At 53.4% G+C, this 138,033-nt stretch overlaps 3 protein-coding genes across 3 annotated transcripts; 2 read left to right on the top strand and 1 right to left on the bottom strand.

Moving 5' to 3' along the window:
- Positions 1–10,464: 10,464 nt before the first annotated feature.
- CMPK2 (cytidine/uridine monophosphate kinase 2) lies at positions 10,465–16,175 on the bottom strand. The gene is made up of 5 exons (XM_054180147.1): positions 15,663–16,175; positions 15,079–15,193; positions 13,486–13,687; positions 12,605–12,838; positions 10,465–11,043 (listed from the first exon to the last, which is right to left on the bottom strand). The coding sequence occupies exons 1-5, from the start codon at positions 16,173–16,175 to the stop codon at positions 10,923–10,925; spliced, it is 1,185 nt and encodes a 394-aa protein (XP_054036122.1). The 3' UTR covers positions 10,465–10,922.
- A 5,316-nt stretch (positions 16,176–21,491) lies between these two features.
- Positions 21,492–29,137, top strand: RSAD2 (radical S-adenosyl methionine domain containing 2). The gene is made up of 6 exons (XM_009904023.2): positions 21,492–21,846; positions 22,263–22,424; positions 24,812–25,041; positions 26,182–26,331; positions 28,120–28,152; positions 28,868–29,137. Exons 1-6 carry the CDS (start codon positions 21,510–21,512, stop codon positions 29,030–29,032), a joined length of 1,077 nt encoding a protein of 358 aa, XP_009902325.2. The 5' UTR covers positions 21,492–21,509; the 3' UTR covers positions 29,033–29,137.
- Positions 29,138–33,292: 4,155 nt separating this feature from the next.
- On the top strand, positions 33,293–76,918 carry RNF144A (ring finger protein 144A). The gene is made up of 8 exons (XM_054179696.1): positions 33,293–33,521; positions 52,639–52,784; positions 62,878–62,982; positions 63,192–63,252; positions 64,882–65,089; positions 66,541–66,697; positions 70,845–70,934; positions 75,467–76,918. The coding sequence occupies exons 2-8, from the start codon at positions 52,650–52,652 to the stop codon at positions 75,596–75,598; spliced, it is 888 nt and encodes a 295-aa protein (XP_054035671.1). The 5' UTR covers positions 33,293–33,521; positions 52,639–52,649; the 3' UTR covers positions 75,599–76,918.
- The last annotated feature ends 61,115 nt before the right edge of the window (positions 76,919–138,033 follow it).

The raw sequence follows: 138,033 nt of genomic DNA, 5'->3' as shown, positions 1-138,033 counted from the left end.
CCCAGGGAGGTGGTGGAAGCCTCCTGCCTGGAGGTGTTCAAAGACAGGCTGGATGGGGACTTGAGTAACCTGGGCTGGTGGGAGGTGCCCAGGCTTGGAGAACCCTTCCAGTCAACAAGTTTCTTCTCAGCTCCAACCTAAACCTGCCCTGGAGCAGCATAAGGCCATTTCCTCTTCTCCTAGCACTTTTGACTAGGGAAGAAGAGACCAACCCCTACCTGGCTCCAGCCTCCTCTCAGGGAGCTGCAGAGAGCAATGAGGTCTCCCTCAGCCTCTTCTTCTCCACACTAAACACCCCCAGGGCCCTCAGCTGCTCCTCCCCAGCCCTCTTCTGCAGACCCTTCCCCAGCTTGGTTGCCTTTCTGTGGACCTGCTCCAGCTCCTCAATGTCCTTCTTGCAGTGAGGGCCCCAAACCTGACCCCAGGACTCAAGCTCCCCAGTGCTGAGTCCAGGGGGACAACCACTGCCCTGCTCCCGCTGCCCACACCACTGCTGCTCCAGGCCAGGCTGCTGCTTTGCACCAGGCTGATGTAGTTCTTAGGTGGTGTGGTCCAGGCCAGTTTAACCTTCTCAGACCTGAACTCTGGAAAGCCCTTCAAGAGGAGTGCCCAGACATCCAGCTAGCCCAAGGAGGACCAAGCAAGGAGGTCTACAGACACTTTGCCAACCTCCGACAGCCTCCAGCGCTTGCAGCCCAGGGTTTTCCAGGTCCTTCTGTGTTCAGCAGCCTGTAGGTCATCCAGAGGCTCAGGAACACTCTAATCCTTCTCACACATCAAGGAACCTTTTGGCTGATTTGTCCTTGTGCAGGAAAACAGCTTCTGAGTTGGCTCCCCTGCCTGCTCCTCCTAATGCTGGGCAAGGGAATGAATTGTCCCTCCTGCTGCAGTCGTCTTCTCTCCCATCATGGTCCCAGTCATGCAGTCATAGAATGGCTTAGGTTGGAAAGGACCTTAGAGACCATCTCCTGAAAGGAAATGGCCTGAAAGTGTGCCCAGGAGAGGTTTAGGTTGGAGATCAGGAACTTTTCTTTGCTTCAAGAGTGGTCAGGGACTGGCACAGGCTGCCCAGGGAGGTGGTGGAGTCCCCATCCCTGGGGGTGTTCCACAACCCTGTGGCCATGGCACTTGGGGCCAGGGTTTGGTGGCCATGGTGGGGTTGGGATGAAGGTTGGACTGGGTGATCTCTGAGGCCTTTTCCAGCTGAAACAATTCCAGGATTCTGTGGTGTCAGATCCTCCCTTATCCACTTTACCATCCACCCAGACCTGCACCACTCCACCTCCTCGATCTTCTCTGACCTCCCCTGTGCCATTATAACCCCAGACAGTGCTTCAGGTCTGGGGTCAGAGTGGCTGAGAGCAGCCAGGTAGAGAGGGACCTGGGGGTGCTGGCTGACAGCAGCTGAACAGGAGCCAGCAGTGTGCCCAGGTGGCCAAGAAGGCCAAGGGCATCCTGGCCTGCATCAGGAACAGTGTGGCCAGCAGGAGCAGGGAGGTCATTGTGCCCTGTGCTCAGCACTGCTGAGGCCACACCTTGAGTCCTGTGTCCAGTTCTGGGCTCCTCAGCTTAGGAAAGATGTTGAGCTGCTGGAAGGTGTCCAGAGAAGGGCAACAAAGCTGGGGAGGGGTCTGGAGCACAGCCCTGGGAGGAGAGGCTGAGGGAGCTGGGGTTGCTTAGCCTGGAGTAGAGGAGGCTCAGGGGAGACCTTCTTGCTCTCTCCAACTCCCTGACGGGAGGTCGGAGCCAGGTGGGGGTTGGTCTCTTCTGCCAGGCAGACAACCAGCAGCAGAACAAGAGGACACAGTCTCAAGCTGTGCCAGGGGAGGTTCAGGCTGGAGGTGAGGAAGAAATTCTTCCCAGCAAGAGAGATTGGCCATTGGGATGTGCTGCCCAGGGAGGTGGTGGAGTCCCCATCACTGGAGGTGTTTAGGAAGAGCCTGGATGAGGCCCTTGGTGCCATGGTGTGGCTGATCAGATGGTGCTGGGTGATAGGTTGGACCTGATGAACTCTGAGGTTCATCAGAGCAGAGCCTGGGCTGCAGCAGGGAGGTGTTTAGGAAGAGCCTGGATGAGGCACTTTGTGCCATGGTTGAGTTGATCAGATGGTGCTGGGTGATAGGTTGGGCTTGATGATCTGTGAGGTCTTTTCCAACCTGGTTAATTCAATTCAATTCTATTCCATTCCATTCTATTCCATTCCATTCCATTCCATTCTATTCTATTCCATTCCATTCCATTCTATTCCATTCCATTCCATTCCATTTCCAGCCCTCCAATACCTTTTTGGAGACAAGGGACACAGGGCTGCAGATCATGTTGAGGATGCAAGCTGACAATGATTTTGGGTTGGTTTGGGTTGGTTGTTTTTTTGCCAAGCCTGAATTCACTTTCAATAACTGAAAGTCCAAATTAATATCAGAGCTTTGTTTTCTCCCAGGATCTCCAGGAGTATTAAAAGAAATTGATTTGGCTTTATTGTTTCCCTGCATTTCCCTCTGACCTGGGGATTAAATATTCATGCCCCTCTCCATAGAACCTCTCTGCAGTATTTAATATTTCATGCTGTGATTTGCCATGCCCTAAATCAAATCTTTTCTTCATGTTGCTGGCCTGGAACTCCCTGAAATTGTCCAAAGCAATCCAATAAAGGATGTTTTGCAAACTCGGGGCCACAATAAATGACATCAAAGAGAGAGATTGAATCTGTCAGGAAAATCCAACTTTCCATTCTGTCTCGGCCTCAGGTGGTTTAGAGGAGGCCCTGAGCAGCCTGCTCTAGCAGGAGGTGGCCACAAAGGTGAGCCAAGGGCTGGAGCAGCTCTGCTGGGAGCACAGGCTGAGGGAGCTGGGGCTGTGCAGCCTGCAGAGGAGAAGGCTCCAGGGGCACCTCAGAGCTGCTGCCAGGACAGAGTCACAGGGGCTGGAAGGGAGCTTCAGAGATCATCCAGTCCAACCCCCCTGCCAAAGCAGAAGCACCTGTACCAGGTCACACAGGAACTCACCCAGGAGGGTCTTGAGAATCTCCAGAGAGACTCCACAATCCCCCCCTGGGTAGCCTATACCTGAAGGGATCCTGCAGGAAGGCTGCAGAGGGACTTCTCCTGAGGGGGTCTGCAGCCAGGCCAAGGGGGAATGGTTTGGAGCTGAGGCAGAGCAGGGTCAGAGTGGAGCTGAGGAAGAAGTTCTTCAGTCCAGGAGGGAGCTGAGCCTCTGGCACAGGCTGCCCAGAGAGGCTGTGGCTGCCTCCTGCCTGGGGGTGCTGCAGGCCAGGCTGGATGAAGCCCTGAGCAGCTGAGTGTAGCTGAGAGGTGTCCCTGGGCATGGTGGGGAGCTTGGAGCAGAGGAGCTCTGAGCTCCCTTCCAGCCTGAGCCATTCTGGGATTGGAAGATTCAAAGATATTTAAGATCCCTTCCAACCCAAACCATTCTATGAATCTCCTCTCCTCTTTTCCTTTCCCCTTTCCCTTTCCCCTTTCCCTTTCCCTTTCCCTTATTTGTTTTCCATTAATTTTCCTTTCCCTTAAATTCAAGGCTTAATTTTCCTTTCCCTTACATTTGTTTTCTCTTAATTTTCCTTTCCTCTCATTTTCCTTTCCCTTAAATTTCTTTTCCTTTAGTTTTTCTTTCCTTCCCTTTTCCTTTCCTTTCATTTCCCTTTCCCTAAATTTTCCTCTCCCTTGAATTCCCTTTTTCAAGGCTTAATTTCCTTTCCCTTAGTTTTGCTTTCCCTTCAATTTCCTTTCCCTTAAGTTTCCTTTCCCTACATTTTCCTTCCCCTTCAATTTCCTTTCCCTACATTTTCCTTTCCCCTCATTTTCCTTTCCCTTCAGTTTCCTTTCCCTATATTTTCCTTTCCCCTCATTTTCCTTTCCCTTCAATTTCCTTTCCCTACATTTTCCTTTCCCCTCATTTTCCTTTCCCCTCATTTTCCTTTCCCTACATTTTCCTTTCCCCTCATTTCCCTTTCCCTTCAGTTTCCTTTCCCTACATTTTCCTTCCCCTCATTTTCCTTCCCCTACATTTTCCTTCCCCTACATTTTCCTTTCCCTACATTGTCCTTTCCCTTAAATCTCTCGTTTTCAGGGCTTCATTTTCCTTTCCCTTCCTTTTCCTCTCCCTCCAGAAGAAACTCAGCAGCCTGACAGCCCAAAACCCCTCTCAATCCTTCGCTCCCTGCATCCTCTCTGCTTTACTGCAGGAGAGTGCTGGAGATAAGGAATTGTACAGAGGGCCATAAGTGACTTAGGCACAATTAGCTCTGTGCTCTTCAGCCTGCCAGGTGCATTTAGAAGCCTCCCCAGCCAGGCTATGACCATTTGTAGCCTCATTTATACAGCCTGCCAGGACTACTTCTTTAAATTAGCTTGAAGCAGGCCAGATAAACCTGGAAGGAAGTCAGTTGTCTTTTCTGAGGCTTCTGCTTTCCAGGCTCTCCAGCAAACAAGATGAGGGAGGAGATAAAGAGGGACAAAGCCTTCAAGCATCTTTTTCCCTGAAGAGCTCAGCAGGCAAGCAGCAAAATGTCAAAAGCAAGTGGGGTGGACAAGTGGAGCCAACTGCAAGGGGAACAATAGAGCTTTGGGACAGAAAAGGCTGCCTGCCAGCCTCCAAATGTTCCTTGGCTGAGTTACCTCTGCCCCAGCAAAGCTCATGGGATCCTCAGGTTGAAGCAATCACAGCTAAAATGATGAGGGAATGGGGAAGGTTTGGAGCACAAGGCTTGAACTTGGCCACAAGAAGGAAAAACCAAACCAGAAAGAAAAGAGGAAGATTAAAGCTCTCTGCTCAGCAGGTTTCAGTTGGGGCTGAAAGTCCTGGAGATGCTAAGGAGCTTGGAAGCAGAACTCAGCTACAAGAGTGAGAGAGGAGAGAGGGGAGAGGGGAGAGGGGAGGAGAGGAGACTCGAGGAGAGGAGAGGAGACTCGAGGAGAGGAGACTCGAGGAGACTCGAGGAGAGGAGACTCGAGGAGAGGAGAGGAGACTCGAGGAGAGGAGACTCGAGGAGAGGAGACTCGAGGAGAGGAGAGGAGAGGAGAGGAGAGGAGAGGAGAGGAGACTCGAGGAGAGGAGAGGAGAGGAGAGGACTCGAGGAGAGGAGAGTCGAGGAGAGGAGAGGAGAGGAGAGGAGAGGAGAGGAGAGGAGAGGAGAGGAGACTCGAGGAGACTCGAGGAGAGGAGAGGAGAGGAGAGGAGAGGAGAGGAGAGGAGAGGAGAGGAGAGGAGAGGAGAGGAGAGGAGAGGAGAGGAGAGGAGAGGAGAGGAGAGGAGAGGAGAGGAGAGGAGAGGAGAGGAGAGGAGAGGAGAGGAGAGGAGAGGAGAGGAGAGGAGAGGAGAGGAGAGGAGAGGAGAGGAGAGGAGAGGAGAGGAGAGGAGAGGAGAGGAGAGGAGAGGAGAGGAGAGGAGAGGAGAGGAGAGGAGAGGAGAGGAGAGGAGAGATGATGGGTGATAGCATTTCTGACAGACTAACTGGAACTGAGTGCTGCAAAACTGGGTGGAGGAGGTCTTACAAGGAGACTCCACCACCTCTCTGGGCACCCTCAGAGCAAAGAAGTTTCTCCTTCAGTTCAAGTGAAACCTCCTGGATTCCAGCATGTGCCAGCTGCCCCCTGTCCTGTGGTTGGCTGTCACTAAGAGGAGCCCAGCCCCATCCTCCCCCAGCCCATCCACCTTTTAGCTATTGATCAGTGCTGATCAGATCTCCTCTCAGTCTTCTCCACCCTGCCCAGGACAGCTCAGAAAGTTTGTCCTTCATGGCAGAGCAGAGGCAGCAGAGTGCTCCTCCTCCTGCCCTGTCCTGCAGCAAGTGAAACACTCCAGACCCTCCCAGCTGTGCCACTAATTCCAATGAGGGTTTCTGGTGACATCAGCCAAGCCCTGGGGTCCTTTTCTTGCTGGAATTAGTGACCTGCTGTGGTCTGTGGGACAGACATGGACGCTGATCTCAGCAGCAGCAGTGCTGGCACTCTCTGGAAAGGCTGCAGCACTGCAAAGCAGCTTCCCAAAGCAAAAGCTCTTGGGAAATCAGCTTCAAATGGGAAGCCAAAGAGCTCTACTGGCATGGCCCAGAGGGACCTTCCAGGGCTTACAGGGTGTGTTGAGAAGAGTGTGGCCAGCAGGGCAAGGGAGGTTCTCCTGCCCCTCTGCTCTGCCCTGGTGAGGCTGCACCTGGAGCTCTGTGTCCAGCTCTGGGCTCCCCAGTTCAAGAGGCACAGGGAGCTGCTGGAGAGAGTCCAATGAGGGCCATGAATAGAATAAACCAGGTTGGAAGAGACCTTCAAGATCATCAAGTCCAACCTATCATCCAACACCACCTAATCAACTAAGCAACCCCAGCTCCCTCAGCCTCTCCTCCCAGGGCTGTGCTCCAGACCCCTCCCCAGCTTTCTTGCCCTTCTCTGGACACCTTCCAGCAGCTCAACATCTTTACTAACCTGAGGAGCCCAGAGCTGGACACAGGACTCAAGGTGTGGCCTAAGCAGTGCTGAGCACAGGGCAGAATGACCTCCCTGCTGCTGCTGGCCACACTGTTCCTGATGCAGGCCAGGATGCCCTTGGCCTTCTTGGCCACCTGGGCACACTGCTGGCTCCTGTTCAGCTGCTGTCAGCCAGCACCCCCAGGTCCCTTTCTGCCTGGCTGCTCTCAGCCCCTCTGACCCCAGCCTGTAGCACTGCCTGGGGTTGCTGTGGCCAATGTGCAGCACCCAGCACTTGGCTGTGATCAGTCTCCTGCTGTGGGATTTGCTCTGGGTGCCTCTGCTCTAGCAGGGGGGCTGGACTCAGTGATCTGCAGAGGTCCCTTCCAACCCTCAGCCTCCTGTGATTCTGCGGCCCTTGCAGGGGCACGAAGGGGTTAAGAGCCCGGCTGGAGCCGGCGCGCAGCTGCAAGCTGAGCCGGAGCCACGCAGCCCTTGTGCTGCGCTGCTTGCGGGGGCTTCATCTCCTCCTGCACTGCAGCAGATCCCCCAGCCCTGCTCAGCCAGGCAGGAGCAGCACCCAGACACACAGCCAGCAGCCCCTCTGAGAGGATTCCAGCACCCAGCAGCCACCACTGCCCTTGAGCCTCCGCGGTGCTTCTCATTGAAGAGGCTTCCGTGCTTCTCCAGCCCTGACACTGGATTTCTCTCTGGGTGATGCAGCCTCACCCAGCCTGGCAGCGGGGAAGCCTCCAGGAAAGATCTCAAAGATTGCTTGCTTGGTTTGCTTATTTAGTTATCTTGCCTGATCTGCCTTCAGCAGAAGACAAAACCACCTCACACCCTGGGTGCCCTGCTGAATAAACCAAGCAAAGGCACAGCCCTTGTCCAAAGGAGCTGCCACTCCAAGCTGGGTTTGCACTCCTGCTGCCTGGATTGTTAGAAGGCAGCTCTGGAGACAAGGACTGGGAGGTCTGCTGGAGATGTGGTGCTGAAGGCCATGGCTTAGCCCCTGCTTAGGCAGAGTTAAGATCATGGTTGGTTGGTGGTTTTCAGGGTCTTTTTCAACCAAAGTGATTCCATGACGCCATGTGTGTCTCTCTCTTTGCTTACCCAGAGCTCTCACCCTCCCTGAAAGCACAAAGCTGCTTCCTCGGTGCTCTCACACCCTGGAAGCTCCAAAGCTGCTTCCTCGGTGCTCTCTCACACCCTGGAAGCTCCAAAGCTGCTTCCTCGGTGCTCTCTCACACCCTGGAAGCTCCGAAGATGCTTCCTCGGTGCTCTCACACACCCTTGGAAGCTCCAAAGCTGCTTCCCCGGTGCTCTCTCACACCCTGGAAGCTCCAAAGCTGCTTCCCCGGTGCTCTCTCACACCCTGGAAGCTCCGAAGCTGCTTCCTCGGTGCTCTCTCACACCCTGGAAGCTCCAAAGCTGCTTCCTCGGTGCTCTCCCCCCCCCCCGGAAGCTCCAAAGCTGCTTCCTCGGTGCTCTCTCCCCCCCCCCCTGGAAGCTCCAAAGCTGCTTCCTCGGTGCTCTCTCACACCCTGGAAGCTCCGAAGATGCTTCCTCGGTGCTCTCGCTCCCTCTCGTGGCTCTCCACGATCCCCACAGCAGCTCCCAGCGATGCTTTGCAGGACCTGGTCTGAAACACTGCCAGGGATGAGGCTCCTGTGGGCAGTTATGAGATGTGGCCCAAGCCAGGAAGCCCTCAGCTCAGGAGGGACATGGAGCTGATGGAGCAGGTCCAGAGCAGGGCCATGAAGATGATCAGGGGGCTGGAGAACCTCTGCTATGGGGCCAGGCTGAGGGAGCTGGGGGTGTTCAGCCTGGGGAAGAGAAGGCTCCAGGGAGACCTAAGAGCAGCCTGCCAGAGCCTGAAGGGAGCTACAAGCAGGCTGCAGAGGGACTGTTGCCAAAGGGCTGCAGGGACAGGAGCAGGGACAAGGGTTTGAAATGAGAGCAGAACACACTGAGATTGGATGTGAGGAACAGCTGGGAAGGGACTTTTGACAAGGGCTGGGAGTGAGAGGATGAGAGGCAGTGGCCTTGAGCTGGAACAGGGGAGAAAGAAACTGGAGATGAGGAAGAAATTCTGGAATGGTTTGGGTTGGAAGGGAGCTCCAAAGCTCCTCCAGCCCAAACCCCCTGCAGGCAGCAAGGACATCCTCCCCTGGATCAGGTTGCTCAGAGCCTTCTCCAGCCTCACCTTGAGTATCTCCAGGGATGGAGCCTCAACCACTTCCCTGGGCAACCTGTTGCAGTGTTCCAGCAGCCTCCTGGGGCAGAACTTGTTCCTCACATCCAATCTCAGTCTGTTCTGCTCTCATTTCAAACCCTTGCCCCTGGGCCTGTCCCTGCAGGCCTTTGGGAACAGTCCCTCTGCAGCCTTCCTGTAGCCCCCTTCAGGTGCTGGAAGTCCTGCTGGGACAGGCCAAGGGGTGATGGTTTGAAGTGACAGAGGGAGACTCAGACTGGAGAGAAGGGAGAAATGTTTTGAGGAGTGAGGGTGGCAGAGCCTGAGCCAGGCTGTCCAGAGCAGTGGTAGAAACCCCATCCCTGGAACCATTCCAGCTGAGGCTGTTTGGGGTCCTGAGCAGCCTGCCCCTGTGGGGGCTGACCCTGCTGACTTCAGGGGCTTGGAACTGGATGACCTCTGAAGGTGCCTTCCAGTCTGAAGCATTCTGTGATGCTCTGCTTCAGACCAGAGCTGGTTGGAATAAGCTCCCTGGGATGCATGGAGGGCCCACACTGGCTCCTCTGTGCCAGCTCCTCTCTGCTCCAGCTCTGCCCTGCTTATTCCAGGCCACCTGCTAATAACACAGGGACGGTCCCCAGGAGGCTGCTCTGCCGCTTCCCAAGCCCTCTCCCTGCTGAAATGGGTGAACTGTGCCACTCTGGGCACCATCTGGCAGCCCTGCAGGCCTCCAGCTGTCACCCTGCAGATCAACAGCTCAACCAAATGGCTGCTGTCAGACCTGGCAGCCCCAGCAGGGCAGCCCAGAGACCGCGGGGAGAGCAACTGCCTGGGCAGGGCTCTGGGCAGGCAATGCAGCCCCTGGGGAGTGCAGCCTCTGAGCCTCCTCCTGAGAGAGGAAAGGGGAGCAAGGGAGGCTGGAGATGAGGGGGAAAGGGGAGGGGAGGGGAGGGGAGGGGGAAGGGAAGGGGAAAAGGGAAGGGAAGGGGAAAAGGGAAAGGAAGGGAAAAAGACGAAGGGAAGGGGAAAAGGAAGGGGAAAAGGGAGGGGAAGGGAAGGGGAAAAGGGAGGGGAGGGGAAGGGGAAAAGGGATGGGAAGGGCGAAAGGGAGGGGAAAGGGAAAGGGAAAGGGAAAGGGAAAGGGAAAGGGAAAGGGAAAGGGAAAGGGAAAGGGAAAGGGAAAGGGAAAGGGAAAGGGAAAGGGAAAGGGAAAGGGAAAGGGAAAGGGAAGGATGTACTGAGTCTGTCTTTATTTCCAGGACAGATCCATTGATAATTGCACTTCAGAAGGTAAGTACCACCCATGGTTTAAACCCACTTCACAGCTGAGTTGTGCTCTTTCTGGATCTGCAGCTCATTCCTGATCCCACAAAGGGTTATCCTCATCTTCAGCTTTACACTCAAGAGGAAGAATCATGGAACTAATCACAGAGTCACAGAATGCATTGGGTTGGAAGGGACCTCCAAAGCTCCTCCAGTCCAACCCCCTGCAGGCAGCAGGGACATCCTCCCCTGGATCAGGTTGCTCAGAGCCTTCTCAAGCCTGACCCTGAGTATCTCCAGGGATGGAGCCTCAACCACCTCCCTGGGCAACCTGCTGCAGTGTTCCAGCAGCCTCCTGGTGCAGAACTTGTTCCTCACATCCAGACTCAATCTGCTCTGCCCTCATTTCAAACCCTTGCCCCTGGGCCTGTCCCTTTGGCAACTGTCCCTCTGCAGCCTTCTTGCAGCCCCTTCAGGTGCTGGCAGGCTGCTATTAGGTGTCCCTGGAACCTTCTCTTCCCCAGGCTGAACACCCCCAGCTCCCTCAGCCTGTCCTCACTGCAGAGGTGCTCCAACCCCCTGAGCATTTATCTGTGACCTCCTCTGGACCTGCTCCATCAGCTCCATGTCCTTCCTGTGCTGAGGGCTGCAGAGCTGGAGGCAGTGCAGTGAGCTCTGTCACACAGCCACGGCAGGAAGAGCTTCTCCTGGTGATGGAAGACACAACCTGAGGGGATCTTGGAATGTGTCCTGGTGGCAGAGAGCACCCAGGGGTACTTCAGACCCAACTGCAGTGTGTTTGAGCCTTTACTAAGAACACTGAGGAACATGTGAGGAGGAGTTTGCCTTACACACAACAGTTCAGCAGGCAAAGGTGAAGCAGACAACTCAGATTCTCGCTGACAAGAAGGAAGAGAAGATTCTTGGGTGAGACAGAAGACATCAAAGTGCATTTTTAGGCACCCAAACCAGAAGGAGAATAAAAACAATCCCTTAAAGTGCTCTAAAAACAAAGTGGTCCTTTGGGTGCTGTCTTCCAGGAGCTGCTTTCACCACCCACACTGTTTCTTAATGACTTGCAGCACTGTCTTGAGGACCTCCTCCTTGCAGGGGCTGGCATCAACCTCTTGGCAGGCAGGGTTCAGCATCCTTCTGTAGGACTCTTCAACCCTAGTTACAAACAAAAGCAGAGGAATGAAGGAGAAGTTATGGACCTCAGGAAGAAGTTTTGGACATGAGGAGGAAGTTCTGGGCATCAGGGAGGGAGGTTGGGGCCTTAGCAAGCTGTTTTGATCTCAGAAGGTGTTTTGGAGATTGGGAAGAGGTTTTGGACACTGGGAAGCGGGTTGGGAGATTGGGAAGAAGCTTTGGACATTAGGAAGAGGTTTTGCACACTGGGGAGAGGTCTGGAGACTAGGAAAAAGTTTTGGGCACTGGGAAGAGCTTTGGAGATTGGGAAGAAGTTTGGGAGATTGGGAAGGTGTTTTGGACACCAGAAAGAAGTTTTGGGACACTGGGAAGAGGTTTGGGACATTAGGAAGATGTTTGGGATACTGGGAAGAAATCTGGTCCTTAGGAAGGAGGTTTGGACCTTAGGAAGAAGTTGGGACATTAAGAAGATGTTTTGGAACTTAGGAAGAAGATTTGGATGTTAGGAAGAAGTGTGGAGAAGGTAGGAAGAAGTTTGGGACTTGAGGAGGAGGTTTGGACCTCAAGAAGATGTTTGGGCATTACGAAGAAGTGTGGAAATTAGGAAGAACATTTGGACCTTAGGAAGAAGGTTTGGAGACTAGGAAGAAGTTCTTCACCACGAGGGTGGTGGAACACTGGAACAAGTTGCCCCCAGAGACGGTGAAGGCCCCATCCCTGGAGACTTCCAAGGTCTTGAGGGGCTCTGAGCAGTCTGCTCTGGTTGGGGATGTCCCTACTGACTGCAAGGGGGCTGGACTAGATCACCTTTAAAGGTCCCTTCCAACCCAAACCATTCCATGATTCTGTCCATGTCCACATGGCAGGGACCTGAAGTCTCTCTCTCTCCTCACAGTAGAGCACTGGATACACTCTGGTGGAGCACTGCAGGGGACAGCCTGCTTCCAACTGTACCTCTGTAAGCAGCAGGACCAGGGCAGGGATTGTCCCCCTGGACCCAGTGCCTGGGGGGGGCCACACCTTGAGTCCTGGGCTGGGTTCTGAGCTCCTCTCTCTGAGGACATTGTGGGGCTGGAGCAGGTCCAGGGAAGGGTCTGGAGAAGAGGGCTGGGAAGGAACAGCTGAGGGAGCTGGGGGTGTTCAGTGTGGAGAAGAAGAGGCTGAGGGGAGGCCTCATTGCTCTCTGCAGCTCCCTGAAAGGAGGTTGCAGTGAGGTGGGGGCTTGGTCTCCTCCTCCTAGGAACAAGTGATAGGAGGACAGGAAATGGCCTCAGGTTGCCCCATGGGAGGTTTAGGTTGGATCTAAGAAGAAACTTGTTGACTGAAAGGGTTCTCCAAGCCTGGCAGAGGCTGCCCAGGGAGGTGGCTGAATCCCCATCCCTGGAGGGGTTTGGAAGAGGCAGAGCTGTGGTGCTGAGGGCCATGGGAACCTGATCGAGTTGGGGATGTCCCTGCTGACCTCCCTGCAAGGAGGTCAGACTGGATCAGCTTTGTAGGTCCCTTCTGGCCTGGACCATTCTATGAACCATCTATGGTTCCATGATTCCATGATCCCACCCTCTCCTTCCCCCCTGATGCCTACCTTTGTCTGAACAAGCTGTTAGCTTCCAGCTCTGCTTCCTCCTTTGTCTTCTCCAGCCCTCGGCGCTGAAGCCTCCGGACCCGCTCCTCGGGGTCAACAGTCAGGAGAAGGACAAGGTCTGGCCTGAGGAGGTCCTCAGGCCACTGGTACACCTCATCCTGTGCTGGTGGCAGGTCCTGGACTTGCCCATGTATTTCAGTGGCAATTGTGTAGGCAGCTGTGCTGTGCCAGTACCTGCCAAGGAGAAGGCAGAGAACGCTGAGAGACATCTCAAAGGGGATTCCTCAGCAATGCTGGGGAGAAGAAGGGTCACCAATGACAGCCATGAGGAGGATGGGGACACTGCTTTTGAAGGGCAATGCAATGAGGTTATGGAAATGGAAAGGGAGAGTAACTGGGGTTGATGTTCCAGAGAGAAGGCGGCTGAGGGAAGGCCTTCTGGCTCGCTGCAACTCCCTGAAAGGAGGTGGGAGGCAGAGTTGGTTCCTTCCAGTAACAAGTGATAGGATGAGAGGAAATGGCCCCAGGTTGCACCAGGGCAGGTTTAAGCTGGACATGAGAAGAAACTTCTCCACTGAGAAGGTTCTCAAAGGCTGGAAGAGGCTGCCAGGGAGGTGGTGGAATCCCCACCCCTGGAGGTGTTTGAAAGAGGCAGAGCTGCGGTGCTTGGGGGCCATGGTTCAGCCCCAGCCTTGGCAGAGCCAAGGATTCAGTGACCTTGAAGGTCTACTACCAACCAAAAGCATTCTATGATTCTGTATCCTGCTGTAACCCCCCAGTGCTACCCTGCAACCCAGAGACTATCCCTGAGGACCTCCCCTGGTAGACCTGAACAGCTTCAGGGTGGCACTGACAGAAGAAGACTTCAGAGAGACACAAACCTGTCCACGATGACAGGTGCCTGAGTGGATGCCTTTGCTATTTCTGAAGCCAGAATGTAGTTGCCTGCAGCATAAAAAGCTCTTTTGATAGGTGCTGGCTCCTCATCAAATATTGTCCTCCACTGGCTGATGGAGGCTGGTGGGGACCTGAGGAGAACGCCGTTGAGGGTGTCCTTAACAGACTGGGTGAGGGTGGTCTTGCCTGGAGGCCATGTAGAGAAGGGGAGAAAGAAACAAAGCAGAAAGAGTTATTCTACACAGCAGGAACCAGGCTGCACCTGCAGCCCAGAGAGCCAAGCAGAGCCTGGGCTGCAGCCAGAGAAGTGTGGCCAGCAGGGCCAGGGAGGGGATTCTGCCCCTCTGCTCCACTCTGCTGAGACCACAGCTGCAGCTCTGGGGCCAGTTCTGGAGCCTCTGTGCCAAGAAGGATCTGGAGGGGCTGGAAGGTGTCCAGAGAAGGGCCATGAGGAGGAGCAGAGGGCTGGAGCTGCTCTGCTATGAGGACAGAATGAGGGAGTTGGGGTTGTGCAATCTGGAGAGGAGAAGGCTCACAGGAGACCTAATTGTGGCCTTCCAGGATCTGCAGGGGGCTCCAAGAAAGCTGGGGAGGGACTTTTGAGGGTGTCAGGGAGGGATAGGACTGGGGGGGATGGAGCAAAACTAGAAGTGGGGAGATTGAGATTGGCTGTGAGGAAGAAGTTGTTCCCCAGGAGGGTGGTGAGAGCCTGGCACAGGTTGCCCAGGGAGGTGGTGGAAGCCTCCTGCCTGGAGGTGTTTGCAGCCAGGCTGGATGTGGCTGTGAGCAACCTGCTGTAGTGTGAGGTGTCCCTGGCCATGGCAGGGGGGTTGGGACTGGCTGAGCCTTGAGGTCCCTTCTAACCCTAACAATTCTATGATCCAAGGTGAAGAGTCCAGCTGGAGACTGTCACCAGTGGTGTTCCCCACAGGTCAGGACTGGAGCCAGTCTTATTCAACATCTTCACCCACAGCCTGGGTGAGGGGATAGAGAGGACCCTCAGCCAGTTTGCTGGTGAGACCAAAGTGGGAGGAGTGGCTGCCAGCCCCTCAGGCTGTGCTGCCATGCAGTGAGAGCTGGCCAGGCTGGAGAGCTGGGCAGAGGGGAACCTCATGAGTTAAGTGTAGAGCCCTGCTCCTAGGGAGGAGCAGCAGCATGCACCAGCACAGGTTAGGATTTGGCCTACAGAGATGTGATGCTGAGGGACATGGTTTAGCACCAGCCTTGGTAGGGGCTGAGGATGGTTGGGGTGCATGATCTCAAAGGTCTTTTCCAACCACAAGGATTAAGGGATTCTACGACAAGGAATCCAAGCACTGAAGAGCCATGGACAGATTGGTCCTTTAGAACCCTAGGACTGTTGAGCTTGGAAGAGACTTTGAGATCATCCAGTCCATCCATCCCTAGAGCTCCCCACTCACAGGTCAGAGAAGGCAGATTGCTCTTTAGGATCATTCATTCCCCCAAATCTGCCACCAGCTTCCCAGGATTGTTGGAAATCCCAAGCCACATGCAGGGCTGAAGGCCACAGTTGTTCTCTCCCAACAGCTTCTCACCTGCAGCTGCATTGCCCTTACCTGTGGCATCCAGCCCCTCAAAAACCACCACGGGAAAGCCTCCTTTCTTCTGGTGCTCAGGACATTTGCCCAGCAGGTCGAGGAGTGCCCCAGCCTCCGGGATCCGAGGAGCACACTGCAAGGGGAGAGAGGGGAGAGAGGACAGAGAGGGGAAAGAGAGGGGAGAAGAGAGAGGGGAGAAGAGAGAGGGGAGAAGAGAGAGGGGAGAAGAGAGATGAGGAGAGGGGAGAGAAAAGATGAGGAGAGGGGAGAGGAAAGATAGGGAGAGGGGAAGAGGAGAGGGGGGGAGAGGAGAGAAGAGGGAGGGGGGAAAGAGAGATGAAAGAGGGGGAAAGGCACAGGGAAGAGGGAGCGAGGAGGAGAGGAGAGGAGAGAAAAAGTAATGGAGAAGGAGAGAGAAGAGCAAGGGGCATAAGGAAAGGGGAGAAGGAAGAGGGAGAGAGGAGAGGCGAGAGGATAAGCAGAGAGGGGGAGCCCCTTCCCAGGCACCCAGCGCACAGCCGCTGCCTTCCCCGCTCCCTGCGCAGCCGCGCAGGCCCCAGCGCAGCCCGCAGCGCCCCGCAGCCCCACGGGCGGTCGCTCACCTCCCTCAGGCGAGCTCGGACGACGGAGGCGGCGGGCGGCAGGGTGCGGCGGAGGCGGCGGTGCCCCGGCGAGCCCGGGGCGCAGCTCCGCAGCATGGCGGCCGGCAGCGGCGGGGTGGAGGAGCCAGCGGGAAACGAAACCGACGGCGGCGGCTGGCGGAGCGCCGGGCTGCGGGGGAAAGAGCAGCGGCAGGGGGCTGATCCCGGCAGGGGGAGGAGGTTTGCTGCCTCCTGCCCGCCCCCCCGGCCTGCCGGAGCGAAGGGGACGGAAACGAAAGTGACCCCAGCGGCAACATCGGAGCGCCGGGATGCGAGCTGCCCGCCCCCGGGCGGCACGCTGATTGATGGGCGCAGCTCCCGCGGGTGGATCCCGGTGGGCAAACCGAGCTGCAAGGACGGAGCACCCCCGGCCGGCAGCTGTGCCGCCTCCCGCTGCACCAGCGCCGCTGGCGATGGATTGCGTGCGGCGGCAGCCAGGCAGCCCCGCGGCGCCAGAGCACCACCCGCGATCATGCAACCGTGGCGTGGATTGGCTTGGAAAAGACCTGTAAGGGCATCCGGGCCAACCGGTCTCTTAACTCTGCGAGGCTGAACCATGGCCCTCAGCTCCACATCTCTGCCACTTCCAAACGCCTGCAGGGATGGGGATTCAGCCACCCCCCTGGGCAGCCTGTGCCAGGCTTGGAGAACTCTTTCAGTGGAGGAGTTTCTTCTCATGTCCAACCTAAACCTGCCCTGGTGCAACTTGAGGCCATTTCCTATCATCCTAATACTTGTTCCTTGAGGGAAGAGTCCATCCCCCACCTGGCTCCTATCTCCTTTGAGGGAGTTGGAGAAAGCCAGAAGGTCTCCCCTCAGCCTTCTCTTCTCCACACTCAACACCCCCAGCTCCCTCAGCTGCTCCTCCCCAGCCCTCTTCTCCAGACCCTTCCCCAGCTTCCTTGCCCTTCCTTGGACCAACTTCAGCCCCTCAGTGTCCTGGGAGAGAGGAGCCCAAAACTGAACCCAGGACTCAAGGTGTGTCCTCCCTAGTGCTGAGTCCAGGGGGAAAATCCCTGCCCTGGTCCTGTCATTGCTGATCCAGGCCTGGCTGCTGGAGACATTGGCACACCTGGGCACACTGGCCAGAGGAGGACATGAAGCTTCTGAGGAATTTCTTGAAGGCTGAGCTCATTTCACAGTATCACAGTATATCATTTGTCAGGTAGATCCTTCCGGAAGGTGCACCACGAGGTGAGGGTCAGACATCTCTACGTGGCAGTTTCCCAGCTGTTGGAAGGGAGAGAGAGGATCCTGCAGAGGTGCAGCTCCTCCTGCATGTCCAAGTTCCATCTTTTGCAAACACAGAATCTGTGGGTTTGGGAAACATGACTCATAGCAGCTGACATGAAACTGAGTGCCACAGCTATTTGCAGTGCTTCTGGTTCCTCCCCCAGAGCTGATGAAAGCTGAAATTGGCTATCACCAAGTCATGGGATAGAATAGAATAGAATAGAATAGAATAGAATAGAATAGAATAGAATAGAATAGAATAGAATAGAATAGAATAGACCAGGTTGGAAAGGACCTTTGAGATCAGGGCATATTCCTATTCATTCCATAACAAAGGGTCCCTTGTGAAGGGACCCTTGCTGACCCTACTCTAGCAGGGGGGTTGGACTCTGGTTTCCAGAGGTCCCTTCCAGCCCCTACCATTCCCTGCTGATTCCATGACAGACATCAGATGCCTGTGACAAATGTTTTCAGCAGCTCTTGACAAACGAGAAAGGAAACATCAGGCCCTTGGCTCAGGAATGCTTACAAAGAGGATCTAATCGAGGCGGTGGGAGGGGAAAACGGAAACCGAAAGTTCAGTTCTTTGCAATGAGTCACCCGGGAGGGAGAAGGCAGCAGCGGCAGCGGCTGGAGAGCAGCCAAGAGCCCGGCAGCTGAGTGGGGAACACAGGCAGCTTCCCAAGCCCTTGCGAAGCGAAACTTGGCTGAGAGTCGATTTGACCTCGAGAAAATAATCAGCAGAAAGGTGGCCAGAACAGCTCTGCTGAGAGCACAGGCTGAGGGAGCTGGGGCTGTGCAGCCTGCAGAGGAGCTGCGCCAGGGGAGGTTTAGACTCGAGGTGAGGAGAAAGTTCTTCACCCAGTGAGTGGTTGGAATGGGCTGCCCAGGGAGATGGTGGAGTCACCGTCCTTGGAGGTGTTCAAGAGGAGATTGGACGTTGCACTTGGTGGTCTGGGCATGAGGTCTGTGGAGACAGGTTGGACTCGATGGTCCTCGAGGTCTCTTCCAACCTTAGTTATACTGTGATACTGTGAGAAGGCTCCAGGGGCATCTTAAAGCTGCCTGCCTGGACCTGAAGGGATCCTGCAGGAAGGCTGCAGAGAGACTTCTCCTGAGGGGGTCTGGAGCCAGGCCAAGGGGGAATGGTTTGAAGCTGAGGCAGAGCAGAGTTAGACTGGAGCTGAGGAAGAGGTAGGAGGGTGGTGAGACTGGTAGAGGCTGCCCAGGGAGGCTGTGGCTGCCTCCTCCCTGGAGGTGTTGCAGGCCAGGCTGGATGAGACCTTGAGCAGCTGAGTCTAGCTGAGAGTTGTCCTTGTGGGGAGGTTGGGAGCAGATGAGGTCTGAGGTCCCTCCCAAGCTGGGATTCTGTGATAAGCTTCAGTGTACATAAATGTGAGGCAATGCATGCAGGAAAGAAGAACTGGAATCTTGTATGGTGCTGATGGCAGCAGTGGCAGTGACATCTCCAACCTTCTGTGATGCTGAGCTCAGCACTCAGTGGCATGACCAACGTGCTCTTGGATTCACACTCTGAAACCAGTGGCCCAGGGGGAGGCAGCAGCCCAAAATGTAAACAGAAAGCTTCTTGACACCCAGAAAGGTGTTGAGAAGGCGACAGCTGGCATTATTTTGCTACCCTGCTCTTTACCTGGACATGTGGAGCTATCCTTTGACTGCATTTCCTGGTGTGGTGGTTTCAGGCCACACCTGGCAGCTTCGGATGGAAGAGTTTATCTCTTTCCACAGTGGTCTTTTCCTAGAAAGAAAGGTTTGGTCTACTTTATCTCCACGTGCAAGGCTCCCTGTGCTTCTGCCACGTCAACCAAGATAAAGTTCAGCTATGCTGAGTGGCCAAAGGCCTCAGCTAAGCAAAGTCATCTCAAGCAAGTCAACTGGCCAGCATCAGGAGCAGTGTGGCCAGCAGGAGCAGGGAAGTCATTGTGCCCTGTGCACAGCACTGCTGAGCCCACACCTTGAGTCCTGTGTCCAGTTCTGGGCTCCTCAGCTTAGGAAAGATGTTGAGATGCTGGAAGGTGTCCAGAGAAGGGCAACAAAGCTGGGGAGGGGTCTGGAGCACAGCCCTGTGAGGAGAGGCTGAGGGAGCTGGGGTTGCTTAGCCTGGAGAAGAAGCAGCTCAGGGGAGACCTTCTTGCTGTCTACAACTACCTGAAGGGAGGTTGGAGCCAGCTGGGGGTTGGTCTCTTCTGCCAGGCCCCCAGCACCAGAACAAGAGGACACAGTCTCAAGCTGTGCCAGGGGGAAGTTTAGGCTTGATCTTATAAAGAAGTTCTTCCCAGACAGAGAGATTTGCCATGGGAATGTGCTGCCCAGGCAGGTGGTAGAGTCACCATCCCTGGAGGTGTTTAGGAAGAGCCTGGATGAGGCATTTAGTGCCATGGTTTAGTTGGTTAGTTAGGGTTGGGTGAGCAGTTGGACTTGATGATCTTGGAGGTCTCTTCCAACCTGGTTGATTCTGTGATTCTGAAGCAAGTTAACCCCTGTCAAGGAAGGCAAAAACCCCAACCCTAATGGGGGCAATCCCATCATGAATTCAGATATTCTGCAAGTTAACTATTTTCATCCATAACAGTGATGAGAAATTAAAGACCCCACAAGGATTTTCTTTTCATAGACTCACAGAAATGGTAGGGGGAGGAAGGTGCCTCTGGAGGTCTTCCAGTCCAACCTCCCTGCCTGAGAAGGATCACCCAGAGTAAGCCACACAGGTGTGTTTGGGAAGCCCTACAGAGAGGGAGGCTCCACAACTTCCCTGGGCAGTCTGGTCCAGTGCTTGGCCACTCTCAAAGTGCAGATGTGGCACTTCAAGGCATGGTTAATGGCCATGGAGGTGCTGGGGAGAAGGTTGGACTTGATGAATGTAGAGATCTTTTCCAACCTTAATGATCCTGTGATTGTAAGTGAAGACTTGTGACTTGAGCTGATGTTTGTTGCTGTGTTCCAGTTTGTACCCATTGCCCCTTGTCCTGTCACAGATCACCACTGAGAGGAGTCTGGCTCCATCCTCCTGTCTCTCACCTTTTCCATGTTGATCAGCATTTTCATCACTCAGAAGTCATCAGGCTCCCTCACCTGGAGTGCTCTGTCTGGCAAACCCATTTAAACTTCCAAGAGCTCCTGGCTGTCTCCAAGAAGGCTGCAGCACAGCTACACAAGCTCAGCTTCCCCTGTGCTTCATCAATCACACTGAGGTTTGACAAGGAGAACTGAAGCCACTCAGCCCATACAGATCAAAATCAGTCCTCAGGTGCAAGAGATGCTCACAGCCAGAGATGCTCACAGCCAGAGATGCTCACACCTAGAGATGCTCAAACCCAGAGATGCTCACCCCTAGAGATGCTCACACCCCGAGATGCTCACACCCAGAGATGCTCACACCCAGAGATGCTCACATGTAGAGAGAGAATAGAATAGAATAGAATAGAATAGAATAGAATAGAATAGAATAGAATAGAATAGAATAGAATAGAATAGACCAGGTTGGAAAAGAACTTTGAGATCAAGTCCAACCTATCACCCAACACCATCTGATCAACTCAACCATGGCACCAAGGGCCTCATCCAGGCTCTTCTTAAACACTTCCAGTGATGGGGACTCCACCACCTCCCTGGGCAGCACATCCTAATGGCCAGTCTCTCTTGCTGGGAAGAATTTTTTCCTCACCTCCAGCCTAAACCTCCCCTGGCACAGATTGAGACTGTGTCCTCTTGTTCTGGTGCTGGGTGCCTGGCAGAAGAGACCAACCCCCACCTGGCTCCAACCTCATTGCAGGGAGTTGGAGAGAGCAAGAAGGTCTCCCCTGAGCCTCCTCTTCTCCAGGCTAAGCAACCCCAGCTCCCTCAGCCTCTCCTCACAGGGCTGTGCTCCAGACCCCTCCCCAGCTTTGTTGCCCTTCTCTGGACACCTTCCAGCAGCTCAACATCTTTCCTAACCAGAGGGGCCCAGAACTGGACACAGGACTCAAGGTGTGGCCTAACCAGTGCTGAGATGCTCACACCTGGACATGCTCACACCTAGAGATGCTCACACCCAGAGATGCTCACACCCAGAGAGGCTCATACCTAAAGATGTCACAGCCAGAGAAGTTAATACCTAGAGCTGCTCACACGTAGAGGGGCTTACACCAGTGACTCTCAACCCTGGGCAGCCAGTGGGTTCGGTGAGGACCCTGCAGTGCCAGGGATAGGGCCAGGGTGTGGAGCAGGAGAAATTAAAAAGCGAATCAGAGCCCGTGGCTCGGAGCCAAGTTTCTCTTCTGCGAGAATGGAAAACGAAACTCAGCTCTCCCCCTCGCCCCAGCGCGGCCGGAGCAGGACGGGATGGGGCTGCCGCGCTCTTAAAAGCGGAGCCTGCGAGCCGAGCCGAGCCGAGCCGAGTCCAACCAGGCTAAGTCAAGCCGAGCTGAGCTGAGCTGAGCTGAGCTGAGCCGAGCCGTGCCGTGCTGAGGAGAGCCGAGTCGATTCTAGCAGAACTGAGCCCAGCCGGGTTGAGCCGAGCCGAGCCGAGGCGATTCTAGCAGGACTGAGCCCAGCCGATCCGAGCGGAGCGGAGCGATGCCGCTGCGGGTGGCAGGGCGCCGTGCGCTGGCGCTGGTGCGGGCGGTGCTGGCGGTGCTGTGCGAGCGGCTGGATGCGCTGAGCTGGAGCCTGCAGCCCCTCTTCCTGCCCCTGCTCGGCTGGAGCCGGAGCCCGACCCTCGGCACCGCCGCCCCCACGGCGGGCAGCCGGCGGGAGGAGTGGGAAGCCGAGACCCCGACGCCCACCAGCGTTAATTATCACTTCACCCGGCAGTGCAACTACAAGTGCGGCTTCTGCTTCCACACGGCCAAGACCTCCTTCGTGCTGCCCCTGGAGGAGGCCAAGCGGGGGCTGAAGATGCTCAAGGAGGCAGGTGAGTGGGGGAGGAGGCCCCCGGTGGCCGGGGCCCCGTGGTGCCATGGCCTCACAGATTCATTCGGGCTGGAAAAGACCTTTAAGGTCATCCACTTCAACCATTCTCTAACCCTACCAAGGCTGGGGCTAAGCCATGGCCCTCAGCACCACATCTCTGCAGCTTTCAATCACCTCCAGGGATGGGGATGCAACTACCTCCCTGAGCAGCCTGTGCCAGGCTTGGAGAACCCTTCCAGTCAAGGAGTTTCTTCTCAGATCCAACCTATACCTCTCCTGGTGCAACCTGAGGCCATCTCCTCTGGTCCCTGTAGCCATCCCAAGGGGTGTCCCTTGCATAGCACTGACAGCATGTGGAAGGAGCAGGCAGCAGGCAGGCAGAGAGGTTCATTACATCTTTCTTTGTCCCTTTTCTAGGCATGGAGAAAATCAATTTCTCAGGAGGAGAACCTTTTCTTCAGGACAGAGGAGAATTCGTGGGCAAACTGGTCCAGTTCTGCAAGCAGGAGTTGAAGCTACCAAGCGTCAGCATTGTTAGCAATGGCAGCTTGATCAGAGAGCAGTGGTTCAAGAAGTATGGTAAGGAGAGAGCAGAGAGCACAGCAGCACTGGTGGGGCTGGGGCAGCCTCCCTGGGGCAGCCTCACCCAGAGGTGAGGTTTGGTCCATGTAGGAGATGATTCATTTGCACTAAACCAGGAGTGGTGAGGAGAAAGCAGAGGGCACAGCAGCACTGGTGGGGCTGGGGCAGCCTCCCTAGGGCAGCCTCACCCAGAGGTGAGGTTTGGTGCAAGCACAAGGTTCATTTGCACTAAACCAGGTGTGGTGAGGAGCAAGCAGAGAGCACAGCAGCACTGGTGGGGCTGGGGCAGCCTCCCTAGGGCAGCCTCACCCAGAGGTGAGGTTTGGTGCAAGCACAAGGTTCATTTGCACTAAACCAGGTGTGGTGAGGAGCAAGCAGAGAGCACAGCAGCACTGGTGGGGCTGAGGCAGCCTCCCTGGGGCAGCCTCACCCAGAGATGAGGTTTGGTGCATGTAGGAGAAGGTTCATTTGCACTAAACCAGGAGTGGTGAGGAGAAAGCAGAGAGCACAGCAGCACTGGTGGGGCTGGGGCAGCCTCCCTGGGTTAAGGAGCAAGTGGGAGATGGTTTGGTAGTGGTTCATTGACACTAACCACAAACCAAGTTGGATGGATGAGGCCTTGAGCAGCCTGGGCTGGTGGGAGGTGTCCCTGCCCATAGCCGTGGGGCTGGAACTGGATGACCTTTAAGGTCCCTTCCAACCCAACCCATTCTGTGAATCTATGAATCAATAAGGTGAGGAGAAAGCAGTAGGCACAGCATCACTGGAGGGGTTTGGGAGCTTCCTTGGGGCAGCCTCATCCAAGGATGGGTTGTGGTGCAAAGTGGGAGGTGTTTTGGTAGTTCTGCACTGACACTAAATGCAAACCAAATGGAAATCCCAAGGGCATGTGGTGAACCTTGTGTGGTGAGCACAGGCAGTGTGGCCTCTCTGGCATGAGAGGGTAATGAAGTGACAGCTCAGACCACCTCTGTAAGGCTGGAGCCACACAGACTGTGTGCTGTGATGCTACTGCAGCTGCTGTGGCTTTTGTGGTTGCTGTGATGAAGCCCCACAACTGCATTTCCACAGCGCTTGGTGACAAACCCTGAGGAAGTGAAAGTGGGCAGAGTCCTGACAGCTTTCAGTGTCTTTATTGATGATCTGGACAAGGGGATTGAGTCCATCATCAGTGAATTTGCAGATGACACCAAGCTGGAGGCAGGAGTTGAGCTGTGGGAGGGTAGGAGAGCTCTGCAGAGGGACCTTGCCAGGCTGGGCAGATGGGCAGAGGCCAAAGGCAGGAGATTGAACACATCCAAGTGCCAGGTTCTGCACATTGGCCACAACAATCCCAGGCAGTGCTACAGGCTGGGGTCAGAGTGGCTGAGAGCAGCCAGGCAGAGAGGGACCTGGGGGTAGAGGTTGAGATGAGCCAGCAGTGTGCCCAGGTGGCCAAGAAGGCCAAGGGCATCCTGGCCTGCATCAGGAATAGTGTGGCCAGCAGGAGCAGGGAAGTGATTCTCCCTGTGCTCAGCACTGGTTAGGCCACACCTCGAGTCCTGTGTCCAGTTCTGGGCCCCTCAGTTTAGGAAAGATGTTGAGATGCTGGAAGGTGTCCAGAGAAGGGCAACAGAGCTGGGGAGGGGTCTGGAGCACAGCCCTGTGAGGAGAGGCTGAGGGAGCTGGGGTTGCTTAGCCTGCAGAAGAGGAGGCTCAGGGGAGGCCTTCTTGCTGTCTACAACTACCTGAAGGGAGGTTGTAGCCAGGTGGGGGTTGGTCTCTCCTCCAAGTCAACCAGCAGCAGAACAAGAGGACACAGTCTCAAGCTGTGCCAGGGGAGGTTTAGGCTGGAGGTGAGGAAGAAATTCTTCCCAGCAAGAGAGATTGGCCATTGGGATGTGCTGCCCAGGGAGGTGGTGGAGTCACCATAGAATCATAGAATCACAGAATTGTCAGGGCTGGAAGGGACCTCAAGGCTCAGCCAGTCCCTTGCCATGGCCAGGGACACCTCACACTGCAGCAGGTTGCTCACAGCCACATCCAGCCTGGCTGCAAACACCTCCAGGCAGGAGGCTTCCACCACCCCCCTGGGCAACCTGTGCCAGGCTCTCACCACCCTCATGGGGAACAACTTCTTCCTCACAGCCAATCTCAATCTCCCCACTTCTAGTTTTCCTCCCTTCCCCCCAGTCCTATCACCCCCTGACACTCCAGACAGGATCACTGGCGGTGTTTAAGAAGAGCCTGGGTGAGGCACTGGGTGCCCTGGTTTCCTTGCTTGGGTGGCGCTGGGTGGCAGGTTTGGGCTGGATGATCTCTGAGGTCTTTCCCGTCCTGGTGATTCTGCAGCTCTTCCCTGTGAGGGGCTAGGTGCTGAGTGGTGTTTGCACCCCTGCTTGCAGGTGAATATTTAGACATCCTGGCCATCTCCTGTGACAGCTTTGTGGAGGAGGTCAATGCCTTGATCGGCCGTGGGCAGGGCACGAGGAGCCACGTGGGGAACCTGCAGCGGCTGCGGCGCTGGTGCCGCGACTACGCCGTGGCCTTCAAGCTCAACTCAGTCATCAACAGATTCAACGTGGAGGAGGACATGAACCAGCAGATCCAGGCCCTCAACCCTGTGCGCTGGAAGGTGAGCAGCTGATGGCTGCCTCGGGTCTCCCCTGTGGATCACAGCCCTGTTTGGGTGGGAAAAGGCCTCCAAGATCGCCCAGCCCAGCCCTCGACCCAACACCACCGTGGCCACCAAACCATGGCCCTAAGAGCCGTGGCCACAGGGTTCTGGAACACCTCCTGGGCAGCCTGTGCCAGAGGCTCAGCTCCCTGGGACTGAAGAACTTCTTCCTCAGCTCCACTCTGACCCTGCTCTGCCTCAGCTCCAAACCATTCCCCCTTGGCCTGGCTCCAGACCCCCTCAGGAGAAGTCTCTCTGCAGCCTTCCTGCAGGCTCCCTTCAGGTCCTGGCAGCAGCTCTGAGGTGCCCCTGGAGCCTTCTCCTCTGCAGGCTGCACAGCCCCAGCTCCCTCAGCCTGTGCTCCCAGCAGAGCTGCTCCAGCCCTTGGAGCATCTTTGTGGCCTCCTCTGGGCTCACTCCAGCAGCTCTGTGTCCTTCTCCTGCTGGGGACAGCAGAGCTGGAGGCAGGATTGAAGGAGGGGTCTCAGCAGAGCAGAGCCAAGGGGCTGAATCCCCTCTCTTGCCCTTCCTTAGTTCATTTCTTGACCATCAGTAATTTCCACTCAACACAAATCACAGAATGGTTTGGGTTGGAAGGGACCTCCAAAGCTCAGCCAGTCCAGGCACCTGCACTCAGCAGGGACATCCTCCACTAGATCAGGTTGCTCAGAGCCCTGTCCAGCCTGACCTTGAGGGATGGAGCCTCAACCACCTCCCTGGGCAACCTGTTATGGTAACTGGCCTCCTCTGGACTCTCTCCAGCAGCTCTGTGTCCTTCTCCTGCTGGGGACAGCAGAGCTGGAGGCAGGATTGGAGGTGAGATCTGAGCAGAGCAGAGCCAAAGGGCAGAATCCCTTCTCTTGTCCTGCTGCCCACACTCCTCTGGCTGTGTGCTGGGCTGCAGGAGGGCACTGCTGGCTCCTGGGGAGCACCCAACACCCCCAAGTGTCTGTCTTCATGTCACAGTTTGTGTCAGTGTGGCTCCAGTGACAGGAGAATTAAGGCCATTCCTGCTGAAGGCTTTTGCCATGGGGCCAGCTCCCTACTCTCCAGCCAAGTGCAAACAGCAAATCTTAAGGAGGTGCTCTCTGCCCTCAGGTGTTCCAGTGCTTGCTCATCGAAGGGGAGAACTGTGGTGAGGATGCCCTGAGAGAAGCAGAGAAATTTGTCATCAGTGATGAGGAATTTGAACAGTTCCTGGCTCGCCACAAGGACATCTCCTGCTTGGTACCTGAGTCTAATCAGAAGGTAAGGATGAACCTGGCCTGTTGGACCTTCCTGGAGCTGGGCAGGAGCGAGAGGCTTTCCTGGCAATGAACACTTCTCCTGTGAGCATTGTCTGAGGGAGGGCACAGCTTTGGCAGCCACTGCTTTGTTATGGTGGAAACCAAGGCTTCCTGCTTTCCTTCAAGCCTTTTACTGAGCACAAAGTTAAGAGCAGAGAAGAGCAAGAACCTTCTGACAGCGTTGTGTGGGCTCCAGGACACTGAATCATAGGATGATGGAATTGGTTTGGTTGGAAGAGGCCTTCAAGAGACCTTCAAGGTGCAGGGAAGTGATTGTGCCCCTCCCTGCACCTTGAATGCTGGGCTCAGTTTTGGGCTCCTCACTGCAAGAAGGACATTGAGGAGCTGGAGCAGGGCCAGAGAAGGGCAACAGAGCTGGGGAAGGGTCTGGAGAAGAGGGCTGGGGAGGAGCAGCTGAGGGAGCTGGGGGTGTTGAGTGTGGAGAAGGGGAGGCTGAGGGAGACCTCATTGCTCTCTGCAGCTCCCTGGAAAGGAGGTTGGAGCCAGGAGGGGGTTGGTCTCTTCTCCCCAGCATCAGGTAACAGGAGGAGAGGAAATGGCCTGGAATGGTGCCAGGGGAAGTTTAAGTTGAATTTTAGGGGAAATTCCATGACTGCAGGAGTGGTCAGGGACTGGCACAGGCTGCCCAGGGAGGTGGTGGAGTCACCTTGCCTGGAAGTGTTCAAGGAATGTGTGGCCATGGCACTTTGGGACATGGTTTAGTGGCCATGGTGGGGTTGGGTTGCTGGTTGGACCTCTTGGAGGCCTTTTCCAAGTGAAAGATTTCCCAGATGCTGTGGCTCCAGCTGTTGGGCTCTTGCTTGGGGCAGAACTGAAAGCTTTTCGAGCTGGGAGGCTACCTTTGAGCTGGGAGGACACCTTGGTGAGCTGGGGTGATAACCAAGCAGCCCTCATCATGTCATTTGGTAGGAAAATGACATCACCATCCCAGTATGCAAAAGGTTCTGCTGGTCTGGGAGTTAAGCAAAAGCTTTGATATTATTTAAAACACCTTTATCCAGCTGGGCTTTCACATTTCACTTAGACACTGCCTGAAAGCTTTAAAGATCAGGCTTTGAGTCCATAGTTGCTTGTTTAGAATCCCAGAATGGCTCAGGTTGGAAGAGGCCTCAGAGCTCCTCTGCTCCAAGCTCCCCACCATGGACAGGGACACCTCTCAGCCAGACTCAGCTGCTCAAGGCCTCATCCAGCCTGACCCTGAACATCCCCAGGCAGGAGGCAGCCACAGCCTCCCTGGGCAGCCTGTGCCAGAGGCTCAGCACCTTCCTACCAAAGAACTTTGTCTTCATCTTCAGTCTAACCCTGCTCTGCCTCAGCTTCAAACCACTCCCCCTTGGCCCAGCTCCAGACCCCCTTAGCAAAAGTCTCTCTGCAGCCTTCCTGCAGAATCCCTTCAGGTCCTGGCAGGCAGCTCTGAGGTTCCCCCTGGAGCCTTCTCTTCTCCAGGCTGCACAGCCCCAGCTCCCTCAGCCTGTGCTCACAGCTTGGAGCATCTTTGTGTCCTCCTCTGGCCTCTCTCCACCAGCTCTGTGTCCTTCTGCTGCTGGGGACACCAGAACAGGAGGCAGGATTGAAGATGGGGGTCTCCACAGAGCAGAGCCAAGGGGCAGAATCCCCTCCCTTACCCTGCTGCCCACACTCCTCTGGCTGCATTCCAGTCCTTGCTTCTTCACTGGGATGGAATTGTGGTGGCTGTGTTAACTGAGCTCTCCCTCTGGGTCTGTTTCAGATGAAGGACTCCTACCTGATTCTGGATGAATATGTAAGTCTCTGTTTGGCACTTGGCAGTTCTGTGCACGCACAGAGCAGGGAGCAGTGGCTTTGCTCCTGCTGAGATGTGTCTCTGTGTCAGTCTGTGAGCTTCTGAGCCTCCTGAGCCCTCCAGTGAAGCTTCATGCACTTGGGCTTTGGGGGAAGTGTTTAAAAGGGGCATGGATGTGGTGCTGAGGGATGTGGGGCAGTGGCAGTGGCTAAGCAGCAGTGGTGGAACTGAGAGCTGCAGGTGAGGGGTTGGGCTTGGAGATCTCAAAGGTCTTTTCCAGCCTCACCAGTTCTGGGGTGCTATGGGGTTTAAGGGATTGCAGCGCAAGTTGCTTCCTTGCCTAGAAGAAGGAAGCTTTTACCAAGTGACCTGGAGATATCCAAGGTCAGGCCTGCAGGGACAGGATGCAGGGGCAAGGGTTTGAAATGAGAGCAGAGCAGATTGAGATTGGATGTGAGGAACAAGTTCTGCACCAGGAGGCTGCTGGAACACTGCAGCAGGTTGCTCAGGGAGGTGGTTGAGGCTCTGTGCCTGGAGATCTTCAAGGTGAGGCTGGGCAAGGCTGTGAGCAACCTGATCCAGTGGAGGATGTCCCTGCTGCCTGCAGGGGGCTTGGACTGGAGGGGCTTGGACTGGAGGAGCTTTGGAGGTGCCTTCCAACCCAAAGCATTCTGTGGTTCTCTGCCTTCCCAACATCTTCTCTGTTGTGTTCCAGATGCGTTTCCTAAACTGCCAAAAGGGACGGAAAGAGCCTTCCAGGTCCATCCTGGACGTTGGTGTGGAAGCAGCTATCAAACACAGTGGATTTGATGAGAAGATGTTCCTCAAGAGAGGAGGAAAGTATGTGTGGAGCAAAGCAGACATGAAACTGGACTGGTAACTGCATGCAGGGAGAGCAAACAAGCACAGTGTGCAAAGACAGTGGGTTTGTGTGTGTGTGTGTACCTGATAGAGCCTTCAGAGCATGGATCAAGGTAGAACATGAGCAAGGACCTTCAGAGCTTTCTCATCAACAGATCTTGGCAGAGAGGCTGGGGAGACACTGGCACAGGTTGCCCAGGTGGGTTGTGGATGTCCCCTCCCTGGAGGTGTTCAAGGCCAGGCTGGATGAGGCCTTGAGCAACCTGTGCTGGTGGGAGGTGTCCCTGCCTGTGGCATCATCCCTGGATGAGCTTTCAAGTCCCTTCCAACCCAAACTTTTCCACGGAGCTATGAAATCTGCTTTCTAGTCCACTGTATGAAGGACTTGAGGAAGGACAAAGAAGGAATGTAATGCCACATGGGAAATGGTGTCTGCCTGCCAGAGAAGAACCCAAAACCCAAAAACCTGGGGGTGCTGGTTGACAGCAGCTGAGCATGAGCCAGCAGTGTGCCCAGGTGGCCAAGAAGGCCAAGGGCATCCTGGCCTGCATCAGGAAGAGTGTGGCCAGCAGGAGCAGGGAAGTCATTGTGCCCTGTGCTCAGCACTGCTTAGGCCACACCTTGAGTCCTGTGTCCAGTTCTGGGCTCCTCAGCTTAGGAAAGATGTTGAGCTGCTGGAAGGTGTCCAGAGAAGGGCAAGAAAGCTGGGGAGGGGTCTGGAGCACAGCCCTGGGAAGAGAGGCTGAGGGAGCTGGGGTTGCTTAGCCTGGAGAAGAAGAGGCTCAGGGGAGACCTTCTTGCTCTTGCCAACTCCCTGCAGGGAGGCTGTAGCCAGGTGGGGGTTGGTCTCTTCCAGGCAGCCAGCAGCAGAACAAGAGGACACAGTCTCAAGCTGTGCCAGGGGAGGTTCAGGCTGGAGGTGAGGAAGAAATTCTTCCCAGCAAGAGAGATTGGCCATTGGGATGTGCTGCCCAGGGAGGTGATGGAGTCACCAACCCTGGAGGTGTTCAAGTGAGGCTTGGATGTGGTACTTGGAGCCATGGTTTAGTTGTCCCTGCTGAGCACAGGGGAGGTTGGACAAGATGACCTTGGAGGGTCCCTTCCTCCCCAGTGCAATCTGTGCAGCTGTTCCAGTGCCTGGGAAGCCTGCCTGGGAAGACTTCTTTTTTCCTGAGACAACATTTGTGTTTTAATCCTAACTTCCCTCACTTCCCCTCTCTCTGCAAGCATTGCTGTGCTGTGTTGGACAGGGTCTTCTCTCCCCCCACACACACTTCTGATGAAGGTGCCTGCTGAAATGGCTTAAAACTGTGTGTCCTGAGCAACCTGGAGGATAAGTCTTAAGCATTCAATGTACCCTGCAGAGGGATTTACACCTTCTGCAGAGGGATTTACACCTTCTGCCATTCTTCTGATAGCACCAAAGAGCTTTGCAGCAGAAAGGTTTCACACTCACCCCGTGGAGCGTCAGAGTTGAAGGGGAAAGCCCTTAAGTAGGAGCTGCTACTCCTGAGTAGGGGAAGATGCAGCTCTGAAAGCACTGTGAAAGTAGGTCCATGTCTAACCCCTTGCTTTCTGTTTGGACTCTCCTCATTGTAAATAAAACATTTCAGCCCTGATCCTTTGTGTCTTTGGATTTGGTGTTTTGCAGTCACAACACCTCCCAGAGACTTTCACTCTTTCTTTTCTTTTCTTTTCTTTTCTTTTCTTTTCTTTTCTTTTCTTTTCTTTTCTTTTCTTTTCTTTTCTTTTCTTTTCTTTTCTTTTCTTTTCTTTTCTTTTCTTTTCTTTTCTTTTCTTTTCTTTTTCCTTTTCTTTTCTTTTCTTTTCTTTTCTTTTCTTTTCTTTTCTTTTCTTTTCTTTTCTTTTCTTTTCTTTTCTTTTCTTTTCTTTTCTTTTCTTTTCTTTTCTTTTCTTTCCTTTCCTTTTCTTTCCTTTTCTTTTCTTTTCTTTCATTTTCTTTCCTTTTCCTTTTTCTTTTTCTTTTTCTTTTTTTTTTCTTTTTCTTTTTCTTTTTCTTTTTCTTTTCCCTTCCCTTCCCTTCCCTTCCCTTCCCTTCCCTTCCCTTCCCTTCCCTTCCCTTCCCTTCCCTTCCCTTCCCTTCCCTTCCCTTCCCTTCCCTTCCCTTCCCTTCCCTTCCCTTCCCTTCCCTTCCCTTCCCTTCCCTTCCCTTCCCTTCCCTTCCCTTCCCTTCCCTTCCCTTCCCTTCCCTTCCCTTCCCCTCCCTTTTACTTTTCCCTTTCTTTCCTTTTCCTGTTCTTTCAATTTCCATTTTTCTTCCCTTTCTTATTTAATTTTTATTTTCTCATTTATTTTCTGCCCTTTTACTTCCTCTTTTCTTCCCTCTCCCTCTCCTCTCCCTCCCCACATGCCAGTGGCTTTAGTGCCTCCATGTACCAGTACACCCAGCAGCTTGCTCCTGCTGCAGCAGGTGCCAGCTGTAGCACACAGCAGGCAGATGTGAGGTGCCCGAACTTCCATTCAGATCCATAAACCCTGTTTTGCTCTGTGTGTCCCTCTGGAAGTGCTGCAAGACTTCCTTTGTGCCTAGGGGGGAAGCTGCAGGGCAAACAAACTGGGGCTGAAAATTTGGTGTGTGGGGAATTCAGGCACTGCAGATGGATTTTATCAGAAGCTTTTCAGTTCTGCTAAGTATGTTAAGGAATTGACATCACAGTTTGTTTCATGGAATCATGGAATCACAGGGGGTTGGAAGGGACTTCTGGAGATCATCCAGTCCAGAGCAGGATCACCCGGGGCAGGTCACACAGGAACACATCCAGGTGGGGCTTGAAAGTCTCCAGAGCAGGAGACTCCACAACCTCTCTGGGCAGCCTGCTCCAGGCCTTCAGCATCCTCGCACCAAAGAAGTTTCTCCTCATGTTGAGGTGAAATCTCCTGGGTTCCAGTTTGTGTCCATCGCTCCTTTTCCTAACCCTGGGCACCTCCCAAAAGAGCCTGGCCCCTTCTTCTTGACACCCTCCTGCCATAGGCATTAACCAGATGCCCTCTGAGCCTTCTCTTCTCCAGACTACACAGCTCCAGGGCTCTCAGTCTTTCTTCACAGAGATGTTCAAATCCCTTAATTCTCCTGGCAGCTCTCTCTTGGACCCTCCCCAGCAGATCCTTGTCTCTCTCGAGACACTTTGAGAGACAATCCTTGAAATCAATGGCACAGGCTGCCTAGGGAGATGCTGGAGTCCCCATCCCTGGGGGTGTTCCAGAACCCTGTGGCCATGGCACTTGGGGCCAGGGCTTGATGGCCATGGTGGGGTTGGGTTGATGGTTGGACTGGATGATCTCAGAGGGCTTTTCTAACCCAAAACTATACAGATTCCATGATTCTATCTCCCCAGCTTGATGTCTTCCCCTTTTATGTCTCCACACAGAGCCCTTGCTCCACACACAAACCAACAACAAGAAAGCAGCTGGGTTTTGGTTTGGTTTTTTTTCTGCTGTAAAACAACCATTCCTGTCCTGGTCTCCTGACGTTTCCCTTCTTCCTTCCCCTAATACAGGCCAGGGAACCTCTGCTTTCAAATCAACTCCTCTCAGAGGGCTGGAGCTGCTCTGCTCTGAGCACAGCCTGAGGGAGTTGGGGTTGTGCAGGCTGGAGAGGAGAAGGCTCCCAGGAGACCTCATTGTGGCCTTCCAGGATCTGAAAGGGGCTCCAAAAAAGCCGGTGAAGGACTTTTGAGGGTGTCTGTGCTAGGACTGGGGGGGATGGAGCAAAACTAGAAATGGGGAGCTTGAGTTTGGATGTGAGGAAGAAGTTGTTCCCCATGAGGGTGCTGAGAGCCTGGCACAGGTTGCCCAGGGAGGTGGTGGCAGCCTCCTGCCTGGAGGTGTTTGCAGCCAGGCTGGATGTGGCTGTGAGCAACCTGCTGCAGTGTGAGGTGTCCCTGGCCATGGCAGGGGGTTGGAGCTGGCTGAGCCTTGAGGTCCCTTCCAGCTCTGACAGCTCTGTGATTACTTCTCTCCTGCCGGGTAGGGTTGGGGAGCACGGACACAGCCGCACCAGCCTGCGATGCGGTGCTTTAAATCAAATCACAGAGTCCTACTTCGAATCGGAATAATTAAGATTAAAAACAGGAAAGAGGGGGAAACGGCTGCCGGTGCTGCGCTGGGAGCCCGCGGCCGGTGCCAGGCGGGAACCCCCGGGATCCCCGCTTCCCGCCGGCCCCGCCGCTCCCTCCCTGCGCCGCCAGGCGGCGCCGCTCCGCCCGGCGCGGCGCAGCGGCCGCTTCAAAGCGCCGGGGCGGGCGGCGGCAGCGCGGCGGTTAATGGCGGCTGCCTGACTGCGGGGCGCGCCCGCCCTCACCCCACCTTCCTCCTCCTCCGCTGCCCCCCCGCCCCGCGCCGCAGAAAAGCCCGGGAGCGGCTCCCGCTGTCCGCACTCCGTCGCTGCGGCAGGGTAGAGGACCATGGTGGAGGCGAGGGCTCTGCCCTGCGGCGGCTGGGCGGGGTAGCGCGGGCCGCCCTGTGCCGGCGACCGGCGGAGGCTGAGGGTAAGGCGTGCGGCGAGCCGGGCGCGGCGGGGCAAGGCAGCCGGCGGCGGGGGCAGCCGGCGGCGGGGCAGCCCCTGCGGCGGGAGCGATCCACAGATCGATAGACGGATGGATGGGGGCGGAGGTGCGGCGGCGAAAGGCGGCGCCCAGCCGCCTCCATCCCCGGGGGGGTGTTCAGCCGCTCTTCCCGCGGGGGGCTGAGCCCTGCGGCTCCCCCGCGCCCGGCGGCTGCTGCCCGCCGCCGGCTCCAGGCCTCCCCCGCCGGCTGCTGGCGGCGGCCGGGGCTGGGGGCTGCGCCCCGGGGCAGGGCTGGCTCCGGTTCTCCCCCCCGCAGCCGGGTGCCCTCGGGGCCGCTCGGGGATGGGCGAGGCGGAGGAGCGAGGTGGTACCCGGGCAGGGAGGGCGCAGGCTGCCCCGGAGGAGAGGGTGCTGCGGGCAGGGCACGGCACGGCACGGCATGGCACGGCACGGCAAGGGAGCCCTAGCACCCCCCGCGTTCGCTGGGCTGTGGTTTCCACAGATGAGCTAAAAAGCCGCTGCCTGGAGCGCAGCTGAGTGCCGTGGAGGCCAGCAAGCCCTCTTGCAGGGTGTGAAAGCAATGGATTGAAAGAGGGCTGTGTGGATTCTGGGGCTCTGTGATGGTGTTCTGGGGTACAGAATTAACCAGGCTGGAAGAGACCTCAGAGATCATCCAGGCCAACCTTGCCTCCAGCACCATCTGAGCAACTCAACCATGGCACCAAGTGCCTCATCCAGGCTCTTCCTAAACACCTGCAGGGATGGGGACTCCACCACCTCCCTGGGCAGCATATCCCACTGGCCAGTCTCTCTGTCTGGGAAGAATTTCTTCCTAATGTCCAGCCTAAACCTCCCCTGGCACAGCTTGAGATGCAAGTGAGCTGTGTGCTCTGGGGAGAATCACAGCATCACGGACTCACAGAATTGTCAGGGTTGGAAGGGACCTCAAGGACCATCCAGTTCCAACCCCCTGCCATGGGCTAGGACACCTCACACTACAGCAGGTTGCTCACAGCCACATCCAGCCTGGCTGCAAACACCTCCAGGGATGGGGCAGAAATGGTTTGGTTTGGGCTGCAGGGTGGAAAACACAGAACTGGGCTTGGTGGGGGTTGTGCTTTCAGCTTTTTCTCTTTTATTGTTGTCTTCCTTCACTGCTCTGAAGAGATGCTGCTGTTGGCTTTGGTGAGGGGTTTCAACAATCATGGAATCAATAAAGTTGGAAAAGACCTCAGAGATCATCCAGTCCAACCTATTGCCTAACACCTAACACCTCCTGACAACTAAACCATGGCTCCAAGTGCCACATCCAAGCCTTTCTTGAACACCTCCAGGGATGGGGACTCCACCACCTCCCTGGGCAACACATCCCAATGGCCAATCTCTCTGGGAAGAACTTTTTCCTAACATCCAGCCTAAACCTCCCCTGGCACAGCCTGAGACTGTGTCCTCTTGTTCTGGTGTTGGCTGCCTGGGAGAAAAGACCACCCCCCACCTGGCTCCAACCTCCCTGCAGGGAGTTGGAGAGAGCAAGAAGGTCTCCCCTGAGCCTCCTCTTCTGCAGGCTAAGCAACCCCAGCTCCCTCAGCCTCTCCTCACAGGGCTGTGCTCCAGACCCCTGCCCAGCTCTGTTGCCCCTCTCTGGACACCTTCCAGCAGCTCAATGCCCTTCTTAAATCAAGGGCCCCAGAACTGCAGACAGGACTCAAGGCACCATATGCATGGTGTGAGCTTGGCCTGGATCCACAGTGTCCTTTTAAGTCAAGGATATCTTGTGCCTGAAGAGTCAGGCCCTGCATTGCTGTGCTTTTATTGCCCCTGGAGAGCTGGGACAAGGGCGTGCCAGTGGGGCAGGCTGCTGAGGGAAGCACAGAATGGGTAGGGAAAGACCTTTGGGAGAGAGACAAACTGGGGTTTGAGTCCTCACTGTGTTCTTGGAAACATTGACATTTCTGCCCTGGAGCCCTCCTCTTCTCTCTTGTAGCCCAAGCTTGACTGCTGGTTTGGAAGGGGATCTGTTTGTCTGGGTCCTTCCCAGTCTAGCCAAACATCTGTTTACCCTGCAAGTGGATTGCTTCATGTCACATTTGCTTATCAGTGCTGCCCCAGGAGTGGCTGCAGCTGAGGTTGGTCTGCTCTTGGGCACAGTGCTGCCACAGAGATCGTATCAAGCCTTTCAGACTCCTGCTTGCTGGCCCTTCTGGAAGGGTTTGGAGCCAGGCTGGATGAGGCTTGGGGCAGCCTGGGCTCGTGGGAGGTGTCTGTGCCCATGGCAGGCTGGTTGGAGCTAGGTGAGCTTGCAGGTGCCCTCCAAACCAAGCTGGTCTGTGAGGCTCTTGTAGGCAGGAAGTTGGAGCCAAGGGGTGGGGGTGGGGAGAGAAGGGGGGGTGAGGGGTGGGTTGTGCTGGGGGACAGGTCTGTGCCCTTCAAGAAACTGCTCTGCCTGAACTGAGGTGGGGGCTGGAGTGTGGGAGAAGTGCAGTGGTTGTCTGCTGGTAATGTTGGGGTGACCTGACCTGACTTCTGGCTCTGCTGCCATTCCACCAGAGCTGGGCAGAGGGCAAGCTCAGGAGGCTCAGCCAGGGCAAGTGCAGAGTCCTGCACTTGGGGAGCAACAAAGCCCTGCAGCAGGACAGGTGAGGGCTGACCTGCTGGGGGGCAGCTCTGTGGAGAAGGACCTGGGAGTGCTGGTGGAGAGCAAGCTCCCCAGGAGGAAGGCAATGTGCCCTTGTGGCCAAGAAGGTCAGTGGTCTCCTGGGGTGTATGAAGAAGAGTGTGGCCAGCAGGGCAAGGGAGGTTCTCCTGGCCCCTTACTGTGTCATGGTGAGGCCACACCTGGAATATGGTGTCTGGTTCTGGGCTCCCCAGTTCAGGAGGGACAGGGAGCTGCTGGAGAGAGCCCAAGAGAGGCCCTTGAGGCTGCTGAGGGGATTGGAGCATCTGTTATGAGAGAAAACTGAGAGATCTGGGGCTGTCTAGTCATGAGGAGGGCAGCCTGAGGGGGATGTAATCAGTGATGATCAATAGCTAAAGGGTGGGGATCGAGAGGATGTGGCTGGGCTCTTCTCAGTGGTGCCCAGGGACAGGCCAAGGGGCACTGGGCACAAACTGCAGCCCAGGAGGTTTCACTTGAACTTGGGAGAATCTTCTTCCCTTTTGTGGGTGACAGAGCCCTGGAGCAGGCTGCCCAGAGAGGTTGTGGAGTCTCCTTGGCTGGAGACTCTCAAGCTCCAGCTGGATGTGCTCCTGGGTGACCTGCCCTGGGTGAGCCTGCCTTAGCAAGGGGCTTGGAGTGGCTGATTTGCAGGGGTCCCTTCCAGCCCCCACCATCCTGTGCTGCTGTGGAGTGCCCACCAGCAGGAGGGTCAAGCGAGAGCAGGGTGGTGCTGGTGGGTGGTGAGAGTCTTGGCTTCTGCCGAGGAGCCCTTGGAAACAGGCAGGGTTTGGCTGGGAGGGGGAGATTGTATTCCTCCACTCCTCCTTCCTGGGGCCACCATGGCTCAGCATCCTCTTGTGCAATCTTTTGTGTTGTTCACCAGGAGGAGAAGCCATCTGGGATGGCAATACAATGAGGGATGTTTGCAGCCTGATGGAAATACCCTGGGTGAGACAGCCTGGAGCTGAAACAAAGGCTCCATCCATTTCCCCTCCTGTCTCAGTTACCCTGGTGCCTCTTCTAGGAGCTGGTAGACCTCATCATGTGTTCAGCAGGAGCTGCTGGTAGACCCAATCATGTGCTTGTCAGCTGCAGGGCTCTTGCCCTTGAAGCCCAGCTCTGGGGGACACCTTCCCTGGCAGCCTGGATTTTGGCACATTTCACTGGGTTTGGCAGGGGAGGGGGAGAATCCAACCCCCAACCCTGTGCTTGCTGAACTGATCTGGGTCCTGACACTTCTCTCTCCCAGCCCCACTGCTTCCCCCCAAGGCTCTGTCAGAGCTTCTGTGTGGCTTTGATGCTCATTGAGCTGTTGGAGCTGCTGCAGCCTCTGAGAGCTTCCCTTTCAGCCAAGGACAAGGCTGCTGCCTCAGCCCTGAGCTTTGGCTGCAGCTGCCCATCCTGGGGTTATGAATGGCCTCAGTGTGTCTGCTCTGTTCACAGCAGCACTCTCCCAGGCTGCCAGAGGAGTGGGGGTTGCCCTCCCCACTGCTGATTCAGGCACAGACATCCACAGAGCTCCATAAAATACCAGCTCTGCCCGTCCTGCACACAGCCCCTGCCTGTCCCAGGCACCTGAGGAGGCAGCAGGGGACTTGCAGTCTCTCCTGCTCCTCACTGGGTGTCCTGGGGAGGAGCTTTGATAGCTGGGCAGCTCCCTTGGTGCGTGGCTGGAGGAGGCTGGCTTTGAACCCTGCTTCCTTTTGTGTTAGGAGTGGAGGAAGTCGTGGAGTGGTGTGATGGCTCAGGTTGGAAGGGACCTGGAGGTCATCTACCCCAACCTCCCAGCAGCCCAGGTTGCTCCAGGCCTCATCCAGCCTGGCCTTCAGCACCTCCAGGGAGAGAGCATCCACAGCCTCCCTGGGCAGCCTGTGCCAGAGTCTCCCTGCCCTCACTGCCAAGGTCTGTTGATGAGAAAGCTCTGAAGATCCTTGCTCATGTTCTACCTTGATCCATGCTCTGAAGGCATCTAAAGAGTTTCTTCCTCATCTCCACTCTCAATCTGCCCTCTGCCAGCTCCAAGCCATTGTCCCTCATCCTGCCCCTCCCAGCCCTTGTCACAAGTCCCTCTCCAGCTCTCCTGGAGCCCTTCAGGCACTGGCAGGCTGCTCTGAGGTCTGCCTGGAGCCTTCTCTTCTCCAGGCTGCCCAGCCCCAGCTCCCCCAGCCTGTGCCCATAACAGAGATGCCTCAGCCCTCTGACCACCTCCATGGCCTCCTCTGGACCCCTCTCTCTCAGTTCCATTCTCTTAGTGAGATTGCAGCCATCTGCTGAGCTCTTCCTTGCCCCCCTCACCTTGAGTGAAACTGCCAGGCACATGGAGTCAGTCCCCAAAGAGGGAGGGAGAGAGGGGAAGGAGAGTCAGAGTGTCCCCAGCAGGAATGGCCCCATCAGCAAGCAGCCAAGCTTGTGGCAGCACTGCCAGCTCCAGCAGGCACTGCCTGCAGAGGCAGGACACAGCTGGCAGCATTTCTGAGCTGCTGTGCTGGAGAGCCAGGGAAGTCAGTGCCCTCCTTTGCAGCAGGCAGCCAGGGCATCCCAGCAGCCCCCTCCCAGCAGGGAAACCCAGAGAGGACCAAGGTGAGCTTTTGGCTTGGACTCCCTCAAGAGGGCTACAAAGATAGCAGGGGAGCAGAACATCTCTCCTGTGAGGAAACATCTGCCCAGGGCTGGTGGTGGCAGGGTGAGAGGGAGTGCAGTGAAGCTGGGAGAGGGGAGACTGAGGCTGGAGCTCAGGAAGAACTTCTGGAGAGGGAGGCTGGGGAGAGCCTGGCACAGGTTGCCCAGGGAGGCTGTGGACCTCAGAGCAGCCTTCCAGGACCTGAAGGGGCTCCAGGAGAGCTGGGGAGGGGCTTGTGACAGGGGCTGGGAGTGCCAGGACCAGGGACAATGGCTTGGAGCTGGGAGAGGGCAGATTGAGGAAGAACTTCTGGAGAGTGAGGCTGGGGAGAGCCTGGCACAAGCTGCCCAGGGAGGCTGTGGCTGCCTCCTGCCTGGAGGTGTTCCAGGCCAGGCTGGATGAGGCCCTGAGCAGCCTGGGCTGGGGGCAGGTGTCCCTGCCCATGGCAGGGGGTGGCACTGGGTGGTCTTTGAGGTCCCTCTCTGAGAGCACTGGCTCTCAGCAGCATTCCCATCTCTTCACTCAACAGCAAGTGGCAGCCTGTGGCATTCCAGTGCCAGGCTGTTGCCCACCAGGGCCTCTCAGGGGTTGTCTTCTCCAGCAGTTGTGCCCAGCTGGGGCCTGTCACTTGGTAGGAGCCCAAGTGACACAAGCCAGTGTTGGTCCTGCATCTCTCCTCCCTGTCTCCCCTCCTCTGGGTGAGCCTTTCAGGGGGCTGCTCCTGTTTGGCACACTGCCCTCCATGGAGCACATCTGACAGTCCCCTGTTTGTGCTGGGACCTTCTGCCATCCCCTGCCCTGCTGTGTGACATGCTCCTGGGCATGCCCTTGGAGCCTGGGGGGGAGCACACCTCCACAGCACCTGCATGAGCCTGCCCTGGGCTGGCAAACCCTCCCAAGCTCACCCAGGCCAACCAGCAACCCAACCCCCACGTGGCCACCAAACCCTGGCCCCAAGTGCCATGGCCACAGGGGTCTGCAGCACCCCCAGGGCTGGGGACTCCAGCACCTCCCTGGGCAGCCTCTGCCAGCCCCTGACCAGTGGAGAGCCACTGAGGTGCTGAGGGGATTGGAACATCTACCTGCTGGGCAGAGGCTGAGACCTGGAGCTGTTTAGCCTGCAGGAGAGGAGCTGGAGAGGAGATGTGGCTGTGAGCAGCCTGCTGCAGTGTGAGGTGTCCCTGCCCATGGCAGGGGCTTGGAGCTGGCTGAGCCTTGAGGTCCCTTCCAGCCCTGCCAGTTGTGTGATCCTGTGCTGCTCAGTACCTGAAGGGTGGGGGTCAGGAGGATGGGGCTGATTCTTCCAGCCTGCTGTGTGGTTATTCTTCTACACCCAGTCCTGGAATCACAGAATTGGTGTGGTTGGCAAAGGCCTCAAAGATCCTCCAGTCCCACCCTCAACCCAACCCCCCCATGGCCACCAAACCCTGGCCCCAAGTGCCATGGCCACAGGGTTCTGGAGCACCCCCAGGGCTGGGGACTCCAGCACCTCCCTAGGCAGCCTCTGCCAGCCCCTGACCACTCTGGCAGTCCAGAAGCTTTGTCCTAATCTCTACCCTAACCCTCCCCTGGTGTCATTTTAGGCCAGTTCCTTGTTACTGGGGAGAAGAGGCCAACCTCCAGCTGGCTCCAACCTCCTTTCAGGGAGCTGCAGAAACCAGGTGGTCCCCTTTCACCCTCCTCTTCTCCAGGCTAACCTAAGCCCAGGTCCCTGGGGTGCTCCTCCCTAGCCCTGTCCCCCAGCTTTGCTGTGGGGGTGACACTGCCAAGCTGCAGAGCTGGGGCAGGTGCAGCAGCCATGCTCCCAGGGCTGCAGCAGGCATGTGCTGGCTCCCAGGAGCTGGGGCAGGTACAGCAGCCATGCTCCCAGGGCTGCAGCAGGCATGTGCTGGCTCCCAGGAGCTGGGGCAGGTACAGCAGCCATGCTCCCAGGGCTGCAGCAGGCATGTGCTGGCACCCAGGAGCTGGGGCAGGTACAGCAGCCAGGCTCCCAGGGCTGCAGCAGGCATGTGCTGGCACCCAGGAGCTGGGGCAGGTACAGCAGCCAGGCTCCCAGGGCTGCAGCAGGCATGTGCTGGCTCCCAGGAGCTGGGGCAGGTACAGCAGCCATGCTCCCAGGGCTGCAGCAGGCATGTGCTGGCTCCCAGGGCTGCAGCAGGCATGTGCTGGCTCCCAGGAGCTGGGGCAGGTACAGCAGCCATGCTCCCAGGGCTGCAGCAGGCATGTGCTGGCACCCAGGAGCTGGGGCAGGTACAGCAGCCAGGCTCCCAGGGCTGCAGCAGGCATGTGCTGGCTCCCAGGAGCTGGGGCAGGTACAGCAGCCAGGCTCCCAGGGCTGCAGCAGGCATGTGCTGGCTCCCAGGAGCTGGGGCAGGTACAGCAGCCATGGTCCCAGGGCTGCAGCAGGCATGTGCTGGCTCCCAGGAGCTGGGGCTGCCCACTGCCCCTTGAGATTTGCTTCCAGCTGATGCCCAGCCCCAGGCTTGGAAGCCTTGCAGGGCAGGCTGGAGGAGGCTGTGAGCAGCCTGGGCTGGGGGGAGCTGTCCCTGCCCATGGCAGGGGGTTGGCACTGGGTGATCTTGAGGGTCCCTTCCAGCTCAAACCATGCTGTGCCTGCTGGGCTCTGGCTTGCTCCTGAGGGGGCTCAGCTGGTTGGTTTGTCCTGGTCTTGTGCTGTGCCAGTCCCCAGCCTTGGGCCAGGTCATGCAGGGCTTGCTCTGAGCAGGGCTTGCAGTGAGCAGGGCTGCTGCCCCTGGCCCCTGGCCATGCTGTCCTTGGCTCCAGGGTGTCTGCTTGGTTGTGCCCTGCACTTTGGATCCCTGCAGCTCCAGGGGAGCTGTTCTGCACAGCAGGAGTTTGTTTTCCTCTCCCCTGCAGCCTCTCACCTCTGCTGGCTGCCTGAGCAGAAGCTGCTGGAGCTTGTCAGCATGCCTTGAGCTGTGGCTGTCACTGGGCATCAGCAGAGGAGGGCTCCAGAAGAGGCAACCTCCCTTACTTGTCTCCTTCCTTCCTTCATCTGGTGTCCCATGGGAGCAGCAGCACAGCCCAGGGGCTTGGCACCTTCAGCTTTGGGCTGCTCACTCCAAGAAGGGCATTGAGCAGGCCCAGAGAGGGGCAACCAAGCTGGGGAAGGGTCTGGAGAAGAGGGCTGGGGAGGAGCAGCTGAGGGCCCTGGGGGTGTTGAGCCTGGAGAAGAGGAGGCTGAGGGAGACCTCATTGCCCTCTGCAGCTCCCTGAGAGGAGGCTGCAGGGAGCTGGGGCTTGGGCTCCTCCTCCTAGGAACAAGTGATAGGAGAGGAAGTGGCCTCAGCTTGCCCCAGGGGAGGTTTAGGTTGGAGCTGAGAAGAAACTTGGTGACTGGAAGGGTTCTCCAAGCCTGGCAGAGGCTGCCCAGGGCGGTGGCTGAATCCCCATCCCTTGGAGGGGTTTGTCAGAGGCAGAGCTGTGGTGCTGAGGGCCATGGCTTAGAGCCAACAGAATCACTGAATGCCTCAGGTTGGGAGGAACCCCCAGGGTCATCCTGTCCACCCCCCCTGCAGGGGGCAGGGACATCCCCAGCTCCACCAGATGAGGTGGAGGAGAGGAGGAAGGGAGCTCCTGTGGGGCCTGCCCTAGCTGATCCTGCTCTGGCAGGGGGGGTTGCACTCAGAGGTCCCTTCCAAGCCCTCTGCCCCTCTGGGACTGCATCATGGTGTGCCTGGGGAGTCTAAATGCCAACCTGCCTCTGCTGGGGGTGGCTCCTGCCATGGGGCCTCCAGGGCTGGGAAGTGTGCAGGGGGCACAGCAGCTTCCCTGCTTTCCCTGGGACTCTTTCCTCTTCTCCAGAGGCTGCCCTTGTGCTTCTCCAGAACAACAGCCACTGTTCCTCATCCTGCCACAAGAAACCTCCTCCTCTTTCATTTCTCTCTTCCCACTCAGCAGCCATTCAGAGGCCACTGAAGGAAGGAGGTGAGGAGCCTCTGAGCCAGGGCTGCTTTGCATCAATTCAGTCCTGCCTGACTTTTCATCCAACCAGAGAATCCTTTTGCTTGGAAAAGCCCTTTCAGCTCAGCCACCCCAACCACTCCCTGACTCTGCCAAGGCTGGGGCCAAGCCATGGCCCTCAGCAGCACAGCTCTGCCTCTTCCAAACCCCTCCAGGGATGGGGATTGAGAATCACAGAGCTGTCAGGGTTGGAAGGGAGCTCAAGGCTCAGCCAGTTCCAACCCCCTGCCATGGGCAGGGACACCTCACACTACAGCAGGTTCACTACCACCTGCTTCACCTGCACTCTGCTCTCTGCACTGCCCCAGGTCATAGAATCCTTAGGGCTGGAAGGGATCTCAAGGCTCAGCCAGCTCCAACCCCCTGCCATGGCCAGGGACACCTCACACTCCAGCAGGTTGCTCACTGCAGAAAGAGTGGCTTCAGGGCACCAGGGACAGGAGCCTTGGGTGGCTGATGGGGTATCCTAAAGGTTCCCCCTGTTCAGGAAGCTCAGTGTTGTCCTAGGATGTGTTGAGTCTGGCCAGCAGGGTGAGGCAGCTGCTTCTCCCCCTCTGCTCTGCCCTGCTGAGGCCACAGCTGGAGCACTGGGGCCAGTTCTGGGCTCCCCCCTTCAAGAGGGACAGGGAACTGCTGGGGAGAGTCTGTCAAAGGGCCACAAAGCTGCTGAGGGGCCTGGGGCATCTCTGAGAGGAGAGGAGGCTGAGAGCCCTGGGGCTGCTGAGCCTGGAGCAGAGCAGCCCCAGAGGGGAGCTGAGCAATGCTCAGCAAGGGTTAAAGGCTGGGGGGCAAGAGGCTGGGGCTGGGCTCTGCTGAGTGGTGCCCAGGGGCAGGCCAAGGGGCAGTGGGCACAGACTGGACCCCAGGAGGTTTCACTGGAAGACTTTTTGCTGTGAGGGATCCCTCAGCCCTGGAGCAGGCTGCCCAGAGGGGTTGTGGAGTCTCCTTCTCTGGAGGCATTGTAACCCCAGCTGGACCTGATGCTGTGCAGCCTGCTCCTGCTGGCCCTGCTCTGCCAGGGGGGGCTGGCTCCATCTCCAGAGCTGCCTTTCCTGGCCCCCCCCCATTCTGTGATGCTCTCTGGCTATGGCCTGGACAAGCTGCAGCTCTCCCTCTGCTGACCTCTGTCCCTCTCTCTGGCATTGTGCAGATGGTTTGTGGCCTGAAAGGAGTTGCCCTTTGTGTTTGTCCTCACCCAGGCTGCGTCCTGAGGACTGCAGGGATGTGCACCCAGGGCACTGAGGATGAACATTCCCTTCCTAAAATGCTGCAGCCTGCTACCTGTTTGGGTTTCTCCTTTTCTCCCTCCCAGCTGCACTGTTTCAAAGGGGCTGAGATCACAGAATCCAGAATGGCTCAGGGTGGAAGGGACACCTCAGAGCTCATCTGCTCCTCCACACCTCCCTGCCATGCCCAGGGACACCTCTCAGCCACACTGAGCTGCCCAAAGCCTCATCCAGCCTGGCCTGCAGCACCCCCAGGCAGGAGGCAGCCACAGCCTCCCTGGGCAGCCTGTGCCAGAGGCTCAGCTCCCTCCTGCTGCAGAACTTCTTCCTCAGCTCCACTCCGACCCAGCTCCAAACCATTCCCCCTTGGCCTGGCTGCAGACCCCCTCAGGAGAAGTCTCTCTGCAGCCTTCCTGCAGGCTCCCTTCAGGTGCTGGCAGCAGCTCTGAGGTGCCCCTGGAGCCTTCTCCTCTGCAGGCTGCACAGCCCCAGCTCCCTCAGCCTGTGCTCCCAGCAGAGCTGCTCCAGCCCTGGCAGCATCCTTGTGGCCTCCCTCCAGGTGTTGGTAGGACTTGGAGGTGTGGTGCTGAGGGATGTGGCTTAGCTCCAGCCTTGGAGAGCTGTCCAAACTGGACAGAGTTAGGGAATGTTTGGACTTGATCTTAAAGGTCTTCTGCAGCCAAACCCACTCCATGGTCCTGGTCTGCTGGGTGCTTTTCTCTCCCCTGAGCTGCAGGGTTAAGCTCTGCTGAAGTGCTCTGAGGTGGGGCTCTGGGTCCAGCCTCCCTGCCACAAGGGCCCCAGGGCTGGGGTGTGTGTGGCACATGAGGAGCTTGCACAGCAGAAGTGCCCTGTGCTGGGTGGCCCTTGGCTGCTGTGGGGGCCCTGCTTGCTGAGGCATCTCACATCCCCCTCTCTGCAGGGGGGGGCATGGAATGCAGCCTCCTGACAGGGCCCAGGGGGCTGCTGGGGCCATCCCATTGCCCACAGTCACAGCCTGTCCCCTCCACCAGCCAAGGTGAGGATCCAGATGCCTGCTTGTGCACACAAGCTGCCAAGCTTCATCCTCTTTCCTCTGTGTCCTTGAGCTCTTGTCCTTGGATGCTGTAGCTGCTGGCTGGGAGCTGCCTCAGCAGCTGTGACAGGCTGAGGTGGAGGGGGATGAGTTTCAGGGCCATTCATGCCTCCTAGCTGCTCCTGGCTGACACAAAAAGCAGCTGAGCCATGGGCTGGCACACAGAGAGAGAGAGCAGCTCCCACAGCCTGCAGCTCTCCCTGCTCCTGGGCCTGCCACAGCTCTCCCAGCCCTGCCTCTCAGCTCCTCCTGGCTCTGGCCACCATGGAGCAGCCTGGCCTGGCAGCAGCTGGCTGCAGGACAGCAACAAGGAGATGCCTGCTGGGAGCCAGGATGCTCCAGGGCTAGGCCTGGAGAAGGCATTTCACAGGGGCACACAGCAGTGCAGGGGTTGGAAGGGATCTCTGGAGGTCATGGAGTCCATCCCCCCCTCCTGGAGCAGGGGCACCCAGAGGATCACAACTGGCAGCCCCCACAAGGTTCAGGGAGCTGAGCCCTTGTGGTCAGTAAGACCAGTGGTGCCCTGGGGTGCATGAAGAAGAGTGTGACCAGCAGGTCAAGCAAGGCTCTCCTGCCCCCCTGCTCTGCTCTGGTGAGGCCATATCCAGAGTATTGGTTGCAAAAGCCCTTCAAGCTCATTCAGTCCAACCAGTCTCAGCTCTGCCAAGGCTGGGGCTGCACCATGGCCCTCAGCACCACAGCTCTGCCTCTTCCACCCCCTCTAGGGATGGGGATCCAGCCACCCCCCTGGGCAGCCTGTGCCAGGCTTGGAGAACCCTTCCAGTCACCAAGTTTCTCCTCATCTCCAACCTAAACCTCCCCTGGGGCAACCTGAGGCCATTTCCTCTCCTCCTATCCCTTGTTACTAGAGAGAAGTGCTCAACCCCCAGCTCCCTGCAGCCTCCTCTCAGGGAGCTGCAGAGAGCAAGGAGCTCTCCCTCAGCCTCCTCTTCTCCACACTCAGCTCCAGCCTGACCCTGCTCTGCCTCAGCTCCAAGCCATTCCCCCTTGCTCTGGTGAGGCCTCAGCTGGAGTGCTGCACCCAGCTCTGGAGCCTTGCACAGGAAGGACTTGGACCTGATGATGGAGTGGATCCAGAGCAGGCCACAAAAATGCTCAGGGGGCTGCAGCAGCTCTGCTGGGAGCACAGATGAGGCAGCTGGGGCTGTGCAGCCTGCAGAGGAGAAGGCTCCAGGGGCACCTCAGAGCTGCATTTTGATACCTGCAGGGGATCAAACCCCCAGGCAGGCTGGGCAGGGACTGCTCAGAAGGGGCTGTGAGGACAGGATGAGAGGCAAGGGTTTGGACCTGGAGCAGGGCAGGGTTAGGTTGGACATGAGAAGGAAGTTCTCTCCCATGGAGGTGGTTGAATACTGGCACAGGCTGCCCAGGGATGTGCTTGAAGTCCTGTCCCTGGAGACATTCAGGCTCAGCCTTGCTGTGGCCCTGGGCAGCCTGCTCCAGCTGGAGCTGTCCCTGCTGCCTGCAGGGGGCTTGGGCAAGGTACCCTTGGAAGGGTCCCTTCCTACCCCATGCAATCTGTGAACCAACAGCCACATTTGAGAGGCAGTTGCTATTTTTGCCCTCCCAGATTGCTGGGTACAATAAAATCAGCCAAGGCAAAGCCATCAGCCTGAGCCTGTGCCTAGGAATAGCTCCAAAGCAACCACAGAAAGCTAAACTCAAGCAGAGCCTTGCAGCCCATGTTTGCTTTAGCAGCTCTGGAGCAGGTCTGTGTTTCAGGCTGGTCTTGCAGAGCAGTGTGGTTGCTCTTTCACAGCCTCCTGGGGAGCAAGCACAAGGACAGAATTCATCCCCAGGAAGCTCTGGGTTTCCAGTGGGCTCTGTTTGCCTCAGGAGCTGGGTGAGAGCTGTGCCTGCTCTGCTGCTTGGCTGGGAGCAGCAGGAGCAGCCCTCAGCTGGGATCTTCCCAGCAGCTGAAAGAGAAGAGGGCAGGCTTCTGTGGTTTGATGTCTTGTTTGGATTGGGAAAGCACAAAGTTGGACTTGGACAGCTTCCTACTCTCTGCAGCATCCAATGTGTGGCCTCTGCAAAGTGGAGCATGAGCTCAGGCTTCCAATTCAGCCTGCTCCAGCACTGCTTCTGCCAGTGCCTCTCTTCCTCAGGGAGGTGGTTTGGGTTTGCTGGGGGTTGTGTTTTCTGCTTCATTGCTTTTTTAACACTGGGGTGATGTGAAATGCTGCTCTTGGAGCCTCTGCTCAACAGGGAGCAAGCTCCAGGAGGCAGAGCTCCCCCACCACTGCCTCAGGAGATCCCAGAAGCAGAGAGAGTGGTTTGGGTTGGAAGGGACCTCCAAAGCTCAGCCAGTCCAAGCCCCCTGCAGGCAGCAGGGACATCCTCCACTAGAGCAGGTTGCCCAGAGCCTTGGCCAGCCTCACCTCGAGGGATGGAGCCTCAACCACCTCCCTGGGCAGCCTGTTGCAGTGCTCAGCAGCCTCCTGGTGAAGAGACCAAAGGGGCCCAGAGAAAATGGTTGTCTGCTAAACTCACAGAACCCTGGAACTGGGGTGGCTGGAAAAGACCTTGGAGGTCAACCAGCACCAGAACAAGAGGACACAGTCTCAAGCTGTGCCAGGGGAGGTTTAGGCTGGAGGTGAGGAAGAAATTCTTCCCAGCAAGAGAGATTGGCCATTGGGATGTGCTGCCCAGGGAGGTGATGGGGTCCCCATCACTGGGAGGTGTTTAGGAAGAGCCTGGATGAGGCATTTGGTGCCATGGTTGAGTTGCTCAGATGGTGCTGGGTGAGAGGTTGGACTGGATGAGCTCTGAGGTCTTTTCCAACCTGGTTAATTCCATTCCATTCCATTCCATTCCATTCCATTCCATTCCATTCATTAACTCCAACCATTCTCTGCCACCTCTGCCAAGGCTGGGCCTAAAGCTGCCACACCCTAAGCCATGGCCCTCAGCACCACAGCTCTGCCCCTTCAGACACCTGCAGGGATGGGCATTCAGCCTCCTCCCTGGGCAGCCTGTGCCAGGCTCTGAGAACCCTTCCAGTCAACAAGTTTCTTCTAATGTCCAACCTCAGCCTCCCCTGGTGCAGCATGAGGCCCTTTCCTCTTGTCCTGTTGCTTGGGAGAGGAGACCAACCCCTACCTGGCTTCCTTTCCTCTGAGGAAGCTGCAGAGAGGCTGTAGGGAGACCTTCTGAAGGGAGACCTTTTCTAACCACCCCCAGCTCCCTCAGCTCTCCTCCCCAGCCCTGTTCTCCAGACCCTTCCCCAGCTTCCTTGCCCTTCTCTTGTTGCTAGGGAGAAGAGGCCAGCACCCATCTCTTGCTGGGGGGCACGTTCCCAGGGAGCCAGCACTGTGCCCTGCTGGCCAAGAGGGCCAGTGGTGGCCTGGGTGCAGGGAGAGGAGAGGGGCCAGCAGGGCTAGGGAGGGCCTTCTCCCCTCTGCTCTGGAGTACTGCATCCAGCCCTGGGCTCCCCAGTGCCAGAGGGCCAGGGCACTGCTGGAGGGAGCCCAAGGGAAGGGCACAGAGATGCTGAGGGGCCTGGGGCAGCTCTCTTACAGGAGAAGTGAAGAGCCCTGGGGCTGCTGAGCCGTGAGCAGAGCAGCCTGAGAGGGGATCTGGTCAGTGCTTGGCAAGAGCCAAAGGCTGGCTCCAAGAGGATGGGGCTGGGCTCTGTTCAGGCCCCATAAGGCCAGGGGGAGTGCAGCACAAGGCACTGCCCCAGGAATGCCTTTGGCCAGAGCTGCACAGGAAAAGGCAGTTTGGGAACTGAGGGAAAGGCTGAGCTGGGCTCTGCCAGTGGCTGGGGCTCCCCTCCCCTGCCTTCTGCTTGCATTCCCACAGCTTTGGATGGGAGCTGCAAGCCTCCAGAGCTCCCCTGTCTCCTGCCCAGCAAAGCCAGTCCCCCCAGGGCTGAAGCCTGGTGCTGCCTGCAGAGCTCAGGCTCGGTGTTGCTGGGGCTTGGTGCTGGCAGAGCTTTGGTGTTCCCAGGAGGCAAGTGTGGAGAAGGCAAAAGCCCTGTGGAGAGTGAAGGGGTTAAACTGCCCCTCACTGATTTATGGCTGTGGTGGAGAACAGCTCAGGGGGGGGAACTAATCCATCAGTTCCTTGGGAGCAGGGAGGAGGAGGGAAAGAATAGGAGGAAGTAAGGCAAAGGGTGGAGGGGGAAGGAGTTGGGTAAGGGAAAGTCAAAACAGAAGGGTGGGAGGCAAGGCTTAGCAGAGCAGTTTGGGTTTGACTGCCCCACAGATTCCCAGCATGGGGAGGGCTATGGAAGGGACCTCTGGAGCTTGAGTCCAGCCTCCTGCCATGGGCAGGGACACCTCCCACCAGCACAGGCTGCTCAGGGCCTCTTCCAGCCTGGCCTGCAGCACCCCCAGGCAGGAGGCAGCCACAGCCTCCCTGGGCAGCCTGTGCCAGAGGCTCAGCTCCCTCCTGCTGCAGAACTTCTTCCTCAGCTCCACTCTGACCCTGCTCTGCCTCAGCTCCAAACCATTCCCCCTTGGCCTGGCTGCAGACCCCCTCAGGAGAAGTCTCTCTGCAGCCTTCCTGCAGGCTGCCTTCAGGTGCTGGCAGGCAGCTCTGAGGTGCCCCCAGAGCCTTCCCTTCCCCAGGCTGAAGACCCCCAGCTCCCTCAGCCTAGACACCTGCAGCTCAGAGCTGGAAAGCATGGAAGTATCTTCTTAGCTGTCCTCATTTGAAGCAGGGCTTCAGTGCATCCTGAGCTGCCAGCCTTGGCTGACTGTCAAGGGTCAGGGCTGGGCTGGCCACCAAATGAGTGCCAGATGCTCCTCTCCCTTCCCAGAGGGGAGAGAAAGGGAATGAGGGAGAGGGACTGCTGGGCTAGGGGAAAAGACTTTCAGCTGCTTCAGTGAAAACAATAACAATGAAACAGATCCACAGCACTGTGGGAACCGACCAGCTGATGGCAAGTGGTCACCATCACCACTGGAGCTGTGCCACAAGGCCCACACTGGGCTCAGCAGAAGATGGGAACCAGGCTGAGGAGCTGCAGTCTGGAACTGGGTTCAGAACTCTTGGGTGGAGATCAAAGGCAGAGTGGAGAGAGCCCTCCTGGGAGGGAGCAGGCCCAGGCACTGATACAGAAGGAGCAAGGACTGGCTGGAGAGCAGCCCTGAAGGAAAGGCCTTGGGGTGCTGGGGGAGGAGAAGCTCAACAGGAGCCAGCAGGGAGCACTTGCAGCCCAGAGAGCCAAGCAGAGCCTGGGCTGCAGCAGGGAGGTGTTTAGGAAGAGCCTGGATGAGGCACTCTGTGCCAAGGTTTAATTGATCAGATGGTACTGGGTGAGAGGCTGGACTTGAGGATCTCAAAGGTCTTTTCCAACCTGGTTAATTCCATTCCATTCCATTCCATTCCATTCCATTCCATTCCATTCCATTCCATTCCATTCCATTCCATTCCATTCCATTCCATTCCATTCTATTCTATTCTATTCCATTCCATTCCATTCCATTCCATTCCATTCCATTCCATTCCATTCCATTCCATTCCATTCTATTCTATTCTATTCTATTCTATTCCATTCCATTCCATTCCATTCCATTCTTTCTGTTCTATTCTATTCTAAGAGAAGTGTGGCCAGCAGGGCCAGGGAGGGGATTCTGCCCCTCTGCTCCACTCTGCTGAGACCACAGCTGGAGCTCTGGGGCCAGGTCTGGAGCCTCTGTGCCAGGAAAGATCTGGAGGTGCTGGAAGGTGTCCAGAGAAGGGCCACGAGGAGGAGCAGAGGGCTGGAGCTGCTCTGCTGTGAGGACAGACTGAGGGAGTTGGGGTTGTGCAGGCTGGAGAGGAGAAGGCTCCCAGGAGACCTCATTGTGGCCTTCCAGGATCTGCAGGGGGCTCCAGGAAAGCTGGGGAGGGACTTCTGAGGGTGTCAGGGAGGGATAGGACTGAGGGGGATGGAACAGAACTAGAAGTGGGGAGATTGAGATTGGCTGTGAGGAAGAAGTTGTAGCCCATGAGGGTGGTGAGAGCCTGGCACAGGTTGCCCAGGGAGGTGGTGGCAGCCTCCTGCCTGGAGGTGTTTGCAGCCAGGCTGGATGTGGCTGTGAGCAACCTGCTGTGGTGTGAGGTGTCCCTGGCCATGGCAGGGGGGTGCATGCAAGCATTTGCTGGGGGGTGGGGTGAGGCTGGAGATTCAGTGTCAGTGTCACCAGCAACCCTTCTCTGCCTTGGCAGGGACCCTCCAAGGGCATCTTGTCCACCCCCCTGCAGGCAGCAGGGACATCTCCAGCTAGAAGATCTTTAAGGTCCCTTCCAACCCAAACCATTCTCTGGATCTATTTTCCTCCCCTCCCTCCTCCCTCTGCCCTCTTCCCTCTCTTCCTCTCACTCCTTTTCCCCTTCTCTTCAGTGATTTGCTGTAGGTTTTTCCCCTCTCCACCCCTCTCAGCCTTCCCCTCCTCTCCCTTCTTCCTGAGGGCAGATTTGTTCCCATGCAGCAAAGTGATCTCTTTTTTTCCCCCCCCTCTGCACTCTCTCATTTTTTCCCTCCCCCCTTTGCAGTGCTTTTTCCATCCCTGCCTCCAGGGCTTTGCAGAGCCACCACACCCAGGTTATTTCAGGTTGCTGCTCTTGGGTAGGGCTGGCAGAAGCCACAGTGGCACCAAAAGCTGGTGAGAACTTCTTCCTCAGCTGCAGCCTGACCCTGCTCTGCCTCAGCTCCAAACCATTCCCCTTTGGCCTGGCTGCAGACCCCCTCAGGAGAAGTCTCTCTGCAGCCTTCCTGCAGGCTCCCTTCAGGTGCTGGCCGCTGGTCCCAGCCTTCCCTTAGCTCCCCACGGGGCAGCCTCACTGTATGTACAGTAGCTGCCTGTGGTGTGAGTGAGGAGCAGGATCTGTTTGCTGGGTTCTAATTCTGTTCTGGCTGGACAAACAGAGGGTGGGCTCAGACAGAAGCCTCATGGCAGGCAGGGGAAGGGCCTGGCATATTTGCTGTGTGTCATGAAGATGCTTATTTGGGCTGCTGCTGAGGAGCATCTCAGAGCACAACCTTGGCCTGGCTTCAGTCACCCTCAGGAGAAGTCTCTCTGCAGCCTTCCTGCAGGCTCCCTTCAGGTGCTGGCAGCAGCTCTGAGGTGCCCCTGGAGCCTTCTCCTCTGCAGGCTGCACAGCCCCAGCTCCCTCAGCCTGTGCTCCCAGCAGAGCTGCTCCAGCCCTTGGCTCACCCTTGTGGCCTCCCCTGGCCTGGCTCTACCAGCTGCTTTGGGGGGTGGGGATTTCCAGGTCCCTTTGCTTTCTGTGTGTCTCTGGGCTCAGAGGGTGGCAGGGGTTGGCAGGGCCCTCTGGAGATCAGAAGTCACAGATGTCCTTGCTGTGGCAGGGACTCTCAGAGGTCACCTTGCCCAAGGCCCTCACCTTTCAGCCCTGGGCAGGCTGACCTGGCTGGAGGTGTCCCTGCTGAGTGCAGGGGGGGTCACTGCTCATGGATGCTTTTGGCCCAGGGAGCAGGCAGGAGGGGCCAGGCAGGTGTGCAGCTCCAGCACTGCTCCAGCTAAGCCAATCAAGTAGTTTCTGTGTCCTTTTGTGTTGTTTTCCAGAGTGCTCTGCCATGACTACAGCAAGATACAGACCTACCTGGGACTTGGTTCTTGACCCATTAGTGTCCTGCAAGCTTTGCCTTGGGGAGTACCCTGTGGAGCAGATGACAACCATAGCACAATGTCAATGCATCTTCTGCACCCTGGTGAGTCCTGAGGGGCATGAAAGCAACCCCAGCCCCAACCCAACCCAGCTCTGGCTGCACAAATCATGGAGCTGGGTGGGCTTCACCCTGAGGTCTTGATGCTGCAGTGGAAACAAAGATTGCTGCTGACCTGACCTGGGCTCGTTCAGTCTGGAGAAGAGGAGGCTGAAGGGAGACCTTCTGGCCCTCTACAGCTCCCTGCAAGGAGGTTGGAGCCTTGGGGTTCGGCTCTTCTCCCCAGTAACAAGGGATAGGACAAGAGGAAATGGCCTCAGGTTGCACCAGGGGAGGTTTGGGTTGGACGTGAGAAGAAACTTGAAGTCTGATCTTGAGTGTCTCCAGGGCTGGGGCCTGAACCACATCCCTGGGCAGCCTGTGCCAGGGTTTCCTCACTCTCAGTGTGAAGAATCTCCTCCTGATGGCCAAAGCTCCCTCCTGATGGCCAACCTCCCTGCAAAGAGGTTGGAGCCAGGAGGGTGTTGGGCTCTTCTCCCTAGCATCAAGTGGCAGGATGAGAGGAGATGGCCTCAGGTTGCACCAGGGGAGGTTTGGGTTGGAGATGAGGAAAAATGGCCTTGCTGCCAGAGTGGTCAGGGACTGGCAGAGGCTGCCCAGGGAGGTGGTGGAGTCCCCAGCCCTGGAGGGGCTGCAGAACCCTGTGGCCATGGCACTTGGGGCCAGGGTTTGTTGGCCCTGGGGGGAATGGGTTGCTGGCTGCACTCAATGGCCTTGGAGCTCTTCTCCAAGCCACAGAATTCTGTGAGTCTCTGTGGTTCTCCCAGCATGAGTGGAGATACAGCTGGTGAACTCATTGCCCTTCTCTGTTCCACTCTTGGTGTCAGGGAGGGATAGGTCTGGGGGGGGTGGAGCACAACTGGAAGTGGGAAGATTGAGATTGGATGTGAGGAAGAAGTTGTTCCCCAGGAGGGTGGTGAGAGCCTGGCACAGGTTGCCCAGGGAGGTGGTGGAAGCCTCCTGCCTGGAGGTGTTTGCAGCCAGGCTGGATGTGGCTGTGAGCAGCCTGCTGTGGTGTGAAGTGTCCCTGGCCATGGCAGGGGGGTTGGAACTGGCTGAGCCTTGAGCTCCCTTCCAAGCCTGACAGTTCTGTGACTCTGTGGTGGTCCAAGAGATGATTTTGTCCTGTGGAAATGATCAGAGGGAGCTGGAGGCTGTGGTAAAGATCCCCTGAAGGTTGGCTCATCCCAGCACACCACCACAAGGCTGCTGCTCAGAAAAGCCTGAGGGAGAGCTCTGCTGCCTTGTGCTGAGCATGGCTTGCCCAGAGCAGGCTGCCACTCCTCTGCTCAGCAGCTCCTGTCCCAGCCCTGGGCCTCTGCCAGCTGTGGCTCTCTGTGCACAGCTCCGTTGTGGGGTTTGTCGGGGTGGTCCTTGTGGTGCTGCCAGCTCTGCCAGGTTTGGGGTGTCTCATCCAGCAGGAATGTGGCCATGGTTGGCTGGCTCGAGGTAGCAGAGGAGCAGAAGCCTAGAGAGTAGGAAGGACTGAGCTCAGCGCTGCTGAGGGCACACCTGCAGTGCTGGGCTCAGTGTTGGGGCTCCCTCTACAGGAAGGATTTTGAAGGGGCTGGAGCAGGGCCAGGGAAGGGCAAGGAAGGTGGGGAAGGGTCCTGACAGCAGGGCTGAGGAGGAGCAGCTGAGGGAGCTGGGGGGGGGTTAATCTGGAGAAGAGGCTGAGGGAGACCTCCTTGCTCTCTGCAGCTCCCTGAGAGGAGGCTGGAGCCAGGTTGGGGCTGGGCTCTGCTCCCCAGTATCAGGTACCAGGAGGAGAGGAAATGGCCTGGAATGGTGCCAGGGGAAGGTTAAGTTGAATGTCAGGGGAAATTCCATGACTGCAGGAGTGGCCAGGGACTGGCACAGGCTGCCCAGGGAGGTGGTGGAGTCACCTTGCCTGGAAGTGCTCAAGGAATGTGTGGCCATGGCACTTTGGGACATGGTTCAGTGGCCATGGTGGTGAGGAGATTGAGACTGGCTGTGAGGAAGAAGTTGTTCCCCAGGAGGGTGGTGAGAGCCTGGCACAGGTTGCCCAGGGAGGTGGTGGAAGCCTCCTGCCTGGAGGTGTTTGCAGCCAGGCTGGATGTGGCTGTGAGCAACCTGCTGTAGTGTGAGGTGTCCCTGGCCATGGCAGGGGGGTTGGAACTGGCTGAGCCTTGAGGTCCCTTCCAGCCCTGACAGCTCTGTGACTCTCTGACTGTTTCCATCTGGGGTGTTGGGTTTTTCCCTTCTGGTTTTTGGGTGGGTTTGAGCTTTGGGAGTGTTCTGAGCCCAAGCCAGATCTCCCCTCAGGGTTCCTAAAAGGCTTCTCCAGCCAAAACATTTCCATGGGTCCATGAAGAAAGCTCCAACCCAAGCAGAAAGATGTTTCCAAGTGGGATGGTGATTGACATGGAGACTAAACTGCTGAGGGCCTCCCAAACTGCAGATCAGCTGCCAAGCAAGGAGGAGAGGAGCTGCTCAAAATAGCCCTCCAGATATAGCCCCAGGGAGAGATTTGTGTCAGCTGGGACCCAGCCACAGCACAGCCAGGAAGTGCTGGGTGGCATTTTCTGCAGTGCAGAACAGAGAATTAACCAGGCTGGAAAAGACCTCAGAGATCATCCAGTCCAAACTGTCACCCAGCACCATCTGATCAGCCACACCATGGCACCAAGGGGCTCATCCAGGCTCTTCCTAAACACCTCCAGGGATGGGGACTCCACCACCTCCCTGGGCAGCACATCCCAATGACCAATCTCTCTTGCTGGGAAGAATTTCTTCCTCACCTCCAGCCTGAACCTCCCCTGGCACAGCTTGAGACTGTGTCCTCTTGTTCTGGTGCTGGGTGCCTGGGAGAAGAGACCAACCCCCACCTGGCTACAGCCTCCCTGCAGGGAGTTGGAGAGAGCAAGAAGGTCTCCCCTGAGCCTCCTCTTCTCCAGGCTAAGCAACCCCAGCTCCCTCAGCCTCTCCTCCCAGGGCTGTGCTCCAGACCCCTCCCCAGCTTTGTTGCCCTTCTCTGGACACCTTCAAGTCTTCTCAATGTCCTTCTTGAACTGAGGAGCCCAGAACTGGACACAGGACTCAAGGTGTGGCCTCAGCAGTGCTGAGCACAGGGCAGAATGACCTCCCTGCTCCTGCTGGCCACACTGTTCCTGCTGCAGGCCGGGATGCCCTTGGCCTTCTGGGCCCCCTGGGCACACTGCAGGCTCCTGTTCAGCTGCTGTCAGCCAGCACCTCCAGGTCCCTCTCTGCCTGGCTGCTCTCAGCCCCCCTGCCCCCAGCCTGTACACTGCAGTAGGATTCACAGGAATGTTTGGGGCTGCAAGGGACCTCAAGGACCATTCAGTTCCAACCCTGCCATGGGCTTGGACACCTCCTGCTAACCCAGGTTGTCCTAGGCCTCATCCAGCCTGGCCTTGAGCCCCTCAGGAAGGCAGTGCAGGAGAATGCTGTTGCCTGCCTAAGCCTCACAGCAGAGCTGACCCTGGGGAGCAGTCCCTTGTCTTCTGCAGCAGCAGCAGCACCTTCCTTAGGAGTGAGTTTGTTGTGGCTTTTCCAGAAGGTTGCTCTTCTAAGTAATGAAAATGTTCCCCAAGAGCATCTTCAAGTGGTTTGCTGCCCAGCTTTGGTGGTTTGGGTTTTCTTGTCCTGTAAAACTTGCCTGAGGCTCCAAGTGAACAGGGGAAGGGCTTGGAGCAGCCTGCCAGTCCCTGCAGGGGCCTGCACCAGAGCTGGGGAGGGACTTTGGACAAGGGCTGGGAGTGATGGAATGAGGGGGAATGGATTGAAGCTGGAAGAGGAGAGAGTGAGGCTGGAGATGAGGAAGAAATCCTTGGCAGTAAGGCTGGGGAGAGCCTGGCACAGGCTGCCCAGGGAGGCTGTGGCTGCCTCCTGCCTGGAGCTGCTCAAGGCCAGGCTGGGTGAGGCCCTGAGCCGCCTGGGCTGGTGGCAGGTGTCCCTGCCCATGGCAGGGGGCTGGAGCTGGCTGAGCTTTGAGGCCTCTTCCAACCCAAAGGCTTCTGTAGGCTCAGTGATCCTGAAGGTCTCTCCTAGCTGGCATGATTCTGTGAGTCTCCAGCCAAGAATCACAGCATGGTAGAAGGTTGGAAGGGTCCTGGGGAGGTCATTCAGTCCCAACCCCCTGCCAGAGCAGGGCACCCAGGGCAGGGCACCCAGAACACATCCAAGTGGGGCTGGAAAGGCTCCAGAGGAGACTCCACAGCCTCTCAGGGCAGCCTGCTGCAGGCCTCCAGCAGCCTCACCCTCAAGAGCTGTCTTCTGCTGCTGAGGTGCAGCCTCCTGGGTTCTGGCTCTCAGCTCTGTGTTCCCAGAAGGTTCAGCACAAGAAGGGCCCTCTGGCTGTGCTGTTTGGAGGAGGTGGTGGCCAGTGGTGCAGCAGGGCAAGGAGCAGGCCCTGCCCTGTGCTGGGGGTAGGGATGCAGTGTGTCACTGCTGGGGGGATGTGAGGAAAGGGAAGCAAATGGAAGAGGCTCTGGCAAAGGGCCCAAAGAGCCTGAGGAGCAGAATTAAGCACATGAATGATTGATGATGGCAAAGCTCCTTCAGCTTGAGCAGTGTAAGTGCTGTAAGTGCTGGCATTAAAAGTGAATGCATCATCCTCATCATCTTCATCCACACATGGTGTCTGCAGAGGGAGAGGCAAGGCAGCAGCAAGAGCTGGCAGTGTCAGCACAGCACCACTGAGACCTCACTCAGCCTAGGAGCTGCTTCCAGCAGAGCTCAGCCTGCTGTGCCTGCTGCCAGTGGCTAGAATAGAATGGAGTCAACCAGGTTGGAAAAGACCTCAGAGATCATCAGTTCCAACCTCTCCCCCAGCACCATCTGAGCAACTCAACCATGGCACCAAGGGCCTCAGCCAGGCTCTTCCTGAACACCTCCAGGGATGGGGACTCCACCACCTCCCTGGGCAGCACATCCCAGTGGCAAATCTCTCTCTCTGGGGAGAACTTTCTCCTCACCTCCAGCCTGAACCTCCCCTGGCACAGCTTGAGACTGTGTCCTCTTGTTCTGGTGCTGGGGGCCTGGGAGAAGTGACCAATCCCCACCTGGCTCCAACCTCCCTTCAGGGAGTTGGAGAGAGCAAGAAGGTCTCCCCTGAGCCTCCTCTTCTCCAGGTTCTCCTGACCTCCTCCACCACTCAACCCTGCAAAGCCCTAATGAAGGCAGCTGAAGCAGCTAGGAGGTGAGCAGCTGTCTGCATGAAAGCCCTGCTCATCAGGAGGACATTGGTCATCATCTGTCACAAGTGGAGTCCTTAACATGGGCAAGGGACTTGCCACAAGGGCTGGGAGTGACAGTGGATTGAAGCTGGAAGAGGAGAGGTTGAGCCTGGAGATGAGGAAGAAATCCTTGCCAGTGAGGCTGGGGGGAGCCTGGCACAGGCTGCCCAGGGAGGCTGTGGCTGCCTCCTGCCTGGAGGTGTTCAGGGCCAGGCTGGATGAGGCCCTGAGCAGCCTGGGCAGGTGGGAGGTGTCCCTGCCCATGGCAGGGGGTTGGAGCTGGCTGAGCTCTGAGGTCCCTTCCAACCCAGCCCATTCTGTGACTCTGAGAAGCATCCAGCCTGCTGTTCCAAGAGATGGATTTGTTGTCTCTGAGTAGGAGGCAGAGCAGGAGGCTCTGGCAGCAGTGCTCCCTCCAGGCCATCCAGGCAGTGCCCTGCTCCTGTGTGAGCCCAGCAGCAGCTCTTGGGTGGGGAGCAAGTGAAGCTCCTGCTGCCCTCGAGCTCTGGGAGCTCCAGTCTGGCAGCAGATGTTTGTAGGTGAGAGGGGCTCTGGAAGCAGCTGAATGTCTTCTGCAGTGACCTGGAAGGTGAGCCTAAGCTGGGAGGCAGTGCTGATCTGGTGGAGGGTAGGAAGGCTCTGCAGGGAGACCTGGGCAGGGTGGATCGAGGGCTGGGGGCAGCAGGGTGAGATTCACCAAGGCCAAGGGCTGGGGCCTGCACTTGGCTCACAACAGCCCCTGGAATGCTTGAGAGAGAGTGGCTGGAAACTGCCCTCTACAGAAGGACCTGGGGGTGCTGGGGGCCATCAGCTGAAGGTGAGCCAAGGTGTGCCCAGGTGCCCAAGGAGGGCAGTGGTTTCTTTGGGTGCATGAGGACAGTGTGGCCAGCAGGGCAGGGGAGGTTCTCCTTCTCCTCTGCTCTGCCCTGCTGAGGCCACACCTGAAGGATTGTGTCCAGTTCTGGGCTCCCCAGTTCAAAGCAGACAAGGAGCTGCTGCAGAGAGCCCAGGAGAGGGACAGCAAGCTGCAGAGGGGCCTGGAGCAGCTCTGGCAGGAGGAAAGGCTGAGGGAGAGCCCTGGGGCTGAGAGCCTGGAGAAGTGCAGCCCCAGAGGGGACCTGAGCAGTGCTGATCAACAGCTAGAGGGTGGGAAGCAGGAGGACAGGGCCAGGCCCCTGTCAGTGGTGCCCAGGGCCAGGCCAAGGGGCACTGGGCACAAACTGGAGCCCAGGAGGTTCCATCTGACCAGGAGGAGAAAGTTGTTTGGTGTGAGGCTGCTGGAGACCTGGGGCAGGCTGCCCAGAGAGGCTGTGGAGCCTCCTGCTCTGGAGAGCTTCCAACCCCCCCTGGCCATTGTGCTCCTGGGCAAGCTGCTGGGGGGGCCCTGCTGGAGCAGGGGGCTTGGGCTGGGTGCTCTCCAGGGCTGCCTTCCCTGATTGTGTCTGGCTCCACTCTCTGGTCACACACCTGACAACACTCAGAGGTGGCCTGTCTCTAATTGTCTGCAGTGTGCCAGTGCCAGCTGAGCTCCCAAGGAGGCTGAGAAGCCCACAGGGCTCTGCTGCACCCTGCCCTCCCCTTCCTGGGCAGTGGCAGGCTGGCAGAAGCTGGGTGGCATCTGCAGAGATCTGCAGGATCTCCTCCCTGTCTCCATCACTCCCCTTTGCCTCCCCAGCCAGGCAGTAGGTCTCACTGTGGTGAGGGAAGTGTGGGGGTGGAGGGAGGAGGTTGCTCCTCCACAGCAGCAAGGTTTGGGGTGAAGTCCACCTTGCTCCTCTGCTTTGGTGGTGCTCATGCTGCTCACTCCTGGCCTTGCTGCCAGGGGTTCAGCTGTGACAGGTGAAAGGCTGTGGTTGCCATGGGAGAAGGGCTCTGGTGGTACCCAGATTGCTGATGTGGTCTCCATGGAAACTGTAGGGCTCTGGGAGTCCCAGTTCTCATCTTCCCTTCCTCTGGGAAGGGGCTGGGAGAGCTGGGGCTGCTCAGCCTGGAGAAGGGAAGGCTCTGGGGAGACCTCAGAGCAGCCTCCCACTACTGGAAGGGGCTACAGGAGAGCTGGGGAAGGACTTGGGACAAGGGCAAATGGCTTTGAGCTGGGAGAGGGCAGCTTGGGAGTGGAGATGAGGAAGAAATCCTTGGCAATGAGGCTGAGGAGAGCCTGGCACAGGCTGCCCAGGGAGGCTGTGGCTGTCCCCTCCCTGGAGGTGTTCCAGGCCAGGCTGGATGAGGCCCTGAGCAGCCTGGCCTGCTGGGAGGTGTCCCTGCCCATGGCAGGGGGTGGCACTGGCTGAGCTCTGAGGTCCTTTCCAACCCAACCCCATTGTCTGATCCATGAACCATCAAGTTGAGATGGCTCTTTTGTAGAGGCAGAAGGCAAGAGAGCAGCCCCCTGTGCCCCCTGGCCCCAGGCACTGGCACAGGTGCCCAAGGGGCTGCTGGGCTCACCATCCCTGCAGGGGTTCAGAGCACATGCAGGCACTGGAGCTGGGACATGGTTTAGTGGCCATGGTGGTGCTGGGTCAGGGTTGGACTCAGTGACCTTGGAGATCCTTTCACAGGATCACCAAGGCTGGAAGAGACCTCAAAGATCATCCAGGCCAAGCTGGCACCACAGAGCCCATGACTAAACCATGGCACCAAGTGCCACCTCCAGTGCCCTCTGGAACCCCTCCAGGGATGGGGACTCCACCACCTCCCTTCACTTTCCAAGGGAAACCCTTCTGAGATTCCTCTTCCTTGTGGCAGTGGATTCCAGGCCCCTGCCTCTCCATCTGCCCTCCTCAGACACCTGGAGGCAGCAATGAGCTCCACCCTCAGCCTCCTTCTGTCCAGACTAAGCATTTCCCACTCCTGCCAGCCCTGGCCCCAGCTCCCTTGCCCTTCTCTGGCTGGTGGAGTCCCCATCCCTGGAGGGGTTCCAGAACCCCCACAGCAAGCTCCTGGCCAAGCTGGCAGCCCGTGGCTTGGATGGGAGCACACTGTGCTGGGTTAGGAACTGGCTGGAGGCTGAGCCCAGAGAGTGGTGGTGAATGGTGCCACAGCCAGCTGGCAGCCAGGCACCAGTGGTGTGCCCCAGGGATCAGTGCTGGGCCCTGTGCTCTTTAACATCTTCACTGATGATCTGGATGAGGGTATCGAGTCCATCAGCAGTAAGTTTGCTGATGACACCAAGCTGGGGGCAGGAGTTGATCTGCTGGAGGGTAGAGAGGCTCTGCAGAGGGACCTCAACAGGCTGGACAGATGGGCAGAGGCCAAGGGCAGGAGGCTGAACACATCCAAGTGCCAGGTTCTGCACATTGGCCACAGCAGCCCCAGGCAGTGCTACAGGCTGGGGTCAGAGTGGCTGAGAGCAGCAGGTAGAGAGGGACCTGGGGGTGCTGGTCGATGGTAGGCTGAACATGAGCCTGCAGTGTGCCCAGGCAGCCAGGAGGACCAATGGCATCCTGGCCTGCATCAGGAACAGTGTGGCCAGCAGGAGCAGGGAGGTCATTCTGCCCTGTGCTCAGCACTGCTTAGGCCACACCTGGAGTCCTGTGTCCAGTTCTGGGCTCCTCAGGTTAGGAAAGATGTTGAGGTGCTGGAAGGTGTCCAGAGAAGGGCAACAAAGCTGGGGAGGGGTCTGGAGCACAGCCCTGTGAGGAGAGGCTGAGGGAGCTGGGGTTGCTTAGCCTGGAGAAGAGGAGGCTCAGGGGAGACCTTCTTGCTGTCTACAACTCCCTGCAGGGAGGTTGTAGCCAGGTGAGGGTTGGTCTCTTCTCCCAGGCAGCCAACACCAGAACAAGAGGACACAGTCTCAAGCTGTGCCAGGGGAGGTTTAGGCTCTATGTTAGGAAGAAGTTCTACACAGAGAGAGTGATTGCCCATTGGAATGGGCTGCCCAGGGAGGTAGTGGAGTCACCATCCCTGGAGGTGTTCAGGAGAAGACTTGATAGGGTGCTTGGTGCCATGGGTTAGTTGATTAGATGGTGTTGGATGATAGGTTGGATGAGATGATCTTGAAGGTCTCTTCCAACCTGGTTTATTCCATCCCATCCCATCCCATCCCATCCCATCCCATCCCATCCCATCCCATCCCATCCCATCCCATCCCATCCCATCCCATTCCATCCCATCCCATCCCATCCCATCCCATCCCATCCCATCCCATCCCATCCCATCCCATCCCATCCCATCCCATCCCATCCCATCCCATCCCATCCCATCCCATTCCATTCCATTCCATTCCATCCCATTCCATTCCATTCCATTCCATCCCATTCCATTCCATCCCATCCCATCCCATCCCATCCCATTCCATTCCATCCCATCCCATCCCATCCCATTCCATTCCATTCCATTCCATCCCATCCCATTCCATTCCATCCCATCCCATCCCATTCCATTCCATTCCATTCCATTCCATCCCATCCCATCCCATCCCATCCCATTCCATCCCATCCCATTCCATTCCATTCCATTCCATCCCATCCCATTCCATTCCATCCCATTCCATTCCATTCCATTCCATTCCATCCCATCCCATTCCATTCCATTCCATTCCATCCCATTCCATCCCATTCCTTTCCATTCCATTCCATTCCATCCCATTCCATTCCATCCCATCCCATTCCATCCCATCCCATCCCATCCCATTCCATTCCATTCCATCCCATCCCATCCCATTCCATCCCATCCCATTCCATCCCATTCCATCCCATCCCATCCCATTCCACCCCTGTGGCCATGGCCCTTGGGGCCGTGGTTTGGTGGCCATGGTGGGGTCGGGTGGCTGCTGGGACTGGCTGCTCTCAGAGGCCTTTCCCCAGCTCCCTGATGGCTCTGGGTGGGGGGAGGATGACCTCTGCCTTTCCCTCTTGCAGTGCCTAAAGCAGTATGTGGAACTCCTGATCAAAGAAGGCCTAGAGACAGCCATCAGCTGCCCCGATGCTGCCTGCCCCAAGCGAGGCCATCTGCAAGAGAAGGAGGTACTGCAGACACCTTCTGCCCCTGCCTGCCCAGCAGGGCTCTGGCAGCTGCCACACAGGCTTTTAAGAACTCCCTAAAGGGCAAAGATTTTGATCTCCATGTCTTAAAAATGCCTTGAGATGATTCCTTTGCTGCTCCTAACTGGAAATTTGTCTTCTCCTGGTGTGTTTTTTCTCCCCCTCCGCCCCCCTCCCCCTTCCCTCACCAGATTGAGTGCATGGTAGCCTCAGAAATCATGCAGAGGTATAAGAAGCTCCAGTTTGAGAGAGGTAAGCACCTGGAACATGACCCTTTGCATGGCTGTGGGGAGGGGGCAGTCCAGAGCAACCCCATCAATGCTGAGGGAAGCAGAATCAGAGCAGGGCTTGGGCTGGAAGGGACCTCAAAGATCAGCCAGCTCCAAGCCCCTGCCACAGGCAGTACACCTCCCACCAGCCAGGGCTGCTGCATGGCAGCAGGAGCTTCACTTGCTCCCCACCCAAGAGCTGCTGCTGGGCTCACACAGGAGCAGGGCACTGCCTGGATGGCCTGGAGGGAGCACTGCTGCCAGAGCCTCCTGCTCTGTCTCCTACTCAGAGACAACAAATCCATCTCTTGGAACAGCAGGCTGGATGCTTCTCAGAGTCACAGAATGGGCTGGGTTGGAAGGGACTCCAAAGCTCATCCAGCTCCAACCCCCTGCCATGGGCAGGGACACCTCCCACCTGCCCAGGCTGCTCAGGGCCTCACCCAGCCTGGCCTTGAGCAGCTCCAGGCAGGAGGCAGCCACAGCCTCCCTGGGCAGCCTGTGCCAGGCTCTCCCCAGCCTCACTGGCAAGGATTTCTTCCTCATCTCCACTCTCAATCTCCCCTCTCCCAGCTCAAAGCCATTGTCCCTCATCCTGGCACTCCCAGCCCTTGTCCCAAGTCCCTCCCCAGCTTTCTTGTAGCCCCTTCAGGTACTGGAAGCTGGGGGTTGGTCTCTTCTCCCCTAGTAACAAGTGATAGGAGGAGAGGAAATGGCCTTGAGCTGCCCTAGGGGAGGTTTAGCTTGGACATGAGGAGGAACCTGTTGAGTGGAAGGGTTCTGCAAGCCTGGCACAGGCTGCCCAGGGGGGTGGCTGAATCCCCATCCCTGGAAGTGTTTGGAAGAGGCAGAGCTGTGGTGCTGAGGGCCATGGCTCAGCCCCAGCCTTGGCAGAGTTAGAGACTGGTTGGACTGGATGAGCTTAGAGGTCTTTTCCAAGCAAACCCATTCTTATGGTTACACTTGGGCAGAGGCTGACTGGAAATGGAGTCCTTCTGGGCCACTGTCAGAAGCCTTTCTGCTGGCTTATGGCTGCCTGGCTTGGGCTGTGCTTAACTGCAGCTGAAGATGATGAGGCTGCAGAGGAGCTGTTCCAAAGGCCTGCAGGGACAGGAGCAGGGGCAAGGGTTTGAAATGAGAGCAGAGCAGACTGAGAGTGGATGTGAGGAACAAGTTCTGCACCAGGAGGCTGCTGGAACACTGCAGCAGGCTGCCCAGGGAGGTGGCTGAGGCTCCATGCCTGGAGATCTTCAAGGTGAGGCTGGGCAAGGCTCTGAGGAACCTGATCCAGGGGAGGATGTCCCTGCTGCCTGCAGGGGGGTTGAGCTTTGGAGGTGCCTTCCAACCCCAACCCTCCTGTGACTCCAGGGCATCTCCTCCTCAGCTCAAGCTGAGTTCAGTGGCTGAAGGCAGGGAGTTCACTCAAGGCCAGGGCACTCACTGCAGCCTGGTGCCCATTTGTAGGGCAGCCCCAGCCTGATGTCTGAATTGGGAGGAATGAATGAAAAGCTTTCAGGTCTTCAAAGGCCTGCCAGTCAGGCTCAGCTGGAACAGGCTGTTGTGGGAGGCCAAGCTTGTAACCCCCAGGGACTTCTCTTCTGTCCCTTTGCAGAGGTGCTGTTGGATCCCTGTCGGACTTGGTGTCCCTCCTCTACGTGCCAGGCAGTTTGCCAGCTCCAGGAACAGAGCCCCCAGGACCCCCAGCTGGTCCAGTGCAAGGCCTGTGACATTGAGTTCTGCTCTGCTTGCAAGTCCAACTGGCACCCAGGCCAGGGCTGCCAGGAGAACATCCCAGTCTCCCTTCTGCCAGGAGAAACGAGGTAAGGTGCTGGGAAAGATCAGGGATGTGCAAGCACAGCACCCAGGCTGCAAACAGCCTGGGGGAGGGATGGCAAAGAGTTGTTTGCCTCAGGCTTTGTTTGGGAGCTGATTCCTTCACTGAAGTCATGCTGGATCCTTGGATACTCTGCTGCAAAACTGGGTGGCTCTGGGCAGCCTCACTCCTGGCTACCAGTCCTGGCAAAGCACAGAGGAGCTGCTTGAGCTTCTGTCAGCACCCAGGCAGCTCAGGAGCTCCCTTCAGAGGAGATCTTAGCAGCAGAGAATTGTCTGGGTTGGAAAAGCTTTCTAGGATCAAGTCCAATGATCAACCCAACCCCACCATGGCCACCAAACCATGGCCCCAAGTGCCATGGCCACAGGGTTCTTGACCACCTCCTGGGATGGGGACTCCACCACCTCCCTGGGCAGCCTCTGCCAGGCCCTGACCACTCTTGAAACAAAGAAATGTATTGGTGATCTGGATCAGGGCATTGAGTCCATCATCAGTAAGTCTGCAGATGACACCAAGCTGAGTTGATCTGTTAGAGGGTAGGAGAGCTCTGCAGAGGGACCTTGCCAGGCTGGGCAGATGGGCAGAGCCCAAGGGCAGGAGACTGAACACATCCAAGTGCCAGGTTCTGCACATTGGCCACAGCAGCCCCAGGCAGTGCTACAGGCTGGGGGCAGAGTGGCTGAGAGCAGCCAGGCAGAGAGGGACCTGGGGGTGCTGGTTGATGGTAGGCTGAACATGAGCCTGCAGTGTGCCCAGGGGGCAAAGAAGGCCAAGGGCATCCTGGCCTGCATCAGGAACAGTGTGGCCAGCAGGAGCAGGGAGGTCATTGTGCCCTGTGCTCAGCACTGGTAGGCCACACCTTGAGTCCTGTGTCCAGTTCTGGGCTCCTCAGGTGAGGAAAGATGTTGAGCTGCTGGAAGGTGTCCAGAGAAGGGCAACAAAGCTGGGGAGGGGTCTGGAGCACAGCCCTGGGAGGAGAGGCTGAGGGAGCTGGGGTTGCTTAGCCTGGAGAAGAGGAGGCTCAGGGGAGACCTTCTTGCTCTCTCCAACTCCCTGCAGGGAGGTTGTAGCCAGGTGGGGGTTGGTCTCTTCTCCCAGGCAGCCAGCACCAGAACAAGAGGACACAGTCTCAAGCTGTGCCAGGGGAGGTTTAGGCTGGAGGTGAGGAGAAAGTTCTTCACTGAGAGAGCCGTTAGCCATTGGAATGTGCTGCCCAGGGAGGTGGTGGAGTCCCCATCCCTGGAGGGGTTCAAGAGGGGACTGGATGTGGCACCTGGTGCCATGGTCTCGTACTCAGGAGGCTGAGCTGCCCTTGGCCTTCTGGGCTGCCAGTGCCCATTGCTGCCCCCCTGGCCAGCTTCTCCCCCACCAGCACCCCCAAACCCATCTCTGCCCACCCAGCTTAACCAGATGCTGCCTTTGCCCTCCCCTCCCCAGCTCTGTCCTGAAGGAGGAAGATGATGATGCTGACGACGCTCCCATCAAGCGCTGCCCCAAGTGCAAGGTCTACATCGAGCGGGACGAGGGCTGTGCCCAGATGATGTGCAAGAACTGCAAGCATGCCTTCTGCTGGTACTGCCTGGAGTCTCTTGATGTGAGTGTCCTGCTTCTGCTCCTGCTCCTGCTCCTCACAGCCCTGCAGCTCCATTGCTTGGCTGGCTCTTGAGCCCCTGCAGGTGCAGCCCTCTGCCTGCCACCCGACTTGGTGGAGCAGAGGGGCAGCAGAGCTGGCACTGGGAGGGTGAGGGGGGCTTGGGTGGCCTTGCTTTGCCTGGCTGACCTCTGTGCTCTTAGAATCCTGGAACCCAGGGGCCAAGGGATTTCATTCTACAGGCTGGGGACAGTGTGGCTGGAGAGCAGCCAGGCAGAAAGGGGCCTGGAAGGACTGGGTGACAGCAGCTGAACAGGAGCCAGCAGTGTGCCCAGGGGCCAAGAAGGCCAAGGGCATCCTGGCCTGCATCAGGAAGAGTGTGGCCAGCAGCAGCAGGGAGGTCATTGTGCCCTGGGCTCAGCACTGCTGAGGCCACACCTGGAGTCCTGTGTCCAGTTCTGGGCTCCTCAGTTTAGGAAAGATGTTGAGCTGCTGGAAGGTGTCCAGAGAAGGGCAACAAAGCTGGGGAGGGGTCTGGAGCACAGCCCTGTGAGGAGAAGCTGAGGGAGCTGGGGTTGCTTAGCCTGCAGAAGAGGAGGCTCAGGGGAGACCTCATTGCTCTCTCCAGCTCCCTGCAGGGAGGTTGTAGCCAGGTGGGGGTTGGTCTCTTCTCCCAGGCAAGCAGCACCAGAACAAGAGGACACAGTCTCAAGCTGTGCCAGGGGAGGTTAAGGCTGGAGGTGAGGGGAAAGTTCTTCCCAGAAACAGTAATTGTCCCCTGGGATATGCTGCCCAGGGAGGTGGTGGAGTCCCCATCTCTGGAGGTGTTTAGGAAGAGCCTGGATGAGGCCCTTGGTGCCATGGTGTGGCTGATCAGATGGTGCTGGGTGATAGGTTGAACCTGATGAACTCTGAGGTCTTTTCCAACCTGGCTGATTCTGTGATTCTATGACTCTGTGATTTAGGATCATCATTCAAAGTGTCAGAATGAACAAAAGCAGAGCTCCCAGCTGGAAATTCACAGCCTTCAGTTCTGCAGGTGAGCTCTGCAGAGGCAAAGTGCTCTCACCCTTGAAAGAGACACTTGGTGCACATCAGAGGTCACAGAATCATAGAATCAACCAGGTTGGAAGAGACCTCCAGTATCATCCAGTCCAACCTAACACCCAGCCCTATCCAATCAACCAGACCATGGCACTAAGACTCTGAAGGTTGACTTTGTGATGACTGCTAGAGGCTAACAAGAAGCTGGGAACTAAATCAGCTGAAAAATTTGCTCCCACTTAAGACAACAGCAAAACAGAATCATAGAATTGTCAGGGTTGGAAGGGACCTCAGGGCTCAGCCAGCTCCACCCCCCTGCCATGGGCAGGGACACCTCACACTGCTCACAGCCACCTCCAGCCTGGCTGCAAACACCTCCAGGCAGGAGGCTTCCACCACCTCCCTGGGCAACCTGTGCCAGGCTCTCATCACCCTCATGGGGAACAGCTTCCTCCTCACATCCAATCTCAATCTCCCCACTTCTAGTTTTGATCCATCCCCCCCAGTCCTATCCCTCCCTGACACCCTCAAAAGTCCCTCCCCAGCTTTCTTGGAGCCCCCTGCAGATCCTGGAAGGCCACAATGAGGTCTCCTGGGAGCCTTCTCCTCTCCAGCCTGCACAACCCCAACTCCCTCAGTCTGTGCTCACAGCAGAGCAGCTCCAGCCCTCTGCTCATCCTCGTGGCCCTTCTCTGGACACCTTCCAGCCCCTCCAGATCCTTCCTGTACTAGTCAGTGAATGGTTATTGCCTGTGTCAGGCAGTGAGTGGTTATTGCCTGTGTCAGGCAGTGAATGATTATTCAAGTCAGTAAATAATTCAATAAAAAGTAAAATTGTATGAAATGAAGCTGTGAAATGAGATCAAATTGTGTGAAGGATGTGGAGCTGCTGGAGCAGATCCAGAGGAGGCCACAAAGATGATCAGAGGCTGGAGAACCTCCCCTATGAGGAGAGGCTGGGAGAGCTGGGGCTGTTCAGCCTGGAGAAGGCTCCAGGGAGACCTCAGAGCAGCCTCCCAGTACCTGAAGGGGCTTCAGGAGAGCTGGGGAGGGACTTGTGACAAGGGCTGGGAGTGACAGGATGAGGGACAATGGCTTTGAGCTGGGAGAGGAGAGATTGAGACTGGAGATGAGGAAGAAATCCCTGCCAGTGAGGCTGGGGAGACTCTGGCACAGGCTGCCCAGGGAGGCTGTGGCTGCCTCCTGCCTGGAGGTGTTCCAGGCCAGGCTGGATGAGGCCCTGAGCAGCCTGGGCTGGGGGGAGGTGTCCCTGCCCATGGCAGGGGGGTGGCACTGGATGATCTTGAAGGTCCCTCCCAACCCATTCCATGATTCTTCTTTGATTTGTTTTTGTCTGTCAGTAGTCAGTGCTGAGAGGGGCAAGGGTTTGGGGCTGGAGCAGGGGGGATTTAGGTTGGACCTCAGGAGGGAGTTCTGCACAGGGAGGCTGGGGAGGCACTGGCACAGGCTGCCCTGGGGGGTGGTTGAGGCTCCATCCCTGGGGACATCCAAGGTCAGCCTGGCTGTGTCCCTGGGAGCCTGCTGCAGCTGGGGGTGTCCCTGCTGCCTGCAGGGGGGCTGCACAGGATGCCCTTGCAGGGGTCTCTCCCAGCCCTCTGTGAAGCTGGGAGGCCCAAGGTAGGTTCAGGCATGTGGGCTCAGCCCAGGGAAGTTCAATAACCCCTGGAGTTGGTGTGTCAGCAGCCAGGCCCATCTGTTTACCATTCATTGTCTTCTCTGGGGCAAGAAATAGATCTGACATGCAAAGGAGACAATGATCTCCCCCCAGCAGGCCTTGGTCAGTCTGTAAGCTGCTGCTGTCATGTATTTAGGGAGGTTCTTTGGAAACCAGTCTCTTATCATGGCCAAGGATCAGAGGATATCCAGCAGCAGCTGTTTCCAGCTCATCTGCTTTGTTCTACAGCATTGGAAACAATGGCAAAGGAAATGCTGGAGGTTCCTGAAAGCTGCTCTGCCTCTTTGGGACCTGGGATTGTCCTGTTGGAATGCTTCCCTCTCCATCCTGAGCTGCTCAGTCAAAAGCAGGGTTCCCTTGGAGCCAGGCCTGCTCTCCTGGCTGCCTCACAAAGGGATGGAAGGACAGAGAGGGTCTGGGCTGCAGCCAGAGCAGTGTGGGCAGCAGGGCAGCAGAGGGGATTCTGCCCCTGGGCTCTGCTTTGCTCAGACCTCACCTCCAACCCTGCCTCCAGCTCTGGAGAAGGACACAGAGCTGTGGAGAGAGCCCAGAGGAGGCTACAAAGATGCTCCCAGGGCTGGAGCAGCTCTGCTGGGAGCACAGGCTGAGGGAGCTGGGGCTGTGCAGCCTGCAGAGGAGAAGGCTCCAGGGGCACCTCAGAGCTGCTGCCAGCACCTGAAGGGATCCTGCAGGAAGGCTGCAGAGAGACTTCTCCTGAGGGTGACTGAAGCCAGGCCAAGGGGGAATGGTTTGGAGCTGAGGCAGAACAGGGTCAGGCTGCAGCTGAGGAAGAAGTTCTTCAGTCCCAGGGAGCTGAGCCTCTGGCACAGGCTGCCCAGGGAGGCTGTGGCTGCCTCCTGCCTGGGGGTGCTGCAGGCCAGGCTGGATGAGGCCCTGAGCAGCCAAGTGTAGCTGGGAGGTGTCCCTGGGCCTGGAGGGGAGGTTGGAGTGGATGAGCTGTGAGGTTCCTTCCAACCTGAGCCACTCTATGATCCCTTCTGCAAAATCTGTGTTGTCCTTCTCCTCTTCAGGTGGCAAAAGGGAGCAGCTCTGGGGAGCCTTCAGAGCAAGGCTTCCCAGTTGCACAGAGTGGTTTCCTCTCCCTTTGCTGTTCCTCTGTGCTTGTCTTCCTGGCTCCTCCTGCTGACCTCCATGCTAGCATTCAGCTGTGCAGCTGCAGAGCCTTTGGGAGCAGAGTTCAGTGGACAGGTGGAGCACTTGCTAAAGTAACCTGTTTGTGAAGGCAGCCCTCAGTGAAGCCCTTTGGAGAGGATGGGCCTGGCCATACCCTCCCTGCTCAGCTCTCTCCCTCCCAGCACAACTCCTGGTGGGGAGATTTGGTCTCTCCTGACTTGCAGAGCAGTTTGTGCTTTCACTGCTTTTGATACCTTTCTGTCTGATGTTTTGCAGGATGACTTCCTCCTCATCCATTATGACAAAGGACCTTGTAGGAACAAGCTGGGACACTCCAGGGCATCTGTGATCTGGCACAGGACACAGGTACAGCTCACATCTTGCACAGCTCCCTGCAGGTCAGCTGCTCCAGGCCGTGCTGCCTTTGCTCTGCCTCACTGGAGCCCCTTAGGATGGAGTCCTGTGCCAAGTGGTGGACTGATTCTGTAGCAGATGTAAGGAGATTCATACAACAGCAGGTTGGAAGGGACTTCAAGCATCCTCCAGAGGGCAGTGGCTTGGAGGGGAGGAACAGGTAGCTCTCCCTTACAGGACACTCCTTGGCCACTGAGAAAGCTACAAAGCAAATCTGCAGATGAGAGCAAGCTCAGTGGTGCAGCTGAGGAGTCTGAAGGAGCTCTCTGCCCTGCCTCAGGGCATGCAGCACAAAGGCCAAGCACAATCAGTTGGCAGAGCCCTTTCAGATCACCCACTCCAAGCATTCTCCAGCTCTGCCAAGGCTGGGGCTGAACCATGGTCCTCAGCACCACAGCTCTGCCTGCCTGAAACACCTCCAGGGATGGGGAGTCAGCCTTCTCTCTGGGGAGGCTTTGAGAACCCTTCCAGTCAACAAGTTTCTGCTCACATCCAACCTAAACCTCCAGGTGTTCCTCTCACCCTCTCTCCCTACAGCCACCCTCACTGCCTAGGTCTGAGCTCTGGACTGGCTGTTCCATGGCTTTGCCACTGCTACCTTAGGAGGTCTGTTTGTTTACAGAAGCTTTCTTAGGATAGGATAGGATGGGATAGGATAGGATAGGATGGGATGGGATGGAATGGAATGGAATGGAATGGAATGGAATGGAATGGAATGGAATGGAATGGAATGGAATGGAATGGAATGGAATTGAATTAACTAGGTTGGAAAAGGCCTCAGAGCTCATCCAGTCCAACCTCTCACCCAGCACCATCTGATCAACTCAACCATGGCACCAAGGGCCTCATCCAGGCTCTTCTTAAACACCTCCAGGGATGGTGACTCCACCACCTCCCTGGGCAGCACATCCCAATGGCCAATCTCTCTGTCTATGAAGAACTCCTTCCTCACCTCCAGCCCAAACCTCCCCTGGCACAGCTTGAGACTGTGTCCTCTTGTTCTGGTGCTGGTTGCCTGGGAGAAGAGCCCAACCCCCACCTGGCTCCAACCTCCCTTCAGGTAGCTGTAGAGAGCAATAAGGTCTTCTTGGTACACCTGTACCATGAGGTGATGAAGCTGCTAACTGGAGCCTGCCCTCAGCACTTCCTTTCTCCACAAGGCCCAGAAGATCCAGCAAAGTGCCCATCAAACATAGCTGTGCAAGAGGCTGGGGCTAACTCCCTCCAAATCAGGATCCCAATCCTGCTGAGCCCCCCCTCAAGCCAAATCAGCACTGCAGTTGTTTCCTGCTGTTGAAGTTGCTTTGAGTTCTTAAGCCAAAGCAAACTGAGGTAAAGCCTTCTGGGTTGTGGTTTGTGGGTTTGCAAAAGGAATGGCTGTTTGTTTTGGCTCAAGGAGAGTGACTTGGTGCTGAGTAGGGCAGGGCAGCAGCTTCTTCAGAAGCAACACAACCAAGCAGGAAAGGACTAAGCACTGCTCAGCAGAAAGGTTGGGTTAAAACCAAACCCAACCCAGCCAGCCAAAAAGCTCAGACTGAAGAAAACTCCCCACAAGGTTTGGGCCCTCACTGCAAGAAGGGCACTGAGAGGCTGGAATAGGGCCAGAGGAAGGGCAACCAAGCTGGGGAAGGGTCTGGGGAGGAGCAGCTGAGGGAGCTGGGGGTGTTGAGTGTGGAGAAGAGGAGGCTGAGGGAGACCTCCCTGCTCTCTGCAGCTCCCTGAGAGGAGGCTGCAGCCAGGTGGAGATTGGGCTCTGCTCCCTAATAACAAGTCATAGGAAGAGGAAAAAATGGTCTGAGGTTGTCCCAGGTGAAGTTTAGGTTGGAGATGAGAAGAAACTCCTTGACTGAAAGGGTTCTCAAGCCTGGCACAGGCTGCCCAGGGGGGTGGCTGAATGCCCATCCCTGGAGGGGATTCCCAGAGGCAGAGCTGTGGTGCTGAGGGCCATGGGTTGGCACCAGCCTGGGTGTAGAGTTAGAGACTGGTTGGACTGGGTGATCTTAAAGAGCTTTTCCAAGCCAAACTGTTCTGACTGTATGGACAATTGAACTTAATGAAGATTTGGACTTCATATTGAGGCTGACAGCTGTAAGGAGGTAAGTGGGTAAGAAGGTCTTGAGCAACCTGGGCTAGTGGGAGGTGGAGGTTAAAAGTAGCTGCTCTCCAAGGTCCCTCCCAACCAAACCATCCTGTGCATCTCATGAAAGTGAGCAAGAGTGAATCCAGTCCACTGCAGTGCTGAGGTCCAGCTTGGCTGGCTGAGCAGCCTGGGCTTCAGTGAGCTAGGCAAGGAGTTGCTGTCTCCAAAGAGCAGCCTGGGAGCAGCTGCAGCTCACAGCTTTCAAAGGGGATGGGAATCCAGCTTTGGTTTAGCAGCAGATGAAGGCCATGGAAGCTGTAGCAGATTGTCAGCACCTTCAGAAAACAAACCAGAGAGAGTAATGAAGCATGCACACCTCAGAGCCTGGAAGAGCTCTTGGCAGGCAATCCAGTTATTAGGGCAGGGAAATTGGAGCTTCTCAGCCAGCAGCCAAGAGGAGAGGAATTGGAGGGGGTGGAAGGCAGCCTGAGGCTGGTGCCTGCAGTCCTGCAGCGCCATCTCCTGCAGCCAGCTCTGCCTCTGAGCTTCCCTCTGAGCAGCAGGGCTGCAAGAAGCAAACCCAGAGCCAGCAAGCAAGGCAAGTCTCCACTCCATGGCCAGCAGCAGCACAAGGCAATCACCCTGCAGCATGGCTGAGTACAGGTTTGCCCACTAATTAGGGCAGCACATCTAGCCCTGCCTGCCAGAACACTTTGCTTCCCCTCCTGTCTGAGCCAGCCCCAGACATGAAATGTCACAGAACCAGAGAATGGCTTGGGTTGGAAAAGCCTTCTGAGAGCATCCAGTCCAGCCAGCAACCCAGCCCCACCATGGCCCCCAAACCCTGGCCCCAAGTGCCATGGCCACAGGAGTCTGGAGCACCTCCAGGCATGGGGACTCCACCACCTCCCTGGTCAGCCTCTGCCAGGCCCTGACCACTCTGGCAGCAAGGAAATTGTTCCTCATCCCCAACCTTTCAGGCACCCTTTGAGGCCATTCCCTCCCCTCCTGTCACCTGATACTGGGGACCAGAGGCCAACCCCCACCTCACTCCAACCTCCTTGCAGGGAGCTGTGGAGAGCAAGGAGGTCTCCTCTCAGTCCAGTTAAAAAGTGCTTCTGGATGGAGTTGGTTCACAGCCCCTGAAGACCTGATGAGCTCAGGGCTTGCTGCAAGAGCACACTGCCTCTGCAAAGCCTTCCTGAACTCCTTCCTGGTGTTTGGCCTGGTGTTGGGAGACCCCCAAGCTTGCAGTCCTGCTGCTGGGGAGGTTCTGGGAGTCTTCCTACCTCCTCCATGAGCATTAGGGAGAAGTTCTTTGCTCTGAGGGTGGTGCAACACTGCAACAGGTTGCCCAGAGTGGTGCTGGTGGAGAGCCCATCCCTGGAGACATTCAAGGCCAGGCTTGCTGGGGCTCTGATCTAGTGGAGGATGTCCCTGCTGCCTGCAGGAGGGTTAGGACTGGATGAGCTTTGGAGGTCCCTTCCAACCCAAACCACTCTGTGATTCTGACTCCAAAAGCTTGTTTGATTCTATTTTGGAGGCTTCTCTGGGAGAAAAAACACCACCAAAGGGAGCCCCTGGAAGTAGTATCTAGAGAGAGAATCACAGAATCATTTCATGGCTTGGCTGAGAAGGAACTTTTCTAGGTCATCTGGGCCAGCTCCCCTGCACTGACCATGGTTCATTCATCTCCATTCAGAATCAGACTTGCTGTGGCCCTGGGCAGCCTGCTCTGGTTGGAGCTGGCCCTGCTGAGTGCAGGGGGGGATGGACAAGATGAGCTCTGAGAGGCCCTTCCAAGCCAGTGTAGTCTGTCTGTTGGTCTCTCCAGTGACAAGGGAAGGGCAACAGGGTTGGGGAAGGGACTGGAGAAGAGGGCTAGGGAGGAGCAGCTGAGGGAGCTGGGGTGGTTTAGCCTGGAGGAAAAGAGGCTGAGGGAGACCTCCTTGCTCTCTGCAGCTCCCTGAGAGGTGTTTGGAACCTGTGCTAGTCAGGAGTGGCAGGAGGAGAGGAAGTGGCCTCAGGTGGCACCAGGGGAGGTTGAACTTGGACATGAGGAGAACCTTGTTGCCTGAAAGGGTTCTCCAAGCCTGGCACAGGCTGCCCAGGGAGAAGGCTGAATCCCCATCCCTGGAGGGGTTGGGAAGAGGCAGGGGTGTGGTGCTGAGGGCCATGGTAAGTTGTTAGTTGGAGAAGGGTTGGACTGGAGGATCTGAAAGGGCTTTTCCAACCAAGCCAAATTCTCTGGTTCTTTAATGCTGTACTCCTGGGGGACAGTCCTGGCTCTGGCAAGGTCACTGAGCTGTGCTGGGGTCCTTTGGAGGGCACTGGTGCTGCACTGGTGTCAGCAGACCCTAGGCAATGGCTCTCCCCAACTCCCTGCTCTTCCTTTCTCTTGCAGGTGGTAGGAATCTTTGCAGGATTTGGCCTTCTCCTCTTGGTGGCCTCCCCTTTCCTTCTCCTTGCCACACCCTTTGTGCTGTGCTGCAAGTGCAAGTGCAACAAAGGAGATGATGACCCTCTGCCTACCTAAGTGGAGAGAAGACTGGACTCAGCCCATCACACACTTTGGTTTTTCTCCTTGCTGTTGGTGTTTCCCTCTTGCTGTAGCCTTACTTTGCCCCCTGCTGCTTTTCATTGACACACAGTCTGGGTTCCAGGGACTGCTGGGTAGATCAATTGACAGTAGACAAGGAGGGTCATGGAAGGCAAGTTTGGTGCTAAAGAGAGGCCGTGGGCCTGAGTAAGCCATCAGAGGTGAAGAGGTGACACTGCTGAGAGCACTGCAAGAGGTTGCTGCTGCTCTGCTGGTGGAAGCATGCTGAGAGCCAGCAGCAAAGCAAGCTGAGGATGCCTCCAAAGCTACACTTGTGCATATCTCCTCACTGCCACATTTGGTGTCTTAATCTTCTCTGCCTTTCAGTTGCCTGCCACCTAAATCAGGTCACCCTGGGGTGCCCTGGCCCCGTGCATCACCCTTCAGTTCCCTTCAAGCCACCCCAGTGTCCTTCTCAGGCCCTGTTGTTCCCAGGTAGAACAGACTCCATGAGGTGCATATAGGCCACCCTATGCCTTTGGGAAGGCTTAGAGGGATAGAGTTGGTTCTGCTGCCTTCCAGCTTGGGACATCTGAGAAGAAATGGAGCTGGTGGGAAGCTGTGAGCTTGAGTGGTGACCCCAAACCTGCCACCTCAGCAAGGGGCACTCCAAAACGCTTCTAGGGGATCAATTACCTCTGCTGGCTGGGCTGGGGCTTGGTTGGGCTTGGGGTTTTGGTCTGAATTGTTCACTTCTGTTGCTGTTCTTTAGGGTTCTGCTACATTTAGAGGGCTATGTAACTTCTAATCCAGGTATCTTCATCTCTTTTTCTAGAGTTAGCTAGAGCTAGGATCCTATTTAAACCAAAAGTGTAAATAGCTGTGCTGTTGGACTAGGGAAATGCTTTGGACCTTCAAGATAGCTTCTTCTGTCCTTAGAACCATGGAATGGTTAGAAGCAACCTTTAGCATCACCCAGGCCAACCATTCTCTGACTCTGCCAAGGCTGGGGCTGAGCCATGGCCCTCAGCACCACAGCTCTGCCTCTTGAAAACACCTTCAGGGATGGGGATTCAGCCTCCTCCCTGGGCAGCCTGTGCCAGGCTCTGAGAACCCTTCCAGTCAACAAGTTTCTTCTCATCTCCAACCTAAACCTCCCCTGGGACAGCCTGAGGCCATTTCCTCTGCTCCTATCACTTGGTAGTATTGAGAAGAGACCAACATCCAGGGATGGAGATTAAACCACCTTCAGGGACAAAGATTCACTCCCCTCCAGGGGTGAGGATTCAACAACCTCCAGGGGTGAGGATTCAACAACCTTCAAGGGTGAGGATTCCACAACCTTCAGGGGTGAGGATTCCACAGCCTCCAGGGGTGAGGATTCCACAACCTCCAGGGGTGAGGATTCCACAGCCTCCAGGGGTGAGGATTCCACAACCTCCAGGGGTGAGGATTCCACAGCCTCCAGGGGTGAGGATTCCACAACCTCCAGGGGTGAGGATTCCACAGCCTCCAGGGGTGAGGATTCCACAACCTCCAGGGGTGAGGATTCAGCAACCTCCGGGGATGGGCATTCAGCCACCTCCCTGGGCACCCTGTGCCAGTCTTGGAGAAGCCTTTCAGTCAGCAAGTTTCTTCTCATCCTTCAGGGAAGGAGCATCCACAGCCTCTCTGGGCAGCCTGTTCCAGAGTCTCACCAGCCTCATACTGAAGAACTTCTTCCTGAGACCACAGCTGATGTCCTGGTGTGCAGAGAACAAGTCAAAAGCAGTGAACAACTCTCTTGTCCATGGAGCTGGTGGGGAGAGGTCTTGGGTAGATGAGGAAGCAGCTGAAGTGCTTTGGGCATTAAATGGTGATGGGCAGGCAAATAAAGCTGTGGTGTGTTGATTTTGTGACTCAAAGTGGTGGGCTTCATCCTTTTGCTCTGTAGAAATCACTGTGTTTAAGCCAAGCTCTTTTCATCCCAATAAGGTGCAGCATGCACCAGGCTGTGTGCATGCATCAAGCTTTGGCCAGCAGGCTTTGGGCATGCAGCAGGCTTTGGGCATGCAGCAGGCTTTGTGCATCGAGCTGTGGGCATGCAGCAGGCTTTGTGCATTGAGCTTTAGGTATGTATCAGGCCTTGGGCATGCAGCAGGCCTTGTCCATGAGGCCTTGGGTATGCATCAAAATCAAACTTTGTCCATCAGGCCTCGTGCATGCATCAGCCCTTGGGCATGCAGCAGGCTTTGTGCATGCAGCAGCCCTTGGGCATCCATCAGGCCTTGTGCATGCAGCAGGCTTTGTGCATTGAGCTTTGGGCATGCAGCAGGCTTTGGGCATTGAGCTTTGGGCATGCAGCAGGCCTTGGGCATGCAGCAGGCCTCGTGCATGCATCCAGCTTTGTCCCTCAGGCCTCGTGCATGCAGCAGGCTTTGTGCATTGAGCTTTGGACATGCATCAGCCCTTGTGCATGCAGCAGGCTTTGTGCATTGAGCTTTGGGCATGCAGCAGGCTTTGGGCATTGAGCTTTGGGCATGCATCAGCCCTTGGGCATCCATCAGGCCTCGTGCATGCATCCAGCTTTGTCCCTCAGCCCTTGTGCATGCAGCAGGCTTTGTGCATTGAGCTTTGGACATGCATCAGCCCTTGGGCATGCAGCAGGCTTTGTGCATTGAGCTTTGGACATGCATCAGCCCTTGTGCATGCAGCAGGCTTTGTGCATTGAGCTTTGGACATGCATCAGCCCTTGTGCATGCAGCAGGCTTTGTGCATTGAGCTTTGGACATGCATCAGCCCTTGGGCATGCAGCAGGCTTTGTGCATTGAGCTTTGGACATGCATCAGCCCTTGTGCATGCAGCAGGCTTTGTGCATTGAGCTTTGGACATGCATCAGCCCTTGTGCATGCAGCAGGCTTTGTGCATTGAGCTTTGGACATGCATCAGCCCTTGGGCATGCAGCAGGCTTTGTGCATTGAGCTTTGGACATGCATCAGCCCTTGGGCATGCAGCAGGCTTTGTGCATTGAGCTTCGGGCATGCATCAGCCCTTGGGCATGCAGCAGGCTTTGTGCATTGAGCTTTGGACATGTATCAGCCCTTGTGCATGCAGCAGGCTTTGTGCATTGAGCTTTGGGCATGCATCAGCCCTTGGGCATCCATCAGGCCTCGTGCATGCAGCAGGCTTTGTGTTGCTGCTTTTGTTTTTCTCCCAGCTCAAATCTGTGCTTTGCACATCCATAAGCTAAGCAATGCTGAGGGAAGGAGGGAGAGAAGGGTTGTTGGTGACACTGATACTGAGATCTCCAGCCTCACCCCACCCCACAGCAGATGCTTGCACCAGGTCTTGATGGATGAAAGCTCTTCTCCTAAGGAAGGAAGCAGCAGCATGTCCAGAGAGGGGATTCTGCCCCTCTGCTCTCCTGAGACCTCCCCTGCAGTGCTGTGGCCACATATGGGACACTCAACACAAGAGAGGGAGCTGAGGGAGCAGGTCCAGAGGAGGCCACCAAGATGATCAGAAGGCTGCAGACCCTCTGCTATGGGGACAGGCTGGGAGAGCTGGGGCTGTTCAGCCTGGAGAAGAGAAGGTTCCAGGGAGACCTCAGAGCAACCTTCCAGTACCTGAAAGGGAGAGAGCTGGGCAGGGAATTTGGACAAGGGGTTGTGGTGACAGGATGAGGACAATGGCTTTGAGCTGGGAGAGGAGAGACTGAGACTGGAGGAAGAAATTGCTGCCAGTGAGGCTGGGAAGGCACTGGCACAGGGTGCCCAGGGAGGCTGTGGCTGCCCTGTCCCTGGAGCCATTCAAGGTCAGCCCTGCTGTGGCCTTGGGCAGCCTGCTCCAGCTGGAGGTGTCCCTGCTGCCTGCAGGGCCCTGGCCAAGCTGCCCTTGGAGGGTCCCTTGCAAGGCAGTGCAGCTGTGCAGGGGCTTCCAGGCAGGCAGGCTGCTCGTGGCTGGAGCCCTGGGCTCTTCATGCCTGCTGGGCTGTGTGGAGCTCTCCCCAGAGGAGTGCAAGAACCTGAGGGTCAGGGAGCCCTGGGCCAGCACTGAGCCCTGCATCACTTCCTCCTGGGTGTGATTCTCAAGCTGCAGAGGGGCTGAGCATGGAGGGGGCAAGGCCTGGGTGCAGATCAATGTGTTTAGGCAGTCTACCAATAGTCCTTGTTGATGTCCTTGAGGTGTTGAAGTCTGTCTGGTGCCACTAACACTGTGATGTATAAAAGGAGCTGTCTGGATGCCTTTTAATGTTGTGTTTTGTACTTGGGATCATACTGAAGAGTTTTACTTTGTAATTTCAATAGATATTTTAAATGAACCTCTGTCTGCTGTGGTCCTTCCTTGGGGCTCTGCAGCCCTGCACTCACTGAGAAGCCTCCTGGCTGCTGTGTGCAGCCTGCTCTGGGTGACCCTGCTCTGGACATGGATGATCTTCCAGGCCCCTTCCAACCCAAACCATTCTATGGATCTTTGAATCCCCTCCCAGCCCCTCTCATTCTCTGAGTCTTTGCTTCCTGGAGTGCTTTCAGTTGGAAAGGGCCTTAAAGGTCATCCAGGTCCAACCTGTTCCAGTATTTCACCAGCCTCAGTGTGCAGAACTTCCTCCTGAGGTCCAGCCTCAATCTGCCCTGCTCCAGTTCCAAACCATTGCCCCTCTCAGCACTGACTATTGACACCCAATGAGACTGATGGAATGGGTTGGGCTGGGAGGAACCTTCAGGATCATCCAGCTCCAACCCCCTGTCATGGGCAGGGACACATCCCACCAGCCCAGGCTGCTCAAGGCCTCATCCAGCCTGGCCTGGAACACCTCCACAGCCTCCCTGTACCAGAGTTTCCCCAGCCTCACTATGAAGAATGTCTTCCTCATCTCCAGCCTCAATCTGCCCTCTCCCAGCTCAAAGCCATTGTCCCTCATCCTGGCACTCCCAGTGCTTGTCACAAGTCCCTCCCCAGCTCTCCTGCAGCCCCTGCAGGCACTGGGAGGCTGCTCTGAGGTCTCCCTGGAGCTTTCCCTTCTCCAGGCTGAACAGCCCCAACTCTCCCAACCTGTCCCCATAGCAGAGGTGCTGCAGCCCTCTGATCACCTTTGTGACCTCTGGATCTGCTCCAGCAGCTCCAGGTCTTTGTCTTGGAGGCACCAGAGCTGGAGGCAGTGCTGCAGATGGGGTCTCAGCAGAGCAGAGCAGAGCAGAGCAGAGGGGCAGAATCCCCTCCCTCATCCTCACACTGCTTTGGATGCAGCCTAGGACATGGCTGCCTTCTGTGTTAGGAGGCAGTGTTGGTCTGCTGGGGGGTAGGGAGGCTCTGCAGAGGACCCTGGTCAGGCTGGATCCAGGGCTGAGGCCAATGGGATGAGATTCAACAAGGCCAAGGGCTGGGTCCTGCCCCTGGGGCACAACAACCCCCTGCATGCTTCAGGCTTGGGGCAGAGTGGCTGCAAGCTGCCCAGCAGAGAAAGCCCTGGGGGTGCTGGGTGCCAGCAGCTGAAGATGAGCCAGGGGGTGCCCAGGGGAACAAGAAGGCCACCAGCAGCCTGGCCTGGAGCAGCAGTGGTGTGGGCAGCAGGAGCAGGGCAGGGATTGTGCCTTTGGGCTCAGCCACAGCTTGAGTGCTGGGTTCAGTTTTGGGTCCCTCACTCCCAGAAGGACACCGAGGGCTGGAGCAGGTCCAGGGAAGGGCAAGGAAGCTGGGGAAGGGTCTGGAGCAGAGGGCTGGGGAGGAGCAGCTCATTTAGCAGGTTCTGTAGGCTTGAGCTGCTCAGACCAATGCAGATTGAAGCCTTGAGGGGGTTGCTGCTGCTGCTGCTGCTGGGTTTTATTCTTGGTGACTACAACCTGCCACACTCCTTTCCTTGTTTGTTTTCTCCTCCTTGCTCCCCTGAGATGCTGGTTTGGGGGTTGGTGGGTGGCAGAAATGCTTCAGCTGCCTCAAACCCCTGAGGTCTCCTTGTGTTTGGGGCATGATGCTGACAGTGCTGGGGATTGGCCACGGGAGGAAGGCAGGAGGGGACTGCTCTGAATGGATCAGCACGGGGCAGGGCTCTGGCCTTTGCCTTCGTTTTCAGCAGCTCCCTGTGTGCTCATCCTGCTGGATTCTCACCTCCCTGCCCAGCAGAGGTCAAGGGAGGGATCCCAGAGCTGCAGCAGGGCTGAGCTGCTCTGGATGCACCCAGAGAGGGTGTTTCAAGCCCGGGAGCCAGCAGGGAGCAGCCTCTGAACATCATTGCAGGCAAGCAGGAGGAGCTGGTGGGAGAAATCTCTGCTGACAACATTTCAGCCTCCAGCCCTTCAAGGCTGTGCTTGAAAACCTCCACAGAGCTCACTGGGATGATGTCATGGCTAAAAATCATGACCTTGGGCTGGGGCTGCCCCTTCCACTGGGGCTGTTCAAGTCCTTGGATGTTCCTGCTCCTGGTTTCTGTGATAAAAACCTTTGCTGGACAAACACCCTCAGTATATTTGGGATGTCAGCAAGCTGATGGAGGCGGATGTAAAAGGAGAGAGGCAGAGAGCCCAGCTTGAGGCCACCTCCTCCCTGCCTTACTGGGCAGTGCTGAAGGAAAGCTGTTTCATAGGCTCAGAAAATCCTTGGGGTTGGAAAAGACCTTGAAGATCCTCCAGTCCAAGCTTGAAGCCAGCCCAAGAAGGGGAAGCAAGAGCAGGCAGGGCTGCTTGCCAAGCCAATGGCCCAAACCTCTGCTCCCTTTTGTCCTCTTATTCATTGTTTCAGGGGAGTGAAATCCTCTCCCCCCCAGCCTGCCTGCCACACTCTGGGGCACACATCCTCAAGCTACAGCAGCCCCTTCCCAAGGCTCCACATCCACCCTGAACAAAGCCAAGTTGTTCCTGCTCCTGCTGTGTGCAGATCAGAGGGGCAGCAGCCTTCCCAGGCCCCTCTTGGCAAGTTGCTCTTTTTCCAGGGGGCTGCTTTCGATCCTTCCTCTCTCCCTCCCAGCTTGCTGTCAGCTGGACAATCAACCTGCTGCACAACAGTGGAGTCCGCATCTCTGGAGGCTTTCAGACCCCCACCTGGGCACATTCCTGAGCTAAGAGGTGGGGTTTGGATGAGATATCTCCAGAGGTCACTCCCAGCCCCCACGGTGCTGGGCCCCTGGGATTCTGTGCTTGCAGAACAGGGCAAGGACCAAGGAGCAGTAGTGAGGGGAAGCAGAGTTCAAGCAACCCTGCCCCAGGGGGACCTCAGACAGCGTTGAGCATCCAGGGTAGACCTCAGCTGGGACAAACTCCCCCCAGCTCCCCAAGCAGTGGAAGGAAATCCTCTCAGTGTGTTTTCCTGGGAGGTGGAAAGGCAGGAGACAGCTACACTTCCACTCTCCTGCCTGTTTCTAGTGCAGGGCAGCAGCAGTGGAGGGCTGGCTGGGAAAGAGAGTCAGAGGACGGCTTGAGGTGGAAGGGACCTTCAAGATCATCAAGCTCCAGCATCTGGGGAGGGACTTCTGAGGGTGTCAGGGAGGGACAGGACTGGGGGGGATGGAGCAGAACTAGAAGTGGGGAGACTGAGAATGGCTGTGAGGAAGAAGTTGTTCCCCAGGAGGGTGGTGAGAGCCTGGCACAGGTTGCCCAGGGAGGTGGTGGAAGCCTCCTGCCTGGAGGTGTTTGCAGCCAGGCTGGATGTGGCTGTGAGCAACCTGCTGTAGTGTGAGGTGTCCCTGCCCATGGCAGGGGAGCTGGAACTTGAGGTCCCTTCCAGCCCTGACAATTCTATGATCCTAACCCATGGGCAGAGACACCTCCCACAGCATCAGGTTGCTCAAAGCCTCATCCAGCCTGGTCTAAAACACTACCAGGGATGAGGCAGCCACAGCTCCTCTGGGCAGTTATGAGATGTGGCCCAAGCCAGGAAGCCCTCAGCTCAGGAGGGACATGGAGCTGATGGAGCAGGTCCAGAACAGGGCCATGAAGATGATCAGGGGGTTGGAGAACCTCTGCTATGGGGCCAGGCTGAGGGAGCTGGGGGTGTTCAGCCTGGGGAAGAGAAGGCTCCAGGGACACCTAATAGCAGCCTGCCAGTGCCTGAAGGGAGCTACAAGAAGGCTGCAAAGGGACTGCTCCCAAAGGGTTGCAGGGACAGGAGCAGGGACAAGGGTTTGAAATGAGAGCAGAGCAGATTGAGATTGGATGTGAGGAACAAGTTCTGCATCAGGAGGCTGCTGCAACACTGCAGCAGGCTGCCCGTGGAGGTAGCTGAGCCTCCATCCCTGGAGATACTCAAGGTTCAGGCTGGAGAAGGCTCTGAGCAACCTGATCCAGTGGAGGATGTCCCTGCTGCCTGCAGGGGGTTGGACTGGAGGAGCTTTGGAGGTCCCTTCTGACCCAAACCACTCTCTGATTTAATCTGGCATGGGAAAGGAGGGAAGCTGCTGTCCTACAGGTTGTAACTCGACTTCAGCTCCACCTCCCTTACCTCCATTGTGCTGCATGGTATAAAAATGATCATGATTAAACAAAACAAAGCAAAGGCCAAGGAGCAAAGCCCTGCAGAGCAAGAGCTCAGGTCTGGCTGCTTGTGTGCCACAGCTGACAGCTGATGGGGTCTGTTACTGCTTCCTCTTGTGAAAGAGAGAAAGAGAGAGAGAAAAACAAAGACAGAGAGAAATGAATCAAAGTAGGAAGCAGCAAACAGCCCTGGGAAACAGATGACTGCTGACACCCAAAGCATGGCATGAAACACTGCTGCACAAAGCCAGGAAGTTGTCCCTTTGCAGCTGTGGCATCTCTCTGTGCTGGGCTCCAGCACCCTCTCCCCACATCCAGCGCTTGAGGGACGCCCAGGTGTCGCCATGAGATATTCCCAGCTGGGCTCAAGCTCCTCAGCAAAGTCACTGAAAGACTTGGAGTGGTCCCAGAGAGCTTTGGAGCAGGCTCCTCACATGTCCCTCTGGCTGAGCACCTGTGATCACTGCTGCTCTTTGCTCTAACCACGCTTTGCTCTTCTGCAGGGGCTTCCACCCAGAGGGCTCAGTGAGAGCTCTGAGTAGTTCCTCTCACTGTCACCCCCTGGACACTGCAGCGGGGGGTTGGCATAGATGACCTTTAAAGGTCTCTTCCAACCCAATGCATTCAGTTTGCTCAGAGGTGTGTTGGAGGTCCCATCCCTGGAGACATTCAAGATCAAACTTGATGGGGCCCTGATCCAGTTGGAGATGTGTTCAAGGACAAACTGGATGAGGCCTGGAGCAGCTTGGAGGTGTCCCTGCCCATGGCTAGGAGTTGGAACTGGATGATCTTAAAGGTCATCCAGCCAGGACATCCACAGCCTCCCTGGGCAGCCTGTGCCAGAGTCTCCCCACAATCACTGGCAAGAATTTCTTCCTCATCTCCAGTCTCAGTCTCCCCTCTCCCAGCTCAAAGCTATTGTTCCTCATCCTGGCACTCCCAGCCCTTGTCAAAAGTCCCTCCCCAGCTCTCCTGGAGTTCCCTTCAGGTACTGGGAGGCTGCTCTGAGGTCTCCCTGGAGCTTTCCCTTCTCCAGGCTGCACAGCCCCAACTCTCCCAGCCTGTCCCCACAGGGGAGGTTCTGCAGCCCTCTGATCCTCTTCATGGCTTCCTCTGGACCCTCTCCAGCAGCTCCAGGTCCTTCTTGTGCTGGGGGCACCAGGACTGGAGGCAGTGCTGCAGGTGGGGTCTCAGCAAAGCAGAGCAGGGTGGCAGAATCCCCTCCCTCATCCTGCAGGTCACTGCTTTGGTTGCAGCCCAGGACAAGGTTGGCTTCTGTGCTGTCCTTCTGAGGCCACCCAAAGCAGAGAACCTCTCTGCTGTTTTAACAAGAGATATGAGAACAGCAGCTTCAGCAGGGGCAGCTTGATGCAAGGAAAGGGCTTTTATCCCTCCTTCCCCTCTGCTGTCACAGCCAAGCATCAGGATGAGACATTCAGATCACAGCCAAGCATCAGGATGAGACTTTCAGATCACAGCCAAGCATCAGGATGAGACTTTCAGATCACAGCCAAGCATCAGGATGAGACTTTCAGTTGCAGTGCAAACAGAGCACTCCATTTGTAAAGGCCAAAAGAGATCCTGCTGAGGCTGCCTTGGTTCATTCAAAGCAGCCTGGTGCTGAAGGGGGAGAGAGCTTGTTCCAAAGCCCTCTGAGCTGGCTTTGATTGCCTTTGGATCCAAGCCAGGGTAACCACAGAGGCCCCAGGAGGTCATAGTTTACCAACTTTATCCTAAAGGACGAGGCCTGAAATGTCCCAGCCCTCCTGAGGTCCTCATGTAGCTGCAGGAGGCTTCAGGGGACAGTTTGCACCATGAATGGAGCTGGGGCTAACCCATGGCCCTCAGCACCACATCTCTGCCTCTTTCAAACCCCTCCAGGGAGGAGGCAGCCACAACCTCCTGGGCAACCTGTGCCAGAGTCTCCCCACCCTCACTGCCAAGAATTTCTTCCTCATCTCTAGTCTCAATCTGCCCTCTCCCAGCTCAAAGCCATTGCTCCTCGTCCTGTCACTGCAAGCCCTTGTCAAAAGTCCTTTCTCATCATCAGACTCTTGACTGTTTCTAAAGGCATCAAGTTTTGAGCCATATTTAGCATCCCTCCTCAAAAAGTGGTCTGCTGGGAGGTGTCCCTGCCCATGGCATGAAGGGTTGGATTAGATGACCTTTGGAGGTCCCCTCCAACCCAAGCCACTCTGAGAGACTAGGACATGAACCCAAGATTTATTCCCAGGCAGTAAATCCTGGCTGCCTGCCCTAGTTGGAGAAGTCCCTGCTGGCTTGGACAAGATGACCTTTGAGGATCCCTTCTAACCCAAACCCACTCTGTGAATCTATGACATGAACCCAAGATTTATTCCCAGGCAGTAAATCCAGGCTGCCTGCCCTAGTTGGAGAAGTCCCTGCTGGCTGCAAGGAGCTTGGACAAGATGACCTTTGAGGATCCCTTCTAACCCAAACCCACTCTTACGAATCTATGACATGAACCTAAGATTTATTCCCAGGCAATGAATCTGGGCAGCCTGCTCTAGCTGGCTGCTAGGGGGTTGGACAAGATGACCTTTGGAGGTCCCTTCCAGCCCAAACCCATTCTATGACTCTGTGATTTATTCCCAGGCAATGAATCTGGGCAGCCTGCTCTGGCTGGACAAGATGACCTCTGAGGCTCCCTCCCAGCCCTCTGCAATCTGTGACAGGGCTCTTGAGGAGCCGTTGGGAGCCACCAGAAAGGCAGGGATTCAACAGCCCAACAAGAGAGCCTCACTGCCTGGCTGAGGCCTGTGAAGTTCTTAGCATGATTAATTGCTCCTCATTAGTCTGAACAGCTGCAGTCTCCTCTCTCTGCTTGCAGCAGCCTGGGCTCTGGTAGGCCTAAGCAGTCCTTCCTTCTCCTAAGGCTGCTGGGTGCTTCCTACCCTTGCTCCAAGCTGAGCTCAGAAAGTTTCTTTTGCTTTCATTTCATGTTATGATTTTATTTCTATGTTATTATTCAATTGCACTTCTTCTTCTTTGGCTTCATTGATTGGATTGAGTTCTATTCGTTTCTGTCCTGTTGGTTTATGTGGTTTATGTTATGTTACTGCTTAGTTAGTTCACTATTATTTTATTTTCATTTCATTTTCTTTTTTAAATCTGTTTGAGTTGATTCTATTATTTAATTTTAATTTTCTTGTACTGTTTGATTTATTTAAACTTTTGAAGGCCTCATTATTTTAGTTATTATTTATTAATTTCATTTCACTCTCTCATTTTGTGCTACAGGTTTTATGCATGGTATGTTTATTTTATTTTGCTGCAGCATTTTATTTTCTTGTTTAAGTTTATTGACTTTTATTTGCTTTTAAATTTTTATTTTATAGCCTTTTCCTTTATTTAATTTTTATTGATTTGATTTTATTTTTATTGATTTTATTTTATTTTAATTTTATTTTATTTTATTTTATTTCATTTTATTTTATTTGATTTTTATTTTATTTTATTTTATTTTATTTTTATTTATTTGATTTTTATTTTATTTTTAATTTCAGTTCATTCTATTTTATTTTATTATTTATTTGATTTTAATTTTATTTTTATTTCATTTTATTTTATTTTATTTTATTTTATTTCACTCTATTTTATTTTATTATTTATTTTATTTTATTTTGATTTTAATTTCATTTTATTTTATTTCATTTCATTTAATTCTATTTTACTTTATTTTTATTTATTTCATTTGATTTTTATTTTTATTTAATTTAATTTTATTTCATTTCATTCTATTTTATTTTATTTTTATATATTTCATTTTAATTTTTATTTAATTTAATTTTATTTCATTTTATTTTATTCTATTTTATTTTTTATTTATTTCATTTCATTTTTATTTTTATTTCGTTTTATTTTATTTCATTTCATTCTATTTTATTTTGTTTTATTCATTTCATTTCATTTTATTTTGTTTTATTTCCTTTCCTTTCATTTTATATTATTTTATTTTATACTATTTCATTTCATTTCACTTCTTTTCTTTTCATATCATTTCTTTTCACGTCATTTCATTTCACTTCATTTCACTTCATTTCGTTTCATGTCACCAACCAGCACCAGTGACAACAATTAGAACCCAGTTAGCCTGAGTTCAGGAGCCTCAGCTACGCGAACCCCAGGCTCCGCACTTGGTGTCCCTGGAAGGGATTCCTCCGGGAGGCACAGGCAGCGTTTTGTGCCTTGCCCCTGAATGAGCGGCGCTGGGAGGCCATTATCTGCCGGCATCATTGTCGCCGCTGCCGCCTCACACTAAATGCTTTATTTGTTCCGCGGGGGGACAGCGAATTTCCTTACCAACACCACACCATTGTGTGCCCTCGGAAACAGCTGCGGCAGCCCGCGCCGCGATGACACACACTTGGAATTTGCTCCCAGCCCTCCGCCACGCAGCGATGAATGTCCCAGGGAAGGAATCAAAGCTATCTGCTGTCAGGGGCAGGCAGGTGCTGCGCAGCTGCGCGGCGCGGACGGGAAGAGCGCTCCCGGAGAAGCGATCTGCCGCAGCCCCAGCTCCCGCGGCCCTGCGCCCTGCTGCCCAGCTGCGGCTTCCCTGTCCACCCTGCCCGCAGCTCAGCTCCACACCGACTGCTGCCTGCCCAGGTGCAGCTTCCCTGTCCACCCTGCCCGCAGCTCAGCTCCAAACCAACTGCTGCCTGCCCAGGTGCAGCTTCCCTGTCCACCCTGCCCGCAGCTCAGCTCCACACCGACTGCTGCCTGCCCAGCTACGGCTTCCCTGTCCACCCTGCCCGCAGCTCAGCTCCACACTGACTGCTGCCTGCCCAGCTACAGCTTCCCCGTCCACCCTGCCCTCAGCTCAGCTCCACACCGACTGCTGCCTGCCCAGCTACAGCTTCCCTGTCCACCCTGCCCGCAGCTCAGCTCCACACTGACTGCTGCCTGCCCAGCTACGGCTTCCCTGTCCACCCTGCCCGCAGCTCAGCTCCAAACCGACTGCTGCCTGCCCAGGTGCAGCTTCCCTGTCCACCCTGCCCGCAGCTCAGCTCCACACCGACTGCTGCCTGCCCAGCTACAGCTTCCCTGTCCACCCTGCCCGCAGCTCAGCTCCACACTGACTGCTGCCTGCCCAGCTACAGCTTCCCTGTCCACCCTGCCAGCAGCTCAGCTCCAAACCAACTGCTGCCTGCCCAGGTGCAGCTTCCCTGTCCACCCTGCCTGCAGCTCAGCTCCACACCGACTGCTGCCTGCCCAGGTGCAGCTTCTCTGTCCACCCTGCCCGCAGCTCAGCTCCACACCGACTGCTGCCTGCCCAGGTGCAGCTTCCCTGTCCACCCTGCCCGCAGCTCAGCTCCACACCGACTGCTGCCTACCCAGGTGCAGCTTCTCTGTCCACTCTGCCTGGATCTAGGCTCTAAACTGACTGCTGCCTGCCCAGCTGCAACTTCCCTGTCACCCTGTCTACATCTAGGCTCTAAATTCATTGCTGGCTGCCCAGCTGCAACTTCTCTGTCACCCTGCCTGCATCTCAGCTCTAAATTGGTTGCAGCCTGGAAGGTGGTCCCTGCCCACTGGGGGGAGTTGGAACTTGTTGAACATAGAATGGAAGGTTGGAAGGGACCTCCAAAGCTCATCCAGGCCAACCCCCTCTGCACTCAGCAGGGACATCCTCACCCAGATCAGGCTGCCCAGAGCCCTGCTGAGCCTCACCTTCAATATCTCCAGGGACAGAGCCTCAACTACCTCCCTGGGCAACCCATTCCAGTGTTCCACCATTGTCATGGTGCAGAACTTGTTCCTACCACGAGTCCTGTAAATGTAACTGGTGGCTCTTCTCCTTGCTCCTTGGGGTGGCTCCTCCTGTTCTTACCCTGGAGGCCCTCAGCAGGCTGCCTGGCAGCAGATCCCAGCTCTCAGAGGGAACATGTGCATCCTGCACCAGGCTCTCCATGGACCTACTGCTGCTGCACTCATTTCCTTCTCGCCCCTCTTGTGACCCTATGATGAATGCCTCCTCCCCACCTCCAGGAAACCCAAGTTCTCCAAGCTGCACCATCTGTAGAGCCATTTATTTACCTCCAGGATGTGCCTGTCCTTGCTCAGGCTTTCACCTTCTCTGATGGGGTTGATAAGAACACCAGCTGAGGCTCCAGGCCTCTCAGCATCACTTCAGGAGCTTTGCTGTTCCTGATGGCTTTCAGAGAGCCTTCAAATCGTTGCAATTGGAAAAGATCATGAAGGTCATTGAGCCCAACCATTCTCTAACTCTGCCAAGGCTGGGGCTGCACCATGGCCCTCAGCACCACAGCTCTGCCTCTTCCAAACCCCTCCAGGGATGGGGATTCAGCCACCTCCCTGGGCAGCCTGTGCCAGGCTTGGAGAACCCTTTCAAGCACCAAGTTTCTTCTCATTTCCAACCTGAACCTCCCCAAACAGTCAGGTTGACAATTTGCAAGTAGCCTTAGGATACCTAAATCCCAAACAGCACAGAACTGCATGGAATCATAGGATTGTTTGGGATGGAAAAGGCCTCTGAGCTCATCCAGTCCAACCATCAATCCAACCCCACCATGGCCACCAAACCCTGGCCCCAGCTGCCATGGCCACAGGGTTCTGGCACACCTCCAGGGATGGGGCCTCCACCACCTCCCTGGGCAGCCTGTGCCAATGCCTGACCACTCTGGCAGCAATGAATCTTCTCCTAACATCCAACCTAAACCTCTTCCTAGAGCCACAGCAGCATTGCTTCCCCAGTGAATGAGCCCCATGGAGGAGCTGCCAGCTGCTGCCAGCTTGGTTTGGGCAGAAGCTCTCTTGTCAGCCTTAGGTCACTGCAGCACATGGATGGTTCTTGTGACTGAGAGAAGTGAGTCACCAGCCACTAGCACCTTCCCTTTGCTTTCACAAGCAGGGGTCATGAACCTCCTGCCTGCCAGAGCATGTGGTTTCTCTTCCTTCAGCAATGCAGTTGCTCTCCCACTCCTTGCCAAGAGAGTTTGCTGCTTTTTCTTTGTTATTTATTTAAAGGCTTGATAAATCTCCAGCTGAGGCTGAAGCTCCATCTGCCAGCAGCAGCAGAACACAGCCAGCTTTCTCCCCCTGGAGAAACGCCTTCCTCTTCCTCCTCTGGGGCTTCTGCAGACCTTCAGCTGCTTGCTTCTTCGAGCCTCCCCATCTAGGATGTCCATGAGGTCCAGGAGTTGCTTCATGCTTCTCAGCCCACCCTCCCTTCCTGGGATTCTTCCAGCTGGTTTCCAGGGAGTTGGCTTTCCTGGCTCTCTGGCTCTGCTGCTGGAAACCACACTCACTGAAAGTCCAACCTGTGGCCCAGACCAACACAGCTCCAGTTGGGATCCTGGGCTGGACATAGCTCCTCTGAGGGCAGGGGAGAAAGAGCTGAGGACACATCACCCACCCCTTATTCTCCCTGTTCCATAGCCTTCTACACTCCCTGAACCCTGCTTTGTTCCCCTTTGGTTAGGAACTTCTCCCCTGTTGCCATCTGCTGCTGGCTAAGTGATCTCAACCTTGCCATGGGCAGGGGGGCTTGAAGGTCTATTCCAACCTGGTCTATTCTATTCTATTCTATTCTATTCTATTCTATTCTATTCTATTCTATTCTATTCCATTCCATTCCATTCCATTCCATTCCATTCCATTCCATTCCATTTATTCTATTCTATTCCTTTCCATTCCATTCCATTCCATTCCATTCCATTCCATTCCATTCCATTCCATTCCATTCCATTCCATTCTATTCTATTCTATTCTATTCTATTCTATTCTATTCTATTCTATTCTATTCTATTCTATCCCTGCTCTGACACTGCAGATCTGAACATGAATCTGAAGTCCAAACTTGATATCCTGCCAGCTGGTGACATTCAAGTGGCAGATGACCCTCATGAAGGCCACCTCTGAGAGCCACCATGGGGAGGATCAGAGGGACTGTCTGGACTAAAACCCTGTCACAGAAGCACAGAATGGTAGGGAAGGGAACTCTGGAGGCCATAGAATCACAGAACTGTCAGGGTTGGAAGGGACCTCAAGGCTCAGCCAGTTCCAACCCCCCTGCCATGGGCAGGGACACCTCACACCACAGCAGGTTGCTCACAGCCACATCCAGCCTGGCTGCAAACACCTCCAGGCAGGAGGCTTCCACCACCTCCCTGGGCAACCTGTGCCAGGCTCTCACCACCCTCATGGGGAACAACTTCTTCCTCACAGCCAATCTCAATCTCCCCACTTCTAGTTTTGCTCCATCCCCCCCAGTCCTATCACAGACACCCTCAAAAGTCCCTCCCCAGCTTTCTTGCAGCCCCCTGCAGATCCTGGAAGGCCACAATGAGGTCTCCTGGGAGCCTTCTCCTCTCCAGCCTGCACAACCCCAACTCCCTCAGTCTGTCCTCAGAGCAGAGCAGCTCCAGCCCTCTGCTCCTCCTCGTGGCCCTTCTCTGGACACCTTCCAGCCCCTCCAGATCCTTCCTGGCACAGAGGCTCCAGCACTGGAAGCATCAAGTCCAACCAGCTGCCAGAGCAGGGCTACCTAGGCCAGGTTGCACAGGGAGGCATCCAGGTGAGTTCTGGCAGTCTCCAGAGAAGGAGGCTCCACAGCCTCCCTGGGCAGCCTGCTGCAGGGCTTCCTTAGGCCAAACTTGCTGCCCAGGTGCCATTCATTCCTGGGGTTGACTGCTCCACAAAGCTCAGCAGCAGCCTCTCAGCATCTCTCCAAGGGTGCCCCAAAACCCCCTGCCCGATCTGCTGCAGCCCCTGCCTTGGCAGCTTCTCTCAGCTAATGAAGAAAACCAGAGAAGAGTTTTTGTCTGAGGACAAGAAGAGGAATCAAAGGGAAAGGTTCTCCACCCCCCTTACTCTGCTCTGCTGAGGCCACACCTGGAATATTGTGTCCAGTCCTGGGCTCAACAAGGACAAGGAACAGCTGGAGAGAGCCCAAATGAGAGCCACCGAGGTGCTGAGGGGATTGGAACATCTACCTGATGGGCAGAGGCTGAGACCTGGAGCTGTTTAGCCTGGAGAAGAGGAGCTGGAGAGGAGATGTGGCTGTGAGCAGCCTGCTGCAGTGTGAGGTGTCCCTGCCCATGGCAGGGGCTTGGAGCTGGCTGAGCCTTGAGGTCCCTTCCAGCCCTGCCAGTTGTGTGATCCTGTGCTGCTCAGTACCTGAAGGGTGGGGGTCAGGAGGATGGGGCTGATTCTTCCAGCCTGCTGTGTGGTTATTCTTCTACACCCAGTCCTGGAATCACAGAATTGGTGTGGTTGGCAAAGGCCTCAAAGATCCTCCAGTCCCACCCTCAACCCAACCCCCCCATGGCCACCAAACCCTGGCCCCAAGTGTCATGGCCACAGGGTTCTGGAGCACCCCCAGGGCTGGGGACTCCAGCACCTCCCTGGGCAGCCTCTGCCAGCCCCTGACCACTCTTGCTGGGAAGAAATCGTTCCTCCTGGCCAACCCAAGGCAGCTCTCTGGTAGATTTCCCAGGACAAGATGCAGGACACTCTCTCCTGGTTGCTCCTCTCTCCTGCTGTCCTAGTTTCCTTTTTGGAGGACCATGAGTGTGCTCTCATCTGCTGGAGGCTGACAAAGGCTTCACTTGGGTTGCCATCAGTGGTCTCAGTCTATATTTGGCCAAAGGACCAGAATAGCTGCTGCTTGATGCTATTCACAGGCAGCAGGCAGGGAGCAAAAAACCCACAAGCTACTATTTTAATGCCAGGAAACCAGTTTGGGTTTATTTTTAACAGCAGAGTGTTGCCACAGCCTCAATCTGATTCCTCCTCCTCCTCCTCATCTGCTGTGTTCAACCAGGGCAAACGTAGAGTCCTGCACCTGGGGAGGAACAACCTCCTGCACTACTGCAGGTGAGAAGTGACCTGCTGGGAAGCAGCTCCATGGAGAAGGACCATGGAGAAGTGCTGGGAGGGGGTGGGGGGAAAGTTCCCAGGGAGCCAGCAATGTGCCCTCATGGCACTGAAGGCCAGTGGTGTCCTGGGGGCATGCAGAAGAGTGGCCAGCAGGGCAAGGGAGGGTCTCCTGCCCCTCTGCTCTGCCCTGGTGAGGTCACACCTGGAGTGTTGTGTGCAGTTCTGGGCTCCCCAGCTCAGGAGGGACAGAGAACTACTGGAGAGAGCCCAGTGGAGGGCCATGAAGATGCTGAGGGGCCTGGGGAGCATCTCTGTGAGGAGCAGAAGCTGAGCCCTGGGGCTGTTGAGCCTGGAGAAGGGCAGCCCCAGAGGGGATCTGAGCAAGTCTCAGCAAGAGCTGAAGGGTGGGGGGCAAGAGGCTGGGGCTGGGCTCTGCTCAGTGGTGGTCACTGAGAGGAAAGCAGGCAAAGGGCACAGACAAGAAAAGAGGAAGACTGACTTCAACTTAAGGAGAAACTTCTTTCTGTGAGGATGCTGACCAGAGGCTAAAGAGTGGAGGTCATGAGGCTGGGGCTGGGCTCTGCCCAGTGGTGGTCAGTGGCAGGACAAGGGACAAATGGGTGAAAACTAGAACAGGGGAGCTTCCAGAGAAGGGCCATGAGGAGGAGCAGAGGGCTGGAGCTGCTCTGCTCTGAGGACAGACTGAGGGAGTTGGGGTTGTGCAGGCTGGAGAGGAGAAGGCTCTGAGAACTAATTGTGGCCCTCTGGCTCTTTACCACTCGCAGAAAGGAGGATGGAGACAGGTGGGGCTTGGCCTCTTCTGCCTGCTCACAACTGATAGGAAAGCGAACAGCCTCCAGTTGCACCAGGGGAGGGTCAGGTTGGAGAGGAGGACAAATTTCTTTGCTGCAAGAGAGGTCAGGGACTGGCAGAGGCTGCCCAGGGAGGTGGTGGAGCCCCCAGCCCTGGAGGTGTGCAAGAGCTGTGTGGCCATGGCACCTGGGGCCATGGTTTAGTGGCCATGGTGGGGTTGGGCTGAGGGTTGGACTGGGTCATCCTGGAGGTCTTTTCCAGCCTTATTGATTCTATGAAGATACTAAGGTGGCCAAATGCAGCTGAGCTGGAAACCAAAGCCTCCCCCACAGCACTGTGGACCTCCTCTGCATTGAGAGCTGATTAAAAACTCCATGGCCCAGTGCTGTGCATCCCTAAATCTGATGGAGCTCTGCTGCCTTCTCCATCTTCACCTTCAATGCTGTGCATCTTTCAAGATGATTGATGACCTCCACAAAGGGAATTAGAGAGATTTATGCCAGGCTGTTCCACTTGTCATGAGGTAATGTCAAGAGCTGAAGCAACATCTGGCCAGGTGCTTTTGATGAGGGAAATGTGCAAGGGTTTAACATTCTTCCTGCTGGACCTTCACAAAACTCAGCCACATGTGGGCATCTCCAGCTCATGGCAGCATGACCCTGGAGCTTGGGCATCCTTTCAGGTCAGGTAGGGTGGAGAGAAACTCAGCCCAATGTGCTGGAAGGTGTCCAGAGAAGGGCCACGAGGAGGAGCAGAGGGCTGGAGCTGCTCTGCTCTGAGGACAGACTGAGGGAGTTGGGGTTGTGCAGCCTGGAGAGGAGAAGGCTCCCAGGAGACCTCACTGTGGCCTTCCAGGATCTGCAGGGGGCTGCAAGAAAGCTGGGGAGGGACTTTTGAGGGTGTCAGGGAGTGATAGGACTGGGGGGGATGGAGCAAAACTAGAAGTGGGGAGATTGAGATTGGCTGTGAGGAAGAAGTTGTTGCCCATGAGGGTGGTGAGAGCCTGGCACAGGTTGCCCAGGGAGGTGGTGGAAGCCTCCTGCCTGGAGGTGTTTGCAGCCAGGCTGGATGTGGCTGTGAGGCAACCTGCTGCAGTGTGAGGTGTCCCTGCCCATGGCAGGGGGTTGGAGCTGGATGCTCCTTGAGGTCCATTCCAACCCTGACAATTCTATGATCCTCCCCAGATTTTCCAGACAGGCTTTCTGGAGCTGTGGAGCTGCCGTGGGCAGCCAGCATCAGAGCCTGCCTGAGGGGAGCTGCTGCATGGAGCAGAGCTGCCACAGGATGGAGTGAGCTGCATGGAACCTTCAGACTTGGCTGAGAGATTTCACACTGTAAATGGCAAAGAGAAATCTGAATGCAGCAGAAACAAAAGCTGTGCCTGGATGTGTCTCAACAAGCCTCAGCTTCTTGTAGAGAGCAGGAGAAAAAGAAGGAGGAATTCAGCATAAAAGAACCCAAAATTAACTGCAGTAGAGCCACAGGAGGGCAAACTGCTGTGATGGGTTCCTGGGGGATTAGTCCAGGGGATCTGCTCTGGAAGGGGGAGGGTTGGACTCCATGATCTCCAGAGGTCCTTTCCAACACTCTCTGAGATCTGGTGAGTGCCTTTTATGGTCAGAGATGTTGGTGAGCAGAGTTGTAGGGAAGACCCCAACCCTCTCCAGGGCTTTCTGAATGATGATTTCATAGAATCCTGAATCAGTTTGGTTGGAAAAGCTCTTTCAGATCACTCAGTTCAACCAGTCTCTGCCTCTGCCACATGGGTAATGAATGCAGGGCACCATGGAAGGGATGAGTGGGGTTGGAATGCACTCAGAGCTCCCTGGGGTAGTGCCTGTGGAACACCACTGGGAGAGAGCTCTTCCAAAGCCATTTTCCAGGATGGACTTGATGGGAATAAAATCATGGAATCAGTTTGGTTGGGAAAGACCTTCAAGAGCATCCAGTCCAACCATTCCCTAACTCTGCCAAGGCTGGGGCTGAGCCATGGCCCTCAGCACCACAGCTCTGCCTCTGACAAACCCCTCCAGGGATGGGGATTCAGCCACCTCCCTGTGCAGCCTGTGCCAGGCTTGGAGAACCCTTCCAGTCACCATCTTTCTTCTCATCTCCAAGCTAAACCTCCCCTGGTGCACTTGAAGCCATTTCCTCTCTTCCTATCCCTTGTTAGTAGGGAGAAGAGACCAACACCTACCTGGCTCCAACTTCCTTTCAGGGAGTTGTAGACAGCAGTGGCCTGAGATTGTCCCAGGGGAGATTCAGGTTGGAGATGAGAAGAAACTCCTTGACTGGAAGGGTTCTCTAAGCCTGGCACAGGCTGAATCCCCATCCCTGGAGGGGTTTGGAAGAGGCAGAGCTGTGGTGCTGAGGGCCATGGCTTAGCCTCAGCCTTGGTAGAGTTGAGATTGGTTGAAGTGGAGGAGCTCAAAGAGCTTTTCCCACCAGAACCATTCAAGGACCCTCCTGGCAGAACCACATCATGCTGCTTTGTGTCTTGTTTGTAAAAGGCATCTTTGCACACTGGTTATTAACTAACTACACTTTTCAACAGGCTGATTTCTACTGTCAGCTTCTAAAGATGCTCTGGCAGGGTGGTGATGTTGGACTGGATGATCTCCAGAGGTCCCTTCCAGCCCCTAACCTTCTATGACTCTGTGTATGTCAAAACTGCCCTTTGAGGTCTCTTCCACCCTTGGTGATTCTGTGATTCCTCAAAGCCTATTTTAAACCTTTTTCCTTCTTTCTTTCCCCCCTCCCAGAAGCAGATGTTTTTCTCTTTATTTACCTCCCTGCAGACAATGAAAGCCAAACAAAAATAAGGCTCAGATTCTCTTGGTTGAGGGACAGCTTCCAAGCTGGCAAATCCTCTGCCTTCCCCCTTTTCTCAGGCTTTGGTACCAAAGGCTTGCATTTAAGAAGGAAGCAGTGGCCCCAAAACAATAATTTACACCGAGAACAGTAAATGACCTACAGAGATTAGAGGTCAGGGAAATCGTTTGTATTAGCTGCAGAGGGGTTTGGTACAGCAAAACCCACCCCGGGGTTGGAGCAGGACTCTTCCAGCTGCCTGTGTGACTGAAGGAAAAATGGGGTTAGGTCTTCAGAAGCATCCAGCTTCCAGGAGATGGTGCTGCAGCCCTTCAGCTGCCTTCCTGCCAGGCTCCTCAGGCTTCCACCTCCGGTAAAAATTGTCCTTTGCATTCCTCTTCTCCCTTCCCTTCCCTTCCCTTCCCTTCCCTTCCCTTCCCTTCCCTTCCCTTCCCTTCCCTTCCCTTCCCTTCCCTTCCCTTCCCTTCCCTTCCCTTCCCTTCCCTTCCCTTCCCTTCCCTTCCCTTCCCTTCCCTTCCCTTCCCTTCCCTTCCCTTCCCTTCCCTTCCCTTCCCTTCCCTTCCCTTCCCTTCCCTTCCCTTCCCTTCCCTTCCCTTCCCTTCCCTTCCCTTCCCTTCCCTTCCCTTCCCCCTTCCCTTCCCCCTTCCCTTCCCCCTTCCCTTCCCCTTCCCCCTTCCCCCTTCCCTTCCCCTTCCCCCTTCCCCCTTCCCCCTTCCCCCTTCCCCCTTCCCCCTTCCCCCTTCCCCCTTCCCCCTTCCCCTTTCCCTTCCCCATGTTATTTTACCTCACAGTTTGTGAGTGATCCTAGCACCAAAGGAAATGCTGCAGTGCCAGGGGCTGCCAATCAGTCCCCTTCCAGATTCTGCTGCTGGCACTGCTTGCAGCTAAGAAAGGAGCAGCTTTGTCCACCCAGAGCAGCGCTGGAAGGACATGAAAAATGTTCTCAATGCCTTAAAAAGGAAACTGGAAATCACACTTGCAAATCAAACTTTGTTTTTCCTGCTTTGGAGGGAAAAGTGGGGGGAGGGGAGGGGAAGAAAAGTTGCTCTCTGAGAAAGTTTTCATGTTGAGAAGAAAAATGAAGCCTCTTCCCCCCCCCCCCCCCCCCCTTTTCTATTTGGGGGGAGAGTTTCAGAGTGTTTTGTTGTTTCCCATTGGGTTTGGCAGTGACCTTTTGACCAGGCTCTGCTTGACCTGGAGGAAATCCTTCAGCTGCTGCTTACCCAAGTGACTGACTGCCCACCTGTGCCAGCCAAGGGGCTACAGACAGGCAGTGAAGGCTCTTCTCCAGTCTTCTCCTGCAGACATTTCAGTGGGGAGAGGAGAGCTTCGTCCCCTACACTACACCTGCAACGCAGGGGGCTCAGGTTGGAAGGGGACCTCAGAGATCATCCAGCTCCAACCTCCCTGCCATGGGCAGGGACACCTCCCACCAGCCCAGGTTGCTTGAGGCTTCATCCAGCCTGGCCTTGAACACCTCCAAGGAGGAGGCAGCCACAGCCTCCCTGGGCAGCCTGTGCCTCCCCAGCCTCACTCTGAAGACCATTTATTCCTTTTGCATCCTTCCATGGCTCTTCTAATTCATCAGTGTCTTCAGCTCCAGGGTTTGCCTCCTCTGGCAAAGACAATAGTTGGCAGCAGCTGCAATCAGAGAGTGGTTTTGGTTGGGAAAGAACTTTCAGATCATCACAGAATCATAGACTCAACCAGGTAGGAAAAGACCTCAGAGATCATCAAGTCCAACCTGTTACCTAACACCTCCTGGCAACTCAACCATGGCTTCAAGTGCCACATCCAAGCCTTTCTTGAACACCTCCAGGGATGGTGACTCCACCACCTCCCTGGGCAGCACATCTCAATGGCCAATCTCTCTTTCTGGGAAGAACTTTCTCCTCTATGCAGCCTAAACCTCCCCTGGCACAGCTTGAGACTGTGTCCTTTTGTTCTGGTGCTGGGTGCCTGGGAGAAGAGACCAACCCCCACCTGGCTGCAACCTCCCTTCAGGGAGTTGTAGAGAGCAAGAAGGTCTCCCCTGAGCCTCCTCTTCCCCAGGCTAAGCAACCCCAGCTCCCTCAGCCTCAAGTCCAAGCATTATCCTTCTCTACAGCTCTCTCTGAGGAGCAGTCACAGAGATTTCCTGCAGCACAGCAAGAAATGTTCTGGGAGTCATCTTTCCTTTCCTGTAGAGCACCCAGAGCCTTTATCAGAGACTGATTGGTTTCTGGTTTCATAGAACTGTTGAGTCTGAAAGAGACCTCTGAGATCACCAAGCCCAACCCTTCCCCCAGAGCTCACAATTCCACCCCTGCTGCTAAGCCACTGCCACCAAACCATGGCCCTCAGCACCACATCCATGCAGCTTCTAATCCCCTCCAGGGATGGGGATTCAGCCACCTCCCTGGGCAGCCTGGGCCAGGCATGGAGAACCCTTTCAGGCACCAAGTTTCTTCTCTTCTTCAACCCAAACATTCCTTGGTGCAACTTGAGGCCCTTTACTCTTGTCCTATCACTTCTGACTAGGGAGGAAAGACCAACCCCCAGCTGGCTCCAGCCTCCTCAGGGAGCTGTAGAGAGCCTCAAGTTGCACCAAGGGAGGCTTAGATTGTATGTGAGAAGAAACTTGTTGACTGGAAGGGTTCTCAGAGCCTGGCACAGGCTGCCCAGGGAGGAGGCTGAATCCCCATCCCTGGAGGGGTTTGGAAGAGGCAGAGCTGTGGAGCTGAGGGCCATGGCTTAGCCTCAGCCTTGGCAGAGTTGCAGCAAGGTCTCCCCTCAGCCTCCTTCTCTAACTTGCTACTTTAAATCCTTTTCCCCTGGATTTTTGGGATGCTCTGGGTTTTGCTGTCAGCACCCCAGCATCACTGAGGGCTTTCCAACCCAGCTTCATTTGAGAGGTAAGTGAACAGTGACTGTCTCCAGAGAGAAGCTTCAGTGACTGTCTGCAGAGAAAGGCTTTTCAGGGTTGTGGTGTTTGTCAACCTGCCTTCCCACAGCTCCTGAGCAGGCTGTGCACTGCTTTTTGTGCTCCAGCATCTGCAGCTCCCTGAGAGGGGGCTGGAGGGAGGTGGGGGTTGGGCTCTTGTCCCTAGGAGCAGGTGACAGAAGGAGAAGAAATGGCCTCAAATTGCCCCAGGGGAGGCTTACTTTGGAGATGAGGACAAATTTCTTTGCTGCAAGAGTGGTCAGGGTCTGGCAGAGGCTGCCCAGGGAGGTGGTGGAGTCCCCATGCCTGGAGGTGTTCCAGAACCCTGTGGCCATGGCACTTGGGGCCAAGGTCTGGTGGCCTTGGTGCTGTTGGGTCGCTGGTTTGACTCTCCAGACTTAATGTCAGCCCCAGGACTTTCCCCCAGCTCCAGAGAATGCCTTTTGTGCTGCAGTCCCTCACCTGCTCAATAATTTCCATCTCTTGTCTAACCATTAACCAACCAGTAGCTGTTACAATAAAACTGGAGGAAGGGAACCCAGATGTTGTTTGCTGCCTCTAATGAAAGAGCCTTATGCAGCCTCATACCTTCCTGCCTGACCTTTCCCGGGCCTGGACCTTCTGTACCAGGCAGAGAGCTGTTTGCCAGGGCCTCCATGCTGTGTACAGAGTCCCCCAGCACACAGCTGGCCAAGCAAACCAACAGCCCCTGGCCAAAGTGAGTGGTGCTGAGCACAGGCTGGGAGCAGGGCACCGAGGAGCTGCTGCTCCCAGCACGCAGCTGCTCCCATGCCCAGGCAAAGCCCTGGAGGCAGAGGGGAAGCTGAGGGCTTAACAAGCAGCCAGAACTTTCCCCTGGCTTCCAAACTGGACAGCAAGGTGAAGAGCAACACACATCACCCCACAGGCAGTGCACTTGGAGCCACAGAGCTGCTGAGGTTGGAAGAGATCTCTGAGGGCATCAAGTCCAAGAGCTGAGCCTAGAGCTCACACTTCCATCACTAAACCACATCTCTCAGCAGCACATCCAGGCATCTTTTGTACCCCTCTAGGGATGGTGACTCCCCCACCTCCCTGGGCAGCCTGTCTCAGGGCTTGAGAATCCTCTCTGGGAAGGATTTCTCCTAATATCCAACTTGAACCTCCCCTGGAACAACCTGAGCCTGCTTCCTGTTGTCCTAGCACTTCTTAGCAGGGAGGAGAGACCAACCCCCACCTGGCTACAACCTTCAGTTAGTTCCTTCTGCTGTAGAAGCAAACCCAGCCTTCACCAAAGGAGTTTTCCAGCTAGAAAAAGCTTCTTGCTGTATCCAGCAGGAGTGGCAGCTCTTCAGGGATGGCTGGAGGAAGTTGTAAGGCTGCTTGAGAGCAGCCCTGAAGGAAAGGACCTGGGGGTGCTCGGGGAGGAGAAGCTCAAGAGGAGCCAGCAGGGAGCACTTGCAGCCCAGAGAGCCAAGCAGAGCCTGGGCTGCAGCAAGAGAAGTGTGGCCAGCAGGGCCAGGGAGGGGATTCTGCCCCTCTGCTCCACTCTGCTGAGACCACAGCTGGAGCTCTGGGGCCAGTTCTGGAGCCTCTGTGCCAGGAAGGATCTGGAGGGGCTGGAAGGTGTCCAGAGAAGGGCCACGAGGAGGAGCAGAGGGCTGGAGCTGCTCTGCTCTGGAGACAGACTGAGAGAGCTGGGGTTGTGCAGGCTGGAGAGGAGAAGGCTCCCAGGAGACCTCATTGTGGCCTTCCAGGATCTGCAGGGGGCTCCAAGAAAGCTGGGTAGGGACTTTTGAGGGTGTCAGGGAGGGATAGGACTGGGGGGGATGGAGCAAAACTAGAAGTGGGGAGATTGAGACTGGCTGTGAGGAAGAAGTTGTTGCCCATGAGGGTGGCACAGGTTGCCCAGGGAGGTGGTGGAAGCCTCCTGCCTGGAGGTGTTTGCAGCCAGGCTGGATGTGGCTGTGAGCAACCTGCTGTAGGGTGAGGTGTCCCTGCCCATGGCAGGGGGGTTGGGACTGGCTGAGCTTTGAGGTCCCTTCCAACCCTGACAATTCTATGATTAGCTTGGCTATGGGCAGCCCACACTGGGACAGGTTTCATCCCCTTCTATTTCACCCCCTTCTATTTCATCCCTTCTATTTCCCACCTTCCTGCCTTGGACAGAGCCCACTGTGAGCAAGTGTTAATGGAATGAGCAAGGTCAATGTATGCTGTGGCAGCAGGCACAGATCAAAGGAGGGCTTCACTACCCTGCTGCATCCTCTCACCTCCTACATGCTGACATCTTAGTACCTGGGAAGGTCACAGATTAGACTTCTGTCCCCAATTCCCTTCCCTCTCTGTGCATCCAAGGCCCTGCTGCCAGGTGCTGCTGGAACTCATCAGGTCAGGCTTAATTTCTTGTGGGACTACACTCAAGGAAGAACTCTTCAAATCAAGAGGACAAAGTCAATGAGGAGGGCTGTAGAGGATGGAAGAGGAAATGTTTGTCTGGGGGGTGTGTGTGGCAGTGGGGGGAAAGCTCAATCTCATCAAATCTGAGAGTTCCTCAAGCTGCATTTCCTTATTTATCATTCTGTTAGATTGTATTCTTAGGTAAAATTCCTTCCCAGAAAGGGTTCTCAAATGCTGCCCAGGGAGGTGGTGGAGTTCCCAGCCCTGGAGGGGTTTAAAAGCCACCTGGATGTGTTGCTGAGGGCTGTGGTTTAGTGGCAGGGGGATGGCATTGTGAGCTCCAGGGGAGTGCTTGGGCTTGGTGGTGGTCTCCAAGGTCTCTCCCAGCCTCAACTGTGGGGGGTGCTGGGGGGGGAGAGGCTGGCCAGCAGCCAGCAATGGGCACTGGCAATCCCTCTTTACCTGCATTTATTGACAACAACTCCATTTGACCTCCATCTTTCGTTCTCCCACCCTGAAAGTGGCAAAAGCAGAGGAGCTTCCAGGCAGGTTTCCTCTCTCAGCAGCCCTGCTTCAGTTCCAAGAGGACATAAAAGCCTCTGGAATGCTGAGCAGGGGTGTTTGCCACTCAGGTTTCTTCTTTTCCTGCCAAGCAAATTTTCAGCTGAGTGACAAAACCCCAATCACTATGGAGGCTTACAGGAGCTCTTCTCAGCAGCTCAGCTTCAAAGGCTGCCTCTAATCCTCACCCAGGAAAGGAAAAATATATGTATTTCCAGGCTAATTTCTAGGTTTATTTTCCCTTTCTCATTTTATTCCTGCTGGTTAGGAAGCTGATGGTTCATTTTTCACCAATTCCCCCCCAATTTCCACCTTTTCCCTCTTTTTTCCCCATTTTCCACCTTTTTTTCCTCATTTTTTCCACCAATCCCCCTGATTTCCACCTTTCTTCCCCTTTTTCCCCTCCAATTCCCCCCAATTTCCACCTTTCTTCCTCTTTTTCCCCTCCAATTCCCCCCCAATTTCCACCTTTCTTCCTCTTTTTTCCCCTCCAATTCCCCCCAATTTCCACCTTTCTTCCCCTTTTTCCCCTCCAATTCCCCCCAATTTCCACCTTTCTTCCCCTTTTTCCCCTCCAATTCCCCCCAGTTTCCACCTTTCTTCCCCTTTTTCCCCTCCAATTCCCCCCAGTTTCCACCTTTCTTCCCCTTTTTCCCCTCCAATTCCCCCCAGTTTCCACCTTTCTTCCTCTTTTTCCCTCCAATTCCCCCCAATTTCCACCTTTCTTCCTCTTTCTCCCTCCAATTCCCCCCAATTTCCACATTTCTTCCTCTTTTCCCCTCCAATTCCCCCCAATTTTCCACCTTTTTTGTCTCTTTACCACCAATTCCCACCTCTCCCCCCTCATTTTCCCCCCAGTTTCCCCCTATTTTTCCTCATTTCCTTCCAATTTCCCCCAGTTTTCCACTTTTTTCCTTTTTGTCCCATTTCCCCCAAATTTTCCATCTTTTTTCCCTCTCTCCCCCCCAAATCCACCAATTTTCCACCTTTTTGTATCTTTTTCTTTCCAATGCTCTACCTTTACTCCTCTTTTTACCCAATTTCAACCTTTTTATCCTCTTTCTCCCTCCAATTCCCTCAATTTTCCACCTTTTGATCTCTTTTAACCACCCATTCCCACAATTCCCACCTTTTTTCCTCCTTTTCCCCCCAGTTTCCCCCAAATTTCCCCCAATTTTGCACTTTTTTCCTCTTTTTACCTAATTTCCCCCAATTTTCCATGTTCTCCTCTTTTCCCCTCAAATTCCCACAATTTCCACCCCTTTCCTCCCAATTTTCCATATTTTTTCTTTTTTTCTCCCAATTTTCCCCCTTCTCCCCCAGTTTTCCATTTTTCCTTTTTTGGTCCCATTTCTCCCCAATTTTCCACCTTTTTTCTTTTCCCAATTCCCCCCTTTTTTCCCTCTTCCCCCTATTTTTCCCCCTTTTCCCTCTTTCCCCCCCCAATTTTCCACTTTTTTCCCATTTATTGTCCAATTGCCCCCCAATTTTCCATCTTTCCTCCTCTGTTTCCCCCCAAATCCCCCAATTTTCACCTTTCCCCCCCAGTTTTCCACCTTTCCCCCCTGATTTTCCACCATTTGTCCTCCTTTTTCCAATGTTCCAGTTTTAGTCCTTTTTTAACCCCATTTCCCCCAATTTTTCATCTGTTTTCCTCTTTTCCCCTCAAATTCCCCCAACTTCCACCCTTTTCCTCCCAATTTCCCCCCTTTTTTCCCTCTTTCTCCCAATTTTCTCCCCTTTCCCCCCCAATTTTCTACTTTCCCCCCTTTTCTTCTCCCATTTGTCCCCAATTTTCCATCTTGTTTTCCTCCTTTTCCTCCCAAATCCCCCAATTTCCACCTTTCCCCACCAATTTTCCAGCTTTTGTCCTCTTTTTTTCCCAATGTTCCATGTTTAGTCCTCTTTTTACCAAATTTCCCCCCATTTTCCATCTGGTTTGCTCTTTTCCCCTCAAATCCCCTCAATTTCCACCCTTTCCCCCCGTGTTTTCCACCTTTTTCCTTTCTGCTCCTAATTTCCCCCCTTCCCCCCCCCCAATTTCCTCCCTTCCCCCCCATTTTTCCCTCTTTTCCCACCTTCCCCCCAATTTTTCCAATTTTTTTCCTTTTTTTATCCCATTTCCCCCATTTTCCATCTTTCTCCCTCTTTTCCCCTCAAATCCCCCCAATTTCCACCCTTTTCCTCCCAATTTTACACCTTTTTCCTTTTTTCTCCCCATTTCTCCCCTTTCCCCCTTCTTTCCTCCTAATTTCCCCCCCTTTTTCCCTACTCCCCCCCAATTTTCCACTTTTTTCCCTTTATTTGTGCCATTTCCCCCCAATTTTCCACCCCCCCCCCTTTTTTGTGCCATTTTCTTCCAATTCCCCCCCCCCCCCAAGTTTCCCATCTCATTTTTCCTTGCTGCCTTTGTTGCTGCTGGTTCGGGAGCTGCTGGTTCGGGAGCTGCTGGTTCATCCTTCAGTTGGGTTGGGTTTTTTCCTGGGGGGGGGGAGGGATGGGATTTGGGCTCTTTCTGTCGGTGCTTTCTGTTGTTCCCTGCTGCCATTCACACCAGCTGCTATCAAACAGCCATAAAAACACTCCCAGCACAGATCCTGACTGTAGATCACTGTACCTAGCCCCAGCTGCAGATGGATGGAGCAGCTGGGTCCGGCGAGGTGCTGTTCCTGACTCCCACACACACACTTGGTCATGAGGCATGAAGCAGCACAGTTGCTCCCCAGCCACAATTCCCATTCAGGCACAGATTGATGAAGTGATGAGCTGCCTACCAGGGAGGAGAAATAAACAACAGCAGACAAAAAACACACCCCACACCAACCACCCCAAGCCCACCACAAACCCAGCAGCTCTCCTGCACACCCTAAACAAACAGCCAGGGCTATTCCAGCACTAAGAAATAACTGCAGCTCAGACAGCAGGTAACTTGCTGAAGCTTTCCTCCTCCCCATCACTTGGGTACTTGGAAGGAAAGAGAGCAAGGGAGGAAGGAAAGAGAGCAAGGGAGGAAGGAAAGAGAGCAAGGGAGGAAGGATATAGAATAGAATAGAATAGAATAGAATAGAATAGAATAGAATAGAATAGAATAGAATAGAGCAGAATAGAATAGAATAGAGCAGAATAGAACAGACTTGGAAGGAAGGAATTCGGAAGGGAGGGAGGGAGGAGGGAAGGAGGAAGGAGGGAAGAGAGGAAAGGAGGAAGGAGGGAAGAGAGGAAGGAAGGAGGGAAGAGAGGAAGGAAGGAGGGAAGAGAGGAAGGAAGGAGGGAAGAGAGGAAGGAAGAAAGGAAGAGAGGAAGGAAGGAAGGAAGGAAGGAAGGAAGGAAGATTCAATAATAATAATAATAATAATAATAATAATAATAATAATAATAATAATAATAATTGTTATTAATGTAAAGAATACTAATTTACATTAATGTCACTAATTAGTGTTAATAGCAAAGCTCAGCAGCTAATTCAGTCCATGGGAACTGGGGGAATGGTTATTCTGGGAGCATTCCAAGGTTGGCTTTGAGAGCTCAGGGCAGATCCTGAGCTGCTGTGGGCAGAGCTGAACCCTTCTGCACCAGCTGAGCTTTTAACCCTCTCTGTTCAGAGCACTGCAGTCCCTGTTGGCTGGTGATGTGGCTGCTGGAATCACCAAGGAGGCAGGGGAAAAGCAAACAAACAAAAGAGATAGACAAAATAGGTCAAAAAGGTGGAAAATGGGGGCGGGGGAGAAGGGAAAAGGTGGAAAACTGGGGAGAATTGGGGGAAAAAGAGGGAAAAAGAGGGTAAAATAGGGGGGGGGGGAAGGGGAAAAGCAAGGGGGAAACATAGGGGAAAATGGGGGAAAGTGGGAAAATGGGGGAAGAGGAAAAAAGGGGGGAAATTGGGAGGAAAAAAGGTGGAAAATTGGGAGAAAAGGGGGGAAATTGGGGAATTTGAAGGAAAAGAAGGAAAACACAGAAAATTGGGGGAAATTGGGTAAAAAGAGGACTGAAGTTGGAGCATTGGGGAAAAAAAGGAAGAAGAAAGGTAGAAAAATGGGGGGAAAGGTGGAAATTGGGGGATTTGGGGGAGGAAGAGGAAAAAATGGAAAATTTGAGGGAAATGGGACAAAAAGGGGAAAAACGTGGAAAATGGGGGAAATTGGGGGGGAAATGAGGAAACAAATAGGGAGAACTGGGGGAAAGGGTGGGGAAAAAAGGTGGAAATTGTGGGGATTGGTGGTTAAGAGACAAAAAAGGTGGAAAAATGGGGGGAATTGGAGGGGAAAAGAGGAAGAAAGGTGGAAATTGTGGGAATTGGTGGGAAAAAAGAGGAAATTGGTGGAAAGTGGGGGAAAAAGATGGAAATGAGGAATAAAGAGGGGAAAAGGTGGAAATTGGAGGGGATTGGTAAAAAAAAAGAGGGAAAAGGTGGAAATGGGGGGAAAGGTGGAAAATGAAGGAAAATGGGGAAGAAAGGAAAAAAGGTGGGAAATGGGGGAAAAGGTGGAAAATGAAGGAAAAATGGTGGAAAATGAGGGGGAAAAGTGGAGAATGAAGGAAGAATGGTGGAAAATGGGGGAGGGAAAGAGGGAAAAAGTTGGGAAATCATAGAAAAATAAAAAAAAACATGGAAAACTGGGGGGAAACTGGGGGAAAAATGGCAGCAGGGCATCCTAGCCCACCTTTAACCCCAACCCCTCTCAGGCAGAGAGAAGCAAATTTCAGCAGGCAGAAGCTCTCTCCCAGTTGAGCCTAAGGGTTTCAGGATGAAAACCAATAAATGAGAGCAGAGCAGGCAGGAGCTGGGAGCAGAGCAGGCAGGAGCTGGGAGCAGAGCCTGTGGTGCACAAAAGCCACAAGCAGCCCAAAGCTGAGCTGCTCTTGCACGGCCAGGAGCTCAAGAATGTGAAACTGCTGCTGTGTCTTTGGTGGGGAAAGAGGTCTCTTTAGTGTCTTCCAGGCAGCAGTGACAGTCTGTCTTCCCTGAGCTTGGTGCAGAGGGTCAATTTCAATCCTCTGAAGTGCCAAGAGCTCCATCTGCTCTTCCATCTGAAATGGGAATCATTTTTTTCCCTTTCCCTCTCTCTCTCTTTTTCTTTTTTTTTTTTAAATTTTTTTTTTTTAATCATGATTTTGGTCTTTTGGTGTTTTGTGTCAGAACACACAGCTCAGCTGCCAAGAATGAGGGGAGGAGAGATATTAAGTGATAAGGGAGGGAAGAGAGGCATGAAAAGGAAGGAGCTAGGAAAATGGTAACTGGGGGGATTTAAAAAAAAAAAGAAATTAAATGCAACAAAACAAATAAAATAAAGCAAAACCAATAAAAATGAAAAAAATACATAAGAAAAAAAAAAGAGGAAAGAAAAGAAGAGGAAAAAAAACAGAGAGAAGAGAAGAGAAGAGAAGAGAAGAGAAGAGAAGAGAAGAGAAGAGAAGAGAAGAGAAGAGAAGAGAAGAGAAGAGAAGAGAAGAGAAGAGAAGAGAAGAGAAGAGAAGAGAAGAGAAGAGAAGAGAAGAGAAGAGAAGAGAGAAGAAAAGGAAAGTAAAGGAAAGGAAAGTAAAGGAAAGGAAAGGAAAGGAAAGGAAAGGAAAGGAAAGGACAGGAAAGGAAAGGAAAGGAAAGGAAAGGAAAGGAAAGGAAAGGAAAGGAAAGGAAAGGAAAGGAAAGGGAAGAAAGGAAAAGAAAGGAAAAGAAAGGAAAAGAAAAGAAAAGAAAAGAAAAGAAAAGAAAAGAAAAGAAAAGAAAAGAAAAGAAAAGAAAAGAAAAGAAAAGAAAAGAAAAGAAAAGAAAAGAAAAGAAAAGAAAAAAGAAAAGAAAAGAAAAGAAAAGAAAAAAGAAAAGAAAAGAAAAGAAGAGGGAGAGGGAGAGGGAGAGGGAGAGGGAGAGGGAGAGGGAGAGGGAGAGGGAGAGGGAGAGGGAGAGGGAGAGGGAGAGGGAGAGGGAGAGGGAGAGGGAGAGGGAGAGGGAGAGGGAGAGGGAGAGGGAGAGGGAGAGGGAGAGGGAGAGGTAAAAGTAAAGGGAGCTGATTTGCAATATCCAGCCCAGGTGTGGCTGTGAATTAAAATGCTTCCCTGAGAGATTCCAACAGCTCCATCCCCTAATCCTACACATCTGGGAAAGTGTTGGTCAGGACAGTGCTGGAATCTGTGCCAAAAACACCTTAAAGCTCTCCCACGCCAGGCTCCAGCTCTTGCTCTGTGCTGCAGCTGCTGTTTGTTAGGGATGCTCATATTTTATGTGTGCTAGCATGCAGGAATTCTGTCCCAGGCCCAACTGGAGAGGTAGGATTCAAGCCCTCGATGGCAGAGGCCTCTTCAGGCTTTAGAAAAGCCTTTTGCATCCTATGTGCAGCCATGGAGCTGCAGCTCCTTTGGCCAAAATGGAACCATATGGAGATACCTGCACAGCCCTGCAAAGGAATGCCTGGGTTGTCCTTAAATCAGAGTAAGAAATGGCAGTGCTTCTCGGGGGGGAGAGGAATAAACACGAACAACCCAGCCCAAAGAGAAAGAATATCTTTGCTTTCTCTCTTTGCTTGGATTTCACAGGCACCTGCAGCTTTGCAGACCCAGGCAATCTGGAGAAGCCCTCTCCTGAACCTTATCAAGGATGCTAAGGCAGGAGGCAGTCTTCAGTGCAGAAGAATTGTCTGAGTGGTTAGGAATAAGAAGGTCCTGAGCAGGGGCCATCAGACAGCAGGCTCACGGGGAAACAAGGCCTGCCAGGGAAGCAAAGGTCTTAAACATGCTGCAGATGAGAAGCATCAGATAACACTTCTGGGAAATAAAAGGTTACTTCCTCCTTCCCCTTCCCCTTCCCCTTCCCCTTCCCCTTCCCCTTCCCCTTCCCCTTCCCCTTCCCCTTCCCCTTCCCCTTCCCCTTCCCCTTCCCCTTCCCCTTCCCCTTCCCCTTCCCCTTCCCCTTCTCCTTCTCCTTCTTCTCCTTCTCCTTCTTCTCCTTCTCCTTCTCCTTCTCCTTCTCCTTCTCCTCCTTCTCCTTCTCCTTATTTTTTCCCTTTCCCTTTCCCTTTCCTTTCCTTTTGCCTTTCCCTTCCTTGCCTTTGCCTTTGCCTTTCCCTTGCCTTGCTTTTTCCTTGCCCTGCCTTTCTGTGCCTTTTCCTTTCCTTTCTTTTTGCCTTGCTTTTACTTTACTTTGCTTTGCCTTTCCCTTTGCCCCTCCCTCTTCCCTTCTTCTTCCCCTATATCCCTTTCCCCCTTTTCTTTCCCTTTCAGCCCTTTTCCCCATCCTCCCCCCTCCCCTTCCCCCCCCTTTCTATTTTCTCTTTTTGGCTTCCTTTTTTCTTCTCTTCCAGCAGCGCCAAGCCGCAGATGCTGGCGTCTTGCAGACCCTCCAGACCACGACGGCAGCTCCTTGGAGCGCTCAGCAAGGTCCCTCCCGACACCAGGTGTCACTGCAGGGACAGCAAACCTGGAAGCGCCTCGCAGGGCTGCTGAACAAAGCCAAGATTTCCAAGGAAATCTTTCCAGCTAAAGGCTGGCAGTGGAACCAACAGAACTTCGTGGAACTCCATAAAAGAAGGCAGCTGGCACCAGCATCCCCCTTTGAAAGTAAAGCTGGAGATAACACAGCTTTGAGTCTCCAGTGATGTCAGCTTGGGTCAGCAGATTGATCCAGCTCCAACATGTTCAGAGTTTTACTGAAGCTGAACTTCAATTCCTTGCATTTCCACCCCAGAATTTTGGGGTTCCCAATTAAATTCAGCAGTAGGGATTAGTCAAAAGAGTTCAGTCCAGCTGGTGGCTGCTCACCGCTGGTGGTCCTCAGGGCCCAGCAGTGGAGGCAGTTCTCTTTAGTGTCTTTATCAATGATCTGGGTGAGGGCATTGAGCAACACAGCTGGGGAGGGGTCTGCAGCACAGCCCTGTGAGAAGAGGCTGAGGGAGCTGGGGTTGTTTAGCCTGGAGAAGAGGAGGCTCAGGGGAGATCTTGCTCTCTACAACTATCTGAAGGGAGGTTGTAGCTGGTGGGGGTTGGTCTCTTCTCCCAGGCAGGCACCCAGCACCAGAACAAGAGGACGCAGTCTCCAGCTGCACCAGGGGAGGTTTAGGCTGGAGGTGTGGAGAAAGTTCTTCCCAGAAAGAGAAATTGGCCATTGGGATGTGCTGCCCAGGGAGGTGGTGGAGTCACCATCCCTGAAGGTGTTTAAGAAGAGCCTGGATGAAGCACTTGGTGCCATGGTTTAGTTGTCAGGAGATGTTGGGTGATAGGTTGGACTTGATGATCTCTGAGGTCTTTTCCAATCTGGTTAATTCTATTCTATTCTATTCTATTCTATTCTATTCTATTCTATTCTATTCTATTCTATTCTATTCTATTCCATTCCATTCCATTCTATTCTATTCTAAACCTTCAGTGAGTTTGAAGATGGCACTGAGCTGGGTGACAGTGTTGGTCTGATGGAGGGCAGGAAGGCTCTGCAGAGGGTCTTGGTCAGGCTGCATCCATGGCTGAGGCCAATGGGATGAGGTTCAAAAAGGCCAAGTGCTGGGTACTGTGCTTGGGGCACTCCAACCCCGTGAACACTGCAGGCTTGGGGCGGAGAGTCTGGAAAGTGCCCAGCAGAGAAAGGCCTGGGGGTGCTGATGGACAGCAGCTGAAGATGAGCCAGGGGGTGCCCAGGGGAACAAGAAGGCCACCAGCAGCCTGGCCTGGATCAGCAGGGGTGTGGGCAGCAGGAGCAGGGCAGGCATTGTGCCTCTGGACTCGGCATTGGGGAGGCCGCAGCTTGAGTGCTGGGTTCAGTTTTGGGCTCCTCACTCCCAGAAGGACATTGAGAGGCTGGAGGAGGTCCAGAGAAGGGCAACCAACCTGGGGAAGAGTCTGGACAAGAGGGCTGGGGAGGAGCAGCTGAGGGAGCTGGGGGTGTTCAGCCTGGAGAAGAAGAGGCTGAGGGAGACCTCATTGCTCTCTGCAGCTCCCTGAGAGGAGGCTGGAGCCAGGTGGTGGTCTCTTCTCTCTTGGAGGGAGAGTATGAGAGGAATTGGCTTCAAGTTGCCCCAGGGGAGGTTTAGGTTGGAGATGAGAAGAAGCTTGGTGCCTGAAAGGGGTCTCCAAGCCTGGCACAGGCTGCACAGGGAGGAGGCTGAATCCCCGTCCCTGGAGGGGTTTGTCAGAGGCAGAGCTGTGGTGCTGAGGGCCATGGCTCAGCCCCAGCCCCAGCCTTGGCAGAGTTAGGGAATGGTTGGACTGGATGCTCTTCAAGGTCTTTCCCAACCAAGCTGATTCCATGATTTTATTCCCCATCAAGTCCATCCTGGAAGATGGCTTTGGAAGAGCTCTCTCCCAGCGGTGCTCCACAGGCACTACCCCAGGGAGGCTTCAGTGCATTCCAACCCCACTCAGCCCTTCCATGGTGCCCTGCATTTACCATCTATTTCTGTCACTTTCATGATGCTTTCCAGGAGATTCAGAGTCTTGAAAAGAAATCATTCAGACATAGTTTAGGGCTTTATAATTTTTTCCCCCACCCACAGCAAATGATTTCTATTTTCAGAGCAGCTCCAGAAATAACAACAACAAAAAAGAGAAGACCCACCCCCCCCCCCCCCAAAAAAAAACAACCACCAACCCAAACCCCCTCAAAGATTCAGGGAACAAAGATTTGTTTGCTTGCTGTGCTCTGATAACTCTGCTGCCTGAAGGGAAATAAGGAGGGAAGAAAAGCATTTGGGGCTCGAAGTGGTTGCTGAAGGGAGGTTTCTCTGCTCTCTGTTTCAAAGTCAGTGGTTTAAGGTAGCAAAGAGGAAAGAAGAAGAAGAAATGGGAAAAGATAATGAAGACTTGAAATTAGTTTTAATATGTTAATACTAAATATTTTAATAATAAAAGTAATAATACATATGAAGTCATGAATAAGTGAATAATTTTATATAAATATAATATATAATAAGTAATAGTATCATAGTATCATAGAATCAGTCAGGGTTGGAAGGGACCACAAGGATCATCTAGTTCCAACCCCCCTGCCACGGGCAGGGACACCCCACACTAGATCAGCCTGGCCAGAACCTCATCCAGCCTGGGCTTAAACACCTCCAGGGACAGGGCCCCAACCACCTCCCTGGACAACCCATTCCAGGGCTTCACCACTCTCATGGGGAAGAACTTCCTCCTCACCTCCAGCCTGAATCTCCCCACCTCCAGCTTCCTTCCATTCCCCCTAGTCCTATCACTGCCTGAGATCCTGAGCAGTCCCTCCCCAGCCTTCTTGGAGCCCCCTGCAGATCCTGGAAGGTCACAATGAGGTCACCTGGGAGCCTTCTCTTCTCCCGACTGAACAGCCCCAGCTCCTTCAGTCTGTCCTCATAGGAGAGCAGCTCCAGCCCTCTGCTCAGCCTCCTGGCCCTGCTCTGGACACCTTCCAGCACCTCCAGATCCCTCTTGGAATAGGGGCTCCAGAACTGGAGGCAGTACTCCCGGTGGGGTCTCAGCAGAGCTGAGCAGAGGGGGAGAATCCCCTCCCTTGCCCTGCTGGCTACACTTCTCTTGCTGCAGCCCAGGCTCTGCTTGGCTTTCCGGGCTGCAAGTGCACACTGAGGGCTCCTGGTGAGCTTCTCCTCCCCCAGCACCCCCAAGGCTCTCTCCTCAGGGCTGCTTTCCAGCCAGTCCCTGCCCAGCCTGCATTTGTGCCTGGGGTTGCCTCAACCCAGCTGCAGGACCCTACCCTTGGTCTTGTTGATCCTCCTGAGGCTGGCTTGTGCCCACCTCTCCAGCCTGTCCAGGTCCCTCTGGATGGATCCCTTCCTTCCAGCTGTCTGCTGCCCCACACAGCTTGGTGTCATCAGCAAACCTGCTGAGGGTGCACTCAATGCCACTGTCCATGGCACCCACAAAGGTGTTGAACAAGCCTGGTCCCAGGACTGATCCCTGAGGGACTCTGCTTGTCCCTGGCCTCCACTGGGACATGGACCCATGGACAGCCACTCTTTGGGTGCAGCCATCAAGCCAGTTCTGTATCCATCTAGTGGTCAATAATTAATAACAGTAACAATAACTCACAATCATAAATAACAAAAAGCTATTTTACCAATTAATAATAATAAATATAATAATAAATCAAAATAAATTGCAATAATGACCAACAAAATGCTATTTTAACAAGAAATGGTTAAAATATGTTTTAATAGCAAAAAGAAATGGTAATAAAAAGAGATAATAAATAATAAAGGGAAGTAACTTGCACTGATAACCAACAAAAAGGTATTTTAACCATAAATAGTAAATATACACCATGGAAATAAGAAAAATAAATGGTAATAAAAAGAGATCATAAATAATAATGACTAAAATAACTTGCAATAATAAATAACAACAAGCTATTTTAGCTATAAATAATAAAAAGGATAATAATAAACAAAAATAAATGGCAATAATAGCCAACAAAATGCCATTTTAACAATAAACAGCATCAGGAGCAGTGTGGCCAGCAGGAGCAGGGAGGTCATTCTGCCCCTGTACACTGCACTGGTTAGGCCACACCTGGAGTCCTGTGTCCACTTCTGGGCTCCTCGGTTTAGGAAGGAGGTTGACTTGCTGGAAGGTGTCCAGGGAAGGGCAACGAAGTTGGTGAGGGGTCTGGAGCACAGCCCTGTGAGGAGAGGCTGAGGGAGCTGGGGTTGCTTAGCCTGGAGAGGAGGAAGCTCAGGGGGGACCTTCTTGCTCTCTCCAACTCCCTAAAAGGAGGTTGTAGCCAGGTGGGGGTTGGTCTCTTCTCCCAGGCACCCAGCAGCAGAACAAGAGGACACAGCCTCAGGCTGCGCCAGGGGGGATTTAGGTTGGATGTTAGGGAGAAGTTCTACAGAGAGAGAGTGATTGCCCATTGGAATGGGCTGCCTGGGGAGGTGGCGGAGTCCCCATCAGTGGAGGTGTTCAGGAGGAGACTTGATGGGGTGCTTGGTGCCATGGGTTAGTTGGTTGGGTGGTGTTGGATTGGTTGATGGGTTGGGCTTGATGATCTTGAAGGTCTCTTCCAACCTGGTTTATTCTATTCTATTCTATTCTATTCTATTCTATTCTATTCTATTCTATTCTATTCTATTCTATTCTATTCTATTCTATTCTATTCTATTCCATTCTATTCTATTCCATTCCATTCTGTTCTATTGCATTCCATTCCATTCCATTCCATTCCATTCCATTCCATTCCATTCCATTCCATTCCATTCCATTCCATTCCATTCCATTAAAAATAAATGGTAATAAAAATAGATAATAAATAATAAACATAAGTAGCTTGCAATAATGAACAACATAAAGGTATTTTAACAATCAATAGTAAATATGCATCCTGGAAATAATAAAAATGAATGTCAATAAAAATGGGTAATAAATAATAAGAAATAATAAATACAAATAACCTGCAGTAATAAACAACAGAAAGCTATTCTAACTAAGAGTTAAAATTAATTTTAATAACGAAAATAAATTTTAATAATGAAAATAAATTTTAATATAATATATATAGATAATAAGAAACAATAATGAAAGCAACATGGAATAATAAATAACAGAGCTATTATAATAATCAATAAGAAGAAAAATAATAGTGACATTAAATTGGGATAATAATACCAAAAAGCTAGTTTAGTGGTAAATAGTTAAAATGCATTTTGATCATAAAAATAAGTGGCAACACAATATAGATCATCGATAATAAGATAATGGTGCCATGGGTTAGTTGTTTAGGCGGTGTTGGATTGGTTGATGGGTTGGACGCGATGATCTTGAAGGTCTCTTCCAACCTGGTTTATTCTATGTGTTCTAAATAATAATAAATAAGAATAACCTGCAATAGCAAAGGACAAAAAGCTATTTTAACAATAAATAAGAAGAAAAAAATAATGATAAATGAAAATAAATTGGGCTAATAAATAAGAAGAAGCTGGCTTACCGAGGAACAGCCTAAATACATTTTAATAATCCAAATAATAAGCAGCAAAAATATCTTTCAATAGTGAATGATAAAAAAAGCATTTTAGTAATGAAAATAAATTGCAATAATAAGCAGCAAAAATATCTTTTAATAGCAAATGATAAAAGCATTTGAATGATAAATAAAATGAATGTTAATAATAAATAGTAAAAATAGATTTTAATAGTCAGTGATAAAACCACTTTTCAATACTAAATAACAATGAATGTTAGTAATGAATAATAAAAATAGATTTTAACAGGAAGTATTAAAAACACATTTTCATACTAAATAACAATAAATGTTAATAATAAATAATAAAAAAAATTTTAATAGTCAGTAATAAAACCACATTGTAATACTAAGCAACAATAAATGTTAATAATTAACATAAAAATAGGTTGTAATAGCAAGTATTAAAATTTTAATACTAAATAATAATAAATGCTAGTAATAAATAATAAAAATATATTTTAATAGTAAGTATCAAAGACACATTTAATGCTAAATAACAATAAATGTTAAAAATAAACAATAAAAGGGGATTTTAATATTAAGTAATAAAAACACATTTTAATACTAACAATCGATGTTAATAGTAACAATAGATGTTAATAACAAGTAATAAAAATAGGTTGTAACAGTAAGTCTTAAAAACACATTTTAATACTAAATAACAATAAATGTTAATAATACATAATAAAAATAGGTTTTAATAGTCAGTAATAAAAACACATTTTAATACTAAATAAGAATAAATGTTAATAATACATAATAAAAATAGGTTTTAATAGTCAGTAATAAAAACACATTTTAATACTACATAACAATAAATGTTAATAATAAATAACAAATAGACATTTCCATAGTAAATAAACATAAATGCTAATAAGTAGTAATAAGTAGCAATAAGTTAATAATAATAATGATAATAATGATAATGATGATAATAATGATGATGATGATGATGATGATGATAATGATAATGATAATGATGATGATGATGATGATGATGATAATAATAATAATAATAATAATAATAATAATGGTTTATAATATAAAATATGTTATATAATAAACAGAGAAATTATTTATTACTAATAATAAATATATAAATTATATATAGCATATAATGTGATATATATATCATTATTATTATTATTGATAATAATAATATCTAGCATATAATGTTATATAATAGAGAAATTATTTATTATTAATAATAAATATATAAATCATACATAATATATAATAAAATTATTATTATTATTATTATTAGTAGCAGTAGTAATAATAAAAATAATAAAAATTACTAATAAAATATATTAAAATAATTAATAATTAAAGTATATAAATAATAAATTACTAATAGCAGTAACAATAAAATAATAAAGCCACATTTTAATAATAAACACTACAAAGACATTTTACTAATAATAATTAAAAAGTTAATAATAAATAACAAAGTATATTATAATAGTAAATAATAAAAAGACATTTGAACAATAAACAAAAGCAAATGTTGATAGCAAATAGAAAATATACATTTTAATAGTAAATCATAGAAATAAATGGAAGTAAATAATAGGTTTTTGATAATAATAAATCAAATAAAATAATTATTAACTAAATATTAATACTTAATAACTAAGTAAGTAAAGAAATAAATAAACAGACCTCTTAATTCCAAATAAAATAAGATTTAATAATAAAGAATAACAATAGCCATGAATCATAATAATAATAATAAATAGCTTTTTAATCAGAAATCCTGAAGCTAAAGTTTCCATCATGATGCATAAGGAAAATAAGCAAATGGTAAAAACAGCAAGAGATCAGAGGGGGAATGAAACGAGGCAAGGAGCAGAGGCTGTCAGAGAGGAGAGGGGAAGGAGTGCTCCAAAGTTTGGGGATTTGTTTCTCCTTCCTGAATTCAGAGGAATTGGCAATAAATTTGATTAATTCCATAGGCTTATAGGAGAGAGTCAAGGGATCAAAGATTGATAGCAACATAAAAAGCACAGAAATCATAGAGTCGATAAGGTTGGAAAAGACCTCAGAGATCATTGAGTCCAACCTGCCACCCAACACCTCCTGACAACTAAACCATGGCTCCAAGTACCACATCCAAGCCTTTTCTGACCACCTGGAAGACCAAGGACGGGTCACCTGCCAACTGGCAGCGGAGGCAAGGTGCAGAAAGTCACCTGCCCTGGCCACCCCAGGCAGCAGCTTTGGAAGGAGCAGCCCAAAATGAAGCCACAACTGTTCTGAGCTTCGGCTTGACCCAAACCCTCCTCTCATCTCCTCCTTGGCCAAAACCCTCCTGAGCTCCTCCCTGGCCCAAAGCCTCCTCAGCCATCCTCACTGAAGTTGTGTCCTGAAGAAATCTGGGGCCACTGATGAAGATGACACCTCCAGGTGAGACAGAGAGAGGCCACAGCAGGCGCTCGAGCACAGCTAGAGCCTCACTGAAACGGATTGCACAGAATGACGGAAGAGAAGCAAAGGATCACAAAAAACCATCGAAATGAAACAAATTGCATAGAATTATAGAAGAGAATCAAAGAATCAATATCACAGAAATGAAATGAAATGCACAGAGTTACAGAGGAGAATCAAAGCATCCAAGAATGGTGGCAGCATGAAACCCATTGCATGGTGGAATTAGGAAGTCATAACGATTCTTACAGAGTCATAAACCCTGAGAGAATCTGAGAAGCACAGAACCAGAGAGTGGGTTGGGTTGGAAGGGACCTCTAAAGGTCATCCACTCAGCAGGGACATCCCCAGCCACAGCAGGTTGCTCAGATCCCTGGAGGTGTTTAAGCCCAGGCTGGACGAGGCTCTGGCCAGCCTGATCTAGTGTGGGGTGTCCCTGCCTGTGGCAGGGGGGTTGGAACTGGATGATCCTTGTGGTCCCTTCCAACCCTGACTGATTCTATGATCCCCTTCAAGCCTGACCTTGAAGGTCTCCAGGGATGGGGCCTCTACCACCTTCCTGAGCAACCTGTTCCAGTGTCCCTCCACCCTCAAAGTAAGGATCTTTGCTTAAAGAAAAAGCAGCAAGTTCCTCCTAGAAGAGTTTGTTTTGTCTGCCTGGCACAGGCTGCCCAGGGAGGTTGTTGAGGCTCCATCCCACCTTGGAGCAGCCTTCCAGTACCTGAAGGGAGTCTACAGAAAGGGGAAACCTTCTGGCCCTCTATAACTCCTTGAAAGGAGAATGAAGGCAACTTGAGGCTGGGAGGAAATGGCTTTAAGTTGCCCCAGGGGAGGTCTGGGTGGGACATTAGAAGAAACTTATTGACTAGCATCAAAAGCTTGTCCTCAGAGACTGGCACAGGCTGCCCAGGGAGGTGGCTGAGTCCCCATCCCTGGAGAGGTTTTGAAAGAGGCAGAGCTGTGGTGCTGAGGGCCATGGCTTAGCTCCAGCCTTGGCAGACTTAGAGCCTGGTTGGACTGGATGCTCTTGAAGGTCTTTCCCAACCAAACTGATTCCATGATTTTATTCCCATCCAGTCCATCCTGGATGGCTTTGGAAGAGCTCTCTCCCAGAGGTGTTCCCACAGGCACTACCCCAGGGAGGTTTCAGTGCATTCCAACCCCGCTCATCCCTTCCATGGTGCCCTGCATTTATTATCTGCTTTTGTCACCTTCATGATGGTTTCCAGAGTGAGTTCAGGATTCCACCCTAAACCTCCACATCCTGGCCCTTCAGGACATGGTTTAGTGGCCATGGTGCTGGTAGGTGGCCAGTTGGACTCAAGGATCTTAAGAGTCCTTTTCCAACCAAACCAATTCTGTGATCAATGCCATGTATTACACCTCAGTTCCAATGCCTCCATCCTTAGCTTTTTTTGTTCTCCTTAGCTTTTTTTTGCTCCCCTTAGCTTTTTTTTGCTCCCTTAGCTTTTTGTTCCCCTTAGCTTATTTTGTTCCCCTTAGCTTATTTTGTTCCCCTTAGCTTTTTTCTTTGCTCCCCTTAGCTTTTTTTTGCTCCCTTAGCTTTTTGTTCCCCTTAGCTTATTTTGTTCCCCTTAGCTTTTTTTGCTCCCCTTAGTTTTTTTTTGCTCCCTTAGCTTTTTGTTCCCCTTAGCTTATTTTGTTCTCCTTAGCTTTTTTTTTTTTGCTCCCCTTAGCTTTTTTTTTCTCCCTTAGCTTTTTTGTTCCCCTTAGCTATTTTTTGTTCCCCTGTGTTTTTTTGTTGCCCTGTGCTTTTTTTGTTCCCCTTAGCTATTTTGTTCCCTTTAGCTTTTTTGTTCCCCTAAGCTTTTTGTTTTTTTGTTGTTCCCCTGTGCTTTTTTGTTGTTGTTCTGAAGGTTGCTACAAGCCCACGCTGGTAGCCCTCAAAAGAAACAGCAAAGGTTCCTGCTCCTCCTCTCCACAGGAGCACTGAGGCCTCCCACTCTGAGAGAGGCATCTCTCAGCTCTGGGAGGCAGTGATATGTGGCCAGCATCATCTCACACGCTTCTTGCTCATCTGAGCTGCCCAGAGAATCATGTTTTATAGGGGCAATAAAACAAATGGAATGGTGAAAGATGAGGCCAATGATCTGCTTCATGTGTATTGTTGAGCCTTGTAAACATCCAGAGACACTGCACCCCCCCCCCATAAAAGCAGCATCCTCCTTGAAATATTTATTTAGTGTGCAGCAGTGGCTTGATTTAATGCAGGCAGAGCAGAGCCTGCAGCTCGTTAGGAGGTTGTCACAGCCCAGCCTGTTAGCAGGGATGGTGTAGGGAAGGCTGAGATAGGAGCCATCTTCCCTCACTATTTAATTGGGTCCAGTTCTGGGGTCCCCCAGTTCAAGAGGGGCAGGGGTATAGTGGAGAGAGTGCAATGGAGGTGGTGAGGATGATGAAGAGCCTGCAGCACTGCCTTATGATGAAAGGCTGAGAGTCCTGGGGCTGGTTAGCCTGGAGAAGAGAAGGCTGAGAGGAGATCTTAGGAATGTTTATGAATATCTGCAGGGTGGGGGGCCAGAAGCAGGGGCCAGGCTCTTGTCAGTGATGTCCTGTGATAGGACCAGGGACAGTGGACACAAACCAGATCCCAGGAGGTTCTACCTCAAGATGAGGAGAAACTTCTTTACTGTGAGGCTGCTGGAGCCCTGGAGCAGGCTGCCCAGGGAGGTTGTGGAGTCTCCTGCCCTGGAGACATTCAAGCCCCACCTGGATGTGTTCCTGTGTGACCTGCCCTGGGTGCCCCTCCTTTGACAGGGCGTTAGACTCTGGATCTCTGGGGGTCCCTTGCAGCCCCTACCATTCCATGATTCACCCTGCAAACCCACTTCTGGTACTGGTGGGACAGAGCTGGAAAGTGCATGAAGCTGGGGGTGATGTGCTCCCTGCAACTTCTTTGTATAATTCTGTTACATGTATGCTACTTACTGGTTTCAGTCATCAAGCATAAACCCAGGCTGGGTGAGGAGTGGCTTGAGAACAGTCTCAAGAAGGCCTTGGAGGTGTCAGGTGGTGATAAACTCCCCAGGAGCCAGCACTGGTCCCTGGCAGCCCAGAGCCAGCTGAGTGCTGAGCTGCAGCCAGAGCAGGGAGAGCAGCAGCACAGGGAGGGGATTCTGCCCCTCTGCTCTGCTCTGCTCAGACCCTACCTGCAGCACTGCCTCCAGCTCTGGGGTCCCCAGCACAAGAAGGACCTGGAGCTGCTGGAGAGGGTCCAAAGGAATCATAGAACCATAGAATTGTCAGGGTTGGAAGGGACCTCAAGGCTCAGCCAGCTCCAACCCCCTGCCATGGCCAGGGACACCTCACACACCGCAGCAGGTTGCTCACAGCCACATCCAGCCTGGCTGCAAACACCTCCAGGCAGGAGGCTTCCACCACCTCCCTGGGCAACCTGTGCCAGGCTCTCACCACCCTCATGGGGAACAACTTCTTCCTAACATCCAGTCTCAATCTCCCCCACTTCTAGTTTTGCTCCATCCCCCCCAGTCCTATCACTCCCTGACACCCTCAAAAGTCCCTCCCCTGCTTTCTTGGAGCCCCCTTCAGATACTGGAAGGCCACAGGAAGGTCTCCTTGGAGCCTTCTGTTCTCCAGACTGAAACCACAAAGATGATCAGAAGGCTGGAGAACCACCCCTATGAGGACAGGCTGAGAGTTGGGGCTATTCAGCCTGGAGAAGAGAAGGCTCCAGGGAGACCTTAGAGCAGCCTTCCAGTACCTGAAGGGGCTCCAGGAGAGCTGGAGAGGGAGTTTTTGTCAGGGACTGGAGTGATAGGACAGGAGTGATAGTTTTAAACTGAAAAAGAGGAGATTCAGATTTGATACAAGGAAGAAATTCTTTACTGTGAGGGTGGTGAGACACGGGAACAAGCTGCACAGAGAAGCTGTGGAGGCTGCAACCCTGGAAGAGTTCAAAGCCAGGCTGGAGGAAGCTTTGAGCAGCCAGATCTAGTGGGAGGTGTCTCTGCCCATGGCAGGGGGATTGGAACTGTGGGACCTTTAAAGTGGCTTCCAACCCACCCTATGATTCTGTATCATGTACCATACCCATTTCTCACCACCACAGAGATGGACTCCTTTGAAGCAGAGGCTCCCTTGGCCCTAAACCCAGCTGCCCTCCACCAGGACAAGAGGATTTCGTTTTGCAAGCACTGAGAGGAGCCCCAGGACTTTGGATCTGAACATCCCTTACTTCTGGAGGCTGCAGCCAGCACCTACAGCGATCATTACATCAATCCAGACACCAAGTGGGTGCTTGTGTGCCCACAGTAGATGTTCCACAGGGATTAGCACTTCCATAACTCAGAGGACCCCCTTGAGCCTGCCCTCAGGACCTGACAGTTTTGTTAATTGGCTGAATTGGTCTCAATTTTAATTGGTTTTTAGGTTCTGCTGAAGCAAAGTTTTGCCTGAAAAGTGCCAGTTGGTTGAGTGTGAAATATTTGATTCAAAACAGCTTGGTTTCCATCAAGCTTTGCCGAATCCAAGGCAAGAGTCCAAGAGAAACTGTGTTGCTGGCAGGTCTCTCCCAGTCCTGGGAACTCTGTAAGCTACAGCATGGCCAGCCTGGAGGCAGGAGTCCCAAATGGGTCTGTGTCATGGTTAGGGATGCTGGAAAACTTCAGGCTTCCTCCCCTCCCCAAGTAGAAAGGAGCTTGGATCTGCTCCAGACAGAGAGGAGCCTGGATTTGTCCCAGCTGGGGAACTCCCTAGAGCTACCAGAATTAGTTACAGGATGGGAAGAGTTCTCTGGGAGTTTGAGAACATTTCCAACTATGGCTTCTAACAAAACCAAAATCAAAATACAGGTTAGGATTCCTCCCTTCCAAAGCCTCCCCCTGGCAGGTGGGTGGTGAGGAGCTAGGAGGAGGAGCACAGAGCTGAAGCTCACTGGTCAGATCTTCATTAGTCTCTATCAAGTGAAGGGCTGAGCTCTAGACACTGTAAAACTAAAGCAGTGGAGGTCATAACGTGGCCCATGGGTTAGATTTGGCAGAGAAACTGCTTCCATCTGGCCCAGCCAGTGCTCCCTGCAGTGGAGGGGGAGCAAGTGTGCAGGCAGCTGATACAGCTCCAGCAGCCAAACAACTTCTGACCCTCCACGGAGCTCACTGTGCAGCTGTGAGCCCTCTGGCTCCTCATGAGAGAGGTGGGAGTCAGGCTGGAGGCAGTGGGATCTGCACAGTGCATCCTCCCAGGGTTTCTCCTCTTGGACAGCTCTGTCCAAGCCTGACTTTGAATGTCTCCAGGGATGTCTCCACCTCCACAGAATCATGGAACTGTTTTGGTTGGAAGAGACCTTTAAGATCATCAAGTCCAACCTTCAACCTAAGACCACCATGGCCCTTAAACCTCCCTGGGCAGCCTGGTCCAGTGTTCCACCACCCTTACAGTAAACAACTTCTTCCTAATGTCCATTCTACTGCTTTCAGTCTGTTCTGAGTGCACCTTGACCAACTTACTCTAGTAGGGGGTTGGAACTAGGTGATCCAACCATGGAGGGGCTCATGGAGAGGAGGGATGGAAGTGTTGAAGAGAAGGCTGATGAGGCTTTGAGCAACCTGGGCTAGTGGGAGGTGTCCCTGCCCATGGCAGGGGGGCTGGAACTGGATGATCTTTAAGGTCTCTTCCAACAGGGGGATTGGAACTGGATGACCTTTGAGGTCACTTCCACCTGGAGCCATTGGTTCTATGGTGTGTAGATCTCAAGGAAGGGAATATAGAGGGGAGACTGCTGAAGTAGAGAGTGGAAGAGCAGATCTTGTCATGGAGTTGTTTGGATTCCTGATCATGGAGTACAAGAAGGACCACTACTACAATCAGGGCTACCAGCAGCTAGCAGGACCCTGTTTCTTTGCTAGAGTTATGTTGTTTGTTTGTTTTTCCATGGACCATAATGGCATCAAGAATGGAAACATCTGCAGAGAGTTCACCAAGCTGCAGGGAGAGAATGGTTCTCTTCTTCCTGCAGGGAGTGGATGTTTCCCTTCTTCCTGCAGGAAGAAGATGGTTCCCTTCTTCCTGCAGGGAGTGGATGTTTCCCTTCTTCCTGCAATGAGCGGATGGTTCCCTTCTTCCTGCAGGGAGTGGATGGTTCCCTTCTTCCTGCAGGGAGTGGATGTTTCCCTTCTTCCTGCAGGGAGTGGATGTTTCTCTTCTTCCTGCAGGAAGAGGAAACCACAAAGGCTATGTTTTCAGCCACACCATTTGGTAAGGGCAAGGACAAGGATTCTGTGGTCCTGCTCTGATTCTCTGGTCCTGCTCTGGCAGGGGCGCCGGACTCCATGATCTTCAGAGGTCCCTTCCAGCCCCCAGCACCCTGTGAGCCTGTGACAGAGCAGCTAAACCTCCCCAGACCTCGAAGGGATTGTTCATGTATTTAAGTTTACAGAGAAGGGAATGTCAGCCTTTTTCTTGCTGGCATCTCCACGCTTGCTTGTCCACCCACACGGGGACCGTGCATAATCTGAACTCCCACACATTCAGGTTTCCTTTCCATGATTCCTTCACATCTTCTTGCTGGGGGTTTGGGGTTGGGTTGGGTTTTTTTCCCTTGGTTCTGCAGCATTTATTACTATTTTCTTTGTCAGAAGTGCCCAAAGCCAAGCCCAGAGTTTCCTGGAAAGCATCCTTTGGGGAGAAGGATCTCAAAGCAGCTATTGTCCATCCCTCATGATTCTTTCAGTAGCCTCCTGGGGTTATTAAAAGCCTCCCAGGAATGTGATGGCTCAGACTCTTTTTGTTCCCCTCCTTTCCCCCACCCCATCCACTGCTCAGGGACTGCAAAATTTCCAAGAAATTATTTTTTTTTTAAAGGATTTTTATTTTTTGGGGGGGTAACAAGCTGGTTTCTGCACTTAAATAGAAAGGATTTGGAAGTCAGCACCAAGAATGATTTGCATCTCTAAATGCTAGGTGATATATATATATAGAGAGAGAGATGAATTTCTCCCTGTGTTAAGGAACTGGATGTGCATAGATGCAGAGACTGGTTTGGGCTGGAAGAGGACTTAAAAATCATCTAGCTCCAACCATCCTTGGCTGGGGCCTTGAAGATCATCCACTTCCAACTGCCCTTCCAGGGGCAGGGATGCCTCCCACCAGCACAGGTTGCTCAAGGTCTCATCCAGCCTGCCCTTGAACACCTCCAGGCAGGAGGCAGCCACAGCCTCCCTGGGCAACCTCTTCCAGTGTCTCCCCAGCCTCACTGGCAAGAATTTCTTCCTCATCTCCAGCCTCCATCTCCCCTCTTGTTTGCTTCTTTAAAGAGGGCATATTTTAGGTAAAGGAAATCCCAGGTGCAGCGTGGAATGATTTCAGGTAGATCATGATCTCATGATCCCATTGGCCTGAAGCAGAAGTCATTCCATTGGAATGGGCTGCCTGGGGAGGTGGTGGAGTCACCATCATTGGAGGTTTTCAGGAGAAGACTTGATGGGGTGCTTGGTGCCGTGGGTTAGTTGTTTAGGTGGTGTTGGATTGGTTGATGGGTTGGACGCAATGATCTCTTCCAACCTGGTTTATTCTATGTATGTATGTATTCTATCTCTACATGGCAGCACTGGAACATGCACAGCCCAGGATGATTAACTCTGCTTGGAAGGAACCTCAGAAAGATCATTGGGAGGTGGCTGCTTCCCTTCAAAACACTGCAGGTTTGATTCATCTTGGGCATGTAGCTGAGCAGGTTTCTCTCTGTTCCAAGGATCAAGTGCAGCTGAGGAATGACAACCAACAGACACAAGCTGCAACACAAGACATGGAAGTTGCTTTTTAACTCTGATGATGGTCAGGTGCTGGAAGAGGACCTCAGAGAATCATAGAATCATCACAGAACCATAGAATGCACTGGGTTGGAAGGGACCTCCAAAGGTCATCCAGTCCAACCCCCCTGCAGGCAGCAAGGACATGGCCAACTAGATCAGGTTGCTCAGAGAGCCATCAGGCCTGATTTTGAAGGTCTCCAGTGAGAGGACCTCTACCACCTCCCTGGGCAACCTGTTTTGGTGTTCCACCACCCTCATAGTAAAGAACTTCCCAATGTCCAAAGAACTTCCTCCTGATGTCCAAAGAACTTCCTCCTAATGTCCAGTCTAAGTCTATCCTGCTCTGGTTTTAAACCATTGCCCCATGTCATAGAATCATAGAATCAACAAGGTTGGAAAACACCTCAAAGATCATCAAGTCCAACCTGTCATCCAAGACCTCAAGACTACTGAACCATGGCACCAAGTCCCTCCTCAGCTTTCCTGTAGGCCTCCTACAGATGCTGGAAGGCTGCTTTAAGGTTTCCCCAGAGCCTTCTCTTCTCCAGGTTGAACACCCCCAGCTCCCTCAGCCTGTCCACAGGGCAGAGGTGTCCAGCCCTCTGTTTACTTTCATGGCCCTTCTCTGGACCCTCTCCATCAGGTCCATGTCCTTGTGAGGAGAGCTCCAGAGCTGGACACAGTACTCCAGGTGAGGTCTTACCTGGAGGAAGAAGCAGAGGAATCTTTGTCCTTGGAACTATTTAAAACCTGCTGGAGGAAGGCTCTGAGCTGCTGGACCTGCTTTGAACATGTGCTTAGAGACCTCTGGAGGTTCTTTGCATCCTGCTTAGTCCTGCAGTTCTGAGGCTGATTGGAGACATCTCCTCCTCTCCATCAATTTATTTACTTAAAGAATAATTAGCTAGTTGGCTGCATAAACAGAAACAACTGAATGTGAGGAACGCTGTTGCCAGGTTGCAACACATCAGTGAGCAACACCTCATGGGGAGGAGAAAATGTGGTTGGGAAGTGCCTGCACTGAGCAGGTGGCAAGGAGGAATGACACAGCAGTCCCCAGCTTTGGGCTGTCACACTCCGCCACTCAAGGATGTGACCAAAAACCCCTGTCAGCACCTGTCCCTTGGAGGAGGTGTCTGCTCCTCTCCACTGGAGGAGGTGTCTGCTCCTCTCCACTGGAGGCACCCAAAAAGCTGGCAGCAGCCCCAAAGTGTGGATTTCTTCTAGCCAAACCCACAGCCACTCCTCATGAGGTCTCTGGGATGCCAGCAGGTTAATGGTAGGCCAATGTCAAAGTTCAACATCAAAGCTTGTGTGGTTGGATAATATCAAAGCTTGTGTGGTTGGACAATGCCAATGGTAGGACAGTGTCAATGGTAGGGCAAAGTCAATGTTCTACATCAAAGCTCATGTGGTTGGACAATGTCAATGGTAGGACAATGTCAATGGTAGGACAATGTCAATGTTCTACATCAAAGCTCATGTGGTTGGACAATGTCAGCAGTTGGACAATGTCAAAGTCCAACATAAAAACTGATGTGGTAGGACAATGTCAACATTCTACATCAAAGCTCATGTGGTAGGACAATGTCAGTGGTAGGACAATGTCAATGGTAGGCCAATGTCATTGTTCTACATCTAAGCCCATGAATAGAATAGAATAGAATAGAATAGAATAGAATAGAATAGACCAGGTTGGAAAAGACCTCAGAGATCATCAAGTCCAACCTATCACCCAACACCATCTGAGCAACTCAACCATGGCACCAAGTGCCTCATCCAGGCTCTTCTCAAACACCTCCAGTGATGCTGACTTCAGCCTGTGGAATTAGAATCATAGAATTGGTTCAGTTGGCAAAGATCAGTGATTCCAACCATCAACCCAACACCAGCATGGCCATTAAACCCTGTCCCAGCCTGCTATGTCCACATGTTTCTTAAACACCTCCAGGGATGGGGCCTCAACCATATCCCTGGGCAACCTGTTCCATTATTTCACCACTCTCATTGGGCAGAACTTCCTCCTGATATCCAACTTAAACCTCCCCTGCTCCAGTTTCAAACCATTGCCCATCATCCTATCTCTCCAAGTCCTTCCAACCAGTCCCTTCCCCCTCATGCAGCCCCTTCAGGTAGTGGAAGGCAGCTGTAAGGTCTCCCCTGAAGTTTCTCCAGGATGAACAACCCCAACTCTTTCAGCTTGCCCCTATAGAACAGTGTGGCCAGCAGGAGCAGGGAGGTCATTCTGCCCCTGTACTCTGCACTGGTTAGGCCACACCTTGAGTCCTGTGTCCAGTTCTGGGCTCCTCAGCTTAGGAAAGATGTTGAGCTGCTGGAAGGTGTCCAGAGAAGGGCAACAAAGCTGGGGAGGGGTCTGGAGCACAGCCCTGTGAGGAGAGGCTGAGGGAGCTGGGGTTGCTTAGCCTGGAGAAGAGGAGGCTCAGGGAAGACCTTCTTGCTCTCTACAGCTACCTAAAGGGTGGTTGTAGCCAGGTGGGGGTTGGTCTCTTCTCTCTAGCAACCAGCACCAGAACAAGAGGACACAGTCTCAAGCTGCACCAGGGGAAGTTTAGGCTGGAGGTGAGGAGAAAGTTCTTCACTGAGCGAGTCGTTCGCCGTTGGAATGTGCTGCCCAGGGAGGTGGTGGAGTCCCCATCCCTGGAGGTGCTCAGGAGGGGATTGGATGTGGCACTTGGTGCCATGGTCTAGTCATGAGCTCTGTGGTGCCAGGTTGGGACTCGATGATCTCTGAGGTCTCTTCCAACCTTGGTGAGACTGTGAGACTGTGATACAGCAGAGGTGCTTCAGCCCTCTGCTTATCTTTGTGTCCTCCTCTGGACCCTTTCAATCAGGTGCAAGTCTCTCTTGTGTTGTGTTTTGCTTTGGTTCATCTTATTTTATTGTATTTCATGCATGTTACTGTTTTCCTCAGCCGCTCCTCATTTCGTTCATTCAATGGAATGCCAGTTCATTTCAGGCAATTAATTCATATTTCAATAGCTTTTGCTTTCTTTCATCTTTCTTATTTTCTTTTATTCCTCTATTAGAGGCATTTTTCTGACCAGGATTTCATTGAATGATCTTCTTTTTTTATGGAGCTTTATGTCATTATTTCATTTCTTTGGGTTTTTTTTTTACATTAAAGGCTTTTTCTCCTGACTCTGCTTTTGCCTTATTTTATTTTCCCTTATTTCAATTGATTTTGCAGTTAATTTCATGCCATTTTATTGTTTCATTGTGTTTTAGTTCAGTTTTTAATTTCATTGATACTTTCCATTAGAGGAGGGGTTTTGAATTTGAGTTCATTTTATTTTTCATTTTACTTTACTTTAGTTTATTTGTTTATTTTTTACTTGCTTTTATTTTGCTACTTTATTTTTATTGTATTTTCCTTTTAAAAAAAATTTATTTTATTCATTTTTATTTATTATTTTTATTTTTATTTTCATTATATTTTTATTTCATTTTTAATTTTTATTTGATTTGATTTTTGTTTTATTTTTATTTTATTTTATTTCTTTATTTTAATTTTATTTTTATTATTATAATTTTAAAAATTAATTTTTATTCTTCTTTTTATTTTTATTTTTTTAATTTTAATTTCAATTTTCATTTTCATTTTTATTTTCATTTTCATTTTCATTTTCATTTTTATTTTTATTTTTATTTTTATTTTTATTTTATTTTATACTTTAGTTCCATTTACTATATTATTTTTATTTCATCATTTATTATTTTATTATTTTTATTATTCTCTATTATTTTTACTTTATTTTTATTATTTTTACCCTCTACTTTTAACTTTTAATTTTATTAAAATTAATTTCATTAATAAATTTTATTTTATTAATTTTATTGTACCATTTTAACTTTAATTTTATTATTTTAAAACACTATATTATTTCATTATTATTGCAAATTTATTATTAATAACATAATATATATATAATTTTTACTTATTGATTTTATATATTTTATTTTATTTTATTTTATTTTATCTTATTTTATTTTATTTTATTTTATTTTATATTTTTATTTTATTTTATTATCTATATTTTAACTCTATTATTTTATTTTCATTTTCATTTCATTTTTTTACTTTATTTTATTAATTTATTTCTATTTTCTTTTACTTTGAAACGTTCATTTTTACTTTATTTTCTTTTCTTTTATTTTTACTTCGTTGTATTGTTCTTTTATTTCAGCTGATTTGATTAGGTTTCTTTTTCCAGTGAGAGGTGTTTTTCCTCAGCCTGATGGGGTGTGAAATGAGATGCCAGCCTGCACCATCAGCAGAGAAATAATTCACCTCACCACTGTACACATCACAGGCAATGGACTTACAGCAGTGTCCACAGCAGAAGTGACCTCCAGGCTTTCACTTTGAAGGTATTTATCCTTCTGCTGATCAATTCCATAAGCCACTCTGATATTATTGGACTTACAGATATTTTGTGTCCAGAGAAACATCCTCTCCATGTTTCATTGGGGTGCTTAGCCTGGAGGAGGCTCTGGGGCTTCTTGCTCTCTCCAACTCCCTGAAGGGAGGTTGTAGCCAGGTGGGGGTTGGTCTCTTCTCCCAGGCAACCAGCACCAGAACAAGAGGACATAGCCTCAAGCTGTGTCAGGCGAGTTTTAAGATGGAGGTGAGGAAGAAATTCTTCCCAGAAGGAGTAACTGAACACTGGAATGTGCTGCCCAGAGAGGTGGTGGAGTCACCACCCCTGGAGGTGTTCAAGAAAGGCTTGGATGTGGCACTTGGAGCCATGGTTTAGTTAGTCACGGGCTGTCAGGTATTAGGTAATAGGTTGGCCTGGATGATCTCTGAGGTCTTTTCCAACTTCATTGATTCTATGATTCTATGATTAAATTTCAGGGAGCTGCAGAGAGCAATGAGGTCTCCCCCAGCCTCCCCTTCTCCAGGCTAAACACCCCCAGCTCCCTCAGCTGCTCCTCCCCAGCCCTCTTCTCCAGACCCTTCCCCAGCTTCCTTGCCCTTCTCTGGAGCTGTTCCATCCCTCAATGTCCTTCAGGGAGTGAGGGATTCAAGAGTGTTCCAGCAGGATCTGGGAGGGATGACGTAGTGTAGCCAGTGAGATAAAGTCTGGCCAGTTATCTAGCTGCACCTTAACTCTAAAGTGTGAGGGGTCCCTGCCCATGGCAGGAGGGTTGGAACTGGCTGATCCTTGAGGTCCCTTCCAACCCTAACAATTCTGTGATTCTATTGAAGGTTTCACTATAGAATTATTTCCCTGATCTAACCTCACCATGATCTGGGTCATTTAAAATACACTAAGATGTGAGTTGGGGCTGTTCAGCCTGGAGAAGAGAAGGCTCCAAGGAGACCTTAGAGCTGCCTTCCAGTCCCTAAAGGGAGCCTTCCAGTGCCTACAGGAAAGCTGGGAGGGACTTGCAGTGTTAGGACAAGAGGCAATGGTTTGAAATTAGAGCAGGGTAGATTTAGGTTGGACATTAGGAAGAAGTGCTTTACTATGAGGGTGGTGAGAGGCTGAAGCATGCTGCCCAGAGAAATTGTGGATGCCTCACATGCCTTCAAGTGTTTAAGACCAGGCTGGGCGAGTCTTTGAGCAGCCTGGGCTTAGAGGGAGGTGTCTCTGCCCATAGCAAAGGGGCTGGAACTGGATGCTCTTCAAGGTCCCTTCCAACTCAAGCCATTCAAGAACACCAACTCGTTAACCAGCTCCCCCCTGCTATTCTATTCATCCTTTGGTCCCTTCTCAGCCTGGAGGAGAAAGATGCCTGACTTAGTGGTTAGCAGGAGAAATAACTGGTGCTAGATGCCTCCCCTGCTCCTGTGCAACTCATTTGCTCTTTGCACACTCCACAAATTATCGACAGTTCAGCTCATTTCATTATTGTTTTGTCCCCCCACCCCTACCCCCCCCCCCCCTTCTTTTAAGCTGCCCTCAGTTTTGTCCAGTTCCTTCATTCATTATTCATGGCTAATGAAGTGTTTGCTCCAGCTGTGTCCTTCTCATCCTCCTGTCTCAGCACAAATCCTCACTGTGGGACACCTGGGATTATCTCTCCATGCTCTGAGCCCTTTTACAGACAGCTTTTAGCTAGGATGAGTTCTGTCACTGCTGACCAAACCATTTCTAGGTCCTTTGTCCCCTTTGTGAAGCAGAGGGCTTCTCACACACACACAAATTACTAAATATGTCCATTTCAGAAATGATCAGAGGAGCAAATTGCTGTGATAATTTATCTTAATAGAAAGCCAGATGGATGCAACTTTTCATCATGGCTGCTGGGCAGCGATGGCAAAGGGCTGCGTGAGGGAAAGTGAAATACTGTGGCTTAAAAATGTAGCAGGCATGGAAGTGAAACCTGACCTGAAAGGGGGCAGAGAGTCAGAGAATCATGGAATGGTCTGGGTTGGAAGGGACCTTCAAGATCATCCAGTTCCAACCCCCCTGCCATGGGTAGGGACACCTCCTGAGAGACCAAGGTGCTCTAAGCCTTGAACACCTCCAGGGAGAGGACATCCCAAAGCCAGGCTGGATGAGACCTTGAGCAACCTGGGCTCATGGAAGGTGTCCCTGTCCATGGCAGGGGATTGGAACTGGATGATCTTGAAGGTTCCCTCTAACACAAACCATTCCATGCTTCTATGATTCTGTGATTGCATGATCCCATGATTTTATGGTTCTAGGGGGCTGGAGCTGCTCTGCTCTGAGGACAGACTGAGGGAGTTGGGGTTGTGCAGTCTGGAGAAGAGAAGGCTCCCAGGAGACCTAATTGTGGCCTTCCAGGATCTGAAGGGGGCTCCAAGAAAGCTGGGGAGGGACTTTTGAGGGTGTCAGGGAGGGATAGAACTGGGGGGGATGGAGCAAAACTAGAAGTGGGGAGATGGAGATTGGATGTGAGGAAGAAGTTGTTGCCCATGAGGGTGGTGAGAGCCTGGCACAGGTTGCCCAGGGAGGTGGTGGAAGCCTCCTGCCTGGAGGTGTTTGCAGCCAGGCTGGAGGTGGCTGTGAGCAACCTGCTGCGGTGTGAGGTGTCCCTGGCCATGACAGGGGGTTGGAACTGAATGCTCCTTGAGGTCCCTTCCAGCCCTGACAATTCTGTGATTCTGAGGTTCTGTGAGTCTATGGTTCAATGATTTCATGGTTCTCTGTTTCCCTGGTTCTGTGACTGTATGATCTTATGCTTCCACAATTCCATGATCTTTCCCTCACACCAAGACTGAGCTCATTACTGAGCTTGGTCTCCACTGTTTTCCAGCCCAGTGAGGAACCTCTGTGATCACTGCCAAGGGAATCAGCATTCTCCCTTGTCTAGTTAAGATGCAGAACCTATCACACATCACTTGCCTCACTCTGAGGCCTCTGTCCCCACTGGCTCAAGGTAGAGCAAACCCTCCCCTTTGTGGGGGGTGAGAGCTCAGTCCCACCCAAGCTATCTGCCAGAGAATGGGAATTTCACTGGAGCCTATTAGCTCCACAGGCAGGAACACAGATGTTTGCACACTGAGCAGCTATTACTTGAGGGAATCAAGGGTGCTGGCACTCCAGTCTTTAAATCCTCCACATAGAAGGAAACACCACCTGGAGCAGGAAATGATCCAGGGACAAGCAACCAAAGAGAAAAGGGTGGGTGGAAAGGAAGCAGGAGGAGATCTATTGAAGGGAGAAATGTCTCTCATGTTCTTGCCAGCTGCTTTTTCTTGCTGTTGAAATGCAGGTTTGTTCTCTGTTCCTCCTCATGCTTTGGGGGTTGGGGGGGGGGTTGGGGGAGTGTTGGGTATCTCTCTGTGTGTAGGATCTTCAATCTGCTGCATTTTGCCCCCACAGAAGGTGGGAGTCAGCCCACAAAGCTCAGTCGCTCCCCAAACCATATGGGAGGCTCAGGAGAGGAGGTGGGGGAAGAATGTGAGGGGCTCAACCCGAACAGGAGGTTGAGCAGTGGTATATCCATTGTAACACAGCAGCAAGCAGATCCTGAGTCTTTATCCCAGCCTGCCAGAAGGCCTTTTTTCAGTCAGGGATTACACCATCAAAGCATCTCAGCATCACTCAGTGGTGTTGATATGGGAGGGGGGAGGGAAAGAGAGAAGAAAAAAAATAATTAAAGCAAAAATAATAGAAATGGTGGAAATAAAACATCTGCCAGGGGAGCAGAGATTCCATTACCCACCCCCCAAAAACAGGGGTAATGAATAAACAAAACAACCCAAGAAGACAAAACAACCAACCAAACCCAAACCTCACATGTTGCCTTGCAGGAAATCCTGGCCCTGAAGTCAAAGTCTAAATCCAAATCACTCAGGAGACCAAGTTTTTGGAACAAGGCCACCTCAGAGTTCCCAGATGAAAAGGTTGCTGTTGGTTTCTGCTGCAGCAGCAGCAGCAGCAAAGGTTGTGGCTGCAGCAGCCACCTTGCCTCCCAGGATTTGATCTTTTTTCCTGGTTTTCTGTTTTCTCTCACCAATGTCTTTAATTATCAACCTCAAACACCCATTGTGCCCAGTGTCCAGAAGCCAGCTATGGTTTCCTGCTTCTTCTGCAGCTTTAATGAGACTTTCTGGGGTGGATGTGGCCATATGTTTAGAGTTCATATGGCAATGACAGGGTCTGATTTCCATCATAATGCCAAATGGAAATGAAGGCTGAGGAGGGCTGCACAAAGCCTAGAGAAACAGCCTCAAGACCAGGTCACTCTGTTCCCCACTATGGAAGGGTAGGCTTCCAAACCCCAGCCAGCTTTTGGGGAGCCCATGCAGGGGGACTCCAAGCCAGAAGCCTTCAGTGAGGCAGGGTTGGGCTGAGAGCACAACCCAGCCCGCAGCTTCAACCAAAGCACCACAGACTCAGGCCATACATTTGCCACATTGCTTTTGCATAGCTTATGTGGTGTGTAAAGAGCAGAATGCATGGGGCAGTGCTAACAGACCAAGGCCAAGTGTGTGAGGGTCAACAAGTCCAGGTGCTGGGTCCTGTACTTGGACCACAACAACCCCAAGAAGGCTCCAGGCTTGGGGAGTGGCTGGAAAGTGCCCAGAGAGAAAGTCCTGGGGGTGCTGATGGACAGCAGCTGAAGGTGAGCCAGGGAGAGCCCAGGTAGCCAAGAAGGATATCATCAACCTGGCCTGGATGAGCAAGAGTGATGAGCAGGGCAAGGGAAGTGATTGTCCTGATGTACTCAGCGCTGGGGAGGACACAGCTGGAGTCCTGGGTTCAGTTTTGGGCTCCTCACTCCAAGAAGGACATTGAGGGGCTGGAGCAGGGCCAGGGAAGGGCAACCAAGCTGGGGAAGGGTCTGGACAAGAGGGCTGGGGAGGAGCAGCTGAGGGAGCTGGGGGTGTTGAGTGTGGAGAAGAGAAGGCTGAGAGCAGCACTTCTGTGTCTCAGCAACTCCCTGAAAGGAGGCTGGAGCCACATGAGGGCTGGTCTCCTCTCCCCAGTAACAAGTGATAGGACAAGAGGAAGTGGCCATGGAGGATTTAAGTTGGCTGTGAGAAGAAACTTACTGACTGAAAGAAAGAGAAGAAACTTATTGACTCCAAGCCTGGCACAGGCTGCCCAGGGAGGTGGCTGAATCCCCGCCCCTGGAGGTGTTTGGAAGAGGCAGAGATGTGGTGCTGAAGGGCCATGGTTTAGCCCCAGCCTTGGCAGAGTTAGAGACAGGTTGGACTCAATGATCTTATAAAGGTTTTCCCAGCCAAAACCATTCAATTGTTCTATGACACTTGATTGCTGCAGCCCTTCCCTCACCACCTTCTTCCAACTAGGAACAACAATTAAAGCTCTTTACCTGTCTCTGAAATGATAACCCACAATTAACCTCCTCAAAGTGCAAAGAGCTGCAGAGATGCTCTGTGGGATCTGAGAGCCTCTGTGGCTGACCTGAAGGCTGCTCTGCTGCAGCGCTGAAGAGGTTAAACAGGAAAGTTGCCCCTCTTTCAAAACTGCACTAATTAAAAATGCAAAAACTCAAAGAAATCACAGCTGGATAAATAAAAAACAGCCCAGATGGTAGAGCAGCAAACTTCTGGCAGGTCTTGAAGCAGACACCATTCCTGCATATTTTATTTCCTAGCACAGGCTAACACCAGACCACAGCAGTGGGCACAGCGAAGCAGAGGGCACTCCAAGTGTCCTGGTGCTAAAACAGCCCTAAAAGGCAGCACAGGTCCCCCAAAACACCTGACAGCATCATACCTGGGGCTTGGTCCTCACCCAAAGCAAGCCTCCAGGTGGCTTCCTGTGAGGCAAATGCCTTTTGGTGATGCTCTTTCAAGCGTGCAAGGAAGCCAAGTTCAACCTTCCCATTTCCGCACGTTAACCAAATGCAGCCATAACCCACCCTGGGGAGGCTCAGGATGGATGTGAGGAAGAAGTTCTTCACAGAGGGAGTGATTTGCCAGTGGAATGGGCTGCCCAGGGAGGTGGTAGAGTCACCATCCCTAGAGATCTTCAAGAAGAGCCTGGATGAGGCACTCAGTGCCATGGTCTGGTTGATTGGATAGGGCTGGGTGCTATGTTGGAATGCATGATCATCATATCATAGAATCAATCAGGGTTGGAAGGGACCAGAAGGATCATCCAGTTCCAACCCCCCTGCCATGGGCAGGGCCACCCCACACTAGATCATCCTGGCCAGAGCCTCATCCAGCCTGGGCTTAAACACCTTCAGGGCTGGGGACCCAACCACCTCCCTGGACAACCCATTCCAGGGCTTCACCACTCTCATGGGGAAGAACTTCCTCCTCACCTCCAGCCTGAATCTCCCCACCTCCAGCTTCATTCAATTCCCCCTAGTCCTATCACTACCTGAGATCCTGGATGATCTTGGAGGTTTCTTCCAACCTGGTTGATTCTATGATTCTATGATCTTGATCTGTAGTGTAGGGAATTCAGACCAAGGTCGTTGAGCTTCAGGTCATGGTCATATGTGCAAAACACAAACTCAAAACCCCACAGAACAAAAACCAAACCCAAAACACAAACTCAAAACCCCACAAAACCAAACCCAAAACCCAAACTCAAATCTCACAAAACTAAAACACAAACCCAAAACCCAAACTCAAATCTCACAAAACTAAAACCAAACCAAAACACAAACTCAAAACCAAAACCAAACCAAAACACAAACTCAAAACCTCACAAAACAAAAACCTAAACCCAAAACCCAAAACCCAAACTCAAACCCAAAACCAAACCAACACACTAACTCAAGACCTCACAAAACTAAAACCCAAACCCAAAACACAAACTCCAAACCCAAAACACAAACTCCAAACCAAAACACAAACTCCAAACCTCACAAAACCAAAACCCAAACCCAAAACACAAACTCAAACCCAAAACCAAACCCAAAACACAAACTCCAAACCTCACAAAACTAAACCCAAACCCAAAACACAAACTCCAAACCCAAACCCAAAACACAAACTCAAAACCAAACCCAAAACACAAACTCCAAACCTCACAAAACCAAAACCCAAACCCAAA

Source organism: Dryobates pubescens, chromosome 3 (assembly GCF_014839835.1).
Source record: "Dryobates pubescens isolate bDryPub1 chromosome 3, bDryPub1.pri, whole genome shotgun sequence".
Lineage (NCBI taxonomy): Eukaryota > Metazoa > Chordata > Aves > Piciformes > Picidae > Dryobates > Dryobates pubescens.
The sequence above is the reverse complement of the archived record's forward strand: the minus strand, read 5'-3'. Positions and strand labels throughout refer to the sequence as shown.

What these genes read in the sequence shown, in the direction of transcription:
- CMPK2 (XM_054180147.1), bottom strand. Translation starts at nt 16,175, where the DNA reads ATGATCGCGGGTGGTGCTCTGGCGCCGCGGGGCTGCCTGGCTGCCGCC. An exon ending in TCCGAGCTCGCCTGAGGGAG is followed by an intron (nt 15,194 to 15,662) that starts GTGAGCGACCGC and finishes CTCCCCTTGCAG; the next exon opens with TGTGCTCCTCGGATCCCGGA. An exon ending in GCACCTGTCATCGTGGACAG is followed by an intron (nt 12,839 to 13,485) that starts GTTTGTGTCTCT and finishes TCTCCTTGGCAG; the next exon opens with GTACTGGCACAGCACAGCTG.
- RNF144A (XM_054179696.1), top strand. Translation starts at nt 52,650, where the DNA reads ATGACTACAGCAAGATACAGACCTACCTGGGACTTGGTTCTTGACCCA. An exon ending in GCCATCTGCAAGAGAAGGAG is followed by an intron (nt 62,983 to 63,191) that starts GTACTGCAGACA and finishes TTCCCTCACCAG; the next exon opens with ATTGAGTGCATGGTAGCCTC. An exon ending in TGATCTGGCACAGGACACAG is followed by an intron (nt 70,935 to 75,466) that starts GTACAGCTCACA and finishes TTTCTCTTGCAG; the next exon opens with GTGGTAGGAATCTTTGCAGG.
- RSAD2 (XM_009904023.2), top strand. Translation starts at nt 21,510, where the DNA reads ATGCCGCTGCGGGTGGCAGGGCGCCGTGCGCTGGCGCTGGTGCGGGCG. An exon ending in TCAACCCTGTGCGCTGGAAG is followed by an intron (nt 25,042 to 26,181) that starts GTGAGCAGCTGA and finishes CTCTGCCCTCAG; the next exon opens with GTGTTCCAGTGCTTGCTCAT. An exon ending in TACCTGAGTCTAATCAGAAG is followed by an intron (nt 26,332 to 28,119) that starts GTAAGGATGAAC and finishes GGTCTGTTTCAG; the next exon opens with ATGAAGGACTCCTACCTGAT.